The following is a 144,179-nucleotide window of genomic DNA, read 5'->3' as shown; positions in this document are numbered from 1 at the left end:
GTTCTCCCAGAACGGAGCTACAAGCAGGACTGGGCATTTCGTTTCCCTGACCCGTTCCAGCACCTGTGGCAGGAGGGAGACGGGGGGAAAAACATATAACGGGCAGCGCGGCCACCTTCGGGACAGCGCGCTGTCGGTCTTTGAAAAGAACGCGGGGCAGTGCGCGTTTTCGCGGGACGCGAAAAGGTCCACCTCCGCTCTGCCTAATCTCTCCCACAACAGCCGGACTGTTTGTAGGTGTAGAGACCATTCGCCCGGGGGAACATTGTTCCTGGACAGTCTGTCTGGGCCCACATTCTGAAGCCCAGGTACATGCACTGCTCTCAGCGAGCGTAAGTTGTGCTGAGCCCATAATAGGAGGCGTTTCGCCAGCCTGTACAGGGATATGGACTTCAGACCGCCCTGGCGATTTATGTAGGACACCACAGCCATGTTGTCCGAACGGACTATGACGTGTTCGTCCTTGATGTGGGGACAAAAACGCGTCATCGCGTTGTGCACTGCCAGCATTTCTAGGCAGTTTATGTGTTGGAGCTTTTCTCGTTCCGACCACAGGTCGAAGAACGGTCTGCCCTCGAGCAGAGCTCCCCATCCCGAGGTGGATGCGTCTGTCGACACCATCCTCACTCTCGAGGAAGTCCCCAGGCTTACACCTGATTGGTACCAGTCGTCCGCCGTCCAAGGCGCCAGGGCTGAAACACAGCTCTGATCGACCTTGAGGCGTAATCGACCGGTCGCCCACGCTCTGCGCGGTACCCGCGTTTTCAACCAGAACTGCAGCGGGCGCATGCGGAGCAGGCCCAGCCGGAGAACTGACGATGCTGAAGCCATGAGACCCAGCATCTTTTGAAACTTCCTGAGCGGGGTGACAGCGCCGCGGCGGAAAGACCTCGCCGCGCGCTGAATGATCAACACGCGCTGTGGTGACAGCCGCGCTGTCATAGACTGTGAGTCCAGAACGACGCCCAGAAACAAAATCGTTTGACTGGGGTTCAATGAACTCTTTGTCCAGTTGACTGTGATACCAAGATTCTCGAGGTGATCGAGTAAAATGGTTCTGTGCTCCACGAGCTGTGATCGTGATTGAGCTAGGATCAACCAGTCGTCCAAATAGTTCAGCACTCGCATGCCTCTGAGTCTGAGAGGAGCGAGCGCTGCGTCCCTGCATTTCGTAAATGTACGAGGTGCTAGGGACAAGCCAAATGGCAGGACTGTATACTGGTATGTCTGACCCCCGAAGGCGAATCTCAAGTATCGCCTGTGGTGTGACGCTATCTGTATTTGAAAATACGCGTCCTTCAGATCTATCGACATGAACCAGTCTTCTCGGCGAACATGCGCGAGAATTTTGCTGGTTGTGAGCATTTTGAAACTGCATTTTAATAATACTCTGTTCAGCCGTCTTAGATCCAGTATGGGTCTGATACCGCCGTCCTTTTTGGGGACTAGAAAGTATCTGCTGTATAGTCCCCCTTCGCTTAGAGCTGGGGGAACGCGCTCTATCGCCCCTTTGCTTATCAGTTTTGATATTTCGGCTCGAAGTAGGTGAGCTACTTCCAACGAAACCGTAGTTCCGACGCGCGCTGTGAAGCGGGGAGGGCGTCGACAAAACTGTAGCGAGAAGCCTCTCTTTATAATGCCTAGCACCCAGTCCGAAACCCCTGGAAGCGCTGCCCATGCTTCTGCATGGCTGGCTAGGGGCTGGATACGGAGCGCGCTCTGTTCGCCGTGCGACAGAGGCGCTTCGGGGGATAAAAACATAGGCGTTATGCCTGTGGCATTTGAGGCGGGGCGCGCGCTTAATACAGCGGGCGGAACGCTCGTCCTCGACCTTACTACAGTGCTTAGCTGAGTGAGGGAGGACTGAGAAAGTCTCATAGGACTCATGTGAGCGAGTAGATGTGGGCTGGGAGCGGGCACATTTACTGCTTTGGGCGCGGTGTCTGCCTGAGCAGAGCGCGCGCTCACAGGTCTCGTTTTTACAGAGAGCCTGTGATCTGTTAGACATAGTGTTCGTGGGCACTGGGAAGCGGGCACTCTCACTATGTTGGAAGCACAATCGACCTGAGTCGATTTTATGTGCGCGAGCCCTAAGTGTAGGGCTGTGCTTATGTGTAGTGATGGGCACTGAGGAGTGGGCATCGAGACTACATTTATAGCACCATCGGCCGTGGCCGGGCAGAATGCCTGCGCTCGACCCCGCTGCAGTGTTTAACCGAGCAAGGGAGGGCTGGGCGAGTCCCGTAGGACATATAATGACCGTTAGTAAGTGTGGGCGCGGGAGAGCGGGCACAATTACTGCAATGAGTGCACTGTCTGCCTGAGCAGTGTGAATGCACAGGTTTCGTCTTTACAGAAACCACAAGGCATGCAGAACATAGTATTTGTGGGCACTAGGCAGTGGGCATATGTTCACTATGTTGTGTGCGTGATCGACCCGAGTCGAATATATGAGCGCGGGCCCTGTGTGAAGGGCTGTGCTAATGTGTAGGGATGGGCACAAGCAGTGGGCATCTTCTGTACACATATAGCATCATCGGCCGTGGCCGGGACTTCGCTCGTGGGCTGCAAAACAAACACTTCTGCAGTTGCCTCTCGGGGAACAAACAGAGTGATTTGCATTCGGCGGCATAAGTATTTTCTGCCGGCAGACCCGGGATTCGAACTCGGATCCTCTGCGCGAGAGCCTAATAATCTACCACTGGACCACAGTGAAGATACATAGACAAAGTCAGCGCGAGTATTATCCACACTGGCGTTTGCTTGCAGGCATGTACCACGTGCTCGTGGGCTGCGAAAACAAACACTTCTGCAGTTGCCTCTCGGGGAACAAACAGAGTGATTTGCATTCGGCGGCAAAATATTTTCTGCCGGCAGACCCGGGATTCGAACTCGGATCCCCCGCGCGAGAGTCTAATAATCTACCACTGGACCACAGTGAAGATACGGCGTTCGGTTGCAGGCAAGCGGGTACTACGCGCTCGCTGGCTGCAAAATGCATCTCCGAAGTCGCCTTCAGGGGACTGACAGAGCGAAGCATTGGCGGCATAAAAATATATGCCGCTAGACCGGGATTAGAACTCCGGTCTCCCATGCGGAAAACCTATAACTCCGCCACTGAGCCACAGGGGGATGTAGGCTTTGAATGTGAGAAGAGTGGATATCGCCCAGTTTCAGCGGGGCTGAAAACACTCCATTCTCCTTTCGCCAGTGACGCACGGGAACCGTAGAAACGGTGTTCGGTTGCAGGCAAGCGGGTACTACGCGCTCGCTGGCTGCAAAATGCATCTCTGCAGTCGCCTTCAGGGGACTGACAGAGTGAAGCATTGGCGGCAAAGGCGGCGTCAACATGTATTCTTCGGCGTTTGCTGGCAGGCAAGCGTGCTATAACAGACTCACTTGCTGCAATAATATTTCCAGTCGCCGAACAGGGAACTGAGAAATATGAGAGAAAAGAGGTGAGACCGACCAATGGTGGGACTGAGAACACTCTTTTCTCCTTCGCCGGTGAATGACGCGCGCGGAGGCAGGGTAGCTTTTCTTGTAACGTAAAGAAAAACTAATCCCGCCGTCCGCTTCCAGGAAGGGCAGCCTCGGAAGGATGCCTGGCGAGTCCTCAGAGTCACCGTAGGCAATTGGCTCGGAGTAAGGGCATTTCGCCGTCAGCGAGCGCGAGCGCTGCATGAGAAGGCGTCTTGAAAAAGACGCAGCTCTTTTAGGGGTGAGTGTTGCAGCGAACACACACACACACACACACAGAAAACAGAGCAATATAGCAATAAAGGATATAGGCGTCGGAAAGCGCAGCAGGTACGGCTGTAGAAGGCGGCGTTGGCCAGCGGCTTCGAGGGCTCGTCCCGCTGAAGTGCTTGCTTCGAACGACGCTTGCTTCCGTGATCCAGCGATGCGTGCGCTTCGCTGAAGAGATTAAAATCAAGTGAGTCAGCCTTCTCGAGCTCCTTTTATAGAGGTAAGCCACGCCCGTTTCGGCGGGAAGTGGCGAGGAGGGCGCGAAGCGCCCTCATTGGCCTGATGTCATCTCAGGCCTCGCTCGATAGGCTTAAGCAGTTGCCGCAGAGCAGCCAATGAGCGAGCAAGCCGTCTCGCCATAGCTGTCTGCTGCTGCCGCAACGCGTTTTACATATATGAAAATTAAAGGATAATTTTTTGCTTCAGTGTTTCGTGAAAAGAGACTTTTCCCGTAGCGTTTTTATAAAACGCAGTACGAGAGGACTCTCGTAAGAGAACATAATAATATTTCAATTTTTTTCTCTTTTTTATTAAATGAACGCAGCCTTGATTAGCATAAAATACTTCTTTAAAAAAATATCGTATACCACCCCCAAACTTTTGAATGCGATTGCACATTTTTGAATTATATAAAAAATAGAAGGAGAACTACTCCCATGTTTTCAACACAAACAAATCCAAATTTTCGCTTTTGTGTAACATGCAGAGCGGGGTTGATCTCAGCAGTACCTGTGACTGAAGGGCTTGATGCTTGTTGCCTGTCTGTTTCAGTGTCGTGGGAAATACTGACGCATATGACTGAAGCATGTGTTCTGCTTCCACTGATAGAGCCAACGGGCAAGAGATTCTGGGGTCTAAAATGTTAATGACACCATGCTGTAACACCCCTGTAATCTCATGAGCTCCCTTGTTCACACTCTTTCATGCTCTCATTCATTTCTTCTCTTTCTCAGGCCATATTTTTTCCCTTCAGTCCTGGCAAATGACATCACAGTAAAAAGAGTAAAGCAGAGCACAGATGTGTGTAATCGAAAGGAGATGATGGTGGCCCAGTGAGGGTGGCAAAGATCTCACACCAGAGGAGAGCGGAGGTCAGTAGATGGAAAGGTGGGGAGTTCGCAGGAAGAGACGTAGGCCTGTAAATCTTTGATGCTTCCTATGAGGTGAGCGCCTCCATAGTCTTCTGGGCCAGCAACTAGCACCGAGGCAGACGGGGGTCATGCATGATTCACAAGGCAGGCCCTCGGATTAACTTAGCGTAGCCTGTGCTGATGACATGCGTTACAACTCGTTTCATCATGATGCACTAATGAGAGCTGAGACGGTGCTCTCGTGCCAGGGGCCTCTCAGGACCCTCCTGGGGCAGGCAGAGCTGGGAAGAGAGAAAGAGAGGCCAATGTGACATTGTTTCCATCCATTCTTTCTTACTGGTTTGTCAGAGAGTCCCTGGAAAGGTCATTGACTAAAAAAACACCTACTCAGAGGGGTAGCTATGAGGTTACATGGTGATGCAGACAGAAGGATGTGTTTATGTTGTGTCTAGTGCACTTGAATTGGGCAGAATCTCCCAGCTGAAAGTATAAATTATATCAAAAGCAAACACAATTATTCCCAGAAAGGGAATACTCTCACTTAGGTACTTATTTTTTTGTGGCAGACTCATCTCTCTGGTTCTTGGATACATAATTAAGCAATATATCTATTTTGGTAAGCTATTTTTATATGCACTGTTCCAACACAAAGAGGCTCAATATCACTCTCCAGAGATTTTGGTGAAGAATTGATTGTAAGTTTTATTTTAATTATCTTTAATCAGATTAATTTACATTGAGTATGTTTACATGACCAGTTATAATTGAGGCTATAAGTAATATTATTAACATGTATAAATATTTGATAAATGTGTATATATATCACCCACTACTGTTAAAAAAATGCATAAGATTTTTTCTAAATGAATCTGAATTAATACTTTTATTCAGCAACAATGTATTGAATTGATCAGAAGACTTTTTAGATTTTTTTGCAACTACGTTGTTACAACTACATTGTTACACACAAATATATATATTTCAAATAAATGTTGAACTCTCTATTTATCAAAGAATCCTGAAAAAAAAATCTAAATAAAAATATAAAGCAGCACAACTGTTTTCAACGTTGATAATAATAATAAGTTGTCTCTTGAGCACCAACTTTACATAGAATGATTTCCGAAGGATCATTAGTTATTAGTTAATGTAAAAATATAATATTGCTTTAGTTCGACTGAAATCTAGCTATGAACGTGCATGTAAAAGCACTTAAAAGTGACATAGCTCACCCAAAAATGAAAATTCCCATTATCATTTACTCATACTCACATCATCCTAAATGTATGTCTATAGAACATAATAGAAGGTATTTAAAAAAAAAAAAAAAAAAAAAAAAAAAAAAAACCTTTTTGAACCCCTATGAGTTTCATTGTATGGACAAAAAAAAAAAAAAAAAAAAAAATCTTATTCAAAATATATTTTCTTGTGTTCCACAGAAGAAAGAAAGTCATACAGGTTTGTAACATCATGAGGTCAAGCAAATGATAGCAAAGGTATTGTATTCATTAATAGTAATCTAATATATTGATGACCCACCCAATAACAAGAAGATACATCAGAACAGCATCTACTAAAGGAATAAATGTAACTACCTCAAAAAAAAAAAAAACGAAAGCTAAAGAGTCACGTTCAAACGCACTGGTTTCTGGCTGATGATTAGGGACCTGTCTTCAGGCTGCCAACCTTCGCCCTGGCCTTTCTGCACTGTTAGTTAATGATGCCACAGATATGTCCTTAAGCCTAGCGTGATGCATGGCGTTCATTAGCCCCTGTGGAGCTCACGCTCACTTTCTTTTATTCTAATGACAAGGGTGGCACCACACTGGCCCTTAATCACAGGGGCACCTTGTTTCTACTGGAGGGTATGGTAACGGAGAGAAAAGGAGCAGGAAAGAGGCAAAGATCAGGAGGAATCTCTCCAATAGGAGCTTTTCATGATCTAAATCCTCATGATTGAGCAGAAAGACATGCATTTACAGTTCTGCTGTGAGCAAGGTCAGATCTAATTGGTTCCCTTATTGCTTAAAATTATTATGACTTGAGATTGTTTTACAGGTTTTTCTGCCTGGAATATAAATTTCCTTGCAAGACAAAATGTGGACAAGAAAGAAATGTCTCAATAAATTAATTATATAAAATTATCACATGAATATAACAGAAGGGGAGTTGAGTTTTGGTTCCTCCCAATGTTCTTTCCTCAAAAAACTACTTAAACAGCTTGGCCTCAGTAGGGGGTTTATGACATTATTCTGTGTAAAGCTACATTGGAGCAAAAACACTGACCAGGACATATTCTGACACAGCTCAGTAACAGGACAACTTAAGAGAATTTATGCGAAGCCGTAAATTCAAACAAATCCAAACACTGAAACAAAAGGCATACGTGATTCAGGCATGTCGTTCCCTTAAACATCCTCAACTAGTTGTTTTGTGGTGTAGTTCAAAGCGTGGATATTATGACTGAAATAATGAAGCACCTCATGCAGAAAGGCTTATGTAAATGTTACCTCTCCAGATGCCAGGGCCTAAAGCTTGTGTTCTCCTCTCCCCGTGAGCCACATAATTTAAATAAGCATTTAGATAAACCTTTGTACCTCGCTTGCCCATAGGGTGCATTAGGGTTTGCGAGCAGATAAATCAATAAAATGTGGCGGTCCGAGTGTTAATGAATATCACTTGCACTTTTTAATGAGGCCCCATTTGCATTTGAAAGTGACAATGGGAATGGGTATGTTTTCTGCACGTCTTGCTAAGAATCTACATTTGGAGAAAAAATATGCAACTGTAGCATTTGTCTAAATCAAAATATGCAAGAATTACATGGGGTTTTAGCAGTAACACTTTGTTTTCAGCTTAAATTACAATTATGATGCAAAGTAATTCATCACTGGCTTCCGACAACGGCCGTACACACGTTCACGAGAGTTGAGTTCGGGCGGAAGGGTGACCTTTGACATGTATGATGTCTTATGATCTCTTATATCGAAATCCTCTGACGTTTTTCTTTAAAAGTTTTTCTTTTAGACTTCTAAATCATGACTGCTGTTTTATTTTGCCCTATCCTCTGCGCTTCCGAATTCATCAGTTCTCACCCACGTCATACGTCGGGTCAGAGGTCACCCTTCCGACGGAACTCGAGCCTCTCATGAACGTGCATACGGTCGTTACTGGAAGCTAGTGATCATATTTTATCATGTTTTAGATTAAGTTTTTAATATGGATTTTTTTTTATTTTTTTTTTAAACCCATCGCTTCGCTTCAGAAGACATTTATTAACCCAGTGGAGCCGTATGGATTACTTTTATGATGGATGGATGCACTTTTTGGAGCTTCAAAAACCCTATTCAATGCCATTACAAAGCTGGGAAGAGCCAGGATATTATTTAATATAACTCTGATTGTGTTTGGCTGAAAGAAGAAAGTCATATACACCTAGGATGGCTTGAGGGTGAGTAAATTTTAGGATAATTTTTGGGTGAACTAACCCTTAACCTTTAACAAGACATGGGCTACAGTTCTATAAACGAGATATTCTTGAAAGAAGTGCTCGACCGATCAAATTTGAGAACAAAATCAATAACTCTAAATGTTAAAACTGGCACACTTGATACAAACAAATAAACAAAAGGAATTAACAACAACAACAACAACAACTAATAATGTACAAATAGTCAGGCTTCCTATAAGTCAAGAGTTCATCACTTGAATGAAAAGCATTATTACTAAAACAATACAAGTATTTATAATAATGTAGTCTTTCTCAGAGTGTGCTGTCTTTGAAGTGTTTTCTTGTGGGAGTTTCTCTTTCCCAACCAGGTAGAGAATAAAGACTTACATTTTCGACAAAGAGATTGTTACCCAGGGTGGTTTTTCTTGTTCTCTCCCTGGTCTTCTCACAATTTGAGAGAGTGTGAGTTTGATTGTTTTCTGTGTTAAACAAAAACTTATTAGAAAATAATGCCACATGGGAAAAGGTGCACAGTACAGTGAGCTGTTATTTCAGAGGCAACCACCATCCTATTCATATCAAAACAAGTCCTGCAATGCTGGGAAAGCCTGTTCGGCACTGCGGGGTGTGCACATGGCCCGTCGCAGGAGTCCATTTGCAAAGCAACAAAATATAGAAAAATACATGTGAAAAGACACGGGCCCTGAGCTGCGTGCAGAAAAAGCGACAACATGCATTTTGCATTATGTGTCTGCGTGACTGTGTCTACATCTTTATGATCACAGTATACTAGTAGAAATTACCAGTAGAAATTTCACAAATAATTGCACAGTGATGTCCATGGGACGGAAACATTGTGCCACACCAGCAAAAACCTCACGGTCCCCCCTCCTGGCTAAACGTGCCACAGCACCAGCTGCCAAAGGAAGGCAACTTTTCCCTGCAGCAACACTAATGTGAGCATCTGAGAAAAACAGTTGTTTACTTGTTTGAACTATGGTTGCTTGAGCCCTGGGGAGAGAAGTTTTCTTTGCACGTCTCTTGATTCTTGACTCAGTGACAAAGACACAGATGAATAACAATGTCATTTTCTCAAGCTTTTTTCTTCCTACCCCTCCCTCTCAAATAATTTATCAAGTCTGTTTAAGTTGCGGTGAGTGCAGTAAATTAGATGTGACACACAAACTGCATTATGCGTCAATTTTTTTTTGTTGGCGGATTCTTTTTTCCTTCCAACCAACAGCCTGCTCATTCCTGTTTAATTGCAGCACAGCAAGAGACCAAATCCACATGCACCAGCAGGAAAACAAGTACAGAGAAGAACATCTATTCTGTATTAGAATAATGAAGTAGGGAATATAAGCATGTAGTGTTTGGCAAGGATAGATTATGACTGGCACTGTGGCAGTTAGGCCTTAAAGTAAAGCAATGATGAAGATGTTTTTGACGGAAGCTGAAGAAAAAAAAAAACTTCACACTGCTTACCCTGCTGAGAAGACGAGCTCAGATCATCATGATTTATTTATGCTGGTCCAGGCTGGTTTATGCTGGTTAGTTCTGGTTTCATACTGGACCAGCTGGTGGTGAAGCTCTTGTGCTATTTAATTCCAATATATACAGACATAATGGCTCTGGCATCTTAAAACTATTTAAAAAATATGTTTCCATAATCAGGGGTGCACATAACTGGTGCGCATGCATGGTAAAAATAAACGATATGCAGCAGAAAACATGGAGGGAAGTGCTTTTGAGTAGGCTACCAACATTTTTGCCATTTTTGGAGACAGTGACACATTTACTTGGATTGTTCTCCATCTCTTGTAAGATAGCAATCATGATGATAAGTGTGTTCATTAATTATCAGGGGTGCAACGTATCGCAGTTGAGCCGTGATCCATACGGACCAGGCCCCGCGGTTCGGCACGCATGTGATTCGCGGAGTTTAAAGGGATAGTTCACTTTGAAATAAAATTTTGGTATGTTTTAGCTTACCTCAAGGGCATCCAAGATGTAGGTTTCTTTTTTTCCGCAGTAGTTTCAATTTTGATATTTTTAGGTCAAACCGTTCTTGTCTTTCAGTCATATAATGCAGGTCTATGGTCACTGTCTCAAAGAGCATGCATTCATTCGTTCCAATGAACTGCCATAGACAAGGCGACATCTAGTGTATATATCTATGCACCAGTCTGCGTAGACGTCACACACCAGGATGCGCGCGCGCCCTCAGATCACGTGGCTGTGTTACAAGAGGTATAAACGATATAAATACTGTTCATTTTCTCACACAAACCGCTCGTTTCGTGTCTTAGACCATCAGTGTGTACTTACGATGGGGAATTGTTTAATTTGGACGATGGGGAATTGTTTTAATTTGGACTCTGTGCATGCTCTTTGAGACAGTGACCATAGACCTGCATTATACGACTGACAGAAAAGAACGGTTTGACCTAAAAATATCAAAATTGAAACTACTGCGGAAAAAAAGACACCTACATCTTGGATGCCCTTGAGGTAAGCTAAAACATACCAAAATTTTATTTCAAAGTGAACTATCCCTTTAACCAGAGTGAAAGTTTATCATTTGGACGAGTTTTTTCTTGCCAATTCACACATTCAAACGATTTTAGAAGAGGCGGAAATCGGGACTCGCTCGCTCGCATGTTTCAGACAGCGATTGATTCCTCTTTTGCGCTTACAGCACACAAAAATATGTCGAAATACCCATCTCGGCTAGTATTCTCTCGGTTATGTCAAAAGTGAACAGTTGAGAAAGAAACCGGATGCGTGTAAATATATTCGGTCCGTGCATTCGGTCTTAAAGCTGCCCAATAGTCCTGCTGTTGTCTGTGTGATTAATGTTAAAGGGATAGTTCACCCAAAAATGAAAATTCTGTCATCATTTACTCTCCCTCAAGTTGTTCCAAACCTGTATGATTTCCTTTCTTCTGCTAAACACAAAATAAGATATTTTAAAGAAGGTTGGTAATTAAACAGTTGCTGGTCCCCATTGACATCCATAGTATTTTTTTTTTCTACTATGGAAGTCAATGGGGTCCATCAGTCGTTTGGTTACCGACTTTTTTCAAAATATCTTCTTTTGTGTTCAGCAGAAGAAAGAAAGTCATACAGGTTTGGAACAACTTGAGGGAGAGTAAATGATGACAGAATTTTCATTTTTGGGTGAACTATCCCTTTAATAAAATGAAATAAAAACATCATCATCTACCATGTTCGAGTGAATAGAAGATAGTGAGGAGAGCAGTCAGGAGGAAAGTGATGACGACAGCTTGAAAGATATGTGTGCTCCCTTAAGAACCACACCAAAAATGTTATGTGCATCCCTGTCCATAATGCAGATTTATGATTTGACAAAAGACAAAATCATATTTTTAATCCACACCAATATAACATTTCTATTCAGTCAGACCATTCAAATGAGGGCTATGTTTTGGCTTTTTATTACGTTTGTGTCAAAAATGCAGTACACTTTCAGGGGTCGGGTCATCTGGCTGCATGTCTCTTCCTTTCCACACTTGAGACATTATAGATAGCACTCACTCAGTGCAAAGCACAAACCACATCTTGTAGTTTCAGATGTGCCAGAGCTGAAAAGAGCACCCTATAATTTATGGATCAGCATGAATGTAACTGTCATTCCTTTTCAAGTTAACATTGGGCAATCTAATCCAGTCTCTTTATCCAACTGGTCTAGATTCAGTAATTAACCATCATCAAAGTTTCTAACTGAGCAGCCAATTAACCATTGAAGTGGTTTTATAATAATTACACTTCATTAAAGATTATCACCTTTACAAGCAACATTTTTTATTGTAGTTGCATCATTTTAAATTTGTGAACACTGCAGTTTTAAAACAATCACCAAAGGCTTTCAAAATAAGAGGTTTGACAATAATCTCAGAAGTATTTATGAATCGCTTACAGTAAGAACGAATGTAAAATGGGAAATTTTACCATCCTACCACATTTTACAGTGTTTGCTATTTGAAATCGCAAGGTGAAATGCGATACAGCGGCTGCAGTGGTGTGCACACACCCAAACCAGTCCACTCATTTACATATTTTCTGGCTTTAAAGGCACTTAGTGAGGAAACACTACTGCATGTCAGTATCACTCATTGAAGCGAAGATGACTTGTTTACATCCCCTGCGATACGAAAGTGATAAGGGAGAGAAAAGTGAGGGAAAGAGAAAAGAGAAAAAGATGAAACTGTAAATCCTTATCAGGAGGGGAAGGCAAAGGAGGAAGACGAGCAAAGGGGCCCTTAGATCAAAGCGTAACAAAATGTGCCGAGTGTTGACTCCAGGTACTGGGACGGGTCCGACTCACCTCGCTGTCACTTCCATCCCTTTCATCACCCAGGGCCTCGCAAAACAGGATATAAATAAGTCATGCTTAATATTGTCACCCCGATAATGGAGAGGGAAAGGCCCCAGAATCAGAAAGGTGTCACGTTAAAAGCAAAGTGTTTGAAAGGAGCGATTCTGACTTTTTCCTTTTCCCCTCGACAAGATTTTATTTTTCAAAGTGGCACTAAAAGCTTAAAAGACTAATGTTGCTGTAGTGTTGAGGGATTAGACTCTATATTGCTGAATACACTCGGAGGATATACTGTGCTTCAAGAAACAAATATTTCTAAGCAGAGGCACAGAATCGAATTTCAGCGCTTGAAAACATTGCACATTTGATAGGTGTAGCTCTATAAATCAGCAAGGAAAAAAAAAAAACTTGCAGGAGAAGGCTGTTCCCCACCTAAATTGTGATTCTACAAACTCAATATAGATTCTTATAACCTTATCCTATTCTCATATTCCTGTAAACTGTGGAATATTTCTCATTTCTTTCCCATGCATGTAGATTTACAGTTGGGGTCAGTACATTTTTGAAAGAAGTCTCTTATGCTCACCAGGGATGCATTTATTTGTTAAAAAAAAAAAATACAGTAAAAACTCAAAATATTATTACAATTTAAGCTTTTCTATTTTAATATACATTGTAAAATATTGATTTATTCCTATGATGGCAAAGCTGAATTGTCAGCATCATTACTTACATTTCATCATGTCCTTCAGAAATCATTATAATATGCTGATTTGGTGCTCAAGAACCATTTCTTATTATCAGTGTTGAAAAATGAAAATTCTGCCATCATTTATTCACACTCATGTCAATGAAAACCTGTTCGACTTTCTTTCTTCTATATGGAATAGAAAAGAAGATACAGTTTTGTCTATATTATGAAAATCAATTGAGTAGAAAACTTTCAAGCTCCAAAAATGAGGTTTGACGTTATTTGACATTTGAACTGAAGTTTATGTCAAAATATTTGATGTATTCTGTTTTTACATACATTATGTTCATGAATGTTTTGATTAATTTGTTTATCTACAAAATGATCATATCACTTCAGAAGACTCAGACTATACCAGGTGAGGCGTATGAATTCATTTCAGGGAAACTTAAACCACAGACTTTCACAATGCAGACCAAAACAGCTGAAACATTCTTCAAAATATACTATTTTATGCTCCGCAAAAGAGAGTAAAACGAATAACATGAGGGTAATTACTGTAAAGTAAATGATGACAGAATTTATATTCTTAGGTGCACCATCCCATTTCGGTCTAGGATAAATATATATATATATGAAAGAGGTTTGGGTTTTTTCCTTGCCGTCCACAAGGCATATATGCATGAGGTTGACGGTGGCCGACTGTACATTAAAGATCCATCTCCCTACGGGCATGCGGTAATGCGGCCCACAAAGTGCTCCGCCTCATCCACTCACACAATGTACTTGTACGTCTCCCTCTCTATCTTCCACAATCTACCCCAAACAATCTCCATCCCATCTACAACTCGTAGCCAGAGATGACTTAAGTCAGAGGAAGAATCCATTTACAATGTGTGCTTTGGAGCAGCTCCCTGACAATGCATGGCAGATTAGAGTGACATCTGTGATGAATCTTTCATAAACACTTTCTCCAGCACCGAGGCTTCTCTGAGTTCCCTGCGCCGTAGTGAGTGCCTGTTCAGATGTCATCTCGACGGGTCCTCAGACTGAGGGGAGAGTGACACGGAACCCGCTGAGTGGGGCATTAAAATTAATCCAGAAGTCACACACACAGCTGCAGCACATCGTGAAGGCAAGACACCCCCCACCCCCACCCCGCCAGACCCACCCCAAAAGGCACCGCGACATGTGTCCACCGCCTTCAGATTCACAGTCAATTTCATGTCCTCATCAATTCTTCACTGTGATTCTCCGCATTTGTTTCATTTGCATAACTTTTGTCTGTCTGTTTTCCCCGCTTTGAGTCGGAACACAGTTTTCCTTTCTTTGACATCCTCTTTAAGAATGCGGCTTCAAATTTAATGCGAGCAAAAGAAATATATAAATATATCAAAGGTTGACATGACGTTCCTCCGCATTATTCTCTTTGAAACGCGCTTCTGTTCCTGCATTAAGGATACTGAGAGATAAGTGACAAGAGGGCACGGGCGCACGCGGAGACACAGGTTACCTCACGCATACATGCCACATCCAATTCCAATCTATCCCCTGCCAAAAGTCTGTCTGCGACAAAGCCGGCATGCAGCAGTGATACCAGCGAACAGAACAATGCAGCCAACACCAGCAACTTGCCTTTGATTCTATTTGACACTTGATTTCAACACCATTAATATCTACAATGGATCTTCTTCAATGAAAGAAAAAGTTTTAGCCGCAATGTTTCAATACTTTGATGCGGCAAAAAACACTTTCTCTCATGAAACATGTAACTAAAGCGTACAAACACACATAGTTCTGGTCCCAAAGACGGATTCGCTTTTACATCTTTTATTGTATTTGAATTCTTTATAGCAATATTGTTTTAATTCAAGTCATAAATCATTTTAATTGATCATTCTTTTGTCTACAATGTGCTCACTACATTCGCCTGTACATGGCTTTACATGTGCACTGTTGGTTTGGAACATTCTCTTTAATTTATAGATACATCACAGCTGCTCTCAAGTGCGCAAATGCCGCTGACAGGTTGATAAATGATACAATGATTGCTAAAATGGTTTTAATGACATGTCGGAATCAAACACTTCCAAATTTAGCGTATGGCAACAAACCAAAAATAAGGTGGAACATTTCTAAAACACCTGGTGAAAGCCCTCACTAAATGTTTAATTGCTTTATTTTATTGTAAAAAAAGTCTACTAGGGTTTCCACTCACTCGCATACAGCCCAGTTCCCTGAGTGCGGCTGATACTGATGGATTTTATGCATTTGCTTGCTGCTTTTCCCACTTCCAGTGCATTGTCCATTTTTTTTGGGGGGGGGGGGGGGGGGGGTTGGGGTACAGATTCTGAAGGGAGTTGATGCAAATGATGTCTAGTATTAAATATTGATCCCACTCCATTTCAACCGAAGGTAGACCTCATACTCGCAAACAGACGCTTGTCTCTTTAAATCAGCAGAACTGTCGCTTTTGTGGCTGTCTGTTTACAAAATAAGAGACTGAAAATGAGACCTGGTCCCAAAAGACGACCTCCTTGTTTAAATATGAATAATAAATACATATTAGATAAATAATTCTGCATTCTAAATTATTGAGAAGAGGAAGGATTTATGGATTTGTGAAACTCACAGCACTGAAACTAGGGGATAATGTCGAGCAATAAGTGTCACTGGTAAGGCAGATACACTTTGCGAGGAAAAAAAAGTTAAACGTTTAAGAGAATCAAAGGTTGTCTGTAAACTTTGGGCATGACCTCAGGAACAAAATCAAGGTCTGGTTTCACAGACAGGGCTTAGATTAAGCCATGATTAGGCCTTAGTTTAATTAGGACATTTAAGTAGATTTTTTTCCCTTTTTCAAAAACAATACTGATGTGCATCTTGAGACAAAACAATGGCACTGATATATTTTAAGATATGTCAGTGCAAGTTGCTTTCAGTTAAAACAGCTCAAATATGCATTTTAGTCTAGGACTAAACTTAAACCTTGTCTGTGAAACCGGGGACAAGTGACTTCAGCATGGATTTGTGACTAATATACAATATGAAGACACAATAGCATTTAATGCAAACACAAAAAAGAAACAGCTCATTCAGATGAGAGAAATTTAAAAGAATATCCCACATTAAAGGGATAGTTCACCCAAAAATGAAAATTCTGTCATCATTTACTCTCCCTCAGGTTGTTCCAAACCTGTATGACTTTGCTAAACACAAAAGAAGATATTTTGAAGAAAGTCGGTAACCAAATGACTGATGGACCCCATTGACTTCCATAGTAGAAAAAAAAAAATACTATGGATGTCAATGGGGACCAGCAACTGTTTAATTACCAACCTTCTTTAAAATATCTTCTTTTGTGTTTAGCAGAAGAAAGGAAATCATACAGGTTTGGAACAACTTGAGGGAGAGTAAATGATGACAGAATTTTCATTTTTGGGTGAACTATCCCTTTAACATCACTCAACTTCATTTGTGGCATAATGTTGAGTACCACAAAATAATTTTGACTGGTCAAAATAAAATTCTTGGCTACAGTATAATTATAAAGTAATTAATTTCAATACACTGTTAAAAATAAAGGTTCCAAAAAGCTTTTTTTTTTTTTTTTTTTTGTAGTGATCCCATAGAGGAACAATGTTGGGTTCCCCAATGAACCTTTAGTAAACAGTTCTTTAAAAAAACAAAAAACAATAATGAACCCTTTTTCATACAGAACAACATTTTGTGCAATAAAAATGTTAGCGGTGAAAGGTTCTTCATGAACCATAGATGCCAATAAAGAGTTATTTTTAAGATATATAAACAGTATGCCTTGTAATGGGGAGGGTTAGAGAAAGACCTGGCAACCTAACTTGGAAAAGTCTTCAGCAAGAAAATTAATGGACAATATCTCGCCTATGGCAATATGGCCCATACAATCAGATACCACTGAAATGATTAATAAAGGAATGAAACAGTATGCAAAGTTACTAACCTTATATTAAGTTATATTTTACAACTTTTATGACAATGATTGCCATAAACAGCAGATAATAGACACGGTTTAACAAAATAATTAATGTAATTCACCTCCATTGTAAGTGCCTCATCATAACCGTACTTTTTCTTTTCCTTTTTTAAAGAAATGAGAGACAAGTACAAAAAAAAAATGTGGTTATCAACATTATGCCACAAATGCTGTTGGTTGAGCTTAACTTGTATTGAACCTAAATATTCCTTTGAATAGAGGTCAGGAGAAAGAAAGTTCTGTACGTAGACCACAGTATTTTAACAGAGCAAAAATGGACTTTTAACTCAGGTTTCACTTTCACATCACCTATAATGTTATAGAAGGGTCAAAAGCCGGTCTAATGCACACCTTTCTGATTGCAGTGTTGCTGCAACTTCGAGGCAAACCTTGTTAACTCAAACAACACAAAAAAGTGCTGATGGTCTATGTGCTAAATTGGCTTTGTTGCCATTATGTAGCCCTTTCCAAAGAAGAAATGCCTTACAACCCCATCTAATGAAAGGGGTGGTTCACTCCCCTGAGCAAGAGAGCAAAAGGTGACGAGACTCATCCCTAATAACATCATTTAGAATTCACCTTCTCAAAATAGACTAATGCCTTCTTGCCTTGAGGGCCCTTCATACCTTAGCAGAAAACTCTCTTTCGTTCAGGTTCCATTAGGCTAGAACACCATGCTCTATTAGTGCAACGTGTGCAGCAGAGAGAGAAAAGAACGAAAGAGGGGTAGGGGGAAGGCGTGCGTGTTAGATATAAGAGAGAATGTGTGTGCTACCTGAGGTGATCCTACTTTTTGTTTTTAAACAGAGCAACGTCACTGTGCTTGACAGCTTGTTAATGTCACCACGTTGTTCCTGAAAATCCCATGGTGCTTTGCATTAGCACTCTGCTTGCCTCACACCCCCGGGCGGCCTCACTAAAGAAGCACCATAAACACACTGCCCAGGAGCATTACTCATACACACACATGATGCACACACATAAAAACTCAGCAGGATATGGCTGCCAATGCAGTGCTTAAGAGAGTAAGACTGCTACAAGCATGCAGGAACACAGGAACATGCATTGAAAACATATTACACACATATCCTGTTACTTGAGAGGAACTCTCTCATCCGAAAACAAAAACTTTTCTTAATATTACTTATCTTGTAAACAGTCGTGCTGCTTAATATTTTTGTGGAAACATTGATCATTTTTTCAGGATCCTTTGATGAATAAACAGTTAACAGAAAGACCAGCATCAAATTGAAATATAAATCTTTTATAACATTATCAATGTCTTTATTGTCACTTTTAATACAATTAAAGAATCCTCGCTGTGTGTGTGTGTGTGTGTGTGTGTGTGTGTGTGTGTGTGTGTGTGTGTGTGTGTGTGTGTGTGTGTGTGTGTGTGTGTGTGTGTGTGTGTGTGTGTGTGTGTGTGTGTGTGTGTGTGTGTGTGTGTGTGTGTGTGTGTGTGTGTGTGTGTGTGTGTGTGTGTAACCATCACACATATTTTATTTCCTGTTTCCATTCGGTTTTGTTGTGTTTTTTTTTTTTTTTAGTTGTTTATGCTCTTTTTCATACTAGTGTCATGCCTGTCTTTATGTCTGGCTAGACCAAGTTTGATGAAGATTAAGTCATCTTCATTCCTTCCATTGTACCAACTGTGTAAATATCAGGACATTTGACAGAAACAACCAGATGTAATAGCTATATAATGTATATAAATTAACATTATATAATTTAGTATAGTTAAGAATTAACCATTATATATGAATATTTTCGGTCAAATCTGCATATGAAATCCTTTTAAAAGCCCTTTCTTTCTTTTTTGAGAGCCTGTACTAATAAAAAAGAATTTAGCATAATCCATAAGGTACTTTTGCTGTTAATATCCAAAATATACATCTTTTCTCATCGCCTCAGGATGCTTTGCCCTGTCCAACCTATTTAATCCAGTGTCTCTAGAGAGTATCATATGATTCACTGCATAGCTTTAGGCAACAAAAGCTTTTTACTCACAGTTTATCAACAACTCAACTCAGAGAGCAGAACGTGGGAGAGCAATTGATGAGCTCTGCTAAATATTAACTACATGAATAGAACATTGCACTTGACTGAATATCATCATAACACACGTCTATCTATCCATAAAACACCAATTATTCACAGTCTCATTGACCGAATTAGCTGTCAGTCAGTACATAAAGATTGGTCTATTCACACACATCCTGCTGTGCATTGTTATTTCTCTGATCTAAATTCAATATATGCATATTAGAGTGATTTAAGCTTTAATTTAAGTGTTTGCTCTCTATTTATGCATTTGACAGACACATTTTTACAAAGCAACTAAGATACACATTTTATCAGGTCTTGCATTACCTGGAAATCTTAATCATTACCTTGGTGTTATAGCACCATACTTGACTGTTTGAGCTTCTGAGAATCAACACTTAAAACAGGTTGAATATAATAAGCGTGATAACTTTAAAAATAACATACCACTATAAAAGTCAAAGCCAGGGCATCTGTGCAAAGTTTGGATGCCCTGGAGATGACTTCAAAAGCAATGAAATGTGTGATATACTGTGCAGCCCTGCCCTCTAGTGTTCTGCTGTGGACTCAAAGATGGACATATCAAATTAAGATTTGGTCAATTTAACCAACCTAAAGGATTCATAAAGGATTTTTAATAATTATCCATATATTATTATTATAATTTTCCAAATAAAGTAATCCCTACTTTATCGTTAAAAAGTTAGCGGTCTGTAAGATTTTTTTAATGTTTTTGAAAAAAGTCTCTTGTGCTAATCAAGGCTGTCAAAATACATTAAAATATTATTACAATTTAAAAAATGTATTCCTGTGATTCCTGTCATTTCTTCAGTGTCACATGTTCCTTCAGAAATCATTATAATATGCTGATTTGGTGCTCAAGAAAAAATCTCTCATTGTTCATCAATGTTAAAAACAGTTGTGCTGCTTAATATTTTTTTGTGGAAACATAATATTTGAAATATTATTTTTTGTAACAATCTAAAAGTCTTTACTGTCAGATTTTGATCAATGTAATGCATCCTTTCTGAATAAAAGTATACATTATCCCCTAACCCTAAACATTTAAACATTCTTACAACAGTATAATCCAAAACTAAGAAAATTCACAGTAAATAAACACTATACATGCTCTTTTATGCCTCATACTTCAATTTTAAAAGTATCTAGCAATATCATTGCACTGCTATACAGATGAAACGCAACAAACATGCTGCTCTGAAATCTCTTAAATGAAGTGAAAATGTGGTTTTCTCAATTTTTTTTATTTCTGAATGAATCTAAAACCGAGGTTATAGTCTTTGGCCCCCATGAAAACTTTAAGAGCAGTAACATTGACCTGGATTACCTTTCTCCTTCTACCTCATCCTGCATTAAAAACGTAGGTGTTTTCTGGGATCAGAACCTCAGATTTGAAAAACAAATAAATGCGGTGATTAGTTCTTGTTTTTTTCCAGCTATGTCTTCTCTCTAAAATCAAATCCTCTCTCTCTGAGAAAACGTTAGAGATTGCAATCCATGCATTACATCGCGTTTGGATTATTGCAACTCTCTTTACTATGGCGTGTCCAAATACTCTATTGCTTGTCTCCAATTAGTACAAAATGCTGCTACAAAGTTCCTGAAAAGAAAACGTAAATTTGATCATGTTTCTCCTATCTCCTATCTGAGGTCTGGTGATAAGAGACTTTTGTGTGTACCCAGATCACGGTTAAAGCATAGAGGAGATAGAGCCTTTGCTTTTGCCGGCCCTAGGCTGTGGAACAGCCTTCCGGTTTACATCAGATCGGCACAACTATTTTTAAATCTTTTCTTAAAACCTACTTTTTTTTCTTTAGCTTTTAATTCATTGTGAGTTTTTTGTCATGAATGTGTGGTTTGTCCTTGTCTCTTTATCTTGTGTTTTGTTCAGCACTTTGGTCAGCCATGTTTGCTGTTTTTAAATGTGCTATATACATAAATACAAACTTGAAACTTGAATGTAAATTAGCCTAATGTTTATTACTGGATTAGTCCGTATTCACGCATTAGAGGTATTACAACATCATCAAAGTCAACTGGTAATACGTTTCCTCATTTCCAGTGCACAGATATAGAATTCAGATAATGATAAAGACAGAAATAAGATGAAACGGACTTTTCCTTACTAATATGGTGTCTGCTTGATCACTGGATGAATCTAGAATGAAATTAGATTATACTAAATAAGAGACAGAAAAGATAATGAAATAGATAAAAGATGTATAGGATCTCTTAAGTGTATGTAAAATTAATATCAGCCTGAAAGACTTGCCTTGCAGCCACTTTATCAGACCGAACTTAAAGTCCACTGTGATCAGGACAGCAGAGACTCTGAGAATTACACCCACTCGCAACCACTTCTGCTTTCAGTGTATCGCAGAATCATGCATATAAACACTGGCACATCCCCCTAATGGTCGTCAAATGAGGACTGGCCTTTCCCCAATCCTAGAGCCATGCCTGGGGCAGCCTGGCACAAGCCTTAGCTCTGGGCCGTCCAGGGCACTGAGGGCAGGCAGGGTGATCTGACCTTCTCCCCCATCCTCCATAAACCCTTTGCCCCTTAGCATATTGCAGTCCTTCCTTGTTAAGTTCCCCCCATTTAATCCTGAGGGCCGCTCTGTCGCTCAGCTGTGCGGTGAGGAGAGCAATCACGTCCAGGTCACAGGGTTCTGGGGATCATTCTTAGAAACCCCAAATCCTGGTGTTACTGATGGTGAACAGTCCCATTTCGATAAGAAGCCTCATGCTCAGGCACATCATTTAGATTGTTCATTTATTTATTTGAAAAAGCGGTGATGGATGTGTTGATCCTTTCTTAAAGGCATAGTTCACCCAAAAATAAAAATTCTGTCCAAATAGTTTCTGGTCCCCATTGACTTCCATATATACTATGGAAGTCAATAGGGACCAGAAACTGTTTGGTTATCCACATTCTTCAAAACATTTTCTTTTGTGTTCAAAAGAACAAATAAACTCATACAGGTTTGGAACAACTTGAGGGTGAGTAAAATGATCACAGAATTTTCCTTTTTGGGTGAACTATCCCTTTAACCATGATTGTCAACACCAAAAGCATGTTCACTGCAACGTTAAACGGTTTAGAGAAGAGTCAGATTGCCACTAGCATTCATCATGTGAGTTGTGGGTACTTTTTCCTCATCAGAGATGTCTGTAATGTCTTTTGAGTGTGAAGGCCAACCACAAGATGGCAGCAAAAGATGATTCAATACATATGCCTTTGATTTCAAAAGCCAGATTTGATGAGTAGAAAAAGTAGGTTCTTATAAGTAGAAAATTTGTTAAATTGATCTAACAGAAAATATACATGATGAGTTACATGATCATGCATAATATGCAATGCATTTAGATGTCTTTAGAAGGAAAATAAAATATGATACAATTATTTACCACTATAGAAATGAGGTGTTGAATTATATGGAGCACTAAATATTATCTTAACAGGTTCAATTCAAGTACATGTTGTTCATTTCCTTGATTGCACCATAAACATCACTGACTTTATAGCAGATACATTTTGCTATAGAAAAAAAGGTTCTAAGAAAAAAGGTTTTAGAACCCTATATGGTCTATGACTCAGTTTTAATGAAACGTTTATGCCAAAAAAGGTTCTATATCAAGAGAAATGTCTAACATGATTGCATAATACTTTCATGATTAACAGGTTATTTCAATATTTTCTAGTGTGTATATGTTAATGAGGTGTTTAACTTAAAAATTAATCAAAAAAAAATCTATAAAATGATCCCATGATGAGAAAGTTTTATATGCAGTATGACTTTAAGGTTCTATATAAAAACATACGGCCACTTGGGGAACCTCACAGTGAACTAGGGGAAAAAGCTGGACAAGGTTATAAAAAGGTTGGCAAAGTTTTAAACATATCTAAGAGCTGCACAATGTCCATTGTAACGAAATGAAAAACACACACCACAATTCAGACATTGCTTAGAACAAAACTGAACAACAAGGCAACAAGAGTAATTGTAAGTGATGTGACCAAAAGACCAGTTACGATACTGACAGAGTTATTTGATTGAAATAACTGAAATTGAAATTGAAATTGACTGAACTGTTACTGTCCAAACATCAATGTCTTAAGCATTTCTTAGACTCTACCTCTTTGGGAGAGCTAAAAAAATCCTTTTTGAGAATGGAATTTGTGGAAGGCATGTGGCCAAACCCAAAACTTTTTGTTTTGTTTTTAAAAATTGATCAAAATTGCACTCATCTGCCCGACAATACAGTTCTGTGACTAGCACAAACTAATAACAGTCCAACACCTACTGTAGGTAACATCTATTGTTTCCATCAAGTTAAAGAAGCATAATACTCTAGACTTACTTTTCAGCAGGAGCAACAGGAAAGGTTTTTTTTTCATCAAAGAGCAATGTGGATTGAGCTGAATACAGGCAACTCCTCAAGGAGAGCCTGTGTCAGTCAGCCAGAAATCTCTGTTTAGGCCGAAGATTCATTTTACAGCAGCCCAAAGCACATAGCAAAACCTGGCCTGAATAAAACAGAGCAGAATGATTCAGCCAGAGCTCAGATTGAATACAGAAGAGTTGTTTGGATGATTGCTTTAAACCCACTGCTTTGTTGTAGGTTTAGTAGTCCAGTGATTCTATCAATAAAAAAAGTTGATAATTGTCAGCAATTATCAGTGAATCAACAGATTTAAGGGTCTTTCACACTGAGCACGATGTGATAAAGCGAAGCGAATTGTTGATGAACAGTGCTTTTTACACCAAATGTGAAACGATTGAACACCTCCGGCTAATTCACGGCTGAACTAATTCAGCGCTGATGTGATAGGTGGCGCTGACCGAGAATGCATTTTTAGATACACTGATGCCACATTAGCAGCTGTTTAAATGGGCCGCCATATTGGAATGGTCAAAGCCGATCCGTCAACACTCAGGAGCAAGTTTTAATGTATCTCTTTTTATCTAATTTAATGTAACTCATATTAATGTCTATATCTGCAATAGACTTCAACTGATGCTTTTGCTAAACTAAAATAATACAAAAAGACGATGGCACACAACATTAAAAAGTTACCATAGTTTAAAAGCCTGTAATATTGTGTTAATACATATAAAATCAGAAACCAACTCATTCTCACCTGTGAAAGGTTATCCCATTTCTTCAGGAATTAAATTTTCTGCGGTTATTAAAACCAGAGGCCGCTTAATGTTGTGGCATCTTGGAAAATGCATTGATTTTTGCCTGTGAGTGACGACAGCATCTGAAATGTTGACCATTCCAAGATGGCAGATCATTGATGTGTCTGGAGCAGTCGAATGTGGCACTATGTATACATATCTATGGCTGTGCAGACTGATCGGTGCATGACATGAAAGTACCACGAGAGCGATTAAAGAGCAGATGGCTTAGTATGCTTTCGAATCGCTCTCACTTACTTTGATGTCATACACCATTCGGTCTATGCCGCGCCACTTCAAGTCAAACACACCTATGGTCACATAATATGACTGACAGATCTAGAGCGAATGAGCACTCTTGACTCACATGTACACCAGAAGAAACCAGACACACAGCGCTCTTTATGCTGTTTCAAGCTCACCAAATTACATAATTCAGTGGAAAATGAATAGAACTGATATTCTGTATAAAGAAATATGATGTAAACATGAGAATAAATCAGTATTTCTCTAAATGTGCATACTTTTCAGGTAAAATTGATAATAGATGCTGATAATTGAAACCATGTGAACTTAAATAAATGGAAGCAGAAGTGACTGACTGAATGTGTGTGTGTCTGTTCTCAGACACAAATGATATCAAGAACTTCATGTGTTTGTGAATGGGCCGAGGCTGCGTACTGATTATACATCATAGCAGGTACGTAACTGAACTTTATTGAACACTTGCACAGTACAAAACCCCCTGCTTAGGGGCGCGGCTCACTCAGTATAGATCGCACCAATCAGATATCTCTACATCTCCCTTCCCCAAACAATTCTCTAATATAAAATAAAATTATTGCTTTAATAACATCCTTTATTACAACATTTTGTCTTGCTTTCTTTCACATTACCATAATATTGTATATATATATATATATATATATATATATATATATATATATATATATATATTTATTTATTTATTTATTTATTTTATTTATTTTATTTATTTTATTTATTTTATTTATTTTTTTACATTATATCCTCCTTTTTTTCTTTGTTTTTTTTTTCTAAGGAAGTCAGGGTGGACTACCTGAGCACTCCTGGCACAGTGAGAGGATTATTCTACCTCTGTAATCACCGGCCATGAACTAAAGGTTTATTCGCTTGGTGGAACAGACAAACGTCCCAAACTTGTGTAAGTTCCATGTCGGGTAGTAGGTATGGCAGGCTGTGAACTTGGAGCTGGTTGAGGGACTGTTGGCATCTGACTTTCAGGTATGTGATCATCCTCAAATTAGTCTGGCAAATCAACTGTTTGCTCATTTTCTTTTTCAGTGTGGTGGAGTCGCACCAACGACCATCAGTTGCATCCAATATTTACATGTGAGGTTTTACAGACAAATGACCTTGGAGCCTGCTGTCGGATCACTTTCCCAGTGATGGCTTGGTCCCTTATCCAAACAGTCTGCCCAGGCTTTAGTGGTGACAAAAATCTAGTTCTATGTCTTGTTGTGCGAATTTCTAGTGTGAACATGTATGTAGACTGTATTCAAACTGTTTCAGTTTGTCTGCATCTGGAAGTTCTGGTGTGAGAAGCAACAGCAGCGTTGGTAAGCCTGTTCTCAGTCTTCTGCCCATTGACAATTCTGCTGGACTGTAGCTGTTTGCAAGTAATCTAAAGTGGTATTCAAGCAAGGCTTTGAAAGGAATCAGATTTTTTCCCCAGGAGCTTTTTGACCGTTTGTACCGCTCTTCCGGCTTCACTATTTCCTTGTGAACACCGTGGGCATGTGCTTAAAGTCATACTCCCTTAAAAACTCCCGGAAGTCAGCGCTGCTATACTGCAGCCAATTGTCAGATATTGAATAGTTAACTGTTAAAAAGTACTTTTGTCCCTTTAGTTCAAACAAGTCTGTAGCCACTCTCTGCCATGGATACGGTGGAAAGTCTGTGGGTTGTAGTGGTTCTACAGTCGTCATGAAGCCTTTCTACATTCATCATGTTGTTGCACCACAGTTCGCAATAGTGAACTCAGGCCAGGCCACCACACAGACTGTCTTGCCCTTTGGTGACATTTTTCAATTCCTTGGTGTGCCTGATGAATGTGAAGAAGATCTTAACTTTAGAGAGAGTTAGGGATTATCAATCTTGTCCCATGTAGCAGTCCGTCGAGGATGGAAATCATGTCTCTTTCCAACCAGTAAGGCCACAGTTCTCGGCCAACAACAGAGCTTTTCCCTATTTGGGCGAGCTAAAGATTTGTGTCTTCCATGAGAGTTGAGTCAGCAACCGTTACATCGCTCATTCAGGGCATCTCTGACACAACTCTGGAGTTGTGAACGGTTTCCCTGGAACATGGCTAATCACGTAGGAAAATCACATAAGTCTCAATCTGAACCATTGCAACCTTGGTGGTAAATCATCCAGTTGTTTTGTGCTCAGTAAGCTCCGAAGTGGCTTATTGTCCATCTCGAGAAAGAAATGCTTTCCAATGAGATAGCACCTGAAACAATCACATGCCCAAACAAGAGATAGAGTCTCCTTCTCTATCTGAGCATGTCTCTGCTCAGTTGGAGTTAATGCTCTAGATGTATAAGTGTAACCCCTCTCACCGGGTCCTTCACACCCCGCTCCGTGCGGGCCTCGAACTCGGGTCTCCGGCATGAGAGTCAGGCGCTCTAACAAGGAGGCTAAAGACTGCAGCCTCTAGCGTCTGTCGCTAGAGCGCCTATTGAGATCAGAGGAGTGAGGTTTACTCGCACAGCAACTACTAGCTGGCCTCCGTTACACTCACCCCCCTAAACCTCACTCCCATCCGGGTCACGGCACCAATGTAACCCCTCTCACCGGGTCCTTCACACCCCGCTCCGTGCGGGTCTCGAACCCGGGTCTCCGGCATGAGAGTCAGGCGCTCTAACAAGGAGGCTAAAGACTGCAGCCTCTAGTGTCTGGCGCCTATTGAAATCAGCTGGCTGGCCTCCGTTACATAAGCAATTGGTCTCCATGCATCACTGGACTTTTGAAAAATCACTCCTCCCACCCCAAAGGATGACACATCTGCTGTGACTTTAGTTTCTACGACTTTTAGTTTATGCAAATAACTCCGGACTTCTCTGTGAGAGGAGGTCCCACAAGGGCTTTGTTTTCTCAGCCAGGTCTGGAATGAACTTCCCCAATTGGATCATCATTCCAAGAAAGCTGCACACTTCATACACATTGGTAGACTCTAGCATATTTTGAACCATAGCCAGTTTCTCTGGGTCGGGCTTTAATCTATCTGCGAACAGCTTGTGGCCTAGGAACTTGACTTCTGCCCCTCACAAATTCGCACTTCTTTTTGTTAAGTTTTGACTCCATCCAATCATTCAACCCGTTCTCATACCCAAGGCGTCACTTTCAACCATGCTTCAATATCTGACGCTCAAAGCACCCTTTAGCGTCCATATGAGACGCATAACCCTACCACAGACCTAAACCTACCCAACCGAAGCGTCACATATTGACGCTAAAGGGTGCTTTGAGCGTCAGATATTGACGCTTCCGAAAGCGTCAGTTACATGACGCCTAAACCTACCCATAACCGAAGCGTCACATATGGACGCTAAAGGGTGCTTTGAGCGTCAGATATTGAAGCATGGTTGAAAGTGACAAAAAGTGATGCCTTAGGTATGAGAATGTGTTGAATCATTCCAAAATCTGAAACATTCTCATCTGGAACATCTCTGGAGCATTGGATATCTAAAATGGAAGCCTCTTAAAATAATAACTCGCAAATGGCTTAATTAAGATAGTCAAATGTTGGTAATCTTCAGCAAAATACAGAATTAGTATCTAACTTGGTGAAGATTTTTCTTTTTTTGTCCACCTAACTATAGTTTGGGTCTACTGAGGGCAAAATAAACTGGTCTCGTCTAACAGCGCTGTTCAATTTCGTCAGGTCAGCACAAATTCTGACTGAGACATCAGGCTTAAGAACCGGAATCATACCAGAACACCAGTCATTAGGTTCTTCGACAGTCTTGATAATGTCAAGCTTCACCATCCTAGATAACTCCTCTTTGACTTTAAAGGTACTGGGATCCATCTCACTACATTTACAGAATAAGGTGTTGCATTGGGCTGTAACTTAATACAGTATTCCTCTTTCAGCTCACCTAAGCTTGTGAAAGGTTCTGGATATTAATCTCGCCACTGACATTCTGTGATGTTATCCAGTCTGGCTATGAGGTTAAGCTTTTCAATGGCATGTCTGCTTGGGAGAGGTGTGAAGAGATTTTTGACCACATACTGTAGATGTTTTCCTCTATGTGTGTGGTATGAATGGTTGAAAACAAGAGATGGTGGTAGAAAATACCCCTTTTACATCCAGGACATTCTTTCCTGGTCCCATCAGTATTTTACATGCTCCAAGATCTGAAAGGTTGTGCACCAACCTCGAATATTTGAATCTATGTCTCCGATGAATGCTTGCTCTTTGTCTTAATCACAGTCCCCTTTAACCTCATGAAGCACTTTTTTTTTTTCTTGAAACTTTGCTAATTTCCGCCTTTTCCTGACTTTGTTGACCAAAGAAGAAGTCGGTCATTTCATACCTGGGCCAAAAAAAACATGTATCTCCCTTGCCAAAATAAATAACTTAGTCTATTAAACAAAATAGTCTTGTGGCATGAATTTACTGATAAAATCGTTTAATATTGAAACATTGTAAACGTTAAAACACGACATCTTTAAATACTGATCCATAATAATTCACTTTTAATTCAACAAAACTATTGCCTGGAGTCTGAATTATGCCTAAAGTGCATGGTGCAGTTTGACCACTTGGTGGCAGAGATCTTCAAGGTTGACCTCCTTATCTAATGATGAGCTACTGTATTTCAGCTTGCTATTCCTAGAACAATATGAGATGTCACTGGTGAAAATCACTGCAGTGAATCTCGAGGACCGCATCCAACCATCACTGAGGTTTCTTTCCACAGATCTAAAGCCTTACTTATTCTACATTTGTCAACACTTAAACTGCAAGCGTAAATATGTGAAATCTCCATTAATCCTGATATATTTTACAGGCTTACAAACCTTTCCAAGTGATCAGTTATAGCATTCTTAGGGGCAGATCATACAGATTAAATACTAATTCTATAGCATCAGTGCATCATATATATTTTATTATAAATGCCTAGATAACGCAAATGAGTATCTGCTTTATCTCTTTATGTCTCTGCAGTGCTCATGATGAGAAAGTTAGTTCCTGTAAAAGATGAAATACAAGCTTCTATCATGCTTTCACCTGTGTTGCCCTTTGCTGAACATTTTGAAGAACCATCTCTGAACCTGACTGGCTTTTTAAGTGGGAACCTGCCGAACAGTTATCCAGTTTTTAGGTTTTTCATTGCCATTGAGCCCAGGGTAAATGCAAACAAATGCACCTGACATTCTTATATAAATATCTAATGGATAAAAGGCTATGATACAGTGTAATGGAGTATGTGTATTGACACATTAAAAGCACTATGTATTTCTCATTGATGCAATTTATCAGTGTCCTCCCCTCCCAAGTGTGCATGCCATGGCGACATAGTTTCGGTAGCTCGCTAACAGCATCCATTTTAGTAAGAGCAGCGAGCAGCTATCTTCTCCTCTGACATCCCGGTCGATAAAATTCTCAAAGTGACACTGCAGAGCAGACGTAAGTGCTCAACCTGCCATGTCACTTTGAGTCTAACAGCTCCTAACTGTACAATCTCATCTCGGTATACCCTTTGTGTCTCTGCCATGATGCAAACACGCTGCGATTGGCATGCAAGACGATGCTTTACTGATTCAGCCTAATTATGTTTATGAAAATACCCTGGGCTGGTCTCCTGGGATGGCAAGATTGAGATTGTGTGTGTGTGTGTGTGTGTGTGTGTGTGTGTGTGTGTGTGTGTGTGTGACACTCCCCAGTCATAACTCTGCTCTCTGACTTCACTATACCCTTGAGCAGTATAAGGGAACAATTGGTAAACAGAAAAATGTCTGTTTTGGAATCAATGATTTAAAAAATATATAGAGAGAGTCTGAATGGTTAGGCAATCTTGTTTTCAGCCACTCATGCCACACTACTATTTTCTTGTCATTTTCCTGTAACAGTTACTTTGTGTATATGGTGTTTCTTCAACTTTGGCACTTAGGGGTTTATTTCTTATCATTTTACTTATTTGTGTTATATGAAGACCACATTTAAATGGTTTTACCATGCCTTCATAAATAATTTATGCTACTTTTTTAAAAGTTGTATCCTTGTCCCAGCCGTTTAAACTCAGACTATGACAATTCATCATTCATAATGAATTTTCACATTTAAAACTGTCATAATCTAAATCGATAGTGATAGTGTTTTTATAAATTCTTCAAAAAATGAGGGATGACTTACAGCAGTGGCGTAATTTAAACCAAACAAATCTGCCCACTTCTTCTGAAGTGTACGAGGAGGCAACCGCGTCAGTGCAGACCTTGAGATGAAATATGAGATTTATGGCCAAAAAAACAAAAACAAGAATAGTCAGGTAATTATCACTTGTGGACAGAATATGTTTATTGTGTGGCATTTCATTCTAATTATCCTTAGCAAGACTGTAATTTCCACCGCCGTCATTTCCACCCCAAAATAGAAAATACTACATTTTAGAAATGACACTGGGTTTTCATGATAAAAATAAAATTAAAATAAAAACCTGAATGAATAAATGAATGCATGAATTTGAACTGTTGAAAATTGTTAGTGGACAAACAAAAATACTAGTTTTCTAGTCTTCTAAAACTCTACAGGGCCAAAAGTGTCCTTATGCCTCCCACACACAACACAGTTTTAGCCCTGATTTTCCCACTCGTTGACAGCCAACAAAAGCCTAAATTCGGAGGCAAATCGGTGCTTGTTCAGATGAGTGACAACCACTTTGAAATTTTTTAAAATATATAGCAGGTTAAATATCTAGACATGCCAGTAATCCGAGCCCTGCGGAGTGAAAGGTGTTTTGACCTGAAACGACTACGGACAGTTGAAAAAAAAGTGACAATAACGTCAACCTGACAACTTTGAAAGTCATTTCGTGTATGAGCAGCACTGGTTGAAACGTCCATATATAGGCCTATAGCTGTGATGTTTCTGTTAGCTTTTGCTGCTGATTTGCACTAAACTTACTCTTAGGGATCAATAAAGTATCTCCCTATTAACTACGAACATACAATGGCTAAGTGGTGCTGCACAAGAGCGTGAATTTAAAATGTCAACCAAACATTTATGAGACGGTAATTGACAGCAGCGAGAGTGCATGCAACTTGGCATTTGCACATATTTGTGGCAGCAGCTTCAGACTGAACTATTATAGCACTTTAAGTACCCTTTGACTCTAATTAACTCCAGGACAAATAAAATAAAAGTGCATGGATTTGCAGAGAAATTGATGGAGCTATCCTGTGCTCCTCTGTTCTAGTCACAATTCATACCAATGAAACCCTTGAATATTTCAGATCAAACAAAGATTAAGGAAAATGCCAGCTGTTAAAGGTGATTTTAATTAACTATTATTTCTCTCTATCCACCCCTTTGTCTGTCCCATCTGCACACATTCTCCTTTGAATCCCAGTTGTGCCCTTGATGTCATAATGTGCGAGACCAAAGGTGCTCAGTGATTCCTAAACGTGACAGCTACAGGACACACTCAATTACCATTGGCTATCTCCGAGGCTTGACAGCACAAAGCCACCGTGGTTACTCGCAGAGAAACAAAACACTCTGGCAATTCCATTAGCATGCTGGGCGCTTGCCAACAACTCTGCATTATGTTCCATGGTAGACAAATTGGCAGTCAAAATGGTGTTGTGAAGGGGGCTAATTGCTTGAGTGCAGGGTTAGTCTGTATTTCATGCGAGACTCGAAATGCACAGGGAGATGGGCTGGCCCAACTGCCTATCGTGTCCTAAGATGCGGCGATGAACGTAATGCCAGAACACCTCTGGTGATGTCTGCTGTTGTGAGCTGACATTTCTTGTGCAGGAGAATGTTATTCATTAGCTTTTTGCTTATGAGCCAAAAGCTTAAAGACCCAGTGAAATAGACAGTTAGCTCTGAGATCATCCATCCATCTTATTTTGCAACAAGGAAGCAAGCTATTTTCAGTGACAATTTTTGAAGACCATTCATGAGCCACTATAGGTAAATAACTACAAGAATAACAAAGTGCACTGCCGTAAAACTATTTGCACAGGTGCAAAACATTACTACAAATCAGTGTGTTATGATTATGATAATTAAAGTAATACAATAACAAATACCAGTTTGAAATATCAAGCAGCATTATGGACTGTTTTTGTAATATTAAAATATCTGGTATCGGACGACACCGGAAGCCTTTCACATTAAAAACATTGACAAATGTATTGTTAAAAGATATAGACATTTAAAACTGCATAGTTCCAGGAAAACAGACGCAATTGCAAGTAATAAATCATGTTCCTGCTGCAATGTAAATTAAAGCATATTGGCTGTTTATTAAAAAGATCCCTTCAAAATGAGCCCCCTGCTAAAAACAAAACAAAACAAAAAAACACATAATACATATAGCATCTTATACAGTAAACAAGCATTTGCATAGGGTATATGCTAAGCTAGCAGGCTAATTTGTTAACGATATGCTAACAACTACACTGTGTTCTACACTTTGCAAAACACAAGCTAACACATAATATGAAATACAGATGACATACATCATGAACCAGTTTTGAAGGTTGGTTGGAAACCACTCGATTCTGTGGTTGGACTTAATGGCTCATTTAGATTCATTGGTTAAAAGTATCAGTTTAATTCATTTGAATGAAATAAGAACAAAAGCAGCTTGTAAATGTATAAAGGGCCTGTATCACCAACCTGAAAAGGTTTCGAAAACCACAGGTCTATTAAACACACAAACACATCTGAAGAACATATTTGAATACTGTATGTTACTTGAATAATGGAATGTACTGCAAACTGTGTAAGTATAGGTACCATAGTGTGAATGTTTCTTTAATTGGCACAAATGGAGGCCATATTCTCTTAAAGGCACAGTATGTAAGTTTCACTGCTAGAGGCCACTTATTAGACATAATATAAAGACAAAAGTCAAGCTTGATGATACAGTGACAGAACGTGGGATCATGGGAGTTGTACTGTTGTCAATAATTTGAATTACTTATGTTGTCCTCATTTTCGTTTTATGGGGTTATCTTTAGCGACAGAACCCACAGCAAACGATAATGAATAATTGTGGTCCATCACGAATGTGCAAAACAAACAACTGTGGCTTGCTAGACGTTACCAGAGACCGCTGGATTTGACTCTACAACTTCTACTACCACATTTTTTCAGAAAGCACTGTTTGTTAACCGACATGATTCATAGTTTCTACCGACAGCTGAGGGTAGGGTGGATATGATGCCATTGACAGGCGACGCAATGAGATGGGCAGTCACTGGTTAAAATTGCGGATTTCTCTGGATTTATACATTGTTGGAAACATTTGGTATAATGCAAGTGCATGAGGCAATAAAATATATAACATTGTTCTAGTGGTTTTTGTATATTTTAATGCAAAAATCATACATATTGTACCATTAAGTGGTTCAGGAAAATGTCTACCTTTTCCAAAATCAATGAATTGCTTCAGCACACTTAATCCCATAAGTTGAAGTAATCAGTTTTCATCAGAGGTATAATTTACAGCCACAAGATGTCGATATACACACACTAGCAAGCGCTGCTGTCAGGGTCAACATACCCCCAGGGCTTATTTTTCCTCAAAATGAATGCCACTTCTTCCAGCCAAGCAGCTTCACTTTGCCATTTGTAGGTTAGTCCGGATAAATCATCCAACCCCCTCTTGCAAACATCCACAACAGTTCCTTTCAGATAATAAGGTCAGGGAGCACATTCCAGGCCAAGGTTGACAGTATTGGAGTCTAAATTAAGAGTCTGCATGTGGTAGAATGCTAGTGAACAACAACCTATGAGCTTAAATGACTCACGTATTCTTTCATATCGTGTAAGGATACAGCCATTGGACCTTATTTTTCATTATTTAAGGGGGGAGGGGGGATTATAAATATACATAAGCTTAAATATAGACAACTGTACATCATACACATGAGTTTCTGTCATGGTAAGTAAAACGTTTCAGAGAAACTCTGAGAAATTAAGTAATTATAAAAAATAAAATTAAAAACTGCATACAATGATAACCCAAATAACACAGCTCCAACCGTATGTTGTCTGAAATGGTGTGCAAGAATTGACTGAAAGGTGATCCCTTCATTTCTATCTTCTCTGGCAGAGCAGAGTCTCTCCAGATCAGGTTCACACAGTGATGGATGCATGGCATTGCCTTAGACACATACACTCTCTTGGCTTTGCTGTGTAAATACTGGAAACCTCTGTATTATTTCCAGGGGTTAGAGAGAAATGGTTTATTCCTCCTGAGATGGAACCACTCGCATTACAGTCAAGGTGTACGTTTGTCTACCAAACAAAATCTAAATATTTAAAGCCACAATCTATATGCAACTATATCCATATAAAAATGCATTTGATATAAGATTGTGCAGCATTTATTTGATCAAAACAACAGTACTATTGTTAAATATTACAATTTAAAATAACAGGTTTGTATTTAAATATATTTTAAAAAGAAATGTATTGCTGTAACGTTGAAATTGAATTTCCAGTCTTCAGTGTTGCATGATCCTTCAGAAATCATTCTAATATGCTGATTTGGTGTTCATGAAACAGTTGTGCTACTTAAATCTTTTGTAGACCATGGAATGTTTTTGATAACAGCTTTATTTGCACACATACAATTTTTAAATATGTAAAGGTCTGTACTTTCACTTTTGACCAATGTTATGCACTCTTGCTGATAAATAATAACAAATGCTTAAAAAAAACATTTGAACAGTAGTGTATGCTCATCCTGTAATAAACTATAATTACCAGCATTACAAAAGATTTGAATAAATTCAGCTTGTCTTTCCAAAAGTCAGTCAATAACATCATAAGTCAAAGACAATAGATGTGTTTTACTGTACACTGAAGTATTTAGGAATTGAGGCAAATCTCTGTTCCATTGCAATGTAAGGGTCCAACTGCTGGTGGAGCTACAGACCTTAAACTCACATAAACAAATGCAACAATCCAGTCTAATAAAAGCTAAAGCCTAAAAGTACAAACATGCCTACCCTTTCACAAGCAAAATAGCATTATGTGAAAGTGCAAGTATAGACAACCTCTAATATCTGAGCTCCCCGTATGACCCATAATTCTGCAATTAAATCTATATGAGTATTGTGCATCCATACAATAACTGCAACATGATGGTGATAACCTGAACACAGATTTTGAAGCCAGCATTTGTTGCCAGTTATAATGTTGCAGGCTGTTGCTCTAGGTCATTAGAGCAGCCCTCATAAAACAGAGACTCTTTAGTCATTGGGTCATTACCGTGAACAGAGCTAATTAATCTCTAAGCGCAAAGTAGCGTCGCGAGAGGGGTTCTGGTTTTTGATTACAATAGGAAAGCATTTGCTGCGGTCGCCATAATGATACCAAGCTCCTGCTAGAAAGCCCCCGCTCACTCCGGTTACGGACAAGGTTTAATCAATACGGTGTCCTTCATCCTGCATTCAGGGCCGACCTTGGCAGCCTTTTGTCTCCTAAACGAGGGCAAAGAGCATACATGTGGATACACAGAGAAAAGAAATACGGTTCCAAGCACACAGCTCCCACGTGAAAATAAAGCACTAGTGAATCCAATCAGCTCATTTGGAACCTAATGAATCATCATAAGTTTAGCATTATTTTACCTTCGCCTAATGAAGTATCACAGTGCCAGGATTGTTTCTAAATTTATCAGGGCATCCTGGTGTAGACGGAAAGGTTAGAAAGGGGCAGACCACACCAGCAGTAGCAGATCAGGGTTCAAAAACTATCGATTCATTTGAAAACAAAAAAACATTACCATGCAACAGAGGGCTATAGTAGACCAAATGTGAAACAGCAGATATATTTAAAGGGTTAGTTCACCCAAAAATGAAAATTCTGTCAGTAATTACTCACCCTCATGTTGTTCCAACCCCGTAAGACTTTCGTTCATGTTCGGAAAACAAATTAAGATATTTTTTATTAAATCTGAGAGCTGTCTCACTCCTCCATAGGCTTCTATGTTATTGAAACTTGCCGGACCAGAAAGTTAGTAAAGACAATGTTTAAAATAGTCCAAGTGACTACAGTGGCTCAACAAGCGACGAGAATACTTTTTGTGCGCAAAAAACAAATAATGACTTTATTCAACAATTCATTTTCTTCTGTGTGGGCCTCTGAGTGAGTTCACGTAGTGTAACAGAGCAGCGCTTCTGGGTTGTACGTCGGAACATAGGCTCACTATTGGCTGTCGCTGGTCATGTGTGTGATGCTGGCCAATAGTGAGCCTACATTCTGACGTACAACCCAGAAGCGCTGCAATATTTTTGTATTAAAATAATACAAAAATATCTTAATTTGTGTTCCGAAGACGAACAAAAGTCTTACGGGGTTGGAACAACATGAGGGTGAGTAATTACTGACAGAACTTTCATTTTTGGGTGAACTAACCATTTAAGCAGTGAATATGAAATATGTAGATAAATGTGCCTTGATCAACTTCCAGTCTTGAAAGTGCTAATCAGCAATTCCTTACAACTGAATTATAACTATTTAAATATACATAGAAGCATCTCAGGAACAGATAAATCAGGAAAACACAAAATTTATTGTTGAAAAACAAATGATTAACTGCACCACTCTGCAGCACACCACATTGTGTGTTACAAAACATGAAACAAACTTAGACATTATTGTTAGCCAACAAAGAACTATGAATATTGAACAAGTCACTTATCTAACAACGAATAAAGAAACAAGTAAAATGGCTTCACATCTTCCTCTTCTGGGTGCTGATGTATAACACTAGAAGACAAAGAAAACAATGAACTTTGGTATATATACAAAACATCTATAAAAGTGAAAGTTTTGGGAATGTGCTCACAGACAGATTTGGAAAGTGCATTACTGGGCCTGCTTAGGTAGCTCTCAATAACAGAAACACTATAAAAACAAATAAGGAAAAAACACTAACATGAGAAAAACACACAGACATTACATACCATTGTTTCCTCTGAGAAATGCATCTCCGTACTTGTTCTTCAGCTGGCCATTGACATATTCCTCTGTCTGTTCCACAGCGATATTCATGTAGCCATCAAGGCAGGCCAGGACTCCTGTGGACAAGACATGAGGTCACTTCAAATGTGCCTTTTTAGAGAATTTTGGCAGAAGATCAGGGGCGCAGGCAGGACTTGGTGCACTTATGCACCTGTTCCAGTTTAGAAAAGGTTTAAACTGAGTTGATGTGGCTCTGGAAAAAATATATATATTTCCATAGGTGCCAGAAGTCATGAGCTCGAAGTCGAAATTATTTGACCACACATACATTTTTACAGATATTAATGTTGAATCTGTTATTCAGTTGATGTATATCTGAAGCAGTGTCTGACAGCAGCTATTTGTACAGTAGCATTCCTTGATGAAAAACATTTTTCTCATTTATGACCGCCACTTACTAGAGCAATTGTTCTCAGAAAACGTCCATGGCGGCTCAAGATGACTTAAAATAAGACAAATGAAGCATTACAATAAGCTAAAACAACTAAAACATTTGATATTAAACCCCATCAACAGAGTTTCCACTGGATATATGAGGTTTTAAAAGTGATTTCTAAACTTGTAAAAGTCATGTGAAGTAAACCCTTATAATCATTACTCAGTAAATCACTGGAAACAAATGGAAACGTCATGGGGCATTCGTATATTGTCGAGTCAAAATGGTTTAAACTACTGTAATAAAGAGAAAAAAAATAAAGGTTTGTACAACTAGTAACGGGAGAATTCAGACTGAAAGCTTCAGATCAAGAACAAGATATGTCAGCAATCATATTTAATATGATGCAACAGAAAATATATAAGAAATGACACTGATATGAGGTCATTATGTTGTTTTCTCCCCCATATCACTAGATTAACCAGCACCCAATGGCATTTTATTCTCTACAACATTCTGAATAAACTCAAGGTCTGTTTAAATTTGCTAATCTAGGAGTTGCACATGCCTTCTTGCATGATGTCCCCACCGACTTTAAACCAAACATACAGCCTTGATTAAAGAAATATAGCCTAACTGATAAAACAAAGACATGTTTCTACTTGTGAGTTACCTCTGTAATCAACACCAGAGTTCAGCTTCACCACCACTGGTCTCCCAATGATCTGCTTGAGGAAATCACTTGGTGTCTGCTTCCGGAGACTCATTTTCACTGAAAACATAGAGAAATTGTAGATTATAAATCACTAACTGACATTACATTATCATCGATACAAGAAATTGTACGCTACCTGCATTGTCAGCAAATATGAGTGTAACACCGTAAAAATAAGAGCATCGCAACATCAGTTTATCGCTTACAACACATGTTTTTAATGAAGCAGTCAACAAATGATTTAAACCGCTGTGGTGTGCTGAGGTTTAGGCTGTTTCGAATATCTACCGTTAGACATAACCGGTGTACATTTAGCATGAGCGGCTAACTTAGCCTGCTAGCATTACAATCCAATGTGGTACACAATGAACTCATTGTGCAGGTCACGCGCTACAGTACTGCAAATAATTTAAACCCCCGCAAAGGTCAAATACAATGATCTATTTAAAGAAGGTAAAGTAGTCACTCACCTAATTCGTTTTACAACGTTCGCCACACGTTTCGACTGAGTGACTGTTGACCAATGAACTGAAGCGCTTTTTCTATTTCCACGGTGTTTACACCGCGCAGCCAATCAGATGCTTCGATAAACATCCAGCGTACGGAAGCCGCCGAGGAACCATTATCTCCTTTGATAAAGAATGCGTAAGGGGAAAACGATCCAGAGGCAGGGGTAGTGAAGACTGGAAAGCTTCTTTTTTGTTGTATTAGACGGACAGACAGACAGACAGACAGACAGATAGACAGATAGATAAATCGTGTAGAGATAGCTGAGATCCCAGTTAGAATAAAATATGGAAGAATGTTTTGCTAATGTTCCCATATTATTATGTATACGTTATTTCTAAATGTTTCTTGAATGTTCAAAACATCCAGTTTTTTAAATGTTTTAAAAAGTTTTTTTTTTATGCGATTGTTAAAGGGATTGTTCACCCGAAATGAAAGTTCTGTCATTAATTACTCAACCTCATGTCATTTCAGTCCTTTCTTATGAACACAAATGAAGATCTTTCTGATGAAATCTGAGCGATTTCTGTCCGTCCATTGACAGTCTATGCAACTACCACTTTGACGCTTCAAAGGGTTAATAGAGAGATCGTAAAACTAATCCATATATGAATCGAGCGGTTTAGTCCAAAATTTCTGAAGAGACACGATGGCTTTATATGATTAGCAGATATAATTTATTTATAATTTATTTATTCACATATAAACATTCATTAACTCATCTCATCAATAGCTCAAGCATGTTTGCTTGATGTGCGAGATCCAATGGTGTTCATTCTCGTGTGTTACGCAGCACGTTTGAGCTTCCGCAAGAACCAATGAGTTTTGGTCTTGTGCGTCAAGCAGGTTTGGTTGAGCTTCTGTTTATGTTCGCTGATCAATGTTTATGTGAATCAGTAGCATAGCCACGAGGGGCGCCTTATTACAGGAAGGTGGTACAATAATCAAATGATGTCATAAAAATGGAAAAAGTGGTGTCTGACAATCCCTAATATATATATATATATATATATATATATATATATATATATATATATATATATATACATTTTTAGATGGGACCGCTCAAAAATAACATTCTGGCTACGCCACTGATATGAATAAAAGCCTAAATTCAATCTGTTCATCATATAAAGTGATCAAGTCTCTTCAGAAAATTTGGACTAAACCGCTCAATTCATATGGATTAGTTTTTACAATCTCTATGAACTTTCTGAAGCACTTTGATGCGTAGCTGCCAATGGAAGGACATTTTTGGGTGAACTAACCCTTTAAGGGAACATTCCATTTTATCATAAAACAATAACATTTTAAAAAATGATGACTGTCCAACTAAAATGTTTCAGAAAAAAAAAGCATTCCATGAATGATATATTTATGTTTTTGTGCTAACGTTTTGAGAATATTATTAAAGACCATTGGAAGAATATTTGTTCATGAGAACGAGAACATTCCCTGTTAGTTGGGGTCTGACTATAACACATAGGGAAAACAATATATCTTGAGTAGCCAAAAAGAAAGATGGGGGAAGAAAAACCTGTCTTTTGTTCACAGGCGGAAGAGGCCATGCACCTGAGAGACAGAATCATAAAGCACTTCTGGCGCATCCAGACAGTTTGCTTGTTAGCAGGGCATTGGTAGCCCTGAGGAGGCTAGAGGTTAATTTGGTATCTGGTGCCGTGTTAAACTAAGGTCAGTGCTACAAGTCCTTAAGTCATAAACAAGTGTGGTTAAGAGCCGTGTACACACCTAGGCACAAGTTAATGAATATTCAATGAGTATTTTTTTCCCTTGTTGCCTGAGTTCACATCCTTAAGGAGGGTTAAGAGGGAAAAAATGTGATCTAATGTGTTTTTCTATCAAAGCAATCATTCATTTAAGAAAAAATATTGAACGAGTTACCAGATTTACCAGTAGTAGCACACAATACATGCCTATTCTGTGGTAAATAAATGCAGAATGATATGACAAAGAGCTGACATACGCACACACACTTGACTTTACTGGAAAAGTGCGAATTGCTTGGCTTGTTAAGTGATACTGAATAAAAACAAGCGATACAGATACAGAAAGCATTTCACAAGCTTTTTTCTTCACAGTTCTGCCTGTTGCTTGGCAAAGGACGAATAATGTTTCTGTCCAACTCTACATCACAAAAGAGGAAAATTTAACCTTACCGACCTTTCAAATGTGTTCGTCTAAATATTTTGTACATTGACGTGAATGTGCATTAATTGTATAGCGCTGACTGGATATAGGGACACAAAATCTTTCCTGTTTACTCAGCTCAGGCAATCCACTCTCACCAAGAGCCTTGGAATAACCCCACAGCTCCTCCGAAAACAGTAGCGCGTTGGTAATAGCTGCCCAGCTATGCCAGATGGGACTGTTTTCACCCTGCCTTCAAGACGCTGGTGAGCTCAGATGGACAGTGGCACAGTTGATTTGCTGGTACAACCCGCCTCACCTTTCTAAGCCTCCAAAGACCTGAGAGGGAGTGGAGGAAAAATGAAAAGATTACAGAGGCAGCTTCAACAGGGTTGGGGGGTGGGTCAGACCGAGGGGTGTCAGATGCGAGGGGAGGGGGGGATCCCTCGGTTGCCGCAGGCTTTTTCGAGGAAGAGGATGGAGGGGCGAAGAGAGGAGAGTCTAGACTAGGCTGACCTTTGTGGACCAGGGCTTTCTCTACGGGGTCAAGTTGGATATGGAGGGGGGATAATGGAAAAACCTCAAGGGAGTTTTCAAATGAAATCCAGATTGGCTGCCGGCATGTAGTTTTTCTCCTCCCCTTCCCGCTCCCTAATCCCCACACCGCATGGGGGTAATAGTGTGGAAATGATGGGGGGAGTGTCGCCTTGATCAAAAATGAGCAGTGGAACCTAGTCACCTCTTCTAACACCCAGATTCATGCCCACTATATATATCTGTGCATGCAGCCGCTGCAGGCCAGGTTATCCAATGCGATTCCAGGCTCTGGCTGCAGCCTTTAGACCTTTGTCAAATACCTAGCTGAAATGATTTAGGAGAGCTGCCTTATATTCGCATTTTTATATACAGTTCTTGAAATGAGCTGAAGCGAATGTATGAGATTTAAGAATTTGTTAGATGTATTTGCTTTGACATGTTTGACAGTGGTTCAATCTTATCATGTTTCTTCTAGAAAAAAGAAAATCTGCTGACCTTTTGAAAAAAATAAAAATAATAATCTCACAATGTTTGAGATATCAAGAAAAAGTCATTTTTGCATTAGAATATTTTAACCTTGAGTGACAGACAGTCCTCAAGTGTTCACAGTGAACTATTAGCAATATCTGCCTGTATAAGTGCTAATTGCTAATTAAACAGCTAATTGCTAATTAAAGCTAATGAGACTCATCTAGCTTCTCTGTGCGCTCCGCCATTTTGAGCGTGGTTAATATACAGTGCCTTACATAAGTATTCAGACCCTTAACCAATGTTCTCATTTTATTGAACTACATGTTCTACGCTGAAGTTTTATTGCTCTTAATGGGATGCTTCACCCAAAAAAAAAAAAAAAAAAAATCTCATACTCACCCTCATGCCATGTATGCCTACTTTCTTCTACGAAACACAAATGGAGATTAAAAAAAATCCATCTATAATCCATATAAATCAATTAGGTGGGTCCCTTAAAGTTGACACTTCAAAAACCATGCATGCAAAACAAACACAACAGGAATCCAATTAACCCCAGCTGATGAATCAATGTCTTCTAAAGTGAAACGATACCATGAGTTCACACATTATGTGATGGATTATTTTCCTAAAAATCTCTGTTTGTGTTCCACAGAAGAAAGAAATACATATACATATGGGACAGTATGAGGGTGATTATGAGATAATTTTCATTTTTTTGGGGTGAACTATCCCTTTATTATAGCTGACAGGTGCACCTTTATTCCATTCCAAGCTTTATAACATACCTTTTTTTTTTTTTTTTTTTTTTTTTGGTTGTGCAAGAGTTTATAGGGTACAAGCTTTTCTAAGCAGCATCTCTATTGTTTTATTATAGTTTTTGATAATTAAACAGGATCCACTGTAATACTGGATATTGTTCTGTATGCCCTGCTGAACAATCCAGCATAAACCAGCATTGATTCCATGTTGGTGTATGCTGGTTAGTGCTTGTGGTGGTCCAGGCTGGTTTATGCGTGTATAGTACTGGTCTATCTGGTGGACCAGCATATTAATGCTGTTCTCAATCAAACCGGAGCTGGTGAAGTTGGTTCACGCATGGTCTTGAAGGGTTGAGTGTGAGTTGGCCAGCTGTCTATGCAAGCAGTGTTTTTGCTTGCATATCTCTATATTTAACATTAATGATATAAAGGAAAAACAATATAAGCTTAAAACATATAATTTATTTAATTATATAATTATAACTTTGTAGTTTATTTTGCTCCCTCTGCTGAAAGTTGAACTGAAAATCTTAATTGTTTTAGTTATGATTGGTAAACATTATTAATGTCACTGGTAAACTGGTAAAACGTTTCAACTTGATAATGAAAGTTCAAAACTGAAAGTTGCTGTTTTTAAAGACTTTCATGTTCATTTGGGAACTCACATGTCAAAATCCAGCTGTGCACGATTATTAAATTGGAATTATTCCAATTAAATTGGAAAATTGTCCTGGTCTTTATTTAACTACGAACACACACTGTGTGAAAAGTGATATGTTACACATAAGCAAGTTTTGTTCTGGTCTTACTGGGATCATACCAGCACCCAAAGACAACATATGCTGGTCCACCAGCACACCAGCATCCCATGCAGGGATCCAGCAAACCAGCAAACATGATGGGGTGATGGGGACGAGACCGCCTATGCCGAGTCCGAGTCAAGACCGAGTCTTTGAAGGGTCGAGTCCGAGTCGAGACCGAGTCCGTTAGTTTTCAAATTTAGTCAAGTCCGAGTCAAGACCGAGTCTTTGAGGAAGCAAGTCCGAGTCGAGACCGAGTCTTTAGGAGTCGAGACCAAGACCATAAAAACATGTCAGTTTTCATATTCATGATTTAATATCACCCCAGTTAATAATCAACAGTTTGGTCTACTGACTAAGCTAGTTTGGGAATTGATTAGAGGAGCCGTCTTAACGTCTATGCTTTGCTTTTACTATCATTAAAAAAATCCCTACCACATGCATCATCTTCTGCCTATTTTTCTAAACTGCTTCAACAGTGCTGCTCTGTCATCAACATGTTAAGCCCACCCTGACTTTTTTAATCATAGTTAGGACATGCAGAGCAAATAAAAATTTTCTAGTGGTATGTATTCTAGTGGACTAGTGATGGGGACCAGACCGCCTATGCCGAGTCCGAGTTAAGACCGAGTCTTTGAAGGGTCGAGTCCGAGTCAAGACCGAGTCTTTGAAGGAACAAGTCCGAGTCGAGTCAGAGAAAGCAGAAATCGGTCTCGAGACCGGACTCGAGTACTACATCACTACTAATATGTACCTTTGAGGGACTAATTTGCACTCTAAAGACACCTTTTGAAACGGTACCGCCCCAATGACAGCTTTTGCACCTTTATTTCTGAGACTGTGATGACCAGCAATGCTTAATTTTTAGCAGGGTGCTTTTCATAATTTATCCATTTGTTTAACTTTACTGTATCTCTGACCTGAATTTCCATAGCTGTCCTTCAGTTTTATAACCTAAATAATAGTGTGATAACATTTTTACTGTTTATATTGCAACAGATGACTCTGGTAAATGTTAAAATGTAAAGAATAAATATTTACTCAACGGTATATTTCTTTTTTATTTTACAAATTTAATAGTAGCACATTTAATAGTAGAAACTTAATTTTGTTGTGTTATTTATAATATAGTTCGATGTAATTCTATACAATGAGATGCGCTGTACATCTAGGCTATGAAATGGTAACACATTACCTCTGAACTCTTGGTGAACTGTTTGTGCGGGCAATGCGTATTCATCTGTGTGCATGTTATAAGAGGGAGAGAAAGTATTTCATGTTCAAGACTGATGCCTAGCAGTGGTTCAGCACATTCAGACCACTACATACGCCCACCTTCAGCACCCAACTCCTCAACTGACCATGGAACTAACTCTTCACAACCCACCCAAAAGGCATGGCTCCATTAGGTGAGTGGGACCAAAGCCAGACAACACATCTAGGATATCCCTTAGTTAATAGTTAATTAACAAAACCCCTTTCGGATATAAGCTGAGCAATGCCTGGCACTCCTGCATTTGCCATAGGTGTTGAATTCAATTTACTTATTTATGTCATTAAATGTAAGAAAGTCATAGTCTTTGTCAAGGTTTGTTTGTTTTTTAACAATCTGGACCAGGTTTCCCTGCTGCTTGAGATCTCTCTTTTTTTTCTTCTAAAAGGCCATGCTAGTGTGGCTTGGTCACTGTACAAGCGTGTCTCTGGTTTGATTGCATGTGTCATTACAGTGATGTAGGGAGAAGTGCTTGCGACTGGAAGACAGGGGAGCTGAGCATATACAAAAGGAGCACTTCACATCTATAAATATGCATCTTGACATTTGGAACAAAGCTCCCTCATTCTACTTTCATGATGAGTTCAGCTAGCATCCTGTAACATATAGTTTCACAGGCGGTCTTGCCAGTTCATCAGGTTTGCACTTTGCAAATAAATAAATTAAGTTTATTGTTAAAATATATATATACATATGGTATCATCTTCTTTCTTAAACGTACGTATACTGTATAGAGCATATTGTATAGGTAGAGGGTTGCCAAATTTGCAAAGCAGAGAACACAAATTGAAGTATTTATAGCAAGAGTTCATCATTTATTAATCATCGTGTCATTTCAAACCAGGGTTAATATTGTCAACTTAAACTAAAACTAACTGAAGCCGCAATAGAATACAATATAAAAACTTTTAGAAATGTTGCCTTTGAAAATAATTGAATTGAGTTTAAGCTGAAGCACTAAAATTAAAAACATGAAATAAACAAATACTGATATACTAAAAAAAACTCCAAATATAAAAATAAAAGTTGATTCAAAATATTAATAAAATCATAAATAATAAATAACACTTTTCCAAATCTGTATGGCTTTTTGTTCTTCTTCTGGAACATAAAAGAAGAAATTTTGAGTGCAAAAATATCCATATAACTTCAATGTTGTTTTGGACCCCGCTGATTTTCACTGTATGGGCAGAAACCTTCTTCAACATGTCTTCTTTTGTGTTATTCAAGTTTGAAACGACATGGGTAGGTGAAGAATTTTAATTTTTGAGTGAACTATCCCTTTAAGAGATGAAATAATGACAGCAATACGTGAATACTATTCTTGTGACAGTTTTAAAACAATTATTAGCATCATTAGGCCCTGAGGAGAAAGACAAATCTCTGCTTTTATAGCCGTGAGTCTTACAAAGCGATGGTATGCTGGTTTCTCCTTTCTAAACACCTCAGTGGTTGTTCTAAAAAAGAGATAAAACTCCCGGCTGCCAGGAAGCTAGCCTTTCAAATCCTACACTCTCTCCTCGGGTGAGGATCTCTTCTCTCTGTCTCTCTATCTCTATCTCTCCTTCTCACACAAACACACACATACACAAACTCCCACTCTGCCTTTTGACCATAGTGTTCCCAACCACAGAGGAGTTGTGACTCAGAGGCAGGCAAATAGTGGTCTTTACAGCTGAATATTCATCAGAATGGGTGAAGACATGCTGTGCTTGATCCTGAATTATGTCATATAGCGATATATTCAACAAGGTGATATGCGCATACATACTGTAATGCTTCAGGAAATAAGAGAAGAAATCGGTTCAGCACAGTGTCTGACATTATTTTCTTTATTCTTTTCACAGGAATGGCGTTTTACAGAACATTCCTGAGGCAAGTCTGATGCCTCAATAAATCTGCCCCCCCCCCCTCTCTCTGACTCTCTCTCTCTCTCTCTCAGTTTGTCTCAGTGGAATGTCAGCTGGCAAGTGCCCAGACATTGAGACTTAGCCTTTCAGAACGTGCCAGTCTCACCCAAGCTTCAGAAGTGGGCAAGCGCAGAAGCAGCAGTCCCCTTATCAAAGCGCTTGTCCAGCAGGGCTCATGGCTCAGTGAACCACTGATCACCAAATCCTCTGACCCGCCGTTAACCCGCCGGACTCAGAGCGACAGTGACAGAAGAGTCTGTCATGTTGAAGACCTACAGAGAGACTACTGAGACCTACGGAGATGATATGATGTTAGAATGCCAAGTGCATCATCATTTACATGAGGTCAGATGTGAACAAATATCTCTACAATACCACATGCCACAATGGCATAAGAAAATTAGTTTTGACATTGAAAATGACAAGGATGGACATTTTTAGGAGCTCTTTAAATGAATAGTTCACCTAAAATTCTGTTCTTATTTATTTACTCATTCTCATGTCATATCAAACTCTTTCTTTTTTTTCTCATTCTTTCTTTTTTTTGTAAAAAAAAGTACTAACCAAATTTAAGAAAATACAATTAATAAATGCATACGATTAGCCTAGAAATCTAGACGCACCCTAGCGGCAGCAAAATGTATTTCGCAGCCAGGTGGGTCTAGCAACTCTCAATAAACCTTCTCGCTGCAAAAACCCAGATTGGGTCAGGCCAATCACGTTGTGTATAGAGTAGGCGGGGGCGGGCTTAACATACACGACAGAGTTGCGACGGTTACCTGCCACTTGAAAACAAAGAATGGCGGCTGCTGATGGAGAACAACGGTCTTTCGAATCGGCTTTGGCCGCGACTCTGGAGGACTTGGAGTTAAGTTTTTCTTTGAGAAAAGAGCCAAGAACGGCACTTAAGTCATTCTTAAAAAAGGAAGATGTGTTCGTCGTTTTGCCGGCCAGATATGGAAAAGTTGAATCTATCAACTAACGTTTGCTCCGCTGTTGGGAAAACGCTCTGGTTGGTTGAAGCGCTGTCCTATTGCGTGCAGAGGGAATTTGAAAGACAGCCGTATATCCCGCCCCTCGGATTGAGCCGTGACTATGGTGAGTTTCCAGACCTAACATCTTGATGTAGGTCTGGCTTGCCAGGCTAGCATACGATAGCTTGCATGAAAAACAGACTTAAATGTATACTATTTCACTATTCACTATATTACTCCATAATATAGTCCACATGAAGTAGTGAATGAGAACAAGTGAGTGAATTCGGAGACTAAGCGCAACGGGTGGGGTGTCGCTTGTGCATGGTTTGTGCTTGCTGTTTAATCATTTGAAACTTAGCAAAATAGCAGCTCCAGTAGTAATAAATGATTAATCTTGAACTCTGTCATGGAAACTACGTATAAACCTTAATTAAACATTTTAATAATCAATTAAAAAGGAATTTGTACCTGTATGATATTACGCTGCAGCCACATTGGACCAGCGGTTTTGGAAAATGGATGGATGGATGATGACTCTCACAGTGCATTATGGGTATTCTCTAGCCATTGAGTGTACATCGGTTGTACACTTGTCAGTGCGGTGCATTAGACACCACTACAAATGACTTTCCCCTCAAGCCCTATAAGGGTATAGCGGCGATTTCAAACACAGCCATTGATACAGTGATCTGATTGCAACAGTTAAACTTGTGGGGAAGATTACCAGTAAACAACACCTCATTTTCAGTCTGTTTCATCACACAAAGCAATCATATAACTTCAGAATTGTAATATAGATAATAAGTAATATGAACTTTAATGATACTTTAACATGCTTTAGAGTCCTTTTGGAAACTTGAACGTCTCAGTCCCCATTGGTTGTAATTACTATAGTTAAAGCACAACTAGTGCAATTTTGCAAAATTTCTCCTTTTGTGTTCCACGAAAAAACAAATCTACAGTATTTTTATCTACAGTATATGCTGATGCACTATTTGTCCTGCTTGATGGAATATCATGTGCAATTCCCTCATGTTTTCTGGTTCATTTTCATGCCTAGTTCATTTTCATGGTTCAGATGGCATTCATTTCAAATCCAGCACATCCAAATCTAAATTAAGAACTTCATGTTTATGCTGCTCAGCTGGCCATCTTTGATACCACATAAGCCAGGAAAAGCTGCCAGCACTTGGCTTTGTTGGTTTAATATTTTAATGTGTTTAATTATGACAGGATAGGCTCGATAACCTTCTGTGACGTTCAGGCAATTGTCAGCAAATGAATGAGATTACATGACAAGCACTGAATGACAGCGCAACCCAGCGCTCTGTCTTCCCGCTACTTATCTGATGGTAGCCTAGCAACAGATCCCTGACCTGGCATTGACCTCCACCTGATAAGGTCAGCACCTCAAGTGTCTCTCATTGGTGGGTCCTGTGAAGAGGAGGAGGAGCTTCGAAGAGAGGGAGAGAAAAGGAGAGAAACAAAGGGAAATGGAGAGAGGGCAGAAATCCCATCAGAGACAAAGCCATAGCCACACAAAAGCACATAGGGCTCATGTTACACTGTGTGGATCAAAAGAGAACTGTAATCACCATAGGCTCAACCGATAGTATTTCCCATATGCAAAACGAGAACAGACAGTGACTTCCATAAAAGTGTTGGAGAAATGGTCAGATAAAAAATTTTGTGAAGTCTATAATTCACACACAGCATTGATGCACTACAATGCATTACTAAAACACTGCGCACTAAGTTGTTCAGAATGTCATGCCAGCATTATTTTGCAAATACTATTAATTTTATGTCATTTCAGCAGTACATTTACTGTAAAGCCAGAGGGATGCAAGGATAGCAAATGCTAAAATAATTACCTGTAGAGAGCCTCCATTCAACTGCTAAATGTCAGTGTTGTGTGTTTCATGGGCTTCTTACAGTATTAGTGGATCCACAGAATAATGAGAGGCTTTCCAGCATCCAAGAATGTAATCAAAATGGATAAAAATAACAAGATTGATTGAATAGAAAGACTGATAAAAGAGAATACATTTATGAACAGAAGATTGCATTAAGAGAGAGAGAACTGAGTTGACCATAAACAGACATATGCTTAAATTAAAATTGAACATGAAATCAGCAGAAGCTATCTTTTCTTTATACACATTAATAGTCTTATGGTGAATGATTCACTGTAAAAAATTTCTAACCCTCCCAAATCAAAAATTTCAAGTGACCGATAACATCTAAATTTTTCAATTGGCCCAAGTGAAATTCTGTAAATTATAAAATTAAATTTACAGATTTTCACTTGGACCAATTTAAATTTACAGAATTTCACTTGGGCCAATTGAAAAATGTAGATGTTATCGGTCACTTGAAATTTTTGATTTGGGAGGGTTAGAAGTTTTTTACAGTGTAAGTGTATGATATTATATACAGTATATATATTTTTAAAAAAACTACTCTTAATTGTTCACCTCTGAAATGTCTTTTCATTTTCAATGAGATCACTATGCCCTCTTATACCTCCTCCCATCCAATTCACCTCATACATTTTATTTAATGTATGAATATCCTTTTCACTCAGAAAAATGTCACATGACTGAAGTAAAATGGGTTGTGAACTAGTGGCGAGTGGGGATTTTTCCTACCTTATTTAGATGCAATTCATTCTCTGATCCATCTTCGTAAAGGTTACGTTACCTACTTTGTAATCCATATTGCCACAAAACAAGGCAACAGTACATCGTTCTTCTGCTTGTGCGAGCAGTTAAGGTGAAATCACATGAAATCATTCACATGCTTAAATGATTGTATTGGGAAATGTATGTATATAAATGTATACAGATACAATGTACTGGTGAAATGACTAAAGGTGTTACAATTGCAGGTTGAAGCAGAGGCAGAAGCAGGATCTAAGTGCAGAAGTAATATTTAATAAACAGTCTGAAACTAAACTCAGAACAAAACCAGAACAACCTACACATGCACCATAAAATAACTGACAAGGAACAAGACAGAACACTAGGTATAAATAGACAGAACTAAAGAGTTAAATTAACAAGACACACCTGAACTGAAATAACTAAGGGGAGCGCGGGTCACAACCTAACGCGGGGCTAGTTGTAACACACTTGTTTTAAATACTTCCACACATGCTAGCATGGCGAAACTTGGTGCATTTACTAGTTGCCATATCAACACTATATAGAGAAAAAATTGCGCCAAAATTAATTTGATTTTGGAAGATATCCATAGACATTTATTAAACCATAGCAAAAGTAAATTTCTTACTTAAGTTAATTTTTCATCTCTATTTTTTGTGTTTATTTAAAATTAGACAAATCTGATATTATTTTAATCTCCAATATGGTATTTAACAGTTGAGATAGTTCTGTAATGCTTCGCTAACTAGCAGAAGACACTAGCGGGGTTTAAATCCCAGTTGTGCAGGCGGGGCATGTTGTCACACTGCGTTACAATGTGCCCCTATTAGAAATATGCTATTATATTCTATACTTTTATTAATTCTATTGAGAAAACATTACAAAAGGGTGAATAAAGACTGAGAGTCAATGTTCAGAAATTACTAATTATTTATTTGTTTTGAATTATGTTGTATAGCTGTGTTTTCCTGCGTTCGTAGTCAAAACTCAAAAATGAGTTTATATTTAATTATTAAAAATTGGCATTATTTTATATGAAAAAGTTTTTTAATTGTATTTTATTTAGAAAATATTTTAGTTTGTCTTGTATTTGTATTAGATCAGATAACATTTTAAGCTGTCATGTCATGTTACAATGTGACCCACCTATGGGGCATGTTGTCACATTTCACTTCCATTCTTTCGGGGTATATCCAGAAAAAAAGTATATACTGTATTAATAAAACAAAACCACATAATTGTACTAGACATGTGGGAAATTAATGTGGGAAAAAAGAAATACTCTGAACCATAAGTTCAGAGTACTAGCTATTGAAACAAACAGGCAAGGGCGGAGGAAGACTAAACTGAACTAATAGACAGAACACAGACAAAGACAGAAATCAAAACAGACTGACAATGTAACAAAAGGTTTATATGTACCGGTAATGTATGGCAACAATTGTTATTCCTAAAGGTGTTCCTCTGTTTAAAAAAAAAAAAAAAAAATCACATGCAAATTAACCAATGAGCTCGCTGCTCAACCTTCAAATTCTTGGTCAACATTTGCATAGCAGTTGCAGAGCGCATTCAGAAACCCTCCATCTTCCCCAGCTCCACCTCTAGATCTACTATGAGTAATTCATGTATGCTATTTGTACAGCAGTAGCATGACTTACTTGCTCACAGCAGTGTGTCATGTATGGGCAGTAGTCCCGAACTTGCTCAGCAGCAGCAGCGTAGCAGATCTATTCTGCCAGGACCAAATATTGTCATATCCATAACCATACAAACACTCTGAGAGACTTTTTAACAATTTTTGCCCCCTAAATGCACACATACTGAAAAACAAAATTAAAGTTATATGATTTAAATTAGTGTACTACACCCTGACACATGCACTAAAATGCACAAACGTACAATGTTTGAGCATGTAATCAGTGGTGATCTTTGGGCTGAGGTATAATGTCTTCAGCCGAGGGAAGAACCACCTGAAAAAAAGCTTCCAAGACAAAAGAAGCATGAAATGCGGCACACTAATCAAATAATTAAGGCAATTAAAGTCTACGAGGGTTACACACAGGTAGACTAAATGACTTCAAACTAATTGTCTTTTATAAAATTATTCTTGGTCACAGAGCTTTAAAGAGCAACAGGAATAGGTCAAAGAGAGGCCTTAGACCAGGGGTGGGGAACGTTGATCCTGGAGGGCCATTGTCCTGCAGAGTTTAGCTCCAACCCTAATCAAACACCTAATCAAACACACCTGAAGCTAATCAATGTCTTCAGGATTACTGAAGTTGCAGGCAGCCAAATGTTTTATTCAGGGTTGGAGCTAAACTCTGCAGGACAATGGCCCTCCAGGATCAACGTTCCCCACCCCTGCCTTAGACTAAATTAAAAGGTCATGTTTAGATGGACAGTACTGTGATATTAACTTAGTTTCATCCCTAGATGTGCTGGTGAATCCACAGTCAAATTTAATAAATCTCAGAATTATTATTTCTACAATAATATATAACAAGTATATAACCAATTAACCTACTTTTATATCTAAAAATATTATACCAATAGTTGATCTTGAAAATGTCTTGCTCTAAATATTCTGTCAACAAGCATAAAAATAGAGGTCATCATTTTTGACACTTAGCACCAGAATGCAATATGCTAGTGGGCTGAGGTGGCAAAGTGTCAAAGGCCAAGAAAAAGCGGCTAACTCTGTCACACTTTATCAGGAGAAAGGTTCAGAGCAGATCTTGTTCATCAACCATCAAGTATTTAAAGTAATGGGTTTATCCAAAAAATTTACTTGGTCAACATTTATTCACCCTCATGTTATTGTAAACCCATAAGTTCATCTTCAGAACACAAATTAAGATATTTTTGATATTCTCTCATCACATCAGAATATGGTCAATGGCAGCTCAAATGTACTTGCTTGACGTGTAAGAACAAGCCTCATGGTTCTGGCGAGTCAAGCAAGCGCATTTCAGCTTCCGTTTACCATTTTTGATGTGCTCTATGTATGTGCGTTGATCAATGTTTATATGGGAATAAAAGCCTAAATTAGACAGCACTGACACTTAAATCTGTTCATATAAAGTGATTATGTCTCTAGAAGACTTGGATTACAAATGATTACTTTTACAATGTCTTTATGACCTTTTTAAAGCCTAAAAATTTGGGTCGCATGGGAAAATGATGCAAGAAAATAAAAAATATATTCCTTTGTGTTCCAAAAATAACTGAAAGTTATGGGTTTGGAATGACATGAGGATGAGTAATGATGACCGAAGTTTCGTTTTTGGGTGAACTAAGCCTGTAAACATCCCCCAAATTGGAACAGAATCAACTTATTTTTTTCCCCGAGTATAGATAATTAACAGTTTATGGTTGAGTCAAATCGAAACAACGTCCTTGAACATGGTCAGCGGGACGAGGAAGAGTAGCCTTTTTTTTTGTGAGGTTTTCTTTCCAGTGCAAAAGGTCAGAGAGCAAGTACAGGGGCAACCACCTGCTTCTGTCACACAGCTGGAAGAGGGAGTGAGAAGAGAGGGAAGGGAGACAGGTGGCATGCCGGGAACAACGCTGGCACCAGCTTTCAGCTGTAATAATCTCTATTTCAAAGGCAGTTTGAGTCAGAACAGACCAACAATTCTTCATCTAGAAACTTAACATAGTGACCTAGAGCTATGCCATACCTTACACTCCAAATAACTGATGTTAAATTGTAGTCAACGATCTACTGTGTTCACAGGCTAATTGGGAATAACTTTAATACAAGAAGTGTTTACTGGTGTTAGATATGTGTGAAAGACCTCGTGTCCCATGTGACAATAATAGACTATCCAGAAGCACGTGCCATCTTAGTTTTTAGAGCCAAGTGTATTTTGAATGCAACCACACACAAAAAGTATATATAAATAATCTGTGATAATTAGGTTTCATGATTAACTAAAGCATGATTGTTGATTTTTAAATGTTTAAAATGCTCTGACAGAAATCCTGCATTTACATGTTTAAGGGTACGTTTACACGACAATGAATGTACTAAAAGCGGAAAAGGTTTTTTTGTGTATTTCACGTACAGACGACAACGTTGTCAAAGCGATCCCCGCTCACAGACTAAAAACGCAGTTATGCATATCAGGTCAGTAGGTGACGTCATTTTTTTGTAAAGAAATACTATGAGCCTATAGACTGAACACGTAATACACATCAATGTTTTCACAAATTTGCGTTTTTGTAATTTACACAGAGACGATAACGGTGTTGTTTCAAAAACTTGCACTTTGAATCCCATTTTCAAACGTTTAATTGCGTCCATACAAGTCATGCCTTAAAGGGTTAGCTCACAATAATTTACTCACCCTCAAGCCATTTACAGGTGTATATGAGTTTCTTTTTTCAGCCAAACACAATCAGAGTTATAAAAAAATAAAAAATAAAAATCCAAGCTTTATAATGGGAATGAATAGAATTCCAAAAAAGTGCATCCATCCATCATAAAAGTAATCCATTCCACAGGGTTAATAAAGGCCTTCTGAAGTTAAATACAGGTTTTTGTAAGAAAAATATCCATATAACTTTATCACTGGCTTCCAGTAATGACCGTACAGTGAGTCTAGTTCCGGCTAAAGAGTGACCTCTGACCCGACATATGATGTAGGAATAGCGTAAGATTAGGTGAGAGTAGACGCCTCTCGCGGTTCAAACAAATAGGGCTGGATATTATCACTGTGTTTGGCTGAAAGAAGAAAGTCATAAATGGCATGAGGGTTAGTAAATTATGGGAAAATGTACATTTTTGGGTTCACATTTACCGTTGTTCGGCAGCAACTCTTTGTGCAAAATCCAGACATTTCAGATCGGGAATATCGTGTGAGGGCGAAAAATTTCACAAAGGGTTCACATGAATTCATTGCGTTAACCAAAAGAAAGGTGTTTGGTTTGAAAGTAATTTCTGTGTAAGCTGTGCTTCATACCCTACACTCTTGACAATAGAAAATGTACCTTTTTGCACACATTTCACTAATGTGACTGCACCGTTACGTAGATTATTTGCATTGAATACTGTTAATGAACACATAGCAAATTATCAAAATACGATCGAATGCACTTTTCCATTTTAAAAATCATCAAGTTTATTTGAACTTGCTCTTTGTTCACTAAATAAAATCTGTAAAGCTGAGTTTTAAATGTATTTTTACCACCCCAGCTAACAGGGAACAGTCTCAGAAATTTGGCTAACATTCTGGCAAGGTTGTGATCAAACATCCTTCCAGTAACATTAATAGAACAAAGTTCAAAATTGTCTGGTGTTTAATAATGTTACAGGGTTTTAGGTCACCCAAAAATGAAAATAGCCTGCTCACCCTGATGTTGTTCCAAACCGGTAAGACTTTTGCTCATCTTTGGAACACAAATGAAGATATTTTTGATGAAATCTGAATGAAGATCGTTTTTCTGAAACATTTTAGTTGAAAGTTAGTCTAATGTTTTTTTAACATTACAATTTGCAACATTTTTCAGATGTTTCAGACAACATTTAAAAGTAACGTTCCCATAATACCATGAATAACATTCACAAAACCAGTTTTTTTTTTTTTAAAGAACACTGACAAATAAATTTTTCGTAGCTTAATGGGAACGCCAGCAAAACGTTCTTAGAACATATTTTTGTTACTGAGTGTTCAAATCCGGTATTGTTTCATTACGGCGATCTTTAAATGAATCAAGGGTTCTGTTTATTGTCTAAGGTTTAAAATAACACCTTCTAATGGCGCAAAAATGCCCCTACTTCGCAACACAGGTCATCACATCCAAAAACATCCAATGATTACAATAAGGTGACATATTTAAAGCAACACTTATTTTATGGCATCATAAGTCTATGAATATGCAGGGCAGAGGGCTAAGAAAATATTTTTCAGTAACCACCCCAGTAGTTAAGACAATATTCCAGCTCTGTCATTCACGCTTCCTCTCTCACCCGTCACACAAAACTGTCATGTCACTAGTCCTCTAATGACCTGCTCCACTCAGTGTTCCTAACACAATCTTGCAACATCCTAACAAAGAGAAAGAAGCAGCAACGAGTTGAAAAAGAGGTAACCCACACCACTATGCTTGGCCTCGGGGAGAGATATACCTCTTTATCCAACCTCCTTTATCCGCTACTGAAGCACCTGAAATTCATTTAGCTCTCTAACAGCCTGCACTGCTGCAGGGGAGCCATTTTAATAAGTAGTAATAATGCCAACAGACAAAATGAGTTGCTTTCCAGTAGAACAATCATGCTTGTCAATACAGTACAAGAAATATAATTAGACGGACAGTCTGGGGCTAACTGTATATTTTTTTGCAAGTAATTGAATGTTTAATAGCAAACTAGTATTTTTCATATGACATAAACTGCACTGCATATGAATATAAAAGGATGAAACATTATAACCACATGGGGAATAAATTGAGGTCTCTGGGAAATTTGTAAAATATCGCTGGAGTGTGAATGAAAGGGTTAAAAAGTATCAGATGGAAACAGATATGTCAATGGAAATGGCAGATGTTTGTCATTGTCAGGATCAGTTGATACAGTTCCCATCAAAACACGATGTCTGTTAGGTGACCTTTAGGTTGCTACCAAGTGTGAGGTCATGCTGCTGTTGCCATGACTACTATCAGCAGATTGTCTGCGGGCACGCATTACCTCAGCTGCCTGGCATCGGCGGGGTTACAGAACAGACCGTGACCTCGCCATGGAGACTAAACTAATCTTAAACAATAACAAGCAGCGCACACACATGCAGGGGAGATTTGGTAAGAAAATGTGTTTCCTTATATCACACATGTAGTTCAAAATGGGAACGAGTTGGACCAGCAAATATTGTGATCTAAAACGCAAAGAATTGATTAGTGAAAACATAAAACTGTGAGAAGCATCGACCTCTCATCTCTTTTTCCTATAGACATGTAAACGCTACCACCGAGGTCCAAAAGTTTACAGTTCAACAGCCTCTACGTGGACTTTAAAGGGGTGACAATGAGGCAGAGGAATGGTGAGGCAGCCATATTCTAATGAGCAAGCTACAAAGTGTGTGTCAGTCACCTGTGCAGAGGCGAAGTGGGCTAATTTTGGACCTGTGCTAATTGCCACAGTAACGAGCTGCACGTGTGGATGGTTGTGAGGAGGATGGCAGCATGGCATGAGGGAGGATACAGTCCTCCTAACACCAAAGAGGTGTGAAAGAACGAACTTGTCCAACAGCATGCAGCCTGCTGGAGTCCAGCCCTGAGTGGGGAACAGCCGGCTGCTTCAGTGCTATGCATAGAACTGAGTATTGTGTGTGTGTGTGTGTGTGGGATGGGGGAAGGAGGAGGGTCTGGTTTTTAATCAAGTCACCATACAATGAGGTGTAATGGGAAAAAAATACATTTAAGCTTTTATTTGTATTATTTGATTTGATAGATTTTTGTTTACAAGAATGAAATGAAATGACATTCCAGTATGAATAACCTATTTATTCAATTAATTGTACAGAAACTCATATTCAGTTTAGAATTAAACTGCTAGCCAGAACATTTAACATTTATAGATGAAAGTATAATGATAACATGATAATAATAATAATAATAATACAAAAAATAAAGTCCCATTAGTTTATGTTAGGTAATGCATTAACTATCAATGGGTAATAACATTTGATACATTTGTTTTCATTCAATTGCTAGCCAGTACATTTATAAATGTAGAAATAAATGTATAATGGTGATAGCATAATATATATATATATATATATATATATATATATATTTAAATTAGAAAGTATTAATAATTGTAAATCTGGTAACTCTTTACAATGATGTCATATTATTCAATGTTAGTTAATTCATTAACTAACATGAACTAACAATGGACAATAAAATTTGTTACAGTATTTGTTATGATTCAATTGCTAGCCAGGACATTTAACATTTATAAATAAAGGTATAATGACATTATAATAATTTTTAAAAATCTTAAAATGATAAAATATGATAATTAACTGACCTATTATTAAATATACTATTATTTAATGTTAATGCATTAACTGACATGAACAATACATTTGTTAGGTTAGCTCAGGAGCATTAGATAATAATTTGAACAGATTCAACTTTTAGTAAATGTACTTGTAAAAAATATTTAAAAATAACTAAGATTAATAAAGGCATTAAATTATTTTTCATCGTAAGTTCACGACACGTTACCTAATACTAATGTCAACAAACTGAACCCTATTGTAAAGTGTTAAAAATGTAATTTACATCAAACTTAAAACGAATTGTTCTGATTTGGGGGTTTCTGCACACTCAGATTCATTCAAACATTTATAAAAAGCATTTATGAAAAAAAATTATAAACATAAAAAATATGTTTATTAATTTAAAATCATATTTTACATTTATATTATTACATTATGTTCAAAAAAACCTTTTTTTGTGAATTTTTTTTTTCAAGCCATTTAAATATTCATCAGTCAGAATCTATTTTATATAGTAATATAAAAAAAATCCTTCGTGGTCATTCAAGTATACACCCTGAAAGCTTGGGGGCACCTTGTCCCTTTTCTCGTCGCTGTGTTGGTCGAGCTCCTCTCTCTGTGAGTGAGAGAGTGAGTGTGTGTGTGTGCGCGCGAGTGTGTGTGTGTGTGTGTGTGTGTGTGTGTGTGTGTGCTCTGCTGTTGCTGCCCTTTGATCCCTGCATTAGTGTTAGTTAGGGGCTCGGAGACACACACTTACAGAGAGCAGCCATAGTCAAGACACGGCAACAACAACAGCACCTCCTCCTCTACTCTTCCCTGTTCCCAACAATACACTTAACCGAGGACAGCCAGGTGCACGACAAGTCCCTGCCATCAGGCTCCCTCGCTAAATTTCAATGGGGAAAGACCTTTTTTCTTCTTATCCCTAAACAAGAAGGAGAATGTGATAAAAGGGGGAAAATGCCAAGGAGGAAACAGGAGCAACCCAAGCGCCTGCCTTCACGTAAGTCGTTTTCTTGTTCGGTGCGATTTTAGCGCGTCTCCGTGTGTTTTGCGCAGTAGTTTAGGGTTAAAGAGGTGAAACAGACAAAGGCACGGCGGAGGTTATTTCTCCTTTTTTAGGTCTGTGCTAGGCAGCCATGTTGGCGATGAGGGGGCTAGCGGAGCGAGCGCACTAGCGGTGCCTTTAATTGCAGATAATCGATAAAGGTCCCGTTCCGCCTAAAGGTTGCGGCCAGTAAAGCTCGCGTTATCGCTGCTTATTTGGCGCTTATGGTCGCGCGTCTTTTCTTATATGTGTCCGCGCGAGCGAGGCAGAGACTCGCGGAAGGGAAAGGGGAGGATCTGAGGATCTGGCCGCAATAAAATGAAGGGTCAGTCGGATCAGACTGAGAGCCAGACTCAGCCTTCCATCCGTGCCCCTGCCTTCACTTAGCTCCAGCGCTATCTAGCAGCAGCCCGCAACTTAAAAATGCGCCCTAAAACACGTTCGTCCAACTTTCCGCCTTCCCCGGTCGTATGCGAGTGTGTGTGTGCGTGCGCGACTTTTTCTTTCGTTTGTCGAGCGGGATTTTTTTAAGCTGAGGTATTTTCTTCCACCCCTCCCAGTTCAGTGGGGTTCATGTCTGCAGGCTGCCTGTGTCAAAGCCATGGTCGGTCACCTGAAGTTCAGGGTTTTTTCCTTCCTCATGCAGCCATTCATTGCAGACAATCTGCGATCAATAACGCACAAAGGCGAAACGCGTTTTTCTCTCGCGTCGAAGCTCGCGTGACGGAAACCTTACGGCTTCTTACTTTGCTTTGCACGGGTTGCGCTTGGAATTAATCGCGATATTTGTTCATTTGACCCTGTGTAGCTGGATGTTAACATTGTGCTTTTATCAGCTCGCTAGTAACGGCTGTAGTTGCGTGTGCCGGCCGCTAGAGGGGACATGATGTGTAGAGTGTGGAAAACATCGATCAGAGGAATTGGCGAAATGTGGCACGGTGGCGCTTTAAGTGCACGACAGCAAGCGCTCATAATGCATCTTTATGCGTGTTTCACCAGCGAAACGGCGCCTTTTGGGACTTTTTTGAAATTCAGAGAGAATTTATTTTGCTCTCTGGAATGTTCTGCTTGAATTCTAGCTGCAGTGCATTGCAAATGTTGTCTTCTTAATGCCATGACATGTTTGTTTACCATTTATCTTAGGGATTTCAATAATGTCTGCTCTGTTCTAAGAGTAACTGTATTTTCTTCATCAGTAATTCAATTCAAAGTTGATACTTTGGACCTACTTTGATTTTACTTAAAAACAACTTAAACTTTTTTCTTTCTTTTTTTAATTAGGTACAGTGTAACCAAATGTACTTGACAATTATGTTTGGATTATTAATGAAATTATTTGGGTTTTTCACAAAATTCAACAGTGAGGAAAAGTTATTAATTGAAACTCAGGAATGCTATATAAACCTATAATAACAATATATTATATCTAATTGCTGCTTTTCCTTTCATAACATTTATAATGTCTCAATCATCAGTGTTTATGATCTACGTTATATCTACTGCCATTAATGTCATATCAAAGTCACCCACTCAGCAAAAGCTCATGTGAAGTTTGGCGGCACCCCACGCAGCCCTCTCATTCAGCCATGGAGGACTGATGTCACATTTCATTACTTTCTGTTTGCGTTCACTGTGATTTAACACCTGTGAGCAGATAGGCTTATGACCAGAACAATTCTTGATCTAAATTGATCTCATTTGCTCATGATTACTAGGCTATATACTTCCTTAAAAAGTTAAAAGTATGAGTCCAGGACAGTGGAATTGTTGTGCTGAAACTGCTTGTTTGCTCTTTCAATGTGCCTGACATCTGGTGTTTTTCTTTTCTGCGAATGTAAAAGGCTATGACATATCCTTTTGCAAGTGTATCTTTCACTTCCCTTTCTTAAGGATACATCTCTGAGTTCAGGAGTGCTTGCGTCACAATGTGCATGGGTCAAGACTCGCAATAGGGCATTAAGGCCTTGATACAGTCAGATGATCTTCTTGACAGTTAAATGTGACCTTTGGCTTGAGTGCTACAATGAAAACCACTGGGATTACAAAACCACGGCCTTTATAACAATGATGCAGACTCCTCTTCCCAGAATTCATACATTTTGTTCAAACCGCAGGTCACAGTTCACCAAACTTCCCGTAAATGAATCGCGAGGAGGGAGCCTAGGTTAAAACGCTCCTGCCTCGTTAAGCAGTTTTCGTTGGATTTCCACTCCGAGGTGTTGAGGTCGCCTGAGGTTACCTCTTTTTCTTCTATTCTGCTGTTCTTTGTCTTACCCGCAGGCTTCCATTTTGTGCAAGTATATAGCCCGTATCATTCTTTCACCCTGACCTTTGCCATCAGCTAAAATGTCTCCCCATGGGAGCCGGCCATTTCCATTATACACACATGATCTTTAAGGTTATCTGCATTTGCAAATGGAGGAATTGGAGCATTGCACTGATTTCAGCTCTCCATTACAGACCGATGGCAGAGTGTGTGCAACTGGGTGGCTCTCTACCTTACCGTAATGGTGGGTCACTGGCTCCTTTCCACTCATCTATGATTATAATGACCTTGGCTGGGCCTGGGCTTGAAAACATTGGATTAAGGGGAAAGGAAAATGAGGGGAGGTTTCCATTTCGCTCTTGGCATCTGATTTGTAGGGAAAAACTGCCAAGAATACCCCCTCCTTCTCCTCCTCCTCTTCTTTCTTCACTGTGCCCCACCAACTTGATCAGGCTCTCTCACCGGTGTCTGCCCATTTGAGCTCAAGCGAATAATGATACACAGGCTTTCCTCTCAGAAATGAATTAAAGGGCAGAGGAAGGGTGGTGGATGCTCTCCTGAACAAGTGCTTATACAGAAAGGGGCTTCAGCCAGGCATGCTGAACCAGAACATTTAGATTAATTTGGCTAGCTGGATCGCCTGGCTTTCATCACAGGTGTAGTCTAGCTGTGAGTGCTCAGTCAAAGGCACTGTGGTGACATAATTAAGACAATTTTTGTACTCGGTTCGATGATTGTAACGGACTAGGCTCATCAAGTGGAAGATTCGAGTGGAATGTGTTATTAAAGAATTTGCATCTTAAAAAAGACCAGCCACAAAGTAGCCTGGTATCGCCTTTGATAAAATAGTATATTTTTGAGAGCCCACAGACAAATGGTCTTGAAGCCAAGCTCAAAGCTCAATGGGAAGGATCACTTACTCTATTGTGCCAGAGCTATATCTTACTTTTTTATTTTTTAAATCATTCAAATGCTTTGATGAGGTTTTGACATTACAAGAATGACTTGGATAGTCTTGGTAGCATCAGTAAGAATAGGTTTAAAATTATGTAATGTTTTTCATCATTGATGTTTGAATTCTTGGTGTTTCTTTTATGATTATATAAACTTTCCAGCTTTTATTGCAGAATGCAGATTCTCCTTATATTCAATGCATTTCATATGTATGTGTGAAAAATGTATAATATTTAAAAATGATTTTAAAATTGAAATGAAATGATTTTTTAAATATAACATTCAATTGGAATGTTTTCTTTAAATAGCATGCCGTTCAAAAGGTTTTTTTAGACTTTTATTCAGCAAGGATGCATTAAATTGATCAAAAGTGATAGTGAAATACTTATAAAAATTCAATTTCAAATCAGTGCTTTTCTTTTAAACTTTATATTCATTAAAGAATCCTGAAAAAAAATGTATCACGGTTTCCACAAAAATATTAAGCAGCACAACCACTGATAAGAATAAGAAATGTTTCGTGAGCTGCAAATCAGCATATTATAATGATTTCATAAAGGACACTGGAATAATGCCTGCAGAAAATCCAGCTTTGCCATCACAGGAATAAATTAAATATTTAAATATATTAAAATTGAAAACATTAAATTGTAATAATATTTCACAGTTTTACTGTTTTTACTATATTTTTTGATCAAATAAATGCAGCCTCGGTGAGCACAAGATACTTTTTTCAATTTTTTTAAAAAAAAATTTTAATCTTACCAACCCCAAAAATTCGGAATGGTTAGTGTAAGTTTGAACTTTACATTCATAATGTAAATTTAAAATGCATACGTTTGTAAATATAATTTCTTTTGTGTTTGAAAACATTGGTAGTGTAAGCAGGAAAACCTGAACCTGGCCATCTTTTTTTCTAAGCCCATAGTAAATTCAACATGCTCACTTGGTAATATGTTTCCCGTAACTATGGGACACACCTTTTTTCCGTATGCTACATGAAGCACTATAGACTGTGAATGAAAAAAGTCTGAAGTTCCGAACACAATGTTTTACCCACCCAAGTCTCAATCAAAGCCCGTGTGGAATAAAAGTGCCTGAGCTGGGTAACGATTTTCCGCATGTTGACAAGTCACAACATGGAGATCTACAGCTAGGAGAGCAGCCCTTTGGCTAGTGGCGGCCCAGCACTGAGTAATAACCAGCTCATAGCAGGCATTCTGTTGGCAGTGGTTCATAAGGAACAGCTCGCTGGTTCATCTGGGGAAAGGGTGGGGGGAGCTGATGGAGAGCTCCAGGCACTTTCCTGTGTTGTTGTACCACACAAGTGCATCCATCCCCTCCAGGACAGACCTTTAACAGGCTGCTAACACTGGGTCACACCACACAAGGGATCGAACAGACAGGTCCGATGCAGGCCCGGGCTGCAGAGCTATGCCAAACTGTGATTTGATTTATGAGTCAGTACTCTGGGTCTGTCTTAAGATGAGATGAGGCTTACTGGGCAGAATCAAAGAGCAGTCTGTTCAGTTGACAGGGAATGAGAAGAGGCAAGCCGCTGTCATTTTTTAAAACTGGGTTTGAATTGTCATAACTTAGACGAGGCCTTGGAAGCGAGGAGGTCAATAACACCTGGAGAAAGTTATACGTTAGCATTCCCATTCATCTGAATGGCTGCTGCTCGGCTGGCGTGTGTAACCCCCCGCCATCTTTGCTCATTGTGGTTCGTTTTCAGTGCCAGTTCCCTGAGCAGTAAACACCACATGCCTTATCACTCTTGAGCCATAGAAAACTGACGACCAGGGCTGTATGATTCAGTCAAAAATTCATATTCAGATTGTTTTGTCTACTACTGCAAAAAAAGTCTGAAACATGATAAATGTTACCTCATAACATGTTGCGATATCAAGGCAAAAAGAACATGAAGACATTACATTCACTGTTGTTATACCATGGTCTGGGTGAATACTCGATTCTGATTGGCTGCAGGGTGTCCATTAAAAAGTGATAATGTACACCTAGGAAAGGCGTCCCGTCAATTTGCCTGATGACAGTTCTAAATGATTGCGCTGGCTCAAACTCAATGATCAACTGCTGCGGTCGGGTCGCTGTGGCCACGTTGCTTGGCAACGCCTGTATACGGGAGATATTAAATAGTGCGCTCGACTTAATAAATAAAAACCCTCACGATTTTTACTCTAAAACACATTAAAGTATTATTAATTGATTAAATATTTCTTTCTTTCGTAAGTGACCATGGTATAAGCGGGTTAATGCCCTTCGAGGTGTCCATTGTCAGGTATTAATGGACCTCCGCTGCGCGTCGGACGGTTCACGCCTCGCCGTCGTCCATTAATACCTGATAATGGACACCTCATCGGGCATTAACCCTTACTTATTATATCATAATAGTATAATAATATACAGATATTATTATACTATTATTATATTACATTGGTCACATTTTTTGTTAGGTGGCCTTAACTACTATGTAATAACATAAAATACCTGCAAGACTATGTATTTAAAATGTACTGTAACTACATGTTATTCTGGAAATTTCTGAAAAATTCATTTGAGATATGGTTGGGTTTTTGGAGTAAGGGTAAGGTTAGGATTGGGGTTAAGGTTTGGTTTTGGGTTACAGTTAGGGGTAAAGTTAACAGTGTAACAACAAAAGTTAATTTAATGGAAGTACTTTAAATGTAATTATCGTGCACCAACATGTACATATTTAATAAGTATTGTATCAAATGTTTAAATGCATAGTTAAGGCCACTTAATATAAAGTGTGGCCATATTATATTATATTATTAATAAATTAGGAGAAAGATATTACTAAGGCTCAAGCATCCCGTGACCCAATAGAGCAGCGCATCGGCGCTACATCCTCTAATATTTTTATCTAGACCCAAACGTGATCCATTCTAGCCCTTTCCGCTCTGTGTTCATGGCTTCTCTCTCCCACTGAAGATGTAAAGCGCCACATTAAGAGCTGCAGATGAAAAAAAAGACAAAATTTATTTTATTTTGCTAAAACGCTGCAGAAAACAAGAATGCAGCAAATACAATTATTTTTGTCTTTATATAGATGACTCCGACCATTTAACTAAACCAGGGCTGCATTTCCCATAAGCATCGTGAGCCCAAGTTGATCGTGAAGACCATTGGCACCAATGTTGTCTACGATCAACTTAGCTCACGACGATTTTGGGAAATGCAGCCCAGGTTTGTGACAAGTTAACGTGTGGCTCCTTTAGACGTTTTTTTTCTTCATACATTTAGCATTATTAATCAGAATATTAAGAGCATTTCATAATAAACAATGTTATAGTTTGGAAAGTTATTTAGAGATGCCCAGGGAAGACGAAATTCATTCATTGTATCCTCATGATAAGAGTTTTGATTGTTAGATCAACAACAGATGCACGTTGTTTGTTTTTAGTAGTTTATTAATTTGAGAAAAATATAAAAATGGTCCATAATTTTCTTAAGAGGTAAACCCTGTACCCCTAGTATGTTTTTTCAGTCCCATGGCCTTCTATGTGCCATTCATGTAGGTTTAAATAAATAAAAAATAATAATAGCCTGATAAAACATCTGATATTACCTTTTTATATATTTATATGTAGTTGGAAAAAGTTACTTTTTTTATTGGTGAAAATTATTTGACATCCCTTTGGCTCTCATGGCCATAGATTCTCATCGTTGATGACTATTTTGAATGTTTAGGATTTTTTCTTTTACAAAGTACTACGGCTACCCCGATAGAAATGTATAACTGTTCCAAAAAAGTATTGTCCGGACCTCCGTTGGGAAGGAAATGTAGAGACCGGACCTCTTGGAACTTTATTGAATACCCTTGCTATAGAGGATAAGCGGTTTGGAGCATGGATTGATGGATGGATGTTACTATAATAATAATAATAGTCATAATAATAGTGGTTCAACGGATCACAAAACTCACGGTTCGGATCATATTACGTTTTTTTGAGTCACAGATTGGATAGTTTTTCGGATCGGCAAGGAAAAAGAAACAACTATTTGGGGGTGGGGTTAAATTTAATGTAACTTTGCTTTCCATTTATTACCTAAAGCACATTTTAAGTAGCCTGGCTCCGCCCTCCTACGTACTTCCGCTCAATTTCATTTTCCTTCAGTACTACGTCTGGGACTGCTGTATATTCTTAGGTTTCCAGAAATCAATTTTTTGTAGGACCAATCAGCGAACAGAGGGAGTGGCTGAGAACGATGACGTTGATGTAGTGCGTCAGTTTGAGTTGGAGTAATGGCAGCGGAGAAAGATGTGAGAAAAGCTATTCGGTCCGTTGTTGCAAAACTGCCGAATATACAGAAGTTAAAGCCGGAGCAAGAACAATGTTTGCTAAGTTTTGTTGGTGGCCATGATGTTGTGGCCCTCCTCCCCACGGGGTTCGGGAAAAGTTTGATTTTCCAGCTCACTCAGCACTAGAAGTGCCAGAATTCCATAACTACTAGAACTGCCACAAGCGGTCATTTTGATCGCTATTCAAAACTCTGTATCTTTAATGATAAATCCCCAATTGAGAGATTAATGCATTTATTGTATTAGGATGTCTTTTAAAAACAAAACAACACCAAACTGTACATTTAAACAAGTTTAATTATAATTTATAAATAAATAATATTCGTAGATGCCCTGAACAAAATGACGGAGATGTTTTCATGTTTCCACTGTTCGATCGCGCCCGCCGACACACACACCATATTCCAGCATTGCAGCCTGTTCATTATAGCCATAATAAAATATAATAATAAAATAGTCAACCTAACATATAAAAATTCCACTGCTCTGTTTCTCAGTACTGGTAGGCTACAATTCGTACCATTTTATGCGTGTGAAGAGGATGATTTTTTCCGTCGATATTGGAACGTGAGTGAAGTTCAAAGCCTATATGATAAAGAATAGTTTAGCATCCAAATACATCGCAAATGTTGAAACATTTTGATTCTAATTAGAGAGTTACGTGAGCCCAACGCCGCTTACTTTCACTTTCGCGTATAAAGCATTTCATTTTGGCTTTAGTTATTTTTTCATTCTTGTTCTGTTCTGAATATCATTACATTTAAATGATTTGTTGTTGAATATGTTTAGTGTATTTTTTACCACATTTTATTGTTGCGTATATTGGTATAATAATACCGCGAAATTCAGTGCGGTCAATATGACCGTTTATGGCCGAAATAGGTAAATATGTTCATTTGTTTTGTTTTTTTTTTGCTTTATGTGTAATTTACATAGGTAATTTATATGAAAAACATTTTAAATGAAAATACAGACACTTTTAGGAAAAGTCAGGTACCAGCAGGATTGTATTTATTTTTTCAACAAAGTTATTGCAGATATAAAATTCAAAACGGTAAAAATGACTGGCAGTTCTAGTGGTGAATGTGTTAGCTAAGGCGAACGATAGGGATGCAAAGCCGATAGTTGTTGTCTTCTCCCCTCTTGTTGCACTAATGGAGGACCAAGTGAAGGAGGCAGAAAAGTTGTTTCCGTATCGCGCAGTAGCCGGTGATCACTGTACAGCATTTGCGGCAGATCCGAAATGACCGCAGCGGCGTATTGTTAATGATTAGACCCAGCTTCGACAGTTGACTGAATACATCACTGTCCTTATACATTTTGAATTTGTAAATGTTTCCGGCCGGTTTCGGCGCGTGACATACGTCACGACCACACGTTAGCGATTCGCTATGCCAGATCCTGAGTGACTCTGGGCAGATCCAATAGTTTTGAACTTTAACAGAGAACCCGCCTACAAGGAAGTAAACGTTTCTCAATGGAGAGATTCCAGACTCTCTGTACAAATGAAATGTACGAGAGTCTGGTAGAACCAGGCTACATTTTAAGTACTTTGGTACCAGAGCAAAAACTACTAGCCTAACTAATGTATTTTAAAACATTATTAAAGGCAAGTGAAAACAGTCAGTAAAAAAATAAGAACAAATACAAGCATAGATAAATACAATACAAAGTTACAAATAAAGTAAGGTCTAACTAGTATACATGAACAAAAATGTAATAATTAGGCCTAAATGTAAAATAACACTATGGTGTTCACTATATAAATTAAATTTAGATTAGTCTTTGTTAAAGCTGTGTTTTGTTGTTTGATTAACTTTATTGACAGAAAGCAGCAGGCTGACAGCTTAAGACCGAATGCACAGATCCAATATAATGATACACATCTGGTTTCTTTCTCAATTTATTCTTAGGTTCACTTAAGACATAACCGACTCTGTTTAGGAGACTGCTTGCGGAGGTATTTTGACTTAATTTTGAGTGTATGTGTTCGTTCAAGTGCAAGGAGACGCGAAAGAGAAATCAATTCGGTGTTTGCATGTTATCTGAAACGCACGCGTCTGTGTTTGCGGGCATGCATACACAGAAACAGGACACGAGTACTGAATAGAGTTCTCTTTTGCCTATTCTTGCGCTGGAATGGTTTAAAATTGCTTGAATGTGTAAACTATAAATCACATGCAAATCATAAACGTTCACTTAATGATGGTTAAACTTTGCAATTAATCCACGAATCAAATGCGTACCGAACCGCGTGGCCTGGTCCGTATTGATCACAGATCAACTATGATCCGTTTAACCCCTAATCATAATATCATTATATTGCATATTTTAAAGGTACATTATTTTGTATACTTTTGGCCCTCTAGCGGTTAAAAAACAAAACTGTATGCATTTTGCGGAAGGACATTGTTTTGGTTGTGCTTCTGCTCTGAGTGACTGAAGATGAATATGATTCTTTCTCATACTATAGAGATTATCCTACTGCTCATAAACATTCACTACGAGGCTTAAGAGATATAACATGGAAAGGATATCAAGTTGACTAGCTGAAGACATTACTGTAGCTATACCCATATAAACACACCTTGAAAATAAATTCAAGAAAAGCGCTACAACAACCAGAAATTAAATGACCCTTAACAAAATATACTGCTTTTTCAAAATATACAGCTTTTTCAATTAACTCTGTTAGAGAGCAACATATGGCAACTACTTATCTGTTCAATAAAATACCTTAAAAACTTGTTGTGTTATAAAATCTCCGTCTCCATCTCATCTCAAAAAAAGTTACATAGTGTGCCTTTACTTTTAATTTTACACTATAATAGTAATATTGCAATAGTGCAATATTTCTGTCTTAAAGGAGAACTCCGGTCAATTTTAACATTGAGCTAATTTTTTTTGGTAAATTTGGAGTGCTGTCAATACAGAGAACAGCGACAAAAATCGGTGTTTACCTGTATTTACATCCTGTTTTTGGTCAAAGTCCACAGTAATCGATTGTCGAGTTCACGCGCATGATAAACCTATGCATGTGAACTCGACAATCGATTACTGTGGACTTCGACCGAAAACAGGATGTAAATACAGGTATGTGCGCTGGCTGAAATAACATCATTTTTATTAATATCTTTAACATCTACTGCAGTCAGATTCACCCGTGATCACTCTGAAGGAATCACTCACATTAGCTGTGCACTTGTAATGACACATCAAGGATGTTAAGAGGCTAAAAGCAGGTTTAGTACTTGCCCTATTGAAGTCAACAGGGTGCAAATTTTAAAAAGAGGTTAACATGGTGTAGGCAACACCGATTTTTGTCGTTGTTCTCTGTATTGACAGCACTCCAAATTTACAAAAAAAAAAATTAGCTCAATGTTAAAATTGACCGGAGTTCTCCTTTAATTTCTTCACTGTCACTTGGCATTGCTTAAATTTTTAATTATTTTGTGTGAAGTGTACTGCAAACTGTGCTGATCTTAAAGTGCCCCTGTGGTGAAATTCAAGCTTTTAAAGGGGTCATGACATGGTTTTGGTTATGTTTCCTTCAGTGCAATTATAGTATTATTATAGTTGTTTGGACAAAAAACATTAAAACTGTAGTGATTTATGACCTTTCCCCACCCTGTTTCTCATCCTCTGATTCAAACAGTCTGTTTTGGGGGTGTTTTCCCTTTAAGAGTTCAGTGTTAACGCCCACTGTTATGATTGGATAACGTCATTGGCTAAAAGTAGTTTTAAGATTAAATAAATTACTTACAGTTTGCGGCGTCGTTGGGACCCAGAATAGTCGGCACGACCTGATCTTTAAGCAAAGGTTTTCTGGCAAAGCCAGCATCATACTGCAATTTGTTCTCAAAACAGTCATCCTTGAAATGTAGAGAACACACGCTTAAATTAACACTGCCATGACTGGGACATATGCAAAAAATAAACTCACTGCATCCATTTTTCCATGACGTCTGGATCGTTCGGCAGCGCATTCGAACATTTTGTTTGTCCACAGCCAGGAACAGCACATCTGCGTCATCGCGATCTTCTGTAAACAGACACTCGCTGCACGTCGACTGAACACCTGTGGCGTGACTACGATGCGATGATGCGAAATGAGGCGTAGTTGTCTTGCGCTGGAGGCGGTCATATGCAAACGACTGGTACGTCACTTCGTACCGTGACGTCACTTCTTACTATGGATCCCCAACGAGCTGTAATCAGAGCTTGATTAAATAAATGCTTCGTTTATAATGGGGAGGACGTCTTAAGCTATGAAACTTGCAGGAAGTTTTAATGGTACAAAGACCTCTTATATACCAAAAGATCAAGGCAAATTTGGTTTCTCATGTCATGACCCCTTTAATATTGTTGTTAATATGTTGTTAAATTCAAGCTTTTAATATGTCTTTGTGGTGTTTTTAATATGCTTTAAGACAAACCATGTGAAAATGCATAAGTCATCACCATTGCTGAGTATTTTCTCCTTAAAACTGCAGTGAACCAAAAACGGTCTCAAAAACGAGGGTTGAAACGTGAACACCAGCGAGTGTTTCTGATGTCACAAACTACCTTGTAACCAATCATGTTAAAGTGTGTCGTCAACGAGTGGAGGAGTCTGAGCTGGTGTGAGTGAGTGGAGGCGGGGCTAATTTGCATATTCATAGACCCGCTTATACTAAATGAGGCAAGGGTGTAGAGTTACATTCAAGCTATTTTAAGGAATGAAGAATTATTATTTTATTTTTTTTCAAGGAAAAAACGTTTAGTTAAATATGTAATTTTGGTGATCAAAGATTTTTTAGGGATAAAATTATTGACTACAGGGGGACTTTAAGCCCCATGTGCTACATGTGAAGTAGAAGTGAAATTTATTCATTTTGAATCACACAGCACATACGGACTATAAACAGCCTTTTGTTTTGTTTTTAGTCATTGATTATTTTTAACTTTGCAGCCAATATTTTTAACATAGTTTCTTGAAGCTATGAGTTTGGCTATACCAAGCAAAGTAGAAGAATGGAGTGGACCATTTTTTTTCTACCTTGAAATGGACTAAATATTGCCACCTTTATTATATAGTGTGTTCAGCTTTAATAGATTGTCCCCAATCCCAATCAGTTCTTTTACCATTAGGGCTACTTGGATTTTTTTTTTTTTTCTGGGCAGGCGGATTCCACAGAAAGTATTGCCAAAATGGCAAAAATGCCAAGTTTGACTCAACTAGACAATTTAGTCACAATTATGTGGCGATCATAATCATAGTAATTACACAACAAAAATAATGATGGTAATTACTATCATTGTGATCATTAGCATCGAGAGACATTGGAATACCAATGTATTTTCGAAACGGAACTTGTTATATTTATATGCTTGTTGGGATTTCGTTGAGCTCAGTACGCAAACTTTAAATGCGAAAAGTATGTTAATATTCCAAATTCTGTCAAATTCCATTTCCCTCCATTCCCAGGAAAGTGTGCTACTGTGCTTGATGCTTTGAACTTTTGGCATTCTCCGAGCACAAGGCTAACTTCACCTCTATCATGTCTCTAAGATAGACTACACTGTCCAGCACAGAGAACTTAAGCATGTTAATGAGTTTAACTATCGGACTTGCAGCTGTGCTCCAAGGGTTTTTCTGGAGACTGGACTGTTTTATAGCTGAGAAGATTAAAAGTGCCAGGAAGGAAACAGACACAGAGTAGTGGCACCCTGAGGTATTGACAGCCTCCAAGGGAAACGGTATATCATCGGCAAGTGTAGAGGTGTTTGGCTGCTTTACAAAAGCGAGATATTATATTCATGATGTGAAGTCATCTCTGTGAAAGCTATTGTCACTATGTCTTATGCTGATTTACAAGGCTTAAAATGTAGGTGAGTGTCTGAGACCTGCTCAGCCCCTCATGTAAAAAATGTCCTTCACATTTGAAGATGACTTCACAGTATGTGTGATTACTCCCGACCTTGATGCAAAGTTCCACTATTCATGTTTAGTTGTTATGACGAGGTCGGTAGCTGTTTTGTATTGGTCTGGGGAGCCGTCCGTTAGCTGGATGTTGGTAGGGTGCTAAGGTGTTCTTTCACTGTTAAAGCTTGTTACATGCTATAAGCAAAGGCTTTGAGAGAACAGGCGGTATAGCCTGGTGGCTAAAAATCTGGGTTGGCAACTGAAAGGTTGCAAGTTTGTACATTTGAAAAAATAAATAAAAAATCTGACCTTTAGTGGTATAACATCTTGTCCCTGGGAAATGCCTTCAAAGGTAAATTAGCATCAGCTACATGACAGTTAGTCAGTCAGAGTGGCTTTGTCATTTCATATACAACTTGTACAAAGTGTAACAAAAGCGTTTATTATTGGTTTTTATTTTTAATTTTAATGTTAGTTTAAGTTTCAATGATTTTGCTATGTAACCCTTAAAGAGCACTGTCTATTAACAGTGCTTGAATGCATGTCAAAGTTAGTTGCTGTGTGCAAGCAATGATAGTTTTTAGTAGGGATGCACAATTTATCAGTAACATATCAACAATTCTTTTTTTAAATGTATCAGTATTGGCCCATATGTAAGGTTTAATGCCCGACGAGGTGTCCATTATCAGGTATTAATGGACGACGGCGAGGCGTGAACCGTCCGACGCGCAGCGGAGGTCCATTAATACCTGACAATGGACACCTCGAAGGGCATTAACCCGCTTATACCATGGTCACTTACGAAAGAAAGAAATATTTAATAAATTAATAATACTTTAATGTGTTTTAGAGTAAAAATCGTGAGGGTTTTTATTTATTAAGTCGAGCGCACTATTTAATATCTCCCGTATACAGGCGTTGCCAAGCAACGTGGCCACAGCGACCCGACCGCAGCAGTTGATCATTGAGTTTGAGCCAGCGCAATCATTTAGAACTGTCATCAGGCAAATTGACGGGACGCCTTTCCTAGGTGTACATTATCACTTTTTAATGGACACCCTGCAGCCAATCAGAATCGAGTATTCACCCAGACCATGGTATAATATATATTTAATGATGCATGCTAATCTCTATTTTAACACTTAAATGACCTCACTTAGTTCTGTAATAACATGGCTAAATGTAATCTTTAGCAAATCTCATACAGATTTTTCATTAATTTTTTTTTTTTTTCATTTTTCATACTGTACATCAGGGTTTCCTAAACTGGGGTTTGTGAGGGAACTGCAGGGAGTTGATGAGTTGATAGATAGCAAATAATTAAAATAAAATTTAAATAAAGAAATTATTTAAAATTAAAACAATCAACAAAAAAATGCTTACTAAAAATATGAAATATTCTATTTGTTTACCTGCTTGGCATGTGACTATTAACAGACATCAAAATACAGACAAAGAAGAAGCAGAAACAAGCGATATCATATGTAATCATATGCTTATAGAAAATAATGCAATCTTCAACATTAAACAGCCTATAAATCAACACCGTCTAATGTTACTGAATGAAATGTCGACCCAGGACGAGCTATAGGACTGTGCAAGCATTAGGGGTGTTGATGGACTCGATCAACTCCATATGTTTTGATCATCGTTCTGCATCCCATCCAGACGTAGTCTTTGACATAAACGTGATTTTCTCAGCTTTTTGCTCAAAACGTTTTGTTTTTTATTAAACGTATACACATTCAAGTGTTGATAAAAAAGTTTTTTTTTTAAAAGCAGAAGGTCTGTTCTTTCTTTTTATATATTTCATATTCATATATCAATACAACAAAATATTCTGGTGGCCATGAAACTTTTGTGAAAATGATCAGAAATGCTGGCGGTGGCTGGCAACGTAAAAAAAAAAAAAAAAACTTGGCAGGGAAAGAGTTAAATTATTAAAATATTAACTTAAAGTCTCAGGGAATACTTCAGATAAATATTTTAGGTCAAAGGGGTTCAACTGACAAGAAAGTTTGGGAATCCCTGCAGTGCTCTATAATGATCTTATGCCAGAATTAATTTAAAATTGTTAATTTTATCTTTATTTTATTTAGGCAAAATATTTATCAGGTTTATGTTCAGTTTGTGTTTAAAGACTTATATTTCTTTGTCATGCACTTATTGCAACCACCCATTTGTAAAAATATTGGCCATTTATTGGCAATAACATTAAAATAATTATCCCTGCACATTTCTTTAGCGTGTTTCAGTGTTATTTTAGCATTATATACTATTATAGTATGTATTCATATTTTGAATTAAATTGTTTATTTTAGCTGTAGCCTAATTTTTAGTATTGTTTATATATAAAAATATTTTTAAATATCTTTCATTTTATTTTTAGTTTTTGTTTTAGTAATTTTAGTACGTCAACGTCAAAACATATTTTATTTCAGTTATTTGTAAGTAAGTTGTGTTTCAGTTAGTATTTTTTTTCAACTGATATTTATAATTTTTATATATGTAATATTTATAATATTTATATCAGCCCTTTATCGTTTATTGTTTGCCTATCAGTATCAGTAGTACAATTTCAATATCGGTGCAGTCCTCATTTTATGAATCTATTGATTGGCTGTGCTGTAGTTGTTTTACTGGATGGTGTTGATTCAGACTATAAATCTGCTGTTTGCTCAGCTGCAGATATTTATGCATTTCTTCATTATGGTTTTATAGATTAGCCCAAATACTCTCTATAAAGAAGTTCTCGTTTGGCACGCAGGGTGGACTGTGTTTTCACTATTCCTCTCTCACTTACACTCGTGCAGGCACTGTTTACCCTTTTCGTCATTTAGTCGTCTTCTATGCAGAGACCTTTAAATGAAGCACTAAGGTTAGGCACAAAATGTTGGCTCGATGTGCTCTCCAAAGGCACAGTTATGGTTGTCATAGTGATCATATTTTTTGCAATCATTTGTCACCTAGATACTGTAGGGTTGAAGTAGAAGCACCTGGTTACACTGACGTGAAGTGAATGAAAGGGGAGAGGTGAACAGCTATTCCCGTTCCCGTTTAGTCTTTTGACACAGCATGTTTTCAGTCATACGTGGGTGTCGTCGACGTTATCTCGCTCATACGTCTCTACCTTCGGAAAAGCGAGATGGCTATCGCTGTGACAAAGAGCACTAAGACCGAACAATGCAACGCTAACCATCGGCCGCCCCGGCCACCGTTTAACATGGAGATTGGAAAAGGAATCAGCTCCCTCTCCTCCAGGACCTGCATGTAAATGAGGTTAGCCTCTCCTGCTGTGCCACCGCTCTATCCCCCACTCTCCTCTCCAGCTATAATGGCTGCAAAACTGCCACCCCCATTCTTCAGGAAGAAACCGGGACCAATCCTGATTAGTGCCCTTGTCTTGAGTGACAGGCTTGGATCTAAGCAGGCAGTGCCGTGGGCGCCACTGCCAAGCTGCTGTCAACCCGGTATCACTGTAAAAAAGCCATTTCTTTTCTTCAACCCCCCCAGCCGCACACATACCTCCTCCACTCTCTCTCACACCCCCTCATATTCTCTCTCTCTCTCTCTCTGTCTCTCTCTCTCTATCTCCCTCTCTCTCTCTCTCTCTCTCTCTCTCCGTCTTTCTGGGTGGCTGGCTAGTCAAGCTTGGCTGCATCCCTTGCCTGAGCTACTGGGACAAAGTGTGATTTACAGTAGTTGGAGAGTTTCCCTGTCAGCTCTAACCTGTGTGCATGCTGTCTATCTGAGTAGGCGGCAGTAATGCTGTAGCAACTGCATATTGTGTTGTAAGCGTCATAGCACCTAGTTGAATCCACCCCTGCTTCCTGTCCCCGTGGAACGTACACAGAACCTTACTTATTATCTTATGTTTTTGTGACTGCGCGGGCACAGCGAGCCACCCATTTTCCTTTCATTCCAGCGATTTGTTTTCCTGCTGTAAATATAAGATCTTCAAGCCCGTTTAGCTCTGGGCTCCATGCCCCACTTTATGCCCTTAAAGAAACATCACCGAAGTGTACGGTGGATCACATTAATTAGCATCTCACGGTTGACTGTGAACGCCTAGATCTTCCAACTTTTTGATGGTACTTCTGAGATTGCTAGTTCAGGCTCTTTTTTTTTTTTTTTTGTGCGTGTGTGTTCGGTTGTTCGGTCTCTATAAATGGATGTTGGGGGAAATAAACAAGAGTGCAAAAGGGCGCTTCATCTACAAAGAGGAATTTCAGAGGTCTGGAAGCCAAAACTGTCTCAGTCTCTTCCAAGAACACATCTCCTTCCTGTTTCACCTCTGGCACCCTGCCCATCATGCCCACAGACCGCTGAGGCCATGCGAAAAACACAGATGGTAATATGTAGTATACTTTGCTAATACATGCTGATGAATGCCTGTGCTAATGTGGAATACCGTAGGCAACTGATTTGTTTAATGCGAGTGTTGGATACATGGAATTGAAATCACTATAAGTCACATGATAAAGTATAATATGTTTTTGTATGTAGTGTAACTGTCATGCCAAAGTGGACTATTAAAATACTTTGTAGTGTGTTTTCATCTTTCATTTTTATTTAAGTAAGGCTTTCACTCTAAATTTGAGTAATCTGCTTTTCGCTATTACAATATATCATTTCCAAGGAGTCAGCAAATTTGACAGATATAAGGCAGTCCATGGACAAATAATGTCAGCCGTGTGGAGAACTTCACTTTGTATTTGATATGCAGTAATGTAAAAGGCACATTTGAGCAAAGCAAAAAGGGTCCATTGTTCACTGTCAATAGTTTAGTGATGCACAAACACTGTAATTTTTTGTGTGAAGAACCTGTGAAATCCACGGCGTAAATGTTTCGCCCTTGTGCGAAACATCCAACCACACCTTAATTTAATTAATCTAACAAGTGTGTCAACAAGTATGTCGTATTGTGAGGTAGTATATGATGCTCAGCCCTAGTTAATAAAAACATTGTTTTTCTACAGAGTATTTTCATGCAAACTCTGACACATAAATATACATGTTTAGTTGTTTTCACTTGTTTTATGGGATGGGATTGATGTCTTAAAATTTCATGTCTTATGTGATCAGTTAGATACTAGGGTTGGGTATTCAATGTGACACATTGGTCACGATTCAATAGATTGTGATGCTCCATGATATCATAACTGTATTGCAATTGAGAGAGAGACTCAGCATTTCAGTGACAGAGAGAATGAATCTGTGGTGTCAGTTTTAATCTTTCATGCGGTTCCCTTCACTTTTCTCCATTACCATAGAAGTGGCTCAGACCGCACCGAGAAACGTTGCCAGTTTATGCTTATTTAGACTTCCTGCTTTTTACTTAATTGGACTGTAGGAATTGAAATGAATGAACAAGGATCGATACGAGAACCTTGAGCATCATGCTATATCATGACAAAATAAATTGTGACTATCGATAAACGATTGTATTTGCAGAATCTTAATTTTGCCTTGACTGATTGGCCATTTTCTTAAAGGCGTAGACTGGTCATCATGAGAGCCCCCTAATTAACAGAATTACTTCCCACCTCTGGTTTCTGTGTTATTCACTCGTGACGACGTGTGGCTGGTGCCGGTAGCAGTGTGTCCTTCCCACCATATTGTCGGCCGGCGGCTAATAAGGTAGCACTGACCGGCGGACGGGCTCATTAGCATCGCCTGCGGCCGCGGCAACCCCCGCCAGGGCCCAGTCGGACACTTAATTACCGCCACCACTTTTTATCTCCCCTCCAAAACCCAGCCCCCCACCCCTTGAAAGCCACTGGCACTTGCTTCTGCAATCCACAGAGAATGCTGGGAAACTATAGATGCCAAAGTGGTGGTTAGTTAGCTCGTAACATTCAATAGCAGCGCTCACTGTGGAGGCACTGCAATATCTCTGATAGAGTTAAAGCCATTCGACCCGAGCCTCTCATGCGAGACTGCGCGAGTGTGTCTTTTCATTGGCATCAGTGGAATATTGATGACTCCACCCTGGCTTAATCGACTAATGGCCTCTCCCTCACTCCTTCACTCTGCTGAAGCAAGCCACCCTCCCACCCAGCACAGTCTTTCTGTGCCCTTTCTGTGACCTCTGGGTCAGGCAGGCTGATTTTTATGCCCGACTGAGTCGCAGAATAGCCTCAGTGTATTCGAAGGCAACCTTACGCAAGTCATGTGGCTGCTGGCCCTAATAGAGAACACTCCCAGCTTCCTCCACTGCCTTTTGGCTTTTTGCATCTCACGGCTGATATGTTGGAATTAACTGTATAGCTGCCAACGGCTGTTGTTCAAGTGCATCTCGAAAAATGTAGGCTACAATTACACAAGATCTCTGTATTGTGGTAAAGAACACAACAGAATTAACAAGGTCCTTTAGATGTTTTCCAAGTCTAGTTGTATTACAGAGAATGAAGTGTAATATTCTGAACAACAGAAGAAATATGGTTAAAAAAAATACACATTCCTTAAAGAGATGAAGATAATTTACACTCATGTCATTCTAAAAAAGGATTGTATTTTATTTATTTTTGGAATTTTAAAGTTCTTTTAAAGGTTTCAAATAGTAAACTTTCTTTTCAGTACATCCAATTGACAATTTTTTAAATGTTTTTGAAATAATTTTCTTATGCTCACCAAGGCTGCATTTATTTAATCAAAAAAAAAAAAAAAAAATAGAGTAACACAGTACAGTATATACAAAAATATTTTTACCATAGAATTTAAATCACTTTTTTTATTTGAATATATTTTAAAATGTAATTTATTCCTGTGAAGGCAAAGCTGTATATGCTGATTGCTCAAGAAACATTTCTTATTGTTATCAGTGTTGAATAGAGTTGTGCTTCTTAATATTTTCGTGGAAAACATTTTACATTTTTTATCCTTTGTTGAAAGTTCAAAATAAACACATTTATTTGAGATAAAAAAAAATGCAACAATGTGAAAGTCTTCATTGTCACTTTAATCAATTTAATGCATTATTTCTGAATAGAAGTATTAAGAGCCTGACATTTACAGAAAATAATAATAATAATTAGGGATGCATGATATATCGGCTACCATATCGGTATCGGCTGATATATGTTCATTTCAATGTTATCGTTATCGGCCCAATAAGAAAATTTGGCTGATATATTAAAGCCAGTAAATAATGGATTTTTTCCTTCAACTGAAAATATGGTTAAGTGCAATGTCTGTCATATAGCCTAGGCTAAATAAAATTATAATGAGAACATCGTTATAATTGTGTGTTTGGGACATGGATTTAATGGTGAGACTTTTGTTTTTGTAATCAGGCTCTCAACAATTCTATACAAATTTGGATTTAGATTTATCTGCCAATATATCGGTTATCGGCTTTCAAATATAAAGAATTATCGGTTATCGGTATCGGCCAAAGTTTTCAAATCAGTGCATCCCCAATAATAATAATTATACTACAGTTACTATGTCCAAAGGAGAGAACTTGTATGAATTTCTACAGAACATTCCTTTTAACACTTTGTGGTTTTCTTTGTCATCTATAATCTAGTGATTTTAAGCCTCCCTGCAGCTTTTAAATGGTGAACAAACTGTTTCCCCCCTTTTTTTTATAATGTGATAACTCTACATGCAGATTACACTGCAGCATGTATACCTTAACCTTTATTTAATAACATTTTTGTTTTAAACCATTATTCTAGAGCATGCAATCATTATTATTTTTTCTATATATATATTTATAGTTACTAAATTTGCTATGAGAAATCTGACTGGCTGGAAGGCTAAAAAGTTAATTTCCAAGCCTGAATGCAACAATTTTCTTTCTTTCTGTGTTTTGTTGAGGTTATGATTTGCATTTAGCACTTGTGGTTGTAGGGTTGTAGGGTCATGTCCGCAGCAGCAAACAATCATGAGCACAGTTTAGCCTCAAGAGAGACGAGCACCAAGTCTCAGTGTGAGTGACTGATAACAGATCTGGACCACAGTGCCTCCCGCAGCTGTTTTTCTGGCCACACAAATCCATGCTCACCATTATGTCATTAAACGAACCTCTCAAAGGCAGACGGCCAGTATCTTGTCCCTTGTCCCAAACTGTCAGGCTTGTTGCTATGCGATAGCATTGTTGCCGTTGCAGCTAACTACCAGGGTTTTGTTCCGCTTTTTCAAGCCACATATGAGTGCGTATGTGCGTGTGTGCATTTCAGTGGCAGGGGGTTGTTTCAGACAAAGCCATGCGGAACTGGGGCCCGATCCGTGACCTTGGGAAATGTCAGGCCGCCCACGGAGTGCCTTGCCTGCGTCTGCCGCTCTAGTGCTGCTAGGAACAAAAGTGGCGGGGCGTAGCACAGCCTAGCTTAACCTAGCGTGGTGAGAGCAGAGTTCAGTCCGAGTTTCTGCCACTGCCTCAGAGACCTCTGGTCAGCAATCTAGCCATTTCACACTAACAACATTATGGCCATTACTGCCCGTCGTCCCTGGTGTCACATGGAAATGGGTCATGCCTCACATACTTCACTGTTTTGCTCAGGTGACTGAGAGCTCAGTCAGTGAGACGCCCCAATGATGTGCTCAAACGTTTAGCAATGAGGTACGGGAAGTCAGAAGGATACTTGCACACACTGGCATGCACAGCAAGGTGTATTTGTCTGGTTTTTATTTTATTTTTATTTAAAGCATGCTCTGCTGCATTGTTGGTATCGTGGTGCATGGTAGCACAGGGTCGTGGCGGCTGCCACCCCTCTGGACCAAAGTAAGCAGTGCTGGCCAGATGTGTGTTCACTGTAATGATCCCTACGGGTCGACGGGATACCGTTGCCAAGCAACGGCTTTTTCTTTCCCCTGTAAACAGAAAGCTTACTCGCCAGGCTTATGTCGGGGTCGGCAAGGTGAGACTAGCCTTTATGTGTGCTACCAAAAGGCGAAGAAAAGATGCTCAAATGAATTTTTTTACAGATCGTATTCCGATGTCACAAGCCCCCAGCCCTTTTTTCTGCTGTCTCCGGGCCTGGTTCTCTCACACTCTCACCGAAGTGTGAGGATTTAATTTGGTCAAGTGAACGGAAAGAAAAAACCCTCACTTGATAAGTTTTGACATCCTTCCTCATTTAGGCTTGTTGCTTTCTGACATGCTCTTGTGGAGGGATTGTTAATATGTATCAGGAATATTCACATTCTTTGTTCGCCCTTGTCTGGCAAGCTGTAATGTTTTGCTTATGAATATTGATACATGAAGTGTATATTAATGACCCTTGGTGACCTTAACCCTATCCTTATTGGCTCCCTTGTGGTATCTGCAGGCTCATGAATATTAATCCAGTTGTGTAACCTCCATTACCCTAATCTTTTGCCGTCTAGCCTCCCGGAAGGGCCTGTCACCATGGTAACCCTTTTACTAGACTCCTTTAGACCCTAGAAAAAAAATATGGTTGAAAAAAGATTAGAAAGCAAGTTATTCCAGTATGCCTTGTGAGGGATGCCTCAGATACTCATCAGGACAACTCTTGATTGTATAATATTGGTCATATTTTCAGAACATATTTTTTAGTCAATCCATTTTGGTCTTAATGAGAAAAGTCAGTTGGAAAAGGTCAATTGATAGCTGAAAGGACAATTACTGCCAGCATTTATAATAATTGTGCCATTATAATAAATAAATAAATATATATAATTATGTATTTATTTATTTATAATTTTTTTTTTATAAAAACAGATAATGAAATATCAGTTGTCTTGATGAAAAAGCATTTGAATAAATCATGTTTATTTCTGTTTCACAGATGTGGACACGGTAGAGGATGGAGGGCCAGAGGGTGGATCAGTGGAAGAGGACAGCTGGTTTGGAAATACCTCAGACAGCCCCTCTGAATCGTCCTACGGTGATGTGCAAGATGAGCTGCGGGTTTCCCCGGATAATGTTCCCCGACCAGACCACGACACCTCGGCAGAGAGCTCCCTGGGCTGCCCGACACCGGTTCAGCGGGCCTCCCTGGAGCTTCTGGGGCTGGACAGTGGGGTCCTCTCGACCCAGGACACGCTGTCCTCAATGGTGTCCTCTCTTTACGGAGACTCCAGCCAGGCCCTGAGCAAGCCCCTCAGCAGCAACCTGCGGCGTCTCCTGGAGGCTGGCTCACTGAAGCTAGAGGCAGGGGAGCTGACCGGGCGTGGAACGGGCAGAGGACCAGAGTCACCTCCGGTCAGCTTGGTACTATCTGCGTCTTCGCATCATGCACAACAGCTGAGTGCCTTGGCGAGGAGGCTGGCTAACAGCAGCAACAACAGCGGCAACTCGAACTCTGCATCACCCGCGTCTGTAGCAACTGTCAAGCAAGAGCCCTGTGACCCGTACGGCCCCAGCAACGGCCCTAACTCAGGCAGCAGTGGCTTTGTATGGGTAGGCGTTGCAGATAAATGGCCATCGGCTAGTTGCTCGGCACCCAGCGGCAGCAGCCTATCACCAGACTCGGCTATCCAAAAGTTAAAGGCAGCCGCCAACGCCGTGCTCCAAGACAAGAGCACGGTGGCATCCTCCACTTCTGCGTCTTCATCCTCCTCTTCCTCCTCCTCATCCTCTTCGGTCACCTCCTCCTCAATGGCAGCCCTGGGCACTCGCTCTGATGATGCGGTGCGCTTTGAACCGTTTGCTTCACCCTTCAGTCCACAGTCAGCCAGCTCCACGCTTGCTGCCCTCTCAAAGAAAGTGTCTGAAAGAAGTCAGCAGCAGGTGGGCTCATCAGAGCATCAACCCTCAGCTGGCTCCTTTCTCTCTCTGGTTTCCATGACCTCCTCGGCAGCTCTGCTAAAGGAGGTGGCTGCGCGAGCAGCAGGGAACCTTCTAGCTGATAAGAAAGAGTCAGCTTTAGTACTGGGAGCCTCCGAAGATGTCAAGCCCCTGTTAGACAGGAACCAGAAGGTGCCCACCCCAACCCAGGCCATGGATCTTCTGCTGCCAACAATCCCCAAGGGAAGGGCCAAGCCCAGCAGTCAAGCAGGTAACAGTTTGTTCCTAAAATAGATACACGCCATTTTCTTAGGGTGTGTTTTTGAGATGGATTTGCAGGATATTTTTGTAGGATAAATCATACTAAAAACCACACTAGCTAAAAATTGTATTCCTGTAGTTATTGTGAAGAGGGTTAAGGTTTTATACATTACGACGGAACGCTACCTCCTCTTATGCCACCCAGCTGCCAGGCTCTCCTGATGAGGCACACCTGAAGCTAATAAATGCAGAGTTCACCTTCCCACATCAGGTCAGTCTCATGGACGTGCAATGGTGTCCTCACCCACCAAGTCCAGCACCCAGCATATCAGAAAGCATGTGTCACAGCTAATTGGCCACCATGCCCACAAAACACCACTCCTCGTGCCTCGGACCAGGAAGGGAGAACGCCTGACAGCTGGGCTCACGTCTCTACTTGGGCCTGTTCACAACATGGTGAATATTCGGTGGAAAAATTTGGTGCGACAAACATTTTTTATTTAAATACATCTGTTAATCAGACAGTTCAAACCGAAATGAACATTTGCATGCTGTCAACACTTTTTTTCGTACTGCGAAGAAAACTGGACAACCAATACGTTTTGGTCACATGCCTAGAGACGCTGCTGTTACATAAAACTAAGAATTGGTGGCACTCACAAACATAATTTTTGCTATTCAGTGAAAGTGAATAGCAGAGGAATAATCTGGAACCGATTCTCTTGGTCTCTGTATTTAGTGTTGTTTGATAAACACCATAGCGAATCAAAAATCTGAACCGGAGAAACCAGCTGCTTTTCTATAAGCACCAACTACTGTTACAGATTGATTTTGCATTTTCATTCAGCCTGTCTAGCATCTAGCACAACAGACAAATCGCATGTGAACATCGAAATGGGGAAGAAGAAAAAAAATAAAGAAAAAATAAATATATATTAATACACATTACTACAGATTCTATGAACTGCACAAAATGCTGAAAATAAGTAACAGTAAAGTATGCATCATTAATCATCTTAAACCTACTATCTTATTTTTTTACATTGAAAAATTCCTTAACCGTATTTATTTTTCAAGGTAACAGTGCCTAAATGTTTGATTATTACACCACTGAAGAATGCACTGTGTAGTGATTTAGTAGTGCCATAAGGTCATGCTTCGTCTGCAAGAGGTTGGCTGGAGAATCTGGGAAAGGTCTGTTAGCACAGTGGGGGTTTGCTGGAGTTGGCGGCACGTTCTCAGACCTAGCTCATCTCCCGCGGATGTGCAGCCTGCCAAACGGAGGCCGGCAGTGTGTGTGCTCCCCATAGCCCGAACAGTCGGAGACCATCTCAGCAGATTCCCCCAGAATTTAGGTCAGGCTCCAGAGCCGGCACGACCATCAGAGTTTCCATTCAGCACAGCCTCCGGGTTGAGCGCCTAAGAGATATGGCTGATCTTTTACAAATTTTTTGAACTTATGTGGCTTGGAATCAGGATTGACTGAAAGTAGCTGCAGACGCAGAGAATAATGTCAGAGTCACAATCACAAGAGAGTTAAATATGTTGTAAAACGGCTATAATATGACAGATTACAAATTATACATTTTAAATAGGAAATAAGAACACCTCAATTAAAATCATAATTGAGGTTCACCTGGCTTGTGTTTTTGTATGTGAAATCTGTAAGATAGTCACATGAAGAGGATCTATTCAGTAATGAAACAATACCAAATGGACATTAAAATTTGTAACACCAGCTAACGACTCTTATTCCTCTCCCTTGATACCAAAGACCTTCAGTCATTTTACCTCACGAGTGGTTTCCACAGTGATCTCGCCGGGAGAGGTTGAGCCACAGATGGTGGTTTATTGTTGCAAATAGGCAGTCTCGAAGTTTTACACCCTGGGTCAATGAATGCCTGAGCGCGGTAATTTCACCAAACACTGATTACCAGATGTTTTTCGAGGAACACGACTGGAATACTTATGAAGCCATCCTGACAGGCCCTCATAGAATTTGTAATGCAATCATGCCAGCTTCTAATAAGACCAATTAAGCCCTAATGGACACCGGATATGGAGCCAACAACAATAATCGGCTTACTAAAAACATCCTTGTGTCTGGCTTCCTTTGTGAGAAGTCTTTGGCATTGATCGGTGTAATCATAACTCACAATTTTTATCTCATTCACACGAATAGATGCAAGGGTGACAAGAGTGAAAGGCTATTTAGCCTACATGCTATTTGATGCCAAAGGGCTATCTAATAATGTGCTAATGATTCTATGTAAACACTAAAATACTGCACTAGAATACCCATTTCTGTGTTTGCAACTAGACTGAATAAAGACATTTAGTATAAATTAAAATGATATTTATTTATTTCTTTTTGCAGGTTCTCCTGAGGATGGAGGAAAGCCCTTTCAGTGCCCGGTATGCGGTCTGGTGATCAAGAGAAAGAGCTACTGGAAGAGACATATGGTGATCCACACGGGCTTAAAAAGCCACCAGTGTCCCCTCTGTCCCTTTCGCTGTGCTCGTAAAGACAATCTCAAATCCCACATGAAGGTGACTTCAATCGTTGAGAGCAGAAATGCTTGTGCCGTAAATCATGACAAAATATCCTAACGTCTCTAGGTGCAGAATTTTTTTTTTACGATGCATTTTTTTATGATGCAAAATTATTAGGGCTGTCAATTAATATTTTTAATCAAATTAATTACGTGGCAAATAATAAAATTAATGGCAATTAATCACATTTAAAAATATTTGCAGAGAAAAGTCCCTAAATTAAGGTAATTCAAAGGAAGTATATTATTGCGGCAGATTGAAAACATCGAATAGAATAGAAGTCAACAAATTATTGATTGTGATATCATTGAATCTAAGCCTATCATTGGCTTATAGCCCACAGTAATCAGAGGCAGCGAGAGGCCTTTCACACTGGACAGAAGTCTTTGCTTTTGAAGTGTTATTGCATTATTTCTCATAAAAAAATAAATCATGCTTAATACATACACATTTTTATTTAAATAATTAAAAAATATATATCAAATGTATATTCTCACTGTCACTCAAATCAACTGATAGAGAAGATGAGGATTCATGTTTGCTATGCTTCCTGCTCATCATTTCCACACTTTCTTCTAATTTCTCCTGTTGCTCATCTCAGGTCCATCAGCACCAAGACCGAGGGGAGACCTTCCAGTGTGAGCTCTGCCCCTTCACATCCTCACGCCACTTTAGCCTCAAGCTGCACATGCGTTGCCATCAGCACTTCCCTCGTCCCGACCTCAAAGTCAAAGAAGAACCCGGCACAGACACGGAGGAGGGCGAGGGCTTGCTCATGGGGGACGGTGGCGACCAGGTCATGAACACAGATGCTTCCACGTCTCCCACTGTGAGCCAACCCGACGGTCGTTTGCTGGCCTCCCCCAATGAACCCTCGAACCACGTCCAGATCAAGGAGGAACCCCAAGAGAGGGATGTGTCTGTGATGTCTCCCTTTGCCCTGTGTAGGGAGCGACCCAGTAGCAGCAGTAGTTCTCTGGATCTGTCGGGGCTCAAATCCAGTCCACCAGGGCCTGGACCTACAGCTGCCTCGCTTTTCAGCCCAGATATCACCACCAAAACGGCTACAGACCTCCTCATGAAGCTCTCAGGTAAGACATCACAGTTAACCACAACCACAATGTAAAATGTGATGGCATTAGATGCTTGATTATGATTGATTTATCCATAATTTCTTGCATTTAGGATTAATGAATTGGTAATATAATATGGGTTGGCAAAGGCGAGAAGTAAAATTCAGCTTGCTTGATGGGAATCCAAAGCCAAGATCCTGCAGGACTGTGTCTGCATGATTAATTCTTAACCCCAGTTACCACTCTACCATGGAGAGCCTGTTTATTATTGCTGTACTATACCATCTTGCTTCCTAATTCTTTTAAGGATACCATAAAGAATGTCCAAGGAAAGACATAAGTCAGTGACTTTTTGATGTTATAGTCCTTGTTGAAGGCATTACACATTAATTCAGCGTCATTTTTCGTGATACAGAGGATGCTTCTCTATAGATTGAAAAGAATTAACAGGCAAATATGTTCAAGATTGACAGTAAAGACTTTTACATTATTTTCAAATGATTTCAAACATATGCGTTTGTTTTGAACATTTCTTTTCATCAAAGAATTCTGAAAAAAAAAAAATTATCATGGTTCCCACAAAAAATATTGAGCACCACAACTGTTTTCAACATTGATAATAATTAGGAATGTTTCTTAACACCAAATCAGTCAAATCAATATTAGAATGATTTTTGAAGGATCATGTGACACTGAAGACTGGAGTAATGATGCCGAAAATTCAGCTTTGCCATCACAGGAATACATTACAGTTTACAATATATCAAAATAGAAAGCAGTTATTTTAAAAAATGTAATAATATTTTACAATTACTGTTTACTGTATGTTTCATCAAATAGTAAATGTACACTTGGTGAGCATCAGAGACCTTTTTCAAAGACATTAAAAAACCTTAAGGATGCCAAACTTTGGAACAGTAGAGTGTGTTAATGTTAATTTATACAACCTGAAATGTTAAAAATATATTAATATATACAGAAATGATTATTATTATTATTATCATCATTAATCTACATAAATAAATGCTGTTGTTGTATTGTTGTTGCAATGCTGTATTGTTCATTGTCACTTCATGCTAGCTAATGTATTAACTAACTAACTTTAATGAATTAAACCTAAATGAAGAGTATTATAGAGACAATATCATAATTTTTTTAATGCTCAGGCTAATATTGAGTGTATAAATTAATAAGCTGTTTGGGGGCAAAGGTGAAATCTAGCTGTTAAAATGCAAAACTCACAATTACACTTGTTAATGTAATAGAACTCCAAACTTTAGACCATTAAATGCATGTTGTTGTCGCTGAAAGTATAGGTAATTGTGAGACAGCAGCAAGATTGATCCGAGAGGGCTGACCAAGGGTTACCCAGAAGGTTGGCAACAGGGTCGCTGCTCCCTCGCTTAATGCAGAGTAATTAGATTGAGATCTCGGCACAGAAAAAAATGAAAACCATCGGAACATTAGATTAATTAAAAATTCATGCATAATTCATAATTAAAAAGGAATCCGTAATTGGAAATGATTAGCGCCCTCAACTCCATCGCGTGACCTCTTGCCTGGATGCGTAGGGACTGTTCCAGCTTAGTTAACTTCATCTCCGTCTTGGTGGAACGTGCAGAGTCTGCGTTCATTGCATTGACCCCTTGTCGCCCATGGAACTGTGTTCCTGGACCCAGAGGACCAGATAGACTCCTCAACATTGCAAAGGTAGCAGTTGAAACATAGTGGACATGTCCTGCTAGAAAGGGGCAAGATGTTCCATGTAGGAGATGGAGCATTAGTGCACTCTGTACTGCCCACCTTTTCAGTGGTGTTGGTTCCAGAATATTATTTTTCCCATGAGTCTTTGTTAAAGTGTTAAAAGCCATGAACCAAGCCAACTAGCTACAAGGTGAATTACAACATTACAAAGATTTATTTGAAGCAAAAAAAGTATTTGAAAATCTGACAAAAAGACAAAAGTACAAGACTTTAATGAGGGAAAGAACTACAATCCCATGAAGCATTGAAGACAACATCATCGAATTAAAATTATGGAGAGATTTAGTAGTAGTAGTAAATTATAGTAAAGTTGTTGATTATATCTGTAGAAACAATATTTTTTTAAGATTATTGCAAAACATGCATATAAATATAATTACAATGTTTGGTACGTACCTCGGTTTTGGGGTCACGGTTTGATACGAGTTCGGTACGATAGGAGAAATGGTCACATTACACAATCTCATTAATTCAGGTTGATTGAGACCCTTTTTGCCATTGAGATGACTGAGAAAAGTATCAGAGTCAACCTGAATTCACCCTTTATATATATTTAAGTATTTTGAGAGCATAGGGAGACTAACTCAATTATGTAATTTGCAGTGCTTCATGGGAGTGAACCTCTTTTGGCAGGGTTTGCTTTATGCGACTCTGATTGGTGTAATTTTCTGTACAGCATCACAGGTAATGAAGTTTTTCCTCACGAATTCCGCTGTTAAACACAATTATTCAAACGAGTTGAAATAATACAAACAGATGCCTTCAACAAAATCATGTACCATTGATTAACAACCTCTGAACTCACAGTTTATCTGACTTTAAACATTTGTAAGTAATAAATTACTAAATAAATTTAAAAATAAATTTCTCTATGGAGAAAATGATTGGAGTTTTCACTTCTGGAAGTTCACTGTTGCACTTTGTTGGCTGGATGCTCCAGAAGCAAAACTTCTGGGTCAGATAGTCCTCAGTTAAGTAGTTTATCTAGATTTTTTTTTTTTTTTTTTCTAATTTTAGTTTTACCTTTAATAATTTGTGCAGTGGTACTTTAACAAGGATTATCTAAGAGCCACTTCTCATGTGTTGTGCTGAAACTGTCAGGATGCTGAAAATGTCTCTGAGAAATTGCGTTGCGCAAGTCATCACCTCTAAAGCATCTCCGATGCAGCTGTCAAAACACAATTCAAAGACAAGTTGGACTTAACATCAGACTGTGAGCAACAATCATGTTTTTAAGACTGCTTATCATGTCAAAATTGTATCATCGATTAGTCGGATCTGTTATTGAAGTTACTTTACAGTAATAACAAATGCATTTCTATGGGAAAAATGGCAGTGGTCACAGAACTGCTGCAGGAAATGTGCTCAAGCCAAGTTGTCATAAGTACATAGTTTCGTGTGAGTTGCCTGGTCAGGTGCATGTGCTGTTTAATTCACTTTGATGCCTTTTTTCCTCTGTGCATAATTTGGATTTGATAAGTATATACTTATCTATAAACTTTACTCATTCACTCACTAATGTATGTCCTTTTTGCAAATGGACATGCATCCTTTTTTTGCTTCTCATGGTTAAGCTCCATCTTTAAAACATAGATATACAATTTTTTGTAAAATGTAAGGCTGTGGCTTATATTTAAAGGCTAATGACTTATATTTAAAAAAATGTTTTACTTTAGTCAGCATTCATATATACTGTACATCATTTGGAGCAGTATTTGGCAGGATTTGTGTGTGTTGTGTACGTGGATTTGTGTTATGTGTGTATATATATGTGTGTGTGTGTGTGTGTGTGTGTGTGTGTGTGTGTGTGTGTGTGTGTGTGTGTGTGTGTGTGTGTGTGTGTGTGTGTGTGTGTGTGTGTGTGTGTGTGTATGAGAGAGACACAAAAGAAACAAAAATGGGAAGGGAATTAACTATAGATAAATGAAGAATGAAGAGTAAAATAGCAGACTACTGCTTTTAGAGTTCCCCAGGCGAAGCACATGCTCACGCACACATGAAGTGAACTCTCACTGACCTCTGACATAATTGGCCTATCATTTCTTTGGACTGCCTGGTTCTCCTCTGAGTTTCAGACCAATCCGCTTTGATTTTCCTCCACGCTGACACGTCTGTCAGCCATCCAGTTGCGATACACATTTTGATTTGGAGATGAAAGCTGGGGAAGCGCTTTGAAATGCAGGCCCCTGCACATGCTTGCTGGACCTAATTCAATAATGACAGTTCACACGTTGTCTCTTTCTCTCAGAGAAAGTGACTCTGGGTGTGACTCTGGTCACGGGCGAATAATTGCCTAAAACGATTGTGAGAGGTGTTGATTGTGATTGGCGAATCCAAAGAATGAGTGGAAACTGGAGTTTGCTTTCAATCCCCATTGTTTTTGTACGCTCTCCATTCATTTGTTCCCATCATGGAGGTTTGCCTGCCATTTCTCACATTCACCATGTGGCACTTGCTTTCGTAAGTGACCCCTGCCGCATCCGGCGTCCTGCGATGTGTAGTTGCACCCTTGCTGCTTCATGTAGCAAAGCCTTTCTACCGTAGCAGACTGTTGGCTGTTGTTGGCCCCTTAACCTGCCACGTTAAGCCATCCTCGACAGGGGCGATGACCAATTGTCAGAGCTGGGAGCAGAGCTGCATGACAGAGGTGGAAAGCTAATGAAGTGGTCCAATAGTGGGCCGCCGCAACAGAGTGAGAGGTGACAGGGTACTGGATAAGCGCCCAGCAGAGAAACGAATCAGCCCGCAGAGAGGAGGAGGCAAAAAAAAATAAAAAATGAGGCCAGGTGACAGCAACGGCAGATGACAGCCTCACCGGCGAGAGCAGAGATAGCCCCAGTGTTGATGTAACACTGACCGGGGGCTTCACTCCAGTCAGAGCGAGAGAGAGAGAGAGAGAGAGAGAGAGAGTAGAGATGGTCAGAGAGAGGCTGTATTCAGACAGAAGCAGAATATGATTGTCAGTGCTCTTCAGTGCGCTAAATATGTTTACGTTCATTTCCGATAAATGAAAGTGACAAAACCATTCTATAACCAAAGTGACTCACTTAAATGTTAAAAAGTGTCTTGGAATTCACTTTTCAAAATTAAATGGCATAGCAAAGAAAAAAATTCTTAATGAAGTCTTACATTTAATTTGTTGAGGTCTTAAGTTCTTTTTTTATGCACATTTGAATGAATCGTCAGTAACTGCTTTTCACCATCACTCAGATGGGTTCACATAAGTCCTGTATGGCATTTTATTGTTTAAAATTGCAGTTTATTAGTGAATATTGAGATATCATTCAAATAAAACATTAACCATAAACTAATTTAGTGAAAAATGTTAAAAACATGCCTTCATTATTTTAACTGGATTTTTTATCATACATTATATTATATTATATTATATTATATTATATTATATTATATTATATTATATTATATTATATTATATTATATTATATTATATTATATTATATTATATTATATTATCTGGCATAAATATTATGGCTCCACTGAAAAAATCACCCTGAGCAATGTGTCATTGATCAATTTCAAAACATTTAGTGTCATCCAAAGACCAGAAATATCTGGCTTTTTTTTTTTTCTTCTTCTTTTTTTTTTTACATTTATCATCCGGCTCTAATTGCCATTTATTTGGTTCAGTTGATCACATTGTAGCGCTTGAAGCTACGTTTCCCTCACTAATAAAATCCTTTTTATTATTTAATTTGATTGGTTTACATTTTTTTTAAATCTTTGTTACATTGCAGAATTAAGTCTAAAAGGGCTCTGTAATACTTAGGGAATAGTTCACCCAAAATGTCCTTCCAAACCTGTATGACTTTCTGGTTACACTTTATTTCGAGTCCACTTAATGCCAGGGACACACTTAACGACTAGCTGAAACATTCTAAGGCTGAACTGAACACACTTACAGAGTGTTTCCAACGACTGGAGAAGATTTTAAACACAGACTGAACGCAACTGTCTCTGACTCGCTGCGTTTGGGCATGATCAGTCGTAAGTATCTAATTACATTCATAATCAGCCTTACAGTCGTTAAGTGTGTCCCCGACTTTAGACATTCTACTAACTATAAATAACTTTGCAACTACGTGTCAACTGAGGGCCAGCTCACACTACAGAACTATGAGACTGCATGACTCACCATGGTGCTCACACAAGTTTTATTGTTGTCTGTCATCGTCTTGTCTTAACAGCACTCATACTACACAACGCAACGGTGATAAGGTGCACAAACTACAAGATTTTTACAGACTTTCTTCTGTGGAACACAAAAGAAGATAGCTGTCTCAGTCACAGTGTCCCCCCCCCCCCCCCCATACACTGGTAACCAAAACTGTTTGGATACTAACTTTCCTCAAAATATCTAATTTTGTGTTTCGCAGAATAAAGAAAGTCATAAAGGTTTGATGTCTGATTGGACCCAGCTTTGAGACTTTCCGGTTTATAGAAGTTGACATCTTTGATACATCCTTTGGTCACTGTCGCTATGGTTCAAGCATGTTCACAGTAATCAAGAGAATAGAAAAGGGGCTTGACTTAAGTTATTTGTTCATACAGACAGTATTTGAGCCTCTCCTGCAAGCTGTTGTATGATCACAATTCGAGTCACACATGTTTGTAAATACTTTGACTGTGTGAATAGAGAGTGATGGCAGCTTCCACTCAAGATCTCCAAGGTAGCTTTATGAGAGGAAATTATGCAAAAGATGATGTGATGACAGAACAGAATTTGACATATCAAGATAGGCATTTGGGATTACCCCTTTATGAAAGTCTAATAAAACAGTCAGTGAACGGAAAGTGCTCATTTTTACTGAGCTTAATTTTGGTATTTTGGAGATATTCATGCCTTATGAGGAAAAAAAAACAAACTTGGCTGGCGGATTAAGCTGATAAATTATTCAACACTCACTGTAACATGAATTCGAATGGAAATTTTGCTCTATTTTTAGCTGCAAACCGAAAGGTCACCGGAGTGGTGTGACTTTGTATCTCCGCGCTCACGTCTCCAGCTTGTACTTTTCTGCATGTCTTCGAAAGAGAGGGTGCTTGTGCGCGTGCCGCACGCACTGTCCCTGTCTGATAGGACACGCGACCCGACACGCTCTTAATTAGAGGATGCCCTTCCAGGTGCTGACCGGACCACGCTAAGTCCGTCCGCTGACATCTGACTGGTGACATTTCCAGCCGGTGCCACCACATACACCACCCCCGCCACCACCTCGTTCACCGCCTGCACTCTTCACGTGAAGGTCACAAACTCTCCCAATGGCTCCTGACGATCTTTAGCTCATAGTCGTGTCCTGTCCCCTAACCTGACTTTACCTTCGGTGCTGTCGCAGATCCACGTCACCATTAATCAGAGTCATCGGAGTGAAGCGGTGGTCAACGCGTGTAGATTGATGAGAAGGATCAGCGCTGTTGTGGATGGTGTATGTACTCGGATTTGGGGTGGGGGGAGATCAGATGACTGCTGAGGGGAGTGTGGTAGAGACAGAAGGGGTGAGTGATCACTGCTGATCTGTAAGGGAGATGAAAGGAGGAACAGTGAGAGAGAGAGGGAGGGAGGTAAAAGAAGGGGCAGGCCCTTAAGTGGAAAAGACTGACAGAACAGGAGACAATAGTGTGATATGAAGATCAGTACAGGAAATGTAGAGTGTGTGTTAATGAAAGATTTTAAAACATGGACATTGTGTGTGTGTGTGTGTGTGTGTGGTCCTGGTATTCCCTACGTTATGGGCACAAAGATGGCAAGTAATATCTGAAATCCTTGTCTTTGTGGAGAATTTTTTTGGTCTCCAAGAGGAAAACAGCTTATAATTCATACTAAGTGATGTTTTTTTGAAAACCTAAAAATGCATAACGTCTTCTGTGATGGGCAGGTTTAGGTGAAAGGTTAGGGGATAGAATATATTGTTTGCACATTATAAAAATCAGTGTCTATGGAATGAAAACCCAACGTGTGTGTGTGTGTGTGTGTGTGTGTGTGTGTGTGTGTGTGTGTGTGTGTGTGTGTGTGTGTGTGTGTGTGTGTGTGTGTGTGTGTGTGTGTGTATATAGTACATGAGATCAGCTACCTTGTGGTGACCAGCCAACAACGACCCTTTTTACATTTCCAAGGTTCTCAAAAGCGGAAGTCGTCATATTTGGGTAAACTTGGTGAGCGGAAACTACAACAAATATAAAATCCATGACAGCATTTCTTTGACTTTCCAAAAGAGGAAAATATATTGAGAGACGGATTACATTGGTCATAAGAGACAAAGATGTCAAATTTGCCATCCCTCCCTTCAGCCGTTGTATTAGAAACAGTCACGCAGCAGCAATCTGAGATGTCTGGCATACGCCACCAAATAGTAAATAATTCATTTACATTACAAATAGATACATTTGCTCTTATTATGATCACCTGTAACTACGATACACTGGTGTGCCTCAAAACATCATATTATTCCGTGCTAAAGAGCTGAGCAGAAGCCCAACTCACACAATTACCAAAGCAATATTCTTGCAGCCTAGGTTACTGACCTCCGTGAAGTTGGCACCCCATAAAACGAAATCATTTCCAAAACTATGCCATTCGTTTGTGCTGCGTTTGTGCTGATTTGTGCCGCAAAAACGAACGTTTGTGCTGGTTTGGTGTTTGAGATATTGAACATTATTTTTCTCAAAAAGATACAATGTTCATCGTAACGGCACAAACCGGCACAAATCGAGCACAAACGGATTTGGACCATACGGGGTGGACAGTTATGTAACTGTACTTAAAAAGTTTCTTTTTTTTATGTTTAAGAGGGGATCGTAGTTGCAATGTTTCTTTCAACGGCACAAACCGGCACAAATCGAGCACAAACAAACGACACCGGTTTGGTGCGATTTAGATGAGGTGGGGTGGAGAGTGACGTCACTGCCCCGAATTAAATTTGTTATATCTGCGAAAGGAAAACAGATACAGTGTTTGTTTTAACGGCACAAACCAGCACAAACCGAGCACAAACGAATGACACCGGTTTGGAGCGATTTGAAGGACATGGGGTGTAGAGTGACGTCACACAACCCAAAAAATAATGTTCAATATCTCAAACACCAAACCAGCACAAACATTCGTTTTTGTGGCACAAATCAGCACAAACGCAGCACAAACGAATGGCATAGTTTTGGAAATTATTTCGTTTTATGGGGTGCCAACTTCACGGAGGTTCCATACCGCACCTTTAACAATTAAATAATGTTTTAATTTATACGTAAAAATACTAAATGGTTTGTGAGAGGGTTAGATATTGGGGTACGGTTAAAGTAGGGGATAGTGTTGTGGGAAAATGTCTTCTTTTTCTTGCAAATGAAGCTCAAGAGGCAGAATTCCAGATGTCAAAATAAGATTTTCATGAACAAAGCAACATATCCGAGATGATGGCTTTTTCTTATCTGTTACCAACTGTAACCAACTGACTTAATTCTCTAGCAAGATTCACCCCTCCTGTTTCATACAATTAAGTCTTTCATCTCTCGCCTTTTTCACTAATTGTGGAAGCCTGCCAATTGATGGTCAACCCTTTATCAGAAGCAAGATACAGCATTTTCCAAGGACAATCTACTCCCTCCCAGAGGCGAGACGCCTCCACATGACATGACATTATGTCACCTCATAATAGTGGTTTTATTCTTTCACAGCCACCTGTGGTTTACTCAAAATCCCCCACTAAGCAGAAACTGCTCAGTGGCTACATGAACTTCTCATATACGCTTGATCTTTGTCACAGTCACATAGACCATGAGGACTAAAAACACATCTGGCTTTTATAGTATACAAACTAGTTCTACAATTGTTTTCTATAGGATAAATAAAATATTTAATAACTAGAAAGTATCATCAGCTCAGTATAAAAGCAATAGAAGTCGAAGGAAAGTACCCACGAAGATACAAAACCAGCATGTGCGTGTTTGTGTTGTGGGGAACAAATGTCCCTAAAAGGATATTAAAACCTGAAATCACCTGCATTGTGGGTACCAGCCAACAATATCCACAAGGAAAACGTTTAATGAATTTACTAAATCATATTTTAATTAAAATCTAAATCAGAAACAAATAGGAGTCCGCACAGGCGCAAACCTAGTCATATTATTGCAAATTCAAAGGCTTTTAGTCTGATCCATTGTGCACTTTCACCTTTTGTAACGTAACCCTTCACTTAAACTCATTTGACCTGGATCTTTGATGCTTGATTGTTCCTTGCACAGGTATTTTGCATAATAGGTGTGTGGATTTCATTGTTTTCCTCCCTAAACCCAAGTGTTTTGGAACAAACATTTGAAAAAAAATTTATTCTTCACCAAAGATGCATTTAATTGATAGTCTGTTTTACTGCATTTTTTTATCAAAGTATGCAGCCTTGGTGAACATAAAAGAAACATTAAAAATAAAGATTAAAAACATTTAAAAATTCTTATTGACTATAGACTTTTGAACGGTAGTGCATATTTTTAGCATGGAAGAAATGTATTAGGCCTACTTTTTTTTGTTAAAAAGAAAATTGCAAAAAGGTTAGCGATAATGTTAGGGGAATAAAATATCATTAGATGAGTATAAAAACAAAAGAAGTCATTGGATTCATTAACAAAAAAAAAAAAAAAAGTGAGTCAGAAAGAACCAATGGCCTGTGTTCTGTTCTTGGCACTGATAAGAGTGGGCTCCATGTCTTAATATTAATTATTCATTAAAGCCTGATTAGAAATGGCCCACTTTTATAGCATATTGAGTGAGAAAAGAAATGTGTCTTACTTTCATCTAAACTGGCCAGAAAACTAGAAGAAATATATCACTACTAATCATTTTCTTTACAATTACAGACAGTCAGCTTAAACACACTGTTAGATGCTACCACTGTTTGATGATTCAGAAAGAACATATTCATTTTAAAAATGCCTGGAAAATTGTTTCTGCTGGGTCTATTCTAGATCATGTCCATGAAATCCGAAAAGACAATGTATCCTATTGCTTCTTAATCTATTTATCTTGTCTTCTCAGAAGGTATCCTAAGACAGACTGCTAAAAAGGATTATTAATGCAAGCAAATATAAATAAGAACCTTAAAATCATCTTCTGCATTGATGCTTAAACGTGACTAACTAATAAATGACAATGGCCAGATAACTTGTTTTAAATTATGAGTTGCCCAAAAAAGGACCCTCTGACTCAAGCTATCATATGGCTTCAGAAGACATGGAATATAGTCATGTTTATGGATGATATCCTTTAACTCTTCACATTAAAATATCAACATAAACATGGGCGTAGTTCTCAAAACCCTCGCTTCTATTTTTTTTTTTTTTTTGCCCCACAGCAGCGAACCAGAAGGAGGCCCTAAAGGGTTCATTCTATGTCAAGGAGGAGCCCCAGGCGGAAGAGCCCCTGAGCTCTCAGAGAGGACCCAGCTACAGCTTCTGCCAAGAAGGACCCCCAGGGGCCATCAAGCAACAAGAGGAGGGGAGCCCGATGTTGGGCAAGAGCATCCTACTCAGCCAGGACATCAACGTCAAAGTGGCTTCTGAACTGCTTATGAAGCTCTCAGGTCAGCAGATGCATATTGGTTCATGTGCTCATATATGTGTATTTTCAGGCATGCTTTATCAGCGGTTGAATTCACGAATACTGTTGAGGAAACTCAAAGGCCAGAGGATTGAGTGAGTGGGTGTGTGTAAGAGATGTGTGTGCTTTACATTCTCTGTATATTTCCTTTGACACATTGCTCAGGTCATATTTAGAATAACCTTAATGCAACAGTACAACAAAGGTTATGGAATAATAATGTAAAATTATGTAAAACACTGTCAGGTCATCATTAAATCCTGCATTCGTTTAAATTTGCTCTTGTTTGTCGGTAAATTTTGTCTTTAGTTTGTCTTTCTTTCTTTCTTTCTTTCTTTCTTTCTTTCTTTCTTTCTTTCTTTCTTTCTTTCTTTCTTTCTTTCTTTCTTTCTTTTCCTCCCTCTCTGACTTGCTGCTGTCCATTCCACTCATGTTTTCTGGGCAGAAGGAAGAGGGTCAATTCCTTTTCATGTTGTTCAGTCAATGTGCTTTTTATCCTGGTCAGTCCTCTGCCAAAATAAACCCAGCATTGATTGCTGTTTTGGGCCGCTGGTCCAATCTTTATTTGAACTCTACAATACAAGGGGATTGAAAAAAGTTCAGGACTAAAAAGTAGTTTGTTGTCACATACACTTTGTGTATAAATGTGGTTGAAATGGACTCTGGAAGATGGAAATTTTGGAGTGATTATTTGTGGAAAAAAATACTTTACTGATACCAAAGTAGAACATGATAGCGTTGCCAGCCATAATTAAACATGCGTCACTCACATGAGTACTTTGTCAGACCATATGTACCACTAAGCCACAGCTCCAAAAAAATAAGTGCTGTTTAATTTTATAATATTACTTTCAGCTGGGTTAAAAAAATGGTTGAATTTTTAACTGGAGACCTAATTCCTATCAGAACTTAATTTTGACAAAATCTGTAGTCACTGTTTTGCCTTTGTACCGCAGAGTAATCAATAACAGAACATAGATGTTTCAGGAATCATTTGAGTGACTCCATGAATCAGAATCCAGAATTGAATCATGAGAGATTCTTTCACCTAATATTGTCTTAAAATCAACATGATTTCCACCTATTGTGACATAAATTTTAGTAAAACCTCAAATCTTGCCAGTGTACACATCATCAGAGAAAATATGTATTTACAAGGAGGGAGGGATGTTAAATGGATAGGTCACCCAAAATTGAAAATTACCCCATTATTTACTCACCCTTAAGACATCCTATGTGTATATGACTATCTTCTTTCAAAATAGTGCATCCATTCATCATAAAAGTAATCCATACAACTCCAGGGGGTTAATAAAGTCTATCTGAACTAAAGAAAAAAAAAATAATAATATGCAATGATGAGTCATTTATAATAAACAATATAATTGTGTGCAATATTCAATAAAAACTGACCATTTTAAAGTATTTGTAATTAACCACATCTTCCGTTTTTGTATAGTTCTTTATCATCAGGTCTTGAGAAACAATAATTGTGAGATCACAAAGGTGGGGTTTTAGACATGATTGCAAGGTAATAAATGGGCTTGAGATAGAGAGAAACAAACAGAAACTGAGTGAGAAAAGCACTTGCCAGAGAGAGAGAGAGAGAGATATCTAGAGTAGTCCATTACAGAGGATGATAGGGAGTGATTCACTCTAAAGCAGCGTATTTGACGGGCACCACACACCAGCTGCTGCTGCTCCCTCCCCATGATGCCTTACACTTCAGCGTGACTCAGCCGTGCCAAGAAAGAGCTGGTTTTAACACGTGTGCTTCCTGACTGCACAGCCCCAGGTCACGTTTCCCCTGAGAGTGAGTGAAAGTGTGCGCGTGAACTAGAGAACCGAGCATATAAGAGTATGGAAAACACTAAGACGTGAGAAAGCGAGAGAGTACGCTTCACTCACGTTGTTTTTGAGCATTATGTGTGTGCGTAAAAGCTCATTGAGAGGTCTCCGTGACTTCCCACATTAGAACTACTACGAGCGAGAGCCTCTTACCCGCTCACCCCACCTCCAGGATGTGTTTCCTCAGCCTCTCTCTCTCTCTCCGTCTCCAGAGGCCAGGAACAGGGACCAATTAGCCTGTTTGTTGTCAAGCTGAAGCGGTTTTACACGACATGGCCTCACAGATCTCTCTCAGCGCAGCCACAACGGCATGCAGACATGCAACCAAGTGGATCTAAATAGCTGCGCTCCGCTAGCTGCAGGCTGGGGATCAATGCCATGGAAACAATGACATCGTCTGTGGTCTTGTGTGTGTGATGCAGTGGTGCAGTCTTGAGAGGTCATTTAGGGGAAGGTCATCTCCGTCTGGCTCATTTGCTCATAAGCACACTGCTCTGCTGATGTCTCAGCAACCCCCTCACTCTTCTTAAGGCCATCTAGCATGGCCTTACGTGAAATGCAATGGGGGTTGTGTACTGTAGTGGTTGTGTATAGTTTCACTTGACTTGACACTGTTGTGCAAATCTCCGCAAACTCAGGCTGCGCATTCAACTCACTGCGCTCACTAAGTGTTTATACTTGACTTGCTCGCCATTGCATTGTTCTAAAAACAACAGACGGCAATGTAGAATGTCAGCTGAAACTGCAGCGAGAAGTAGAACTTTACATTTAGCTTCCCTGGCATGATATTACCAAATGAAACCTGTTTCAATATTTTAGAGGTCAACTTTAGAAGACTTTAAAAAGTATATTTTTTTTAATTCAAATTACATTTTAACATTCACACCAAGGACTATAATTATAACGATAAAGATATACCGGTAGTTCTAAAAACCGTTCTAAATATAAAAGAAGGCAGCAGGTATTTGCACTAAGTGAAAATAGCGATAGATTCTATTTACACTGTAAAAATAGGAGTAGATACTATTTGCACCTCAATTTTGTTGTACATTAAACGGTATGCAATAATAACATGGAGTGTAAATTATTATTTTTATTAAATGGATACCGCCTTATTGGGACAATAAAGCCCTCCCTACACCTAATCCTAACCGATAAACACTCTTTTTCAATAATTAGACACACGGTAGACACTTTATTTCCACTTTTTCAAATATTTTCTTCATTTTTATTTAAAATAAGTGCTTTTCTGATCTGTTATGTGAAGGGGAAAGCGAATGAGTACAAATTAGAACAAATTAGTACTATGTGGTCATGCTTCAACTAAAACAAGAGAACGAGAACGAAAACAGCATGCCCATGATTTAACAAAAGCGAGAGAATGAATTAGGACAACACGGCCATGATTTAACTAAAATGAGGGAACAAATTCATGGCCATGATATCTGTTTTTTCTTCCATGGTTTCCTCCGTACTCCCTGTGTTTTGATTGTGAAATTTCTTGTTCTTTGTGAATATTTTTTTTAGTTAGCTTAGGTTTTGCAAGCTAACTGCTCTGCATTCTGGCTTAGCACACTACCTGCTGATTAGCCTACTACCTTAGTCTTTACCCTACATAACTCAATGACACATTTTTATACATATTCATTTTTGTTTGATAGCTATCTGTATTACAAATGGCTACCCACTGGGGTCCTATGTATACTCAACTCAACAGGCGGACCAAATCAAAGCCGCTTTAAGGCAAGCCTCCCAAGGTTAGCAAAAAAAGCATAACACTGGTACACAGAATTATTTTTAAATAAATGTCAATGGAATAGAGGCTTCACTATGCTGCTTTTGTGGGGGAAAAGCTTATCATTTAATTAATCAACAGCCTATTGCCAAATCTTCAACATGTTTACCATTAAACATACATTTTGGATTGATCTATTTTTTCAATTTACTTTGGAAAGAAATGCTGTTTATTAAGTGAAATCACGGACAATTTTGCAACATTAGGATTCAGTTTATGGCACTTTTCATTCCTTTTATGGTATCTGCAAACATCGCACAACAGAAATTTCAATGATGTCAAGGCTGCAATGTGATTTTCAAGGCATAAAACCATCACAAAACGTATTCCCAGGTTGCTGCAAGGGGATTGTTCACGTGTTAAGTTCATGGTCACATCATCTGAAAGGTGGATCCTGGTTGACTTGTAGTGATTAACAAAAAACGAGGAGAAAGTTAAAGTGGATTTGAATGGAAGCACTGACAAGACATTAGACATTATTTTTTTAAACAGTGTGGTAACACGGGGGGTAACAGTGTAGATAGCAGCTTTCCCGTTTTGAGGTGTTGCATCACACACAAATAAAAGTAGGTCACCTCCCCCACCCACCCCCCATTAAAACCAGTTAACAATGTGTCGACTTCTCCCACATCTGTTTGATGGTAGCTGTTTGCATCCTGGGGCTAATTACCACTGCCGTGTTAGTCCCTCTGCACTGATGGTTCCTGGGTTTCAACAGATGGACAATGATGTGGTGCTGCACCGGGGGGGGGGGGATGGGCACACAGGACCTTAGAGAAGACTGCCATCCTCATCCTCCACAACGCAACCTGTATTTGTCCCTACGGGTATATACATACAATTGCAGCTTTTTCTCAAGGGAATGGTTTCTTGACCTGGTCATCTCTTCATCTTTTCTGCCAGGTTCTTGGCCTTTGTTATTATTCCCGAAAGCCAATTAGAGGCATCATACAGAGCTCAGGAGTAAAACAACAGGAGCCTTGCCATCTAGAGATATTGCGGAAGGCTGATGAGTGGCCGTGACCTCACAAATCCAACCTCAAAATTGGAATTAGTTGAGCTGGAATCCAATGAGCTGAAATTTAGAACTGATTACTCAAGAAATGTATTTTGACAGCGACCTTTTTTTAGCCTTGGAAAATGCAGCATCTAAGAGTGTAGTTTGAAAAACATCTTATTGATGAGTCCATAGGGTCTCAAATGGTGGAATGCCATCAGGTAGTATACAACATGACCCTGCAAATTTGCACAGTATATTGTCTATTTTATTATTGTGCAAAAATAGGAAACAGCCAAAAACTGAGACGATCAACAAAAAGGTGAAATGTTATTGTTTGACCTTAAAGTCTTTGAGCTGGTGAGTTTAAAGAGTGGTCTGCTTTTGACTCACTGAAAAACTCTGGATTCAGCACTGTTTTGACCAGGATAATGAAACCAGACAGAGCAGTTCAATTGCTTCTAAATAGACAGGGAAAGTTTAAAGATTACATTTAATTATTAGTAGCCTGGTTAAAACCAGACCATTCTCAGTAGTAACTGAGTTATGGTCTGGCAAAGCTTCATTATTAACTCATTTCCAAAGGGGCGTCACCAACGGACGTCGCTCAAATGCCTCTGGGCGCAATTGGATAGACCTAAAACCAATCAGAGTGATCGTCATCATGTAAAGCCATATGCTGCGTCCCAATTCGCCTAAGTTACACTACGCCATAAAAGTATGTACTCTTTTTGTGAAGAAAAGGTATTTACTTTTGAATGTGTAGCAAAAAGTAGGCAAGCTTTGGGACATACTACTTCGTCATCTTTATCGGACGGATCTGTCGCTTGCATCCTGTCACGTAAACTGCCCTGTCAATCATCTTGTCTTGTTAAAATCCTCTATTAAATCTAATTTAATTTCCTACCGTTTCGGAGAGTAATGTAGTAGCACAATTTGAATATAATAATGCATTTAAAAGTTGGTGCGCTTCACCTACAGACGTCGCTCAAATGCAATTGGATAGACCTAAAACCAATCAGAGCGATCGTCATCGTGTAAAGCCCGCCCCAACGTTTCTGATTGGTGCCGCGATTTCGACGGATTAGAAATGGACTTGAATGAGCTCTTTGCCAGACTACTTGCAGAGCAAATCTAAATTTGCCGGAAGTTGTCTGGGTTTTCCCAGGCTAAATTATTAGGTATTAGTGTGTTTGAATTGGATTGCAAAACGTATAAATGTGCAAGTGTTTTTTTTTTTCAGGGCACTTCCATTGCAAAGAGCCAGTCAAAAGATGAGATGATTTTTTTGTCAGAAATACAGGAATATTGATATTAGTTAGAATATGCCATTATGAAAGATCTCATATTGACCAATGCTGAAAAGATTTGTAATTGACCAATGCTGAAATATTTTTAGGGTGATCATTGATGGTGACTAGGTGGTACCTGTATGGTGGTACTTGGCCTGAAAAGTTTCAGAACCTCTGGACTAGTTGATTTAAAGGAAGTTGTGGCATGAAACGCTGAAAAATCAGCAGTTGGCCAATGGCCAAAGACATTCGTTTGCATGTATAGTTCATTAATTATTAAGAAATGGCATAGGTTGGAATGCAAAAACATATAACTCTCTAACAGAGTAACTGACAAATATTCAACCTTTTTACAAATGTGCTAGATTTAGCCCATAATAGTCCTCTCAAAACATGAATACCTACGGATTATGCTTAATAATACAAACATTGTTTACAGCAGGTGATTGGAAATCCAACAGTAATTATAATGAAATTTATTGTTGAAGGTTGAATTTCTTGGTTTTGTTACAAAAGTTGTGCTTTGAGGCTATATAAAAAAGATGCATTTAGTGGCACAACGTCTTAAAGAGGCTTTTACCATACAAATTGTCAAATATCTAACTAGCATAGCAAACTATTTCCAAATTCATCACTTGAACCATGACCATTAAATACTCCATACCAAAAAAAGAAGAAAACACCTCAAACAATTGACTACTTGGTTGTTGGATCATGACTAGTAGACCACCTTTACCCATCCCCAGCTTAAAAGATTACCCCGCATGTATTTTACGACTGCAAAAAGACAGTCTTTTCACCATCTTGAGTGAAGATACACCTCCACATGAAATGAAACCACTGTGAAGCCTGCACAACCATTTGACCATTTCCTGCATCACGCACAACCCGGCATCCATCCAGTAGCCTCTTCAGGGGCATGTGGAGCACTGATTCTCTCTTGCTTTCTCTCTTCGGCTGAGCTGAGGTGATTGTTGCATCATGATGTGCTGAATTATTGAGAGGCTGTTCGGCCGCTGGTCTGGGATCAGCTCTCCCTTGTCTCTTTGCGGGTTGCGGTTGCTCTGGACCTCTTTGAAGCGACTGAACTTTTCACCTCGTGTCTAAGCAGGTCATCCTTTCCGTCGGGCCAGAGGAAACGTAGTGCAGAATGACAACCTCATTCTCTATCCTCCTCCACCTCCGTCTCACCCTCTCAGTCTCTTTCTTCCTCTTTAGCTCTCGTTTTTTCTTTTCTTTTCTGTGTCTGCACCTCTGATGCTTCATCGACTAGCCAACTAATCTGCCTTAAAGGCCAGTGGTACTGTAAAATGGAATAAATTTAAAGACGCAATCTTTCCAAGAATAAAATGCCTAATTGACTGTTCACTTGTCAAACATTGTAACCAATCCCGATGTTCTATCTTTATTTCAACTACTTCATCACGATTCCACCCCCTTTCCCTATTTGCATCTCTTCTGTGTGCATCAATTTCCTTTCTCTCTCTCACGATCTCATCTCCAAATTCATATTCTCAGGCTACTGTACAGTGCATCAAAGTGCATGTGACAAGTGGGGTTTGCATGTGTTGAATGACTAATGCTTTGAGGCTGTCAGATTGTTTAGTATGCCAAATGGATGCGGTGCCAACGATGGTTGATTCATGCCTTCATTGTCTAAATGAGGGTGATGAAGTTTGTGCCGCATGTCTTTGTCACCAACCTTCATCGCTTTTTTATATGACGCCTCTGAAATGTTTGATGTAGAAATACTGGTGGGTGAAAAAAGACACATTATATAATTATAGGTAGTTGACACGAAATAATTTTTTACATGTCCTGTGGTGTGACATGGTAAATGCTATCTAAAGCTATTTTTAGCATCATTTTCCTAATTTTCCTTTTACTAATTTTATTGATAACTTTTATTTTACATGCAGTTAGCTTGAGCCCAAATTAACTGAGAAACTGCATGTAAAAATTAACAATGAAGTATTATTTAAAATGTAATAATAATAGCAATAGCAAAAAGCTGACTTGAAGGAAATTGTAACAGTTTTGTTCGGGTTCGGTTTTGTTTTTGTTTTGTTTTTTCATTCTGCTCCCTGTTCTGCTCAACCTGAGTTCTGTTTGCTAGTCAGTTTCTTTAGTGACTGATTACATTCACCTGTGATTCATTTAGTTCCTTTGTTAACTGTGTACTGGTATTTAGACCCTTTAGTCCTCAGTCCTTTGTACGGTATTGTTTGTGTTTGTGTGGTAATGTTATCTGAGATTGATTCCTGTATTCTCCTGGATGTTTCCAAGGAAAGACTTTGTTATTGAATTTCCTGCATCGTGCAATCATTACACGTGAACGTGACAGAAATGTGAAGTCATATTAAAGGTGCTCTAAGCAATGTCTGGCATTTTTTAGGCCAAAACATTTTTTGTCACATACAGCAAGCAACTCCTCACTATCTGCTATCTGTCTGTCCCCTGAACACACTGTAAAAAAACGTGGTCTCTGTAGACAGCCCAGGCTCCACAAACGGCAAGAAAAACAAACTGGTCCAGCCTGGACCACGAAACATAACAAACAGTGTTCCAGCCAATAATCGACAAGAATGATTTGGGGGTGGGGGGTTGGGGGGTTAGTGCGCGTGCACATGAACGGGGGTGTGGGGAGTGGAGGAGAGAGAAGCATGAAGAGGGAAGTTAGCTAGAGGAGAGATGTCCTAGACAACGACTAACGTTAAAAATGTATATTCTTGAGAATTTTGACATGGCCGACACACGACCAAAGAGACGACATTCCGATGAACAAATAACAAAGAAGAGGGAAAAGGAGAAGGAACGCGCGAAGTCCCGATTTTACATTGGAAAAGCGTTCAAAAGGTTGCGAGAACTCCGCCGGCAGAAGGGCTTCCGATCCGAAATTCAGGTGGCTCTGTTTTTGCTGGACAGGTGGGTAAATCCAGTTTGGTTTTTCTAAATGGTTCATGACTGTTTCAGGAAGCACGGAAGGGAGGGGGAGGGGACGGGATGAGGAGGAGGGAGGGTCGAGCTAGCCACCGTTTTGTTTGACAATACTTTGAATGTCAACAAGAAGTGACTTCACCCAACATCGCTTAGAGCACCTTTAATTTTAACCTAAGGTTTTGCATCAACTACAGACAGTTTAGAGCTGCATCAGTAAGAAACTACAGTTTAGATTTTGCAATGTATTGATGACTTTAGCGGGGTGACCAATATGGCAATATGACCAAATTCGTATTTGAGTAATTTTATATCATGATAACAATATAATATTTTTTTTAATAAAAAAGAAGCAAATTACAAACAATAAGACAAATACAGTAAAACAAAGATGCAAATAAAATAAAAAGTACTTTTTCAGGTATAATAGGTCTATCAGTTCCATTCAAGTAAGAAACTTACAGAAATGTAATAATTAAATGTAAAAATAAAATACTAGTCTTCACTGCATGAATTAATATACAATGATTCTTATTAAAGCTACAAAAGTTATTCAGTCATTGATTTTCTCTTCGTCTTTTGTTGTTTGATTAACATTAAGGACACAGACAGCAGTAGGTACAGTATATTAGGCTGCTTGTATTAATTTATCCTTCTCCCACCTTTCGTTGTCAGAGACAGGAAATCATGCATTTACATACACATTCTTTAAACCTATTATGCGTAAGCCTACAATGCGCGTGGTCATGTAAATGCATTAAACCGTTTTCCTTTATCGGCGTCATAAATGGCTTAAGCATAAACCGATTGACACAGCTAGATTTTTGCCCATTACCCTGATTTCTCCTGGCATGTAAATACCTTAACCTGCACTCTTTTGGCTTATTGAAGTGCGCATCTGTGATATGTAACAGGAAAGCATCCTTTATTCAGATTCAAGCGCATATTGCACACTCCGACTTTTTCTTGACCCAAGAAAAAAAAAAAAAGTGTTCTCATCCCGTGCAACCAAAAGAGACGTGGTACAGTTGTTGAAACTGCAAACATCCATGGAGAATATGAGTTTTGGAGGTTTTCAAGGCTTTATTTAACACTGCACCAATTTTGTTGTGATGTCGCTACGAGGGAATAAGCACATGAGCAGACAAACTCAACAGGTCTGTTACACATGTGCTAACCACTTGTCCACAGAATCGATGTGTCTGTGTTTTCTATTTGTTTTCCATGAATCTGTACTGGGTGTAAGACTGTCAGAGCTCACAGGAGAGATTTAACAGGCGGGAATCTTTGATAGACCAGATGGCTTAACAGATAGTTGACACTGGTCAGCCTTGGTTTAACCTCCCTGCACTAGTGCGCTTTCAGTGTGTGTTTGTTTGTATTTTCCTTTCTGTATTTGCACATTTATTTACTCATGATAATTTTGCATATCTAACACACTGGCTATTTTAGATGCTTTCAAAACACTGACGATTAGGGTTGTGCTCTCTCTCCCTCTTAATGACCCGCTTTCTACATCGCTCTTTCTACGTACAGTACATGTGTACAAATGCATTTGAAAGCAGTTACTGACGTCACTGAACCCAGTTCGAGAGTGCATTGCTGTATGTGTGTGTGTTGTGAGACTGCGTGTCCCCTAAATGACCCCGGCCCTCAATCTGGCTCCAGGCACTTTATTAAGGGATTAACGGGCTAGTGGTTGTCAGTGTCCCCGTGTGCCATTGCCTCCTCCAGCTCCTGACACCTGGGCACACTACTGATCCCCCCCCCCACACACACACACAAACCCATACACACTCTCAGACACAGTAAACATACAGTGTACTCACTCACTATCTAGGTCAGAGCCAGACAACTACACTCCGACAGACCCTGCCCAATAACACTCGCTGTTAACGGGAGGGGTGGAGGTCACCCGGCCTACCCACAATCTCTTGCTCCCTTGTCTCCGGCCAGACAAATTTCGTATGATTATGCCCCCTCAGCCTCCCGCCCCAGCTGTCTAATCGAGCGTGGTCAACCCTGAGAAGCATATGCCATCTACCGCTCAGCTGTACATACTGTCAGACGTCTGATCTGATAAGAAGAACAGGCTAAACGGTTTTCTACCCTACTTTTTTCAGATTCGAACGCAGGGAGCAGACCTCTTTGTTTTTCTATATCAGAAAGGCTGAGTGAGTTTGCAAGAGCTGGTTTTGATTAAAAGAACTGTGGAGTTCCTATGAGCTCACTGACTGTCTGTCATGTTTGCCCTGTCGTGGCGCTTGCATGTTTTTTTTTTTTTTATGGCTAACCATAGAACATTCTTGAAACCTTTAGAAGTTTGTAAATATGCTGTCAGGTTCAACCCTCATTGTCGTGTTCTGCTTGAAACCACTGCACTTTATGACTTCAAATGTACAAAAACAAAACACAAAGCACCAGGTATCCAGCCAAAGTTTGGCATTTCTTTGAATTGGCAGTACGTATCTTTTTTTTTTTTTTTTTTTTTAAGAGATGGACAAGGAATTGATTGTATTTGAAGGAGATACTTTGTTTTGTTGTTCTCTTTCTTTTTGGCTTTGGCTTAGCCTTGAGCAGTGAGTAAGAAAAAAACATTCTGAGTCATTTTGACCAGATTTTAAACCCCCTTTTTTAAGCCAAATTATAGACATCTGCTTCTACTTGACCCGCCTATGGTAAAAAAGCCTTATCTCAATGATGCCCTTGTCTCTGTAGCAGTTTAAAAATCAAATGAGTCACAAAGCGGACAACCAGGCTCAAATTTAAATATGTTGCACATGACAGTGGTTTGATGTATATGCTTCCTTTGGCCAGGGGGCTTAATTGTTTCAAAATCTTGCTTATGGGTTTAGCACAATGCAGAAAATGTGGGTGATTACCAGGACATTGCTATGCTATTGCCAGGGTGTTTACTGGCCCAATTAAAGAGAGCCTAGTTATGGCACAGGTCCTTTCTATGGGATATTTCATCACACAATGACAGAGAAATTATGAACACATGCAAAAACAAGAGATAACCATTAAAATAGTAATAACTGATTATGTTGAATCCGTGTATCATTCGTTCAATCGTTTTTTGATTTAATTTTGAAAGTAGAAAAATGAGAAAACAGTTCCTTTTTCGATTTTTCGTTTTTTTCCAAAAAAACGAAAGACAAGAATTCAGCTTGATTTTTCGTTTTTCGTTCTGAGGTAGCAAAATGAATAAACAGATGGAAAATTCGATTTCTACACGTGGGCGTGAATGGAACGCCCCTTTCCTCTGATTTGTCAGCCGAAGATCAAACTGTCCCGTCATCAGCTCTTCCTCAGTTCTGCACTGCAGAATAAGAGTCCTCCGTTGTGTGGATTCTTAACGCGTTTATTGCAACTTTTTCATGTTTTCCATCAACGAGACTAATGAATGGCTCGACACAACCCGTACTGGGGAATAGACTAGACGGGGCTTTCTTCTTTGTAGACCAGAGTTCTCAAGTGCCAGGGGTTTGCTATTTTCATATTTTCCGAACTGTAAAGTTTTTTTTTTTTTTTTTTATCATGAACCACGCTGAGTTTTATTCCTGAGTGACTATATAATGCATTTTACTTCAAATAATCTAAATGTTGACTTTGAAAAGTAGGCGCGTCCGAAGGCTATTCACTCTATTTTGGTTCATTTTTGGTGTGCGCCAGAAAGATGTTCAAGGAGACTGAGACGCATGTAGAAATCATGTTGTTTTCTTTATTTTTCAAAGGCATGACATTTTGTAGTCATTTTGAATGTAAACAAATAAAAACATAAATTTTTACTGTTTCGAATGACAGAGTAACGAATAACGAAGTTATTTCCCCTGCTGAGCAACAACTCCAAGTGATGGCGCTGACGCATCGCTCGCTCTCACAACATAGGCAACATAGGCTATTATCAGTTCACTTCTGGCATTGCTAACTTGACATCGCAGCCTGTTCATTATTAAAATAAAACACAGTCAACCAAATATATAAAAAGTTATTCTGCTTAATTTAATTCGTCTGTTGTACAATATAAAGGCTGTGCCGCACAGCAGTTAATCCAAACTAATTTCCCATGCTGTGAAGATGATGATTTAGCCTATACGTGTAGGCCTATATTGGGACTCGACTGAAGTTTAAAGCCTTCTTTACATTATAGTTAGCATCGAAATTTTGCATTGCAAATATGGAAACTTGGGACCGAGATGCGCGAAACCAACGCCGGTACAGTTTCAGTTTCGATTCAAATAGCCTAAATTTGTTTAGGCTTGGCGTTTAAAATAGGCTAAATGTTGTTTATAATAAAGGACACAATAGGCTATTATTATAAGCTATTAGGTTATATTTTTATTATACGTGGCTACTTATTTTTTATTCTTGTTGTTTTCTGAATACCATTCATTTAAGGATTTGACATAGGCAAACGTCAAAGGGGAAGTAATGGTAAGGGGAAGTAAAATACGCATAGAAATAGCCTATATGTTATTAATAGTGTTTATAATGTTAATGTTGAATTTTATTTACCATTTTTTTCTGAATAGGCTAATAATAAAAATGCGTTTGTTTCCCTCTCAACATGACCCAGTGCACTGCGCACAAGCGCACATCTTTGAGATATAAATTAATAAATTTTAATAAAACACAATAAGGCCTACATTATAAAACTCAGAAGAGTATGTATTTTAATATCTATGTTGTTCTCTGTTCTCCGGTTGTTAGATAGTCAGTCTGAATGACATTTCATGCGTTTATGTTAATATAGCCTAGGCTTAGGCTATATATAGTCAATGCATTATTCTTTTCTTTTTCTATAAGTGTTAAAATATTTAATTTACAACTAATTATATTGATTATCTATATCTACATTTATTATTTAAAAAAAATTACTGGGCGATCGAGGGCGACCATGTTAGGCTAACAGTTGTCATTTACCCTGCATACCGAGCTGATGCAAAGCATAAAGTTTGGTGAATTTATATCTACACAGAAGAAAGCCCTGTCTAGTTTATTTCCCAGTACGGGTTGTGTCGAACCACTCGTTAGTCTGGTTGTTTGATGAAAAAAATATTAAATGTAGTTGCAATAAACGCGTTAAGAATCCACACAACGGAGGACTCTTATTCTGCAGTGCAGAACTGAGGAAGAGCTGATGACGGGACAGTTTGATCTTCGGCTGACAAATCAGAGGAAAGGGGCGTTTCATTCCCGCCCACGTGTAGAAATCGAATTTTCCAGCTGTTTATTAATTTTGCTACCTCAGAACGAAAAACGAAAAATCAAGCTGAATTCTTGTTTTTCGTTTTTTGGAAAAAATGAAAAATCGAAAAAGGAACTGTTTTCTCATTTTTCTACTTTCAATATTAAATCAAAAAACGATTGAACGAATGATACACGGATTATGTTGTTGTCAATGTACGCTTTTTCATGCTAGCTTAGTAAAATAAAACCTGTGGTCACACTTTAGATTAGGGCCCAATTCTCACTATAAACGAACTATTAACTATGACATTTACCTCAATAATTGCCTAATTACTGCTTATTAATATTTAGTAAGGTAGTTGTTAAGTTTAGGTATTGGGTAGGATTAAGGGATGTAGAATATGGTCATTCAGAATAAGGCATTAATATGTGCTTTATAAGTACTAATAATCATCCCAAATCCTATTAATATGCATGCTAATAAGCAACTAGCTAATAGTGAGAATTGGACCGTAAACTAAAGTGTTACCAAACCTGTTGTTTTCTTTTTTGCCAAATATTTTATCAGATAAATACCTTAACCAAGTTTAGTGTTTTGTTCCTGTTTTTTTGTATTGTTCCTGTTTTTTTGTAGTAGTAGTTCATAAAAATTTCAAGAAAATAAATATTATTATTGCCAAAAAATGTAAAAAAAAAAAAAATATATATATATATATATATATTGTGTTGAGTCAAAATTCCATAAGAAATGGAATGCATTATTTACGTAATGATACAAAAATGTAAATATGTCCCATTCATTGATGAGGGTTGATTATTGATTAATATTTCAAAAACCACAGCATGTCGGGTCAATTTGACCCACTTTATGCATTCTTTGTGCATCTGTTTTCAACATTGAATAATGTTTCTTGAGTTCCGAGTCATCATATTAGAATGATTTTTGAAGGATCAGGTGACACTGAAGACTTAAGGCGTTAAGAGTAATGATGCTGAAAACTCAGCTTTGCCATCACTGGAATAAATTACATCTTAAAATTATACTACAATAGAAAACGGAAGCTAAAATAAAGAAATATTATCACCTGTGGTGGATCGGCTGCAATTTCATGGGATTGTGGTGCACTTTGTTTTTCTCAGTCTCATTCAAAATTACATGAGACCTCAGTGGTAACTTTTTCCAAGGAGCATCCAGAGGCATCCAAGCACCTTATGTCCAATCTCACCTCCGGACTGCCACTGACTATCACATGTGCAAATGACACCACTCTGCACCAGTGATGCAGTTGCCAAATATAGGCTACTCATTGTTCTGCCACTTCTGCAAAAAGCTTTTATTACTTGAAATCTTTGTCTGAAGCTGAAGTTTAACAATTTAGTTTGTTGAAATCTCTTAGCATGCAATGCTAATTAGGTCAGTGTTAAGATGGTCATTTGCAAATGGAATAACATTCTTTTTAATTTGCGTTTTCAGAGAATAACAAAGACGCTTGCATCCAGAACGTCATAGTGAAGGCAGAGCCTATGGAAGTGGACCCGCCCCTAGAATTGGCCCCACCCTCCTCTCATCTGCTGGGCTTTGGTACTTCAGGGGCATGTGAAAAGAAGGAACCAATGGTCAACCTCCCAGATCCCTTGCCCCGCCCCCAAAATGACCTCTTCTCCCAAGACATATCAGTCAAAATGGCCTCTGAGCTGCTTTTCAAATTGTCTGGTAAGTCTCTATGAAAGAAGAAACAGGGTGAACTGTTCGTTTTAAAAAGAGCTCTCTGCAGCAACAGTCTTCATGTTTTCTTCTTCATCGTCTTCTCTGATTGCTGCACTGACACACTAGAGAGTAGAGGGATATTTGTGGTGTTAAATGATGGCAGGATTGAGCTTTTCTTCGAAGAGCGTTCTGAGGATTAGCAGAGACAAACCTGCCCCCAGCGCTCCTCGCTGCCAGCTACGGCTCTCTTTAAATGCCATCTAGCACCTCGGAAGCCGATCACAAAAAACTCATATATATATATTTACATGCACAAACCTCACACGCACGACATTCGCACCCTACCACCTCCCCCCCTACCCCATGGGAGTGGTGTGTAGCTGCACAGTGTGTATGTATAACCCCTCAACCCTCGACTCACTCAGATTGTTCTCAAACATTCTGGCTCAAGCACACTCGGTTGCACACACTTCCCTTGTCTCTCTCTTTCTCTCTCTCTCTCTCTCCCTCTTGCTCCTGTGCAGCATCGTCATGGCAACGCAGAGAGCCCTTCCATCCTCTGTGAGCCGTGTGACCGAGAGGGTGTCAGGGAGAGGGGGCTTAGGAAGTGCCACCCAGGGAGCAAGGTCATTACCAGACCACCAGAAGAGAGAAAGACAGGCAGATAGACAGACAGACATGAGATACTGTTCTCTTTTGCCCTCTGTCTTTTGATATTTTAAATGCAGTTTGTCTTTTTAAAACCTAACCACTGCAATCCCTGCTGAAAAGACTGTCAAAAAATCAGTATGCATATTCAAAAAATGTTAATATCTAAACATCCTTAAAACAAAATAAATACAAAAATTGAGTAAAATTGTGTGATATACTAAGACTTCTTTTCAGATAATCTTAAATGTTCTTTAAAAAAAAAAAAAGTACACCCCACTAAGTTTTGCTTGATTTTTTTTCCTTAAAACAAGAAAAAAAAACTGTTGGAAATGAGAATTCAGTATATGTTCTGAATATATGTATGCAGTTTCAAGTAAATGTATCTTGTTTTGAAGATGTTTCTATTTTTTACTGGAAAACATGAATTTTATACTGGTCTAGCTGGTTGACAGTATAAAATCAACTGAAATTGTGACCATAAAATAAATTTTGTTTTATTATAAAATTATTGAAATCATTAAATTTATTAGCAGCTATTGACTTTAATAAAATTCAAAATTAACAAATAAATTATATAGGAAAAAAAAAACTATTTTATAGCAATATTGGTGAAACTGGATGTTGGTCTACCAGCAAAAACAATCATTGTTGTTTTTTTTCATCAGGGATGGATAATTGGTCAGCTTTATTAATGAATAGTTCTATAAAAAAACATTTTATTTAACACTACTAGTGGTAAATATTTTTTTAAAGTACAACATTACAAACCCGGTTCTGAGTTTAATTCCATTGTGTTTTTCTTTTTCAGAAAAAGTAAGTAAAGCAAACGAAAACAAAGACAATGCATCATTCGGCATACACAGGTAGGTTTACTGTTGAGCGCGTGTTATGCTTCCGGAATTTAGCTTCGCACATTTAGTGAATCTAATGGTAGCGTGTGATTTTACAGCCCTTTCCTAGACGACCGCTTTAGACAATCACCTTTCAGCGCGCGCTCCAAGAGCTCTTCCCCAGCTGAAGCCGGATCTTCAAGCAGGGTTGCCCAGCAAGGTAAGAACCTCTGCTCCGAACCAGCCAAGAACCTTACCTCACTCACATTCAGCATACATAATTGACACCTATTAACCGGTCATAAATATTTCTTACTGCCCATAAGGGTTTTCGCACTGGGTAGTTCTAGGAACTTAGTTCTAGGAACTAACCACCAGGGTGGTTCCCATAGGAACATTTTCCTGGTTGCATTCGCACCGCCAGTAGGAACCAAGGGGGTAATCTTTCAGAAAAAACTGAAGCTTCTCCGGGGGCCGCCATTGATTAGCAGACCCCCACCTGCTGTTAGCATTCCATTGACTCCCATTCATTTTGGCGTCACTTTGACAGCGAATAACTTTACATCTGAGGCGTTTAAAGACTCCGTTTGTCCATTATTTATTTCTAAAGAAACACGGAAATGTATAAAAGGCTCCATTACCTTGTATCTTACGTTATGGCCCCGTAGAAGCAGTTTTTGTAAACATAGGCTAACGATTGCATCATAACCACGCGACTCTCTGTCGCACAGTAGAGAAATCACCGTATGGACAGGAGGAGAAGCTTGCGGGCAATCGGGGGGACGTGGAGGCAAAATGACAAAATAATTAATCAGAATACTTAGCTCCTCTTTTTAGGAGCAAGTTGCTCCTGCTCCTAGCTCATGGACACCTCCTACTCACACTCTCCGTCTCTGCAAGTTTCGGAAGGAAATGCTTCAGATTTCTCTTGGCACAGCTACTAGAAGACAGACAGGTTGTTCACGTCACATCTACATCGTCAAGCTCAGTTTGAGGCTGCGCAGTACGCTCAGCCATCAGGAAGTGAGTGCTTATAACTGACTTCACTTTTCTCCGTTGAATCCAATGGGGTCGCTGTGTCCATTTCTTTTACTGTCTATGGTAGGAACTGTGAAGTGACGTAAGCCGCGCTTGTTGTTGTGATTTTTAGTTTGACGGCGCTGAGAACGCCTGTGCCTGAGCACACAGCGCTCCGATTCTCCATTAATTTATGATCTGTTTAATCCGTTATTAGATAGATCTGTTACACAAAGAAAGTAGACAGAATATGAAAAAGTATTCGCGTTTGCCTTGTGGCTGATGTCCAGTGTCGCTAGCTGAGCAGAAATACATAATCATGGCTTGGTCCCCTCAAAGTTGCGTTGGATTTTCTCCTTAGCGTAAAGGTTAAGAGGCTCATCTGTCACTGTTTTCCATGTTCGTAGAGTTAGTTTCTGGAGTAAATAAATAGGCTATAATCTGTGGGTGTACACAGCTTTTTTTTAAATGACGGGCGCTGGTGTTTCGCGTGCGTTCGGTCAATCAGCGTACACTAACTTCACTGGTAGTTACTATAGTGCTGGTTTAGACCCAACTCTGAATCAGGAGGCTAGGTGCTAATTTTGTTCCTCCAAAAGGAGTTCCTAGAACTAAAATCGTTCCTAGTTCCTGCGTTGCAAACACGGCAAAATCCGGGTACTTCTGCAAATAGTTCTAGGAACTATGAAAAGGTTCCTCCAGTGCGAAAGCCCCGCGTGACACTGTATATTTTATTATTTTGAATCATGTTTTTATTTTTGTTAGGATTGTTAGGGTTTGTTGGGATAATTTCAGTGTTTCCTATGCATATTTATGACTGTAAAAATGTTCACGTTCAGGGAAGATGAAGGCGGGAACCAGCAAACGTTCAAAGTAAATCTTTAATCACAAAATAAACTTAACAGCAAACGATAGTAAAGCGCCAGCCCCTCGCATACGACCTCCGCATAAACTTCTGGAGAAAAAAACTCCAGACAATAATTCAAATGATTCAATAATTCCACTCAGGTAAAAGCAAAATAAACAAAACATCAATATCGCAACATGTTTTTAGTAAAATTTGTATGTGTCTGGCTTCACCGATTTGTACAGTTTGATGTAGGCCCTATATAATTTTTTAAGCTACTGTCCATTAACAAGTAATTTTTATGTGGATTTGGTGCTCATTTTGGACCCTGCTCACATGTACATATATCTATGCACACAAGCCGCCCCTCTCATCTAATGCGAGGCTACAGAGGCCCCTCGTGCTCCCACCCAGCTTTGAGACCGCTGCACTGGGCAGCTGGCACTCCCTGCCTCCCTCTACTGGCCCCTCTGGCAAAGGGTAATTAGTTTGCGCTCGCCTGGCCCGATTCCCTACACCAGTTAATGAAAAAATGATTGGGTTTTTCGTGTCCAGGGTGCGTGAAAGTTAATTCACTACACACTCAGACATGCGTTCATTCTTGCGCGCAGACACAAAGCAGACGTACACAAATCACATAAGAGCGGCTCTGACCCATGCCCATCTTTTTTCATCTCTTTTTTTTCTTTATAATTCTTTCTGTTACTCCATCTTTCTTTGGCGTTTTCATTGCTAAGAGTCTTAACACCTTATGACCCAGTGTGGGTAGTTGCTCCCACTCCTTAGTTAAGACAAAGAGCTCTAATTTTTTATTTTTAACAGCACAGTCCGTGGTCGAAAAATAATGAATTGCTCTAAAATAGTTTTGTATTTATGCCAAAGATAAACTTAATCAGTGTTTGTTTGTGTGTGTCTGTATGGCCAATATAATCATTTTTGTATAAAAAATGGCCTTTATGTTGCACTTATATGCATCAGATGAAAATCATTGTCTGCTTTTACATCTTAATTTGATATTTTTCACTTAATTGCATGGGTATACTTATAAGTTCAGTGGGTCTGTGTCATTGTGTGTGTGTGTTTGTGCGTAACAATGCTCTTCTATCCTTGCCTCTTGCCCCAAGTCATCTTCAGCATCACTGCGGAGGCTGTCTCATCTCTCTCTAATAACATTAATTAAATCATTAACCACTTCCAGGCATTGATGTAGATACTGTAGTGTCTCAATTAAGCATCAATGCCTTAACTTTTTTGTTGCAGGATCGTGAATTCTGTACATTTGACCCCAAACGTTTTGCTAACCTGCATCCAGCAGGCTGAACAAGGAGCTAGCTGGATAGTTGATTATATTATCATTTACTCACCCAGAACAGTTATTTTAAAGAATGTCTCCAAGGTTTTTGTCAATACTATGAAAGTCAGTGGGGTCCAAAAGAACAATTTGGACCCCATTGAATTTCATTATATGGAGAAAAACATTTGAAACATTCTTTAAAGTATCTTGTTTCAAAATACACTACTGTTCGAAAGTTTTGTATCTGTATGATTTTTAAAATGTTTTTGAAATTTGTCTATTATGTTCGCTAAGGCTGCAGTAAAAACAGTAAAATATTTTTTCAGGATTTACTGAATTTTATTTTCTTTTAAATAGAAAAAAAAAATCATTTTTTTTTTAATTCTTCTGATGCATCCTTGCAAAATAAGACTATTCATTTCTTTAAAGAAAAGGGTAACTCTTTATTTTAGGGTGACGCAGTTAAACGCTACTACATGTACATTATGCATAATTACAAGTAACTAACCCTAATCCAAACCCTAACCCAAACTGTAACTCTATAGTAAGTACTATAGTAAGTACATGTAGTTAATTAATATTACTCAGTACTTAGTCTTACTGAACCCAGACTTTTAAATGGTAATATATCTTTGTTTTCGGCAGAAAGTCATTCAGGTTTGTAAAGACATGAGGGTGAATAAATTACGCTTTTAGTTTTGGGGGGAACTGATGGTTTAAGCTTGTTAAGAAGCCTGGTTGTCACCTGCGTTCCAAAAACACATATATTAGCTCCCAGCAATGCTGGTATTTTCAACAGGGAAGTAGGGAGATAGATTTAGACAAATGAATCAACAACAAGAAAATGAAGGTATTAGGTGAGAGTCATAAGCTTTGCACAGGCATCCGGTCGCTCATGTCCCCCCACTGAGGCATTGTGGGAAGGTGCCATCTTTTCCCTGGCAGCCCCCAGGCTCTGTGTCACACCAGAGCTGTCAGCATCACATCACGCCGCACTGCCGCTTGGTGGAACTTGAGTCAGACGCACAGGTTCATATGAGCGGTGTGACTCAGTGGAACCGTGGGCCCCAGGGTGATGATGCTGATTCAGTGCCCTGTGTCTGATTGTGTGTTGCCTTTTCTAAACTCGCTCATAGATTGAAGCAGAGGGCAAAACACCCACTGTAGTTTTAATTAAAGCTCTTATGCAGTGCAGGTCAGCGCGGGGGACGGCTGGGAGACGGCACACACATGGCATCTGTATTTAATTATGCAGTTTAGCGATGCTAATTCATGCTGGTAATGTGGCAATACTAATCAAGTTGAATCTTTAAGATTGAAATATGGTAAAAACATCATCCGGTAATATTAAGTTTGATATCAGCAAGTGCTCAAATGTGTCAGGAGATGAAAATATAAATTATGCAAAAATTGTAATCATTTTGTAATTTATTGTATGACTTTCTTCCATTTGTGGAACATAAAAGAAGATATAGTGAAAAATATCTGTGGCCACCGTTAATTGGACCCTGATGTTTTTCAAAATATACCCTATACCATTTGAAAGTTTGGGATCTGTTAAGATTTTTTTAATGTGTTTGAAAATGGCTTAGCAAGACAGCAACGCTACATTTATTTGATAAAAAAGACAATAAAAAAGTAATATTGTGATAAAATATTCTATTTTATCTCTTATGCAGTGCAGGTCAGCGAGGGGGACCCTCATTTTGTTCCAAACCTGTATGGCTTTCTTCCTTTCTTGGAACACAAAAGAAGATATGTTGAGAAATATCTGTGACCACTGTTGATTGGAAGTACCTTCTTTTGTGTTACACAGAAAAAGAAAGTCATACAGGTTTGGAACGACAAGATAGTGAGTAAATGATGACAGAATTTTTTCAATTTTTGGTTGAACTATCCCTTTAAGGCAAATGAGGAAAAGATGATTTAATGCTCAGCACACCAAGAAAATAAATCTCTTAAATGTCTGTTTTCTTCTAGTCAGCAGTGAAATTAAATGGAGAGCAAATGGTGAATGTAAAGTCTATTTCTCTGATTTATCTTCTGATATAAAAATATACCTGTATTATGTATTCTCACTATAGAGTTTGGCTATCAGGATATCAGATTTTCACTACGTGATTATTGTAGTCAAAAGAATTCGCGTAAACACAATTATCGGTATATTTATAGAAATTAATTAAATAAAGCAATCTAACTATGTTGACTAGTTGAACTATTCTCAACTAACTTCTGTATTCTGTAAAACGTCGCATTGCTTTTGGTTCAGGTCTTTTGTATGTGTACTAAAGGAGCGAGCAAAGATGTCCATCGCATATGCAGATTGATTTTTTTTTCTTTTTTCAACAATAAAAAGAACTAGCTAGTTAAGCTGATGATTACCTTACATGTCCGTAGATATTTCCGTCAACACTTTCTCAGACAAGTGGATGTAATGAGACCTGCTTTGCTGTTTGTTCATGTGATGTTCGTCATAAAGCCTATTAATCACACTGAAAACACGAGTATAGGGAGGCATAGAGAGAGCTTATAACCAATCTGGAATATTTTTTTAACTGAAGAATTTTTCTAATGTAGGTAGTCTCGCTTTCACCTTTGTGGCAGCAGTAGCTACACACTGCAATGGTGTCGTCTTTTTTCTTTAAATATTTCTCATCAGATTCTTTCAAGGCCAGATGATCTGAGCTATACTATTCACATTGATATACAAGTGCTATACTTTTACTGTATATCAACAATTGTCTCATTTGTTTCTTTTTATCTCACATAAGGAATTTTAGAAATTGTTACTTATTTGAAACATAACTGAGAACTCCATTGATCTATGAAAGAGTAGCGTCTGAGCAATAAAGGTTTATTCTGTGACATAATTTTCCTACTTTTCCTCTGTTGGCTTAAAACTGAAGTAAAGTGCCTCCTTTTTCAGAGGTAATTAATACATCAGCAGTAAAATCGAGCAGGCAAGCAAGACATCACTTATCCTTATGTCTTTTAAAATAATGATGGATTTCAGAACTTAGCATAGGATAGATGGCTTACATTAGTTTTAACGGGTTCTCTAGGACCAATAAAAACCTTGGCATCTCTGTGCGTGATAACAATAAAATTGACACCCTGACATTAGATTGCCCTGTAGACGTGTTTATCTGAGACGTGTCTTTCAACCAAGATCGGTGTGAGGAGTAAAGGGGCACTTTTAGCATCGTTCCCTGTGACTTCTTGAGGAAACGTGCCAGCAAGTCAGACAACCCCTCCCATTGGGCCACTTTGAGACACTATTCCCGTCAGGACTTTTGGTTTGGTTTCTGGCATATACGAGCAGCCCCATGAAAATGTCCTTCAGGTCTTGCATCCAAGGCCAGTGCATCTGCTCTTTAATTGCCACCATTAAATCCTCTCTGATATGCCAAAAAAATGCCGTTTCTCCCCCAACCACTTGCCCCCCTTTTCCTCGCCATGCCCCCATCAATCCTGAGGCTGCATTGCTTATGACAGCATTTGTAAAAAATGTGCCTATTTATGAGCAAACCACAGGTCCAAAGGGACGGGGCACACACCCGCTGCATATCCAAAAGCCCCTTGCATGTTTATTGAAGAGATCAGAATGCTACGGTACATGCAGAACTTAAAAACCCTTGAGTCATTGATATGACCTACAAACCCAAAACATGCATCTCTGAATACCTTGACATGATTCAATACCCTTTTTGTTGTAAATCGCAGATTTTTTAAAAATAAGTATACATATTTCTGTTTTGTTTTGACTGTAAAGAAACATTGCTTAACATTTGGCATCCTCTCTGCCTCTCATTCCATACAGAATAATGGCCAGGCAGGCGTTCATATTGCACCAGACATTATTTGAAGGGGCTGTGTTGCATGATGACGGAATTTCTCTTCGGTTTATATATTTATTTATCTATTCATTTATTTATCTCTCTCTCCCTCCTTCCAGGGAGAGAAAAGGTGTGGCGCTGCATTTTAATTTGACGCCGAGCCAACCACCTTCATCAGAAGGTTAATACAGCTGGTCTCCTCCACTTGTGTGGCATGCTCTCTCTCTCTCTCTCTTTCTCCCCCTCTCTCGCTCTTCTAATGAAAGGTGAAAAAGGAGCACACAGTCCAATGTCAAGATAAAAAAAACACCTTGTTGGCTCCCTGATCTGGATGTATAGACTCATCAACATATTATCCAACACAGTGGCAGAACACACACTGACCTCTTGCCAACCTCGTTGTCTCTTGGTTTCTCTGTTGTATCTGCAATTACTAGTCCCCATTTCTCACAAGAGTAGGATATTTCAAGAATTTCAGAAAAATTCAAAAGGAAGTAAATGTCCTCGTATAGCATGTTTATTGTGATCTCTAGGATGTCTAGAGCAATCACTGCTACAATGTCTCGAGCAATTTTATCTACAACATTGTAAGATTTCAAACTGGAATGAGACCAAATAAATCGCTTAAGAAGTATCACCAGAGCAATAGTCTAAACTGGAACACAGGGAGTGCAGACAAGCAGAGCGATACAGTGAAACATCCCAGTGCTGTTGGACTAGATTTGAGAACCAGAACTAAATGTTGGATTTTATCTGATTTTTTTTTTTTTTTTTGTATACAGATCCAGACAAGGTGGGTAGTGAGCCAGGAAATGGACTCACCCAATGGAGACTCAATGAACAGCTCTTTCCCTGCCCTGTATGTGGCAAAGTGTTTGGTCGCCAACAGACTCTCTCCAGGCATCTCTCCCTACACACAGGTGAGAATTCATGCTCACAAACAACGTTCGACCAGTTTGGCTAAGCCGATTAACCAACTATACTGTACCAGCTACATTTTTCTGGTCCACCATCTATGCTGGTATGAGCTGGTGTTTTCAGCAGGACTTGCACTGTGAGCAAGTGACCATTGTAGTACTCCATTTATACATACGTTTGTAATCACAACTACAACTTACTTGGCTAACAGCCTTTACGAGTTTACCAAATTAAGGGCATCTGCTGGTTTACAACAACATTTAGCTTGAGTTGCTGAAAATCAAGCTTTGTTGAATGTTATATTTTCACATTTCACATACGTGTCACATACGTAGATTACCCTTCCTTTAAAGAGATTAGGCTACTGATTAGTCCTGGTGGGAAAAGTACCCAAGTAATTACTATGCTATAAGGAAGTCTCCCTGAGCTCTAAGCTCCCCTGGAGCACAACACAACCATGACCAGCCTCGCCTGATCCTTAAACAATCACATCCCGCAGGTCCCTGAGGAGCATCAATGAGCAGTCTGATCACGGTCCATCCAAATACATATCAGTCTGGACTACAAAACAAATAAATAAATATAAATTCCTGTAGGGATGGTGAACCTCAAGAGTGGAGATCTTCTGATCTTAGAATAGGGACACCTTATAAACATCATCTATCAACATCATAAATACAATCTATCTGTTTGTTTGCTTTTTAAGAGCTCTTCTGTTTGTCTTTTGTTTTCAGAAGAGAGGAAGTATAAGTGTCATTTGTGTCCATACGCAGCTAAGTGCAGAGCCAACCTCAACCAGCACCTCACCATCCACTCAGTCAAACTGGTGAACACAGATGCTGAGCAGATTGTTACCGCTGTGACCACCGATGGCCCAGAGCTCAAAAACTGCCCCTACTACTACAGCTGCCACGTCTGCGGCTTCCAAACAGAGTTTAACGCTCAGTTTGTTAGTCATATGTCTCTTCATGTGGACAAAGAGCAGTGGATGTTCTCTCTCTGCTGTAGCACCTGTGAGTATGTGGGTGTGGACGAGGCCGAGATGAAAGCTCACATCAGTGCAGGGCACGCAGGTAAGATCGCGCTATTCTTACATTGTAGATATTACCTTTAGAAATCTTGTGTTTTGGATGTTGGTGTGTACACCTGGCTTCTCAACTAGCTCATCTAGCATGACTATCTTGCTCAACCATCTTTTCCAGAAATACCATGCTGGTTTACCAGTTTTGCTAGTGAACATCTTGACAATGCTGGTTCTCCTGCTAGACCAGCATCTAACCAGGATAAACCAGCCCGTTCTTTTCTGCGGGGTGTCCAACATACTCTCTGATCTTGTTTTAAACATTTGGTAAACCTTGGCACTAGTACATCATAATATTTGCATTTTTCTTTTGAAACTGAAAATTATTCTGCTGACTTTGTAACTAGGTATGTTCTGAGTATAGGACTTCAGACGAAAAAAACGAGTCATGGGCTCCTAAAATTAAATATTTTGGAGCCAAAGGTATTCATTTTTTTTTTTTTTTGACAAATTACACCGTTTGAATCGGACATAAATGAAAAATGACTTGTGGCATTGACATTATAAAGGAATCAGTTGTGACCTGATTCACAGCTTGTGAAATGGTTTTGAAGAATTGACTGACTGACTGTTTCAAACTGTTAAAGACCCCCTGTGGTGAAAATCAAGTATTTAATGTTGTTTATATGTCTATGTGGTGTTTTTAATATGCTTTAAGACAAACCATGTGCAAAGTCATCAGTCAACACCATTGCTGAGTATTTTCTCCTTAAAACTGCAGTTTACCAAAGACAGTCTCAAAAACACAGTTTGAAATCGCTGGGGTTTCTGACGTCACAAACAATCTTATAACCAATCACGTCAACGTGCCAGGCTGCCAATGGGCATTAGCATATCATTAACAGCGAACTAGCAGGGGAGTCTTGAGAGATGCCAGGTTATCCTGGTATATTTTTCTGTTGATAGGAAAAATCGTGTACATTTAGCAATATAGCGGGTGTATGATGTCATGAGTGGAGACGGGACTAATAATTTGCATATTTATGGATCCGTGTATACTAAATGAAGCAAGGGTGTAGAGTTAAATTCAAGCTATTATAAGGCATGAAGAAATATTTTTCACAGGATTTTTTTTTTTAATATGTAATGTTGGTGATCAAAGATTTAAGGGATAAAATTAACTACAGGGGAACTTTAAGTCACAAGCAAGTTTCAGACACCTGTTTACACCTGGTATTAAGAAGCATTTTCGCCAATCCAATAAAAAGTGGACGGCGCTAAATACAGATGTAAACGGGGTCTAAAATGTTTTGAGCTTGTATACTTTCAACCCCTTCCAGAGGTAGTCGAATGCGTGTTCGATTGGCTAGCTTTCGTAGTGTAAACGCATGTTGTCGAATGTGTTGCTACTCTTCACCTACTGACCTAATGCGTAAACATTATTGGAAGCACACTAGCCAGACGAGATGTAAACTTTGCTGGCTGAAGATGACCTAAGTTTGGTTTGAAGATGAAAAACGTACCAAGCACAATGTTCTCTCACCATTCCTGATTTCTTACATGCACTCACAGTGTTCGTCGTGGTCTTGCAGCTGTCAGAGCAGAAATGAAAGCTGCTGCTCTCCGTATTTTTTTCTGCCATCTCCTTTCACATTATATGTAAATTGTGCCAGCTTATTTCGTCCATTAGATCAAAAAGCCCATACATTTACCCATCCATAGACCCTCCCCTCGAAGAAATCACGACAAAAGTGGTCGAAAGTGGACAAAAGAGAGGTGTAAACGAGAATGTGTCTTCCTCATCTACTTGTGATCAGATTAACCAAAATGCATCTTAATACCAAGTGTAAACAGGTCCTTTGTGACTGACTCATTCGTTGCATACAGAAGCTTGCACTGTAAAGATATTATTAGCTATTTCCACTTTGCTAGATGTTATTTGACGAAACCACAGACATTTTCACCAAAGATACTAGATTTGTCGCACGACTAGATTAATGTCGCACTTTTTTTTTTATTGCATTTGCAATAATTGTATGTGTAGTCTTTAGGCCTATGTGTCAGGAGCATTTCATATCATGGGACATTTTAGTATTTACATTTGCTCTTTTACAAGATTATGGACTTTTAGCATAACCTCAAAATCTGTTTGTCAGCTTGCAAGATGTTTGGTTGCGGCAGGAAATCCAGTTTGACTGAACATTGAACAGGTTACGAAGTGGATGGAGTGTCTGGAAAACCTTTTTGAAAACCATGGTTATTTTTTCAGTTCCATTTGGTGGTGCTAGTGATCACTGGGTGGACGTTGTTGACACAGAAACTCACAAGGGTTATTACAGACAAACACCTCAATCATCAGGTTTCTCCGTGGGTTTAGTTTTTAGTCGGTCATGGAACTGACTGAGGGTTCGCATTTGAGTGGGTGTTATTAGACTCCAGGCCTCACAGAGGCTGGAGGCTGAAAAATCGATAGCCCTAGTCTCTCACAACTAACCATCCAAGTAGCCCAACTCCGCCACGTCTCCCACACTCACCCTCACGCCACGGAGCTCGAGTCCACTTTCGTAAAGACAGTGAGCTCTGAGAGTGACAGCAAAAGAACAAGTTGGTTTGTCAATTGTGATTTAGCGCCCTGCCAGAGACACCTCTTGCTGCAGATTGGCTGACCTCAGGTCAGCGCCTACCAGCCTGCACTTCTTTGTCTCCTGCTGAGGAAGGTGACAGAGAGTTGCGACTGTCACTGAGGTGCCCGCCTGGCACATCCACATGCTTCTCTTTTTACAGCAGGTGTTCAGCTAAACCCATACTCTAATTCATTGTGGTTTTTCAAGCCATGTCTGTCGCTTACAGTAGCCTTATAGAGGCCGTTGAGTTCACTCACGGAGATGAAGTCCTGCTCTTCATAACGCATACGAGTCACACAGCGCATCTGTATTCAAAGATGTCATTGCAGCTGACAAAAGATTAAACATGACCACCTACTCTGTATTCCGCATGTGTTCTTTCAAAGGAACGGGAGTCTTAACATGTGAGCGAAGCGCGTGTACGAGCTGGTATCGGCCATTTCGTGAGCTCTGAGAGCCCTAGGGGAGAGCCATGGCCTGAGATGCTCCCGCCATCTTAGCTGTGGCGGCCCTGACCTAGGCAGCCCCCCTCCCCTGCTGCTCTCAGGCACAGCGTAGATCAATAAGAGCGCAGGCTTGAGTGTTCTGGCTGCTTGGATACAGAAGTCAGGCTAAACCCACAAGAGTGCCTCTTAGGGAAGAGAGCCCACCTCCCCTGACTTTTAAGGCTTAATACCGCACTGCTCTAGGCATACATATTCCAGCCCAGCTCACTGGGTGGATCTCAATCAATTGCGGGATTTTTCTCCCCCTTTGCTTTACTCATTACAGAATTCATTATCAAACCTTGAGCGTTAAAAGATGTTCCCGCTTAATTCTCGGATGGCTTAAGCTAAGCCGAGTCTTTGATACCATCATGTCATTCAAATACAAGTTTGTCTTGTATTCAGGAAGTGACCCTCGATATCTTTTTTTTTTTTTTTTCATCCCACACAGGTCTCAATTCCAGAAGCCCACTCAGTGAGACCAAGAGCACTTCCTCCTCTCTCTCAGCCCTCAGCGACTCCCTCAATAGCTCTGAAGGTGGAGATGTTGCCCAAGGTAACGAAGAACTAAAAAGCCTTTTGGCTCCACCTTCTTCTGTGGGCAGCCAATCAAGCTCAGGCCCTGGAACAGATGAAAAAGCAGAGAAAGGTGAGACTTTTATCAGTTGCACAAATTAATTTAATTCCAGAACTAATTAAAGATGATCTCAGGCATGTTAGGTATAAAAAAAAAAATCTCTTCTGAAAAATGTTGTACACTCTAGTCGTATCAATAGCCTTATAAAAGATGTTTAATTTACATGGAGCAGGTCATGTTGAGATCACCTGACCAGCTGATTGCTCAATTTTTCACAGTATATTGTTTAAAAGTTTGGGGTCAGTATGTTTTCTTTACTTTTTTTTCAGTAAGGACAATAAATTGATCAAATGTTTCAATAAAGCATTACTGTTACAAATAAATGCTGTTCTTTTGAACTTTCTATTCATCAAAGAATCTTGAAAAAAAATTCAATTATCTTGGTTTCAAAATATTAAACAGCACAACTGTTTTCAACATTGATAACAATAAGTGTGTCTTAAGCACCAAATCGGCATATTAGAATGATTTCTGAAGGATCATGTGACTGAAGACTGGAGTAATGATGCTGAAAATTCAGTTTGCATCACAGGAATAAAATACATTTTAAAATATATTAAAATAGACAGTTATTTTAAATTGTTATAATATTTTACAGTATTACTTGTTTTACTGTATGTAATGAAGTTCGTTGTTATGGGAAGAAGGAGGCGGGAACCAGCGAACATTAAAAAATAAATAAATAAATAAACAAATACAAAACAAAAGTCCAGGCCTGTTCCTCTCTCGCTCTTCACTGTCGTCGCTGCTCCTTTTATGCTTCCGCTCCTCTGTGAGTGATATGAGACCAGTGCGTTGTGCAGGTGTCGCTCATCAGTAATCACGCCACCGTCGTGATTCGTCCTGCTCGCCACACTGTACTTATGATTAAATAAATTCAGCCTTGGTAAGCATTAGAGAGACTTCTTTCAAAAACACTTTTAAAAAGTTTTTGAATGGTAGTGTAGATATAGAAAATATAGATTTTTTTTAAACATTAATTATTTTTAACATTCTGATAAGCATTATGCAATTTTTCTAATTGAAGTTAAGGATGTTAAAGAAAGTTATTATAAAGTGTTAATAAGAAATATAGCTTTTTAAATTATTATTACTGGCAGTCTCTGAGTTGGGAGGTCCCTGGGTCTATGACTGTTGAAAACCCCTGCCTTAAAGGGATAGTTCACCCAAAAATGAAAATTCTGTCATCATTTACTCACCCTCATGTTGTTCCAATCCTGTATAAATTTCTTTCTTCTTTTGAACACAAAAGAAGATATTTTTAAGAATGTCAGTAACCAAACAGTTGATGGGCCCCATTGACTTCCATAGTATTTTTCTCCTGCTATGGAAGTCAATGGGGCTCATCAACTGTTTGATTACCCATATTCTTCAAAATATCTTCTTTTGGGTCCAATAGAAGAAAGTAATTTATACCGGTTTAAAACAACTTGAGGGTGAGTAATTGATGACAGAATTTTCATTTTTGGGTGAACTATTCATTTAAGAGAATCATTGAGCTATAAAATAGATTAAATGTCTAATGCTGACACAATATAAGATGATGTATAGAGATGATAATGGAATGCCTTTTTTCTCTCTCTTCCTTGCTGTTATCCCACAGGCTTTGAATGTGTTTTCTGCAACTTTGTGTGTAAAACTCGGCCCATGTACGAGCGGCACCTACAGATCCACCTGATCACGCGTATGTTTGAGTGCGACGTGTGCCACAAGTTCATGAAGACCCCCGAGCAGCTCCTGGAGCACAAGAAGTGCCACACCGTCCCCGCTGGAGGGCTCAAGTAAGGAAAGCAAGTACAGCACGTCCCTCCCCACAACCTCACAAAACCCCGCTCCCACCCTACCTCAGCTCCTACCCCCTCAGGCAGGACACAGCCCAGTTTTAAACAGAGTCTATCCAGGAGCACTGGTCGAGGATCAGGCTGGATTCACAACAGAGTTTGTACCAGATATGCAAAGTTCATCGAGCAGTGCTTCAGGGTAACCTCTACGTGGAGCCATGTACAGTAGAAGCGTGTTCTAGACAGAGTTCCTGAATGTGCCTAAAACATATATTAGTACACAATGCTAATTAGTCAGAGATTTCAATGTACTATTTATAACCTCACTTTACTGCTAATACTTTTTTTAAAGGAACAGTTCTCCCATTAATTCATGTTGTTCCAAACTTGTATGATTTTCTTTCATGGAACACAAAATCAGAAATTTCTCTTTTCCATTTAGTTGCAATTAATTGGTACTGGAGCTTTCAGGTTTCAAAAAGAATGCTAAAACAGCATGAAAGTATCATAAGTTGTCCATACACTCTCCAAGTCTTTTATAGCCATATGTTATCTTTTTTAAGGAACAGACCAAAATTTCAGTGGGTATTCACTGAAGATCTTGATACATGCCCTAGCCTTTCAATTACGAGAGTTTGTGAGAGAAATAGTGGTCTAAATCCCGGTTTGAGAGTTCTAGTTCTTATCTAGTGAATGAATCGGTCCATCTAAAAAAAAAAAAAAAACAGTAATATTTATTCCAATTTTTAAGCCGTGACACACCAAGTCTGCGTCAATAGCTAGCGGAGAGGAAACCCGACTGTGTTGTCACCTTGTCGGCTGCGTCTGGGATAAAAAGCTGCGCTTGAACACACTGCAAAGACTACAGCCGACTACCAACTAGCATATGTATTCTGTGCCTGCGTGTAAGGAAATAACAGATTATTTTAGCAGATAATGAAATCTATCCGAAAAACAATATTGCAGATATACAAACCTTAATCAAAGCAGCGCTTGCTTCCCATTGTGAATATCAATCATGCTTGATCACTTTCTTTATTCCAGGTGGCTCATGTTGTAATGAAAATATTCACATATTGGAATGCTCATGTATGATGATGTAAAATTAGAACAGCCTTCTGTCTGTGCCGTCTTGACTTCTTTGCTCACTTGCATCACTTTTGTTTTATTCTCGTGCACTAAATTATTTGCTAAACTGAATAGCCAATCAGCTCTCACCGAATGGAACACACCGCAAATGGCCTGACGTTGGCCGACAGCCGACTTGGTGTGTCACGGCCCTTTGACTGATCCAGTTCAGTTTCAGGCCACTGACTCAATGATCTGGTTGTAGCAGTTCTCAAGTTAACAGCCTATTGAAGGAAAAGATTTTTCATGAATAACAAATTTGTCTGTTCATCACTTACCTTTAGAAGACTATAGAAGAATGTAGCACATTAGTCATATGGACCACTTTTATGGTTCTTTTGTATCCTTGTTGAAGCTTGAAAGTTCCAGGCCTATTCATTGTAGTTGCAAAGAGAAGAAAATGTGGTCACACTTTAGTTTAGGGTCCAATTTTCAATATAAACTAATTATTAACTATGAGTTTTGCCTTAATAAACTCATAATTGCTGCTTATTAATAGTAAGGTAGTTGTTAAGTTAGGAATTGGGTAAGATAAAGGGATGTAGAATATAGTCATGCAGAATAAGGCATTAATATGTGCTTTATAAGTACTAATAAACAACCAATATCCTAGTGATATGCATGCTAATAAGCAACTAGTTCATAATGAGAATTGGACTCCAAATATAAGTGTTACCGAAAATGTATCTTTCGTGTTCTATTTAAGGGAATAAAAAACATGGGTTTGGAACAACATGGTGTGTAAAACCTTACATTTTTTTGAATTACACTTTAATTTACAAGAGGAATAACAAAAGCCTGTTATTTTTCCCCTTATTAATCAATGTTTGGGAAGTAGGGCTCCCCATATGTATCATTTGTAATTCCACTTTGCAAGTGTTCTTGACAGTCAGGGATGCTAATTCTACATAGGTAAGCACACAAATCACAGGCACTTTCATGAACGAGCCCCTTCCTTTGGAAAGCCTGTGGTAGACATTACTGCAAAAGGTCTGGGCCCGCATGTGAAAATATATCAGAAGAAATCACAACAAGCCAGTCAGCACTAGTCCATCTGTTGAGCAGCTCCACTGCCAAGACCATTAGGCTACAGTTCACACTGTTCTTTCTCAGCCTGTCATAACCGCCACCACAGTTACAACAACACATTTAAACACAATGAATACTCATCTGAAGGCAAATAGACACCCTATTTCCAAACACTTACAAGACGAACTGACCCCCAAGTTGATATCTTGTTTTGTTTGGGGTTTTTCTGTTTTATGAAACTGAACAAACACAAAGTCCAGTCTTTGATATTTTCTGTTGTACTTGTCTAGTTGTTTGACATACATAATTCATGTCTTAAGGTCATGTATTTCAGATTTCATTGCCTCATCTTGTCATTTATGGCTATGCTTTCCCATGCTAGACACATTTTTTAGATTGTAGTTATCACTCATTAGAGCGCTTAGCCATTACAAGCCACAGGTATAGGAGGAAAATAAACCTAAAACAGTAGCAAAACTTCTCTAACATGGAGGGACAGACAGTGTTTTACTAGCGGCCTTATTTGGCATTTATGATAAAACGCATGATAAGAAGTGTTATTTGAGCATTTGCTATTCCAAATGTGCCTTTAAAAGTTTGAAAAGATGGTACGCCTTTAAATATTGAGATTTTAAGATAATAATGACAATGAATAAAGGCAGGCCTTCTATATTCTGACTTTTATTTAAAAATGTATCAAATGGGGAAGTTATTTGAAAGGGACTCAGCATGTAATCTGTGGTTTATTATTCTCTTTTTATGGCTGGAAAAACAATTAAATAAATCCTCCATTTAATATTTTGTATTTCCAGTATTTGAGCAAAAAAAATGTTCTCTATTTCCCCAGAAAGTGTTTCCTGGTCAGTATCTTAAACAATTACATTTTGAATCTGTAATGGTTCAATGACTCTGGAGTTTAAGTGTGCGTGTGTGTGTGTGTGGTCGACATTAATGTTATATTATATGTATAGCAGCTGACTGCTTACAAATCACTGCATGTTTTTTTTCACGGGATCTTTCTCCCACAGCAGGGTTCCAGTTGGCTGGATTAATGTCTGCTTATGAATATTCCATACAAGATGTCATAGTTTGGAACTGGACTGTATATTTTTGTATATAAATACCTGCACTTAAGTGTCCTTATCTTAGACATGTAGTCTCTGGGGATTCTCTGCTAATTCTATTCTATTTACATAATCCTATATAAAATCCAAGAAAAGCAGCAATAAATGCACCCCATAGGAATATGTTATTAAGTTGTGTTAAGTTGTGGTTTGTTGAAGTATCAACCTTGTCTCAAATGTTTCGCCAAAAATTGCTTAGGAATGAATAAAATATACCAAATGAGACATGCTGTAAGATTATAGAGCTATGATATTCAAGATTATTTTGAGACAGTCCTCAAGATGACTTTCATGTTTTTGAGATAAAATTGCTTTTGGTCACAAACAGTTTCTTTTAACCAACACTTTTACACCCCTTTTCTGGGTAAATTCGACGTTTTGAGCCAGATGTTGGTCTGTAATTGAGGTGTACCAGTGGGTAATGATGTCATTGTATGATGTCATACTTTCTTCTGGCACACATTTAAGTATTTTTGTTTTGTTCTCCAATTTATAAAAAAGAAATCTAATTCCTTTAAAGAAGATACATTTTTGTGAGTTACGAGTTAAGTTAATGGAGAATATCTTATTTTATGGTTACCCTACTGCCAATTCCTGCTTAAAACAAGAAGAAGAAAAAAATACTAATAATAATTTTATTTTGGTTTAAGTATGTTTAGATATTTTAACTGGAAAACAGGACTGGGTGCAGTGTCTGCTTACTCTGTGAAATTATGCTTCCTCGTTGTTTTACTGTATCTTTACTGTTCGTCTTTACTGCCCGTATAATCTGTTTGTTATTAATTTGGTAACTTTTACTATCCCTCAAAATAATGCACTATGCAGCCGCTCTTGATTCAACTAAATTTTTACAAATTATAAACTCATTTTTGGTGTATAGACAAACTCCAGAGTCATTGCACAATAGAGATTCAAAACATAAGAGCACAAATCCCAGTAGTGATCAAATCAGTTTGCTCACTGTCAGCTGATGGGAGTCTTGCTGTATTCTGGCTGCCCAGCTGCTTTTTTAGTCAGGGCTAGAGAGTTTCACAGCGCTCTAGTTCAGTGTTGAGGTAGAGAGGCGCCCTTCACAGTGTGCTTTCTGAGGTCATTCTGTTCTGCAGGGTTTGTGAAGCGCTTTGGGGCCCTGAGCAGATGAAAGGTGCTATTTAAATGTAAGTGCCACTCATTTATTCATTTACCTTCATCTGATTCCCGTTCCAACCTGTCCGCAACCACACTGCCATACGCACGCACACACACACACACACACACCCTCTAACACGTAGCAGTGTGCACACAGACTGTAGCTTGTATACACGACAGAGGGTAAGACACACTAAATGCCTCCTTCATCCCTTCCCTTTGTCCATTCTGTGTGTTCTTCATTTCATTTAAGAGAACAGAGTGTGTTTTCTCATTCGGGAGGTGCATTATTAAATGTCTCCCACCTCTGTGTCCTACACCCTGCTCCTCCTGTCTCTTTGACCAGGTGCCCTCTCTGCATCTACTCCACTAACAGGCCAGCCGCCATGGAGGGCCACCTGAAGACGCACTACAAGATGGAGTATCGCTGCCGCATCTGCCAAGCCGTGTGGGCCAATCAGGCAGAGCTGGAAAGGCACACACGTGCTCACCGCCTGGGCAACCACTACAAGTGCGAGCAGTGCGGCTACCTCTCCAAAACAGCCAACAAGCTCATCGAGCATGTGCGCGTGCACACCGGCGAGCGGCCTTTCCACTGCGACCGCTGCAGCTACAGCTGCAAACGCAAGGACAATCTCAACCTCCACAAGCGGCTCAAGCATGCGCCGAGACAGACCTTCGGTTGCGCCCAGTGCCCGTTCACCACCACTCACCCGTTCGTCTACAGCCGCCATGTTAAAAAGCACCAAGGCGGGGAGGGGAGCGCCGAGGAAGGTGAGGCTCGGCCAGGTACGCCACGTCCGGGCCTTTTGGAGCGAGGTGGGAGCAGCAGCGGGAGCGGGGACAGTGGGAGCACCAGTCCGCTCATGAACCTGTCCGCCTCTCAAGCCTTGCAGTCTGTCGCCCTGTCAATCACCAGCAAGCAGCAAGACGGCACGCCAACCGCGCGCTACCTCTCGGCCAACGGCACGCTCTCCACACTGGCGGCTCGCTACTTGGAACAGTACAGGAACTGTGACCTGGCTCACCTCATCCCCCTCACCACGCTCTTTACGGCCCGGCGCTTCACATTCCACAGCCCCTCACCCTCAAACTCCTCACCGCCCTTCTCGGCATTCTGGTCCAACTCATCCCCTCAGTCACCGCCCTCTCCCCCGTCACTTAAACACTCCTTCCTGGCATACCTTGGACTGACAGAGAGAGCTAAGACCATTTGACCATCCTCGTCCCTGCTTCTTCTGCTTCACTGAGTTTCCCCATATCATCGGTCACCAACATCACTAACTGTTCCACAGGCAGGCTGAAGTGCCGCCCTGAAAAGTAGTAATGATAGTAAAACATCCATTTATCAAAGGAAATGCTATCCACGTTCAAGGCATTTCGTTTTCTGTTCGATCGCAATCCAATCGTTGCTCTTTTTTAAGAGGTCTTATAACAGTTGTTTTCCTCTGCAAATTGTGAATGACCTGGAATCCGATAATAGTGCTTTATCTATTACAAGTTTTGTATTCGTTTTATTGGGCGAAAGGAAACAAAGAATATATAAGCTTGCAGGCGCTAAGCTTTTTTTGTGCATTTTGTCAGGAATCCGACAGCATGTTCGCTATGTGTTGCAATTGTTTTTTGAAGTCATTTAGGGGCTCAGTATGAAATACAGTATATTGGGGTATACAGTATATGGCACGACAAAAACCAATGAAACGGATAGCTATCTTTCGAGTCTTGTTTCCAAAGCGAAGCCTCAGACCACGCACTTGTTAATTTATCAAGCTGTACATAGTTTTGTAGTCTTTCTTTTCTCTTATCCCCCACGTCTGTTGGCATTGACTGGTTGTGCTAAATGGTGAGACCATTGGCAAATGCTAATCTTGCCTCAGCAACAAGCATCAGGCCCTTTATGACACCTGGAGGCACAGCTGATGGCATTTCTTAATACAAGCCATTCAGGGCACGCTAATGGCAAAAGCAATCATCACCACTACCGCAGTGGTCGTCAACCCATGATGCAGCCCTTCAGTATCACTCACCCTACTATTGTTCTCTGCAGATTGTGCCATAGTTGACCAAGGTGGGCTGGCGGTATCCAGTAGGCATGAGATATAATGACCAGTCAAGCGCCCTGTGCATAGCTAACGTATATAATGCGCACCCCTACGATTAACAAGATGTATAAGGTGACAGGTTTTTGGGAAAGAGCCGATTATTCTGTCACAAAGGCCGATTCAATGGTGCTTTTTGGAGCTTTTTTGTAATTTTGTGTGTAAAAAAAAAAAAATGTTCCAAAATGACTTGAATGAATGTACTTTTTGTTGGTTAATGTTAAAGTGATACAGAGGTAGCTGGACGGTGGTAAGTGAGTTCATGGGAAAACAATGGTATCTCAGTGGCCTTCTGTGTCTTAAATTTTGTTCTTCTAGTTGTTTTATTATTTTTTATTATTACTTTTATTTTGAAAGAGCCTTTGAAATGTAAAATGCAAATATATATATAAATATATATATATATATATATATATCCTGTACTAACAAGCTATTATGAGAACCCCATTGGAAAATGGCTCTCAAGTGCAATGTGGAGGCAGCCATTATGAGTAGGATTTGTGGAAGCATGGCTTTCCATATGCGGGCAAACATGGTACCATAATTCTGTGTTCCCCTCTCCGTGTTTTGAGTTTTAATTGCACTTAAACTTTTGAAATGTTTTAAACAAAAGCACTTACATCCAACAGAAAACGTTCTTGATGCCAATTAGTTCCTCTGCCTCTTCAGACAGCCTCAATGCTATTTAAGTAATTGTTTTTGTTTGTTTGTTTTTTGGTTTGCCACAATGGTTGAAAATACCAATTCTAAACCTGTAGGTATTTGCCAAACAGCAGTGGTTGACTGCTCAATTTTGATGGGTCGTATGGCATGTGTAATGCGGACAGCTGAGTTCAAAATCCCCCTGGACACCAAAGGGCCAGGCTAAATTTTTAACAGCGGTTTTGCACAGTGCTGTAAAAATTGCACTTTTTTAAACAAAGTATCCAAACGCAATTATATTCAATGCTCTAAAATCTAAAACATTCAAAGGATTCACTGCCCATAATGTTGGAGAGCTCCGAATAAATCTATCCCCTAGATCATTTCGGTTCAAATACAGTTTAACTCATGTTCTAAATAGATTAACTGTTGCATTTGCAGTTGCAGATTGATTTTTGATGAGCACTTTTGCTTAGTTACTGGATAGACAGATCTATTTTAAGAATTTAGAATATAGGAAACTTGAATTGGTGCTAAAAGAGTAACTTAGCATGTGTTTGGTTTAGTAACCAAACACCAATAAGCTGATGCCCATAAGCTCAATATAGCCAAATATTGGTTGATTAATTAGCCTGGTCAATATATCGGTCTATATAAACCCATTCTACTTAGCCTGTCATGAAAAACATGTGCAAAGCTCAAGCTTGAGGTCCTAAAATACTTTGTTTATATTTTGAAATATTCTTTGACTATAGATGCTTTAGGACTAAACTGTGGCCCTGTTTTTGTCCAGCAAACATGATTTGATCAATAATTTCAATGTTGTCCATCATAGATGTACAATGGTCTCCCACTTACATTCATACAAGGATAGCAGATAATGGATTAAAAAAAAGTGGCCTGTTTAGACATAAATTGCATCAGGTGACAAAAGGTTTTGGATAAAGCTGACCTTCCAAAAGGAACCTTTGCAGGTCAACCTTGAACTGCAAAGAGATAATTATTCACTCCCAGTTTTATGTTTGTTCACCTCTCACTTGCCCATTGAGAGGATTTGGGGGGAAATATCTATATTTAAGGCCATTTTATAAGTGAAATGCAGGCTAGAAATAGAGCCATTACAATATGGTATAGTTTCTTGGCCCCACACAGTATCCATACTTTATAGGCCTACTTGTATTTTTTGCTCTCATAATATCTTTTCATTTTCTTTATGTAAATGCCCAGCATGCAGTCTAGTGGTATGTTGTACTTTAAGTGGAGCTTCTTTGCTTGTTAATAAAGCTCCTGCTCAACCCATTATCTTTTATGCTCTAGTGCCACTTGGTGGCAAGGAGTGGCCCAAGAGCCTGAGATGAAGTGAAACTGATCCTCAGGACCCATTTTGATAGAATGAATTCAAATGGAATGTCCATTGGACAACATCCTTTTGTCCGTCTGCCTTGGAACACCATGTAATCATCATGTAGAAGAACATGCCTGCTGCTCTTTCATGCTAAGTTGTGTGGGCAAGAGGGATCTCTCTCTGTTCCAATTCCAGTATTTATAAATACCTAATACTTGGCGTTCTGTTTGCCTAATCGCAAGGAGGAGCATTTTTTTGTTTTAGCGTCATTGCGCATCAAACGAGACTGACTACCTTTTTAGCACTTCAAAAGATGCATGAAATTGCTCTTGATCTCTAGTTTGTAGCACTTACTCTTTTTTTTTTTTTTGGTCCAAAAAAAATAAAGGCCAACTCGTTTTGCATTTAGCTTTGCGGGTTATTCTGCACAATCTGTTTGCTTTATCTCTTGCTGTACTCTACAACTCAATAAGGCTCAAGTATCATTTTGTTCCTTTTTGGCACCCAGTAAAACTTGTTATGTGCTGTATAAAGCTTTTTTATTACTTCATTATTAAGGCTGTACAGGGTTGTTTGTGACAATAACTGGTAATTAGATCATTTGTACTTTTTATTTTGTTTTGTATTTCAGTTTTCTTGGTTTTTGCATTCTTTGTTCAAATTGCCAGTTCTAAATGTAACAGGATTTGAAAGTAAAGCTTACATCACATATTACCTTAAAGGTCTTGTTGTCCATTTTATCAATGCACGCATGTTTTACTTTGATGTCTCCAACTTTCATAACCTGCAATTGTTCTATTCAGGTACAGAGTAAAGATATAGTTAAAGTGGCACAGAATGAGGACACAGGAAGTGACATCAGTGCAAGGTAAAATTGTTTCTAAGCAGGGATTTGTATGGAAGCCCTTTTTCACCACATAAGCAAAAAAAAAAAAAAAAAAAGGCTTGCTTTGGTAAATCATAATTATGACCGAAAAGCCGAAATTGACGTAACTATGACATACAAATCTTAATTATGACAGGCTGAAATTTAAATAAAATTCACAATGATCAATGACTTATTTATAGGACCTGATTTCTTTCTCTCTTTTTTTTTACGGAAATGAATTTTCCATTAAGACTACAAAAATACTTGGTCCACATTCCTTCTGGCTGTGTGTTAAATTGGATTCAAGTTCAAAAATAGACTTGTCAACCACATTGATTATGTTGCATAAATATCCTATTTGAATAACCCTTTGGTCCCAAAGCCTTCCTGAATTCATGATTGCAGCAGGATCATGACTCTTAACCCTTTGCATCCAAAAGAGAAGTTGACTGTGCCTATAAAAAACAAAGCGCTCTCCACCTTAACTTTGCCTTCAGCAGTCCTAGGAGTGCTAGAGCGCTCCATCCAAGCCAAAGGTTGGTCCTGCCTAATGAAAACAGATGAAGCAGAGATAAAGTGTTTGCTGACATTAAGGGCTCCATTCATCACTGTTAGCCCCGGAGCTATGGAGCACCTTGGACGGCATCTCTCCCTTTCAGGTTCGTTCCATAATGCCGGTGGAGGCAAGCAGTCTGTATAGATTTCCTCCCTTACATTCTTGTATACTGCTAGAGGTTTGATTCATTAATTATGAGTCACTGTGTCATGAGGTTCAGTTAAGGTATATATTCCATTTGACAAATGAATAGCAAAAATTTCAAAAAAAGAAAAGTCTGCAGAATAAACTGTAAAAAGGTCGAGTCTTATAAAGTGCTGCCCACTTTTTCAGCAACCTTGGCTCTGGAAATATTTTCCCATAGGGGAAAATTTTACAAATCTTTGTTTAAGAGGTGAATCACAATAGCAGGTGAAAAAAAGAAAAAAAGTTTTTTTTTTTACACATTGGAAAATTGGAAAGAAAGACAAAAGGTATAAGGTTGTTTATTTTACAGCTTCAATTTTTTTTTATCCCATGAAGCATTGAAAATAATGCTAAAAACTAGTATAAAATGTATTATTGGTTTAAATACGTTGATTGTGTATACAGAGCGTAGGGAGTTTAACTTCATGGAGTGGGCAAGTGCTAAGTTATTTTGGCATGATTTAATTATCAGGGGTTTTTTTTTTTCAGAATCAGGGTAGTTTTTACCAGATTTTACCAGGAATTTTAACATTATTTTAAAATGATTTAAAAATAGGTTGATATAATGCAGACTGACAGCTTCAACAAATGCATATAGCATTAACAGCTTTGTCCCTCACAGTTGGTCAATTTCCCTATGGAGAAAATGAATGGTATTTTTTAATTCTGGAACCCGACCGTTGCACTCGTACAAACGCAACTGGCGCCATCTTCACTCTCTTTTAAATATAATGAAAATGGCCGCAGAGGTCTTATGTATTAATATTACTGTAGTATTATTGTATGTTGCAAGGCTGACTTCCTGTAGCTCAAACAATAGATCATTGCGGTAATAACTCAAGGTCATAGGTTTGATTTTCTGAGAATGCATGATAAACTGATAAAAACTAAAGTAGAGACTTGAATGCAATGTAAGTGTCTGCCAAATGTAATGCACAGATAAAATGGTAAAATAATTTGTCAACTCAATAAACAATATATTTGTTTATTTTACAAGAATGACCAGCTGACTGAATGTACATTATCACTTACTAAATAGCTACTATGAGCAAAGTGGGGCATGTGCTGCTATGCACTCAACACCCCTGCAGGTCACTCCAAACGTCCAATCACGTGTTGAACCACGGGTCACCATACCGAGACGAACGACAAGCTGTGGTTTGATGTGCGTCCGAGTCTGGAGGATGTCACCTTCGAGGTGGTTTAAGTCCACCATGTTGGAGCTTTGTGCCACTAGATTGACTCCGGCTTTAATGAATCCTCTCCATGTTCTATCGCATCTTAATTAACATCAAAGCAGGGCTGGAGGCCAGCGAGAGCCTCTGCTTAGCTTGACCTCTGCTGGAAAGGGAAAGTTGATTAAGTGGGTCTCCTGGGTGATGAGGTCACACTGTATCCCTCTGCCAGATACCGGCTAATTTAGTCATACAGACACTTGAATGCAGAAATCCAATTTTTTTTATTTTAAGGCTGTATCTATTTCTGCCAGCGAGCTGAGAGAGTGAAAACAGAAAAGCAGAGAGTAACCGTAATCCTCTTGAATAATTGTATAATAGGGTCAGGGATTATTATTTAAAAAATGTAGTGTTCAAACCCAAGATGTGCCTAGTTTGAAACAGAAAAGGGTTTTTTACTCAGGCTTGCTTGGAGCCTGTCTACTCCGAGCCGACCTTTCGACACAAGCGTGTGAAAGTTGGCGGCAGGCAATCGATAGGCTGTTGGCTTTTTTGTTTGTAGGTTCAAGCCGGCCTTGGCTTTATTACAGCCGGGTTCGAGTCATGGGGGAGTTGCAGTCTTTGGCTGCTGGAAAAGCCTGAGTGAGAGGAGCTCCCTCCTGTTTGCCAAAAGTGTAATCCCTCTGTGACCTCACATAACCCTGCCTCCAGAGGAAAAGCTGCTTAGAGGAGTGCCTGTCTGCAGGAAGACACCCCCCCCCCCCCCACACACACCTCCCTTCTCTCTGCTTACTCATTCCTTTGCCTTGCTCTCTTCTACCTTCTCATTCTCTTCCCAAGTTGTCTCAACATCAATATTTCCCAGGCTCCCTCACTTCACCCCTGTCAGATGGCTGGATTTGAGGCCGTTAGGGAGCCACAGCAAGCCAAGTGAAGAGAGATTCCCGTTCAGGTCGGGGATGAGAAAACAAACAGAGGAGGGGCACGGAAAGACCTAGAATTGCTGTGTGGAGGCAGGGCTGGTCGACTGGTTGATTAACTTGCTGGTTGACTTTAATTTTGCATGATGTAAAATCAATGATCATCAAATTAGAATCAGCTTTAGATTAAAAAAGCAACAAGGGCTCATTGGAAAAAAATAAACTTGCCTCTACCTACATTTTTAAAAACTACATGCATAGCAATGTTGAGCACTCAAGTCACATGAAACACAAGTCATGATAAAAGAGCTCAAAGACTTATAATCCCATTATTGCTTCAGCAAATAAGTTTTTTTCATATTTGCTTTTGTTACACCATTGGTTAGGTTTAGGGTAGGTGGTACATCATTTTTATGCGTCTCAAAACATGCAAGAAGTAACGTAAAATTTCGCAGAAATGTCGTTAGAGGCATGTTTTTTCAATCAGTCTGGGTTGCAAAAAAAGCTCTCAATCTCACAGACTGAATACTTTTTATATTTGTCGTATGCAGGAATTTTCCATCTATCGATGAGCACATAGGCCACAGCCACCCACAGCATGATCCCATGTCAGATAAAACCAGGGGAGCTCAGTGGGAATCCTGACAATCTGGAGGCGCGTCAGGGGATGCTCATTGGGAAGAGGGATTATACACAAGCCCTTGGCAAGCTGGCCTCTCCAGACAAGGTGGTCTTAAAAGGGCAGTGTTTGTCTAGTAGCTAGAACCCAGTTAGACTTCAACCATCTGACTGTATAGATTGCAGTTTTTCTGTATG

At 39.2% G+C, this 144,179-nt stretch overlaps 2 protein-coding genes across 6 annotated transcripts; one reads left to right on the top strand and one right to left on the bottom strand.

Moving 5' to 3' along the window:
- Positions 1-37,371: 37,371 nt before the first annotated feature.
- Positions 37,372-39,497, bottom strand: lsm6 (LSM6 homolog, U6 small nuclear RNA and mRNA degradation associated). Of its 2 annotated transcripts, none has more exons than XM_081360892.1 (4): positions 39,404-39,497; positions 38,892-38,990; positions 37,785-37,898; positions 37,372-37,587 (listed from the first exon to the last, which is right to left on the bottom strand). In XM_081360892.1, the coding sequence occupies exons 2-4, from the start codon at positions 38,983-38,985 to the stop codon at positions 37,553-37,555; spliced, it is 243 nt and encodes an 80-aa protein (XP_081217018.1). In that variant the 5' UTR covers positions 38,986-38,990; positions 39,404-39,497; the 3' UTR covers positions 37,372-37,552. The 2 variants fall into 2 exon arrangements, with proteins under 2 accessions (XP_081217018.1, XP_081217017.1); XM_081360891.1 differs by lacking the exon at positions 39,404-39,497 and adding an exon at positions 39,070-39,401.
- A 20,135-nt stretch (positions 39,498-59,632) lies between these two features.
- znf827 (zinc finger protein 827) lies at positions 59,633-140,575 on the top strand. 4 transcript variants are annotated; one of them, XM_081360983.1, is made up of 14 exons: positions 59,633-59,989; positions 83,263-84,474; positions 86,842-87,014; positions 87,619-88,108; positions 99,208-99,435; positions 114,989-115,228; positions 116,682-116,736; positions 116,823-116,923; positions 124,480-124,617; positions 125,350-125,688; positions 129,197-129,394; positions 130,986-131,163; positions 135,551-135,601; positions 135,949-136,081. In XM_081360983.1, the coding sequence occupies exons 1-13, from the start codon at positions 59,947-59,949 to the stop codon at positions 135,597-135,599; spliced, it is 3,444 nt and encodes a 1,147-aa protein (XP_081217109.1). In that variant the 5' UTR covers positions 59,633-59,946; the 3' UTR covers positions 135,600-135,601; positions 135,949-136,081. The 4 variants fall into 4 exon arrangements, with proteins under 4 accessions (XP_081217109.1, XP_081217108.1, XP_081217107.1 ...); XM_081360982.1 differs by having other exon boundaries at positions 135,919-136,058; XM_081360981.1 differs by lacking the exon at positions 135,551-135,601 and having other exon boundaries at positions 135,949-140,575.
- Positions 140,576-144,179: the final 3,604 nt, after the last annotated feature.

The sequence above is a fragment of the Scardinius erythrophthalmus genome (genome assembly GCF_964197995.2).
Source record: "Scardinius erythrophthalmus genome assembly, chromosome: 3".
Taxonomy (NCBI): Eukaryota; Metazoa; Chordata; class Actinopteri; order Cypriniformes; family Leuciscidae; genus Scardinius; species Scardinius erythrophthalmus.
Note: the sequence above shows the minus strand (reverse complement) of the source record. Positions and strands in the feature narration are given on the sequence as shown.

What these genes read in the sequence shown, in the direction of transcription:
- lsm6 (XM_081360891.1), bottom strand. Translation starts at nt 39,124, where the DNA reads ATGTTGCGATGCTCTTATTTTTACGGTGTTACACTCATATTTGCTGAC. An exon ending in CATATTTGCTGACAATGCAG is followed by an intron (nt 38,991 to 39,069) that starts GTAGCGTACAAT and finishes CTATGTTTTCAG; the next exon opens with TGAAAATGAGTCTCCGGAAG. An exon ending in ATTTCTCAGAGGAAACAATG is followed by an intron (nt 37,588 to 37,784) that starts GTATGTAATGTC and finishes TTTGTCTTCTAG; the next exon opens with TGTTATACATCAGCACCCAG.
- znf827 (XM_081360980.1), top strand. Translation starts at nt 59,947, where the DNA reads ATGCCAAGGAGGAAACAGGAGCAACCCAAGCGCCTGCCTTCAC. An exon ending in ATCTCAAATCCCACATGAAG is followed by an intron (nt 87,015 to 87,618) that starts GTGACTTCAATC and finishes TGCTCATCTCAG; the next exon opens with GTCCATCAGCACCAAGACCG. An exon ending in GCTGCTTTTCAAATTGTCTG is followed by an intron (nt 115,229 to 116,681) that starts GTAAGTCTCTAT and finishes TTTCTTTTTCAG; the next exon opens with AAAAAGTAAGTAAAGCAAAC.